This window comes from Chionomys nivalis, chromosome 13 (genome assembly GCF_950005125.1).
Source record: "Chionomys nivalis chromosome 13, mChiNiv1.1, whole genome shotgun sequence".
NCBI lineage: Eukaryota > Metazoa > Chordata > Mammalia > Rodentia > Cricetidae > Chionomys > Chionomys nivalis.
In genome coordinates, this window is record NC_080098.1 from 19,250,764 (window position 1) to 19,376,995 (window position 126,232).

General features: G+C 42.4%; 6 protein-coding genes and 1 non-coding gene across 13 annotated transcripts in view; 2 read left to right on the forward strand and 5 right to left on the reverse strand.

Moving 5' to 3' along the window:
* Meig1 (meiosis/spermiogenesis associated 1) overlaps window positions 1–9,931 on the reverse strand; it is a 16,424-nt gene extending 6,493 nt beyond the window's left edge. The window contains exon 1 of one of the 2 annotated variants that reach the window (XM_057788080.1): window positions 9,847–9,931. The gene's annotated coding sequence lies outside the window, so the exon portion shown is untranslated. The other variant, XM_057788081.1, reaches the window with a different exon arrangement.
* A 4,583-nt stretch (window positions 9,932–14,514) lies between these two features.
* Dclre1c (DNA cross-link repair 1C) lies at window positions 14,515–49,691 on the forward strand. Of its 3 annotated transcripts, XM_057786931.1 has the most exons (15): window positions 14,515–14,644; window positions 16,152–16,203; window positions 19,400–19,484; window positions 22,857–22,916; window positions 24,947–25,002; window positions 25,621–25,722; window positions 26,202–26,274; window positions 26,591–26,731; window positions 29,992–30,093; window positions 32,740–32,876; window positions 33,375–33,429; window positions 36,212–36,300; window positions 39,336–39,430; window positions 41,411–42,274; window positions 49,299–49,691. In XM_057786931.1, exons 1-15 carry the CDS (start codon window positions 14,536–14,538, stop codon window positions 49,334–49,336), a joined length of 2,058 nt encoding a protein of 685 aa, XP_057642914.1. In that variant the 5' UTR covers window positions 14,515–14,535; the 3' UTR covers window positions 49,337–49,691. The 3 variants fall into 3 exon arrangements, 2 of the variants coding, with proteins under 2 accessions (XP_057642914.1, XP_057642915.1); XR_009058176.1 differs by lacking the exons at window positions 41,411–42,274; window positions 49,299–49,691 and having other exon boundaries at window positions 33,380–33,429; window positions 39,336–39,378; XM_057786932.1 differs by lacking the exons at window positions 39,336–39,430; window positions 41,411–42,274; window positions 49,299–49,691 and having other exon boundaries at window positions 33,380–33,429; window positions 36,212–36,314.
* Window positions 46,401–46,519, reverse strand: LOC130886244 (5S ribosomal RNA). The gene has a single exon (XR_009058229.1). It is a non-coding gene; the product is annotated as a 5S ribosomal RNA (ribosomal RNA).
* Window positions 46,598–67,660, reverse strand: Suv39h2 (SUV39H2 histone lysine methyltransferase). Its single transcript, XM_057786933.1, has 6 exons — window positions 67,337–67,660; window positions 65,287–65,432; window positions 53,215–53,886; window positions 50,846–50,992; window positions 49,238–49,367; window positions 46,598–47,755 (listed from the first exon to the last, which is right to left on the reverse strand). The coding sequence occupies exons 1-6, from the start codon at window positions 67,587–67,589 to the stop codon at window positions 47,649–47,651; spliced, it is 1,455 nt and encodes a 484-aa protein (XP_057642916.1). The 5' UTR covers window positions 67,590–67,660; the 3' UTR covers window positions 46,598–47,648.
* An 8,607-nt stretch (window positions 67,661–76,267) lies between these two features.
* Window positions 76,268–100,435, reverse strand: Hspa14 (heat shock protein family A (Hsp70) member 14). 3 transcript variants are annotated; one of them, XM_057787556.1, is made up of 14 exons: window positions 100,280–100,435; window positions 98,757–98,837; window positions 98,593–98,675; window positions 89,554–89,602; window positions 89,307–89,412; window positions 87,817–87,907; window positions 85,985–86,089; window positions 84,844–85,005; window positions 84,181–84,336; window positions 81,891–81,993; window positions 78,771–78,983; window positions 78,209–78,382; window positions 77,075–77,145; window positions 76,268–76,445 (listed from the first exon to the last, which is right to left on the reverse strand). In XM_057787556.1, exons 1-14 carry the CDS (start codon window positions 100,334–100,336, stop codon window positions 76,367–76,369), a joined length of 1,530 nt encoding a protein of 509 aa, XP_057643539.1. In that variant the 5' UTR covers window positions 100,337–100,435; the 3' UTR covers window positions 76,268–76,366. The 3 variants fall into 3 exon arrangements, with proteins under 3 accessions (XP_057643539.1, XP_057643541.1, XP_057643540.1); XM_057787558.1 differs by lacking the exons at window positions 98,593–98,675; window positions 100,280–100,435 and having other exon boundaries at window positions 98,757–98,836; XM_057787557.1 differs by lacking the exons at window positions 98,593–98,675; window positions 98,757–98,837; window positions 100,280–100,435 and adding an exon at window positions 94,388–94,523.
* Msantd7 (Myb/SANT DNA binding domain containing 7) lies at window positions 94,766–98,787 on the reverse strand. 2 transcript variants are annotated; one of them, XM_057787560.1, is made up of 4 exons: window positions 98,757–98,787; window positions 98,593–98,675; window positions 95,801–95,968; window positions 94,766–95,289 (listed from the first exon to the last, which is right to left on the reverse strand). In XM_057787560.1, exon 4 carries the CDS (start codon window positions 95,207–95,209, stop codon window positions 94,766–94,768), a length of 444 nt encoding a protein of 147 aa, XP_057643543.1. In that variant the 5' UTR covers window positions 95,210–95,289; window positions 95,801–95,968; window positions 98,593–98,675; window positions 98,757–98,787. The 2 variants fall into 2 exon arrangements, with proteins under 2 accessions (XP_057643543.1, XP_057643542.1); XM_057787559.1 differs by lacking the exons at window positions 98,593–98,675; window positions 98,757–98,787 and having other exon boundaries at window positions 95,801–96,649.
* A 294-nt stretch (window positions 100,436–100,729) lies between the features above and the next one.
* Cdnf (cerebral dopamine neurotrophic factor) lies at window positions 100,730–112,380 on the forward strand. Its single transcript, XM_057787854.1, has 4 exons — window positions 100,730–100,892; window positions 107,939–108,066; window positions 109,750–109,891; window positions 111,688–112,380. Exons 1-4 carry the CDS (start codon window positions 100,769–100,771, stop codon window positions 111,864–111,866), a joined length of 573 nt encoding a protein of 190 aa, XP_057643837.1. The 5' UTR covers window positions 100,730–100,768; the 3' UTR covers window positions 111,867–112,380.
* The last annotated feature ends 13,852 nt before the right edge of the window (window positions 112,381–126,232 follow it).

The following is a 126,232-nucleotide window of genomic DNA, read 5'->3' on the forward strand; positions in this document are numbered from 1 at the left end:
AGTTTAGTAAAAAGCAAACAGAAAGTGAGTCTCGTGAAGCTCTGTGAAGTACTCTGTGCTCGGGATCGCAGCCAGACCACCTGCCCAAAGCAGGTGTCGCAGTTCCAACAACATCAACAGGAACTTCCTTGGGTGCTGAACAAGCCATTTACTTTCAACCCCTGGCTCTGAGCTAACGTATCTATGACTGTGAGGAAAACAGATTTGTTACTTAGCAGACCACTAGGTAAGAATTTTATAACAAAAATCGACAGGAGCTATTCTCTTGTTCTGTTCTAACCTGCCCCTCTTATGTCCTTACCAATGTAACTGACAAATGCATTATTTTTTCGCCTGACTTTTGCTCTATGGTAACAAACTTCATTTATTCTCTTCCGTGGTGGAAGACAGCAAGCAGAGTAACCTGAATCCATGTTCTCATGCCATGGCCACACTCACATTTATCTAGAATTAACTATCCCTTACTATCTTTGGAATGGGAGCTACGTTTTGAAGAGATAAACTAAAATTCACAAAGAACTTGACATTCCTTGCTTAAATACTTCAGTGACTATGGGAAATACAATGCCAATGCTACTTCTGATGGTGACACTCGGGACTTTAAAATGCAGTGCTTTACTTTGGCCGTTGGGGCAAGGGGACTAATCAAAATACGTTTGTCTTACTGAACATGAAGTGTCTCAGACACTGTGACCTGACATCTCTAGGTGGGAAAGAAGTCAAACAGGAGCGAAAAGGAGAACAGGGCTTTTGTAAAACTCCAGTCATGACTAAAGGGAAATCAGAAAAGCTGATAGACATTAAACTGAGAGAAACAAGAAACTAAAGTGCCCAGAAAACAAACAAAAATAAAAACGGCAAAACAAACAAACAAACAAAAAACACTGTGGAAAAACCCACATCTGATTGAACTTGATATAAAAAAAAGATACGTGACCTTTTTATTTTGTTTTGTTTCTATTGATCTATATATTTTTCTCTGCTTCCCTCCCTTCCTGTCTCCTCCCCTTCTATCCTCTGCCAAGGTCCCCATGCTCCCAATTTATTCAGGAGATCTTGTCTTTTTCTGCTTCCCATGTACAATAGATCCATGTATGTCTCTCTTAGGGTCCTCATTGTTGTCTAGATTCTCTGGGATTGTGAATTGTAGGCTGTATTTTCTTTGCTTTATGTCTAAAAGTCACTTACGAATGAGTACATATTATATTTGTCTTTCTGAGTCTGGGTTACCTCACTCAATATGATGTTCTCTAGATTCATCCATTTGCCCACAAATTTCAAGATGTCATTATTTTTTTCTGCTGTGTAATACTCCATTGTGTAAATGTACCACATTTTCCTTATCCATTCTTCAGTCGAGGGGCATTTAGGTTGTTTCCTAGATTCGGGCTATGACAAACAATGCTGCTATGAACATAGGTGAGCACATGTCCTTGTGGTATGATTGAGCATCCTTTGGATATATACCCAAAAGTGGTATTGCTGGGTCTTGAGGAAGGTTGTTTCCTAATTTTGAGAAATCGCCATACTGATATCCAAAGTGGCTGTAGCAGTTTGCACTCCCTCCAGCAATGCAGGAGTGTTCCCTCTCCCCCACAACCTCTCCAGCATAAGTTGTCATCAGTGTTTTTGATTGTGGTCATTTCACTTACAGGTGAAAGGTGAGATCTCAGAGTTGTTTTGATTTACATTTCTCTGATGGCTAAAGATGTTGTGCATTTTCTTAAATGTCTTTCAGCCATATTAGATTCCTCTGTTGCGAGTTCTCTGTTTAGGTCTGTACTCCATTTTCTTGAGTTCTTTGTATATTTTGGAGATCAGCCCTCTGTCCGATGTGGGTTGGTGAAGATCTTCTCCCATTTTGTAGGCTGCTGTTTTGTCTTGTTGAGTGTCCTTTGCTTTACAGAAGCTTCTCAGTTAGTTTCAGGAGGTCCCATTTATTAATTTTTTTTTCAGTGTCTGTGCTACTGAGGTTTTACAAAGTGGTGTCCTGTGCCAACGTGTTCAAGTATACTTTCCATTTTCTCTTCTATGAGGTTCAGTGTGGTTGGTTTTATGTTGAGGTCTTTGATCCATTTGGACTTGACTTTTGTGCATGGTGATAAATATGGATCTATTTTCATTCTTCTACATGTTGATATCAGTTATGCCAGCACCATTTGTTGAATATGCTTTTTTATCCATTGTATATTTTTTTGCTTCTTTGTGAAAAATCAGGTTTTCATAGGTTTGTGGACTGATATCCGGGTCTTCAGCTCATTTCCATTGGTCCTCCTGTCTGTTTTTATGCCAATACCAAGCTGTTTTCTGTACTGTAATTCTGTAGCAGAGCTTGAAGTCAGGGATTGTGATGCCTCCAGAAGTTCTTTTATTGTACAAGATTGTTTTGGCTATCCTGCGCTTTTTGCTTTTCCATATGAAGTTGAGTATTGTTCTTTTGAGGTCTGTGAAGAATTTTGTTGGGATTTTGATGGGCATTGCATTGAATCTGTAGATTGCTTTTGGTAAGACTGCCATTTTTACTATGTTAATTCTACTTACCCAAGAGCATGGGAGGTCTTTTCAATTTCTAGTGTCTTCTTCAATTTCTTTCTTCAAAGATTTAAAATTCTTGTCATTCAGGTCTTCCACTTGTTTGGTTAGTGTTACTCCAAGATATTTTGTACTGTTTGTGGCTATTGTGAAGGGTAATGTTTCTCTGATTTCATCATTCTCAAGTCTATTTATCATCTGTGTAAAGGAGGGCTACTGATTTTTTTCGAGTTAATCTTGTATCCTGCTACATTACTGAAGATGTTTATGAGTTGTAGAAGTTCCTTGATACAATTTTTGTGGTCAGTTATGTATGTAAACTATCATATCATCAACAAACAGCGAGAGTTTGAGTTCTTCTTTTCCAATTTGTATCCCCATGATCTCCTTTTGGTGTCTTATTGCTCTAGATAGAACCTGAAGTACTACATTGAACAGATATGGAGAGAGTAGAAAACCTTGTTTTGTTACTGATTTCAGTGGGATCACTGTGAGTTTCTCTCCATTTAGTTTGATGTTGGCTGTTGGCTTGCTGTATATTGCCTTTATTATGTTTAGGTATGTTCCTTTTATCCCTGCTCTCTCCAAGACCTTTATCATGAAGGGGTGTTGTATTTTGTTGAAGGCTTTTTCAGCATCTAATGAGATGATCATGTGGGGTTTTTTTCCCTCTGTGTTTATATGGTGGATTACGTTGACAGATTTTCGTATGTTGAACCATCCCTGAATCTCTGGATGAAGTCGACTTGATCATGGTGGATGATTTTTCTGATGTGATCTTGGACTCGGTTTGCCAATATTTTAGTGGGTAGTTTTTCATCAATGTATATGAGTGAGAGTGAGAAAATTCTTTTTCTTAGTAATGTTTTTGTGTGGTTTGGGTATCAGGGTAATTGTAGCTTCGTAAAAAGAGTTTGACAATGTTCCTTCTATTTCTATTGCATGGAACATTTGAGGAGTATTGGTATTAGTTCTTTGAAAATCTTGTATAATTCTTCATTGAAACTATCTAATTCTGGATTGTTTTGTTGTGAGACTTTGGTGACTGTTTCTATATCTTTAGCAGTATAGGTTTACTTAATTTGCTTAGCTTGTCTTGATTTAATTTTGGTAAGTGATATTTATCCAGAAAATTGTCCATTTCCTTTAAGTTTTCCAATTTTGTGGAGTACAGGTTTTTGAAATATAACCTAATGATACTCTGGATTTCCTCCATGTCTGCTGTTATGTCCCCCTTACACTTCTAATTTTTTTTTTAATTTGGATATTCCCGGGGGCTGGAGAGATGGCTCAGTGGTTAAGAGCATTGCCTGCTCTTCCAAAGGTCCTGAGTTCAATTCCCGGCAACCACAAGGTGGCTCACAACCATCTGTAAAGAGGTCTGGTGCCCTCTTCTGGCCTGCAGGCATACACACAGACAGAATATTGTATACATAATAAATAAATATTTTTAAAAAAAAAAAATTTGGATATTCCCTATCTGCCTTTTGGTTAGTTTGGATAAAGGTTTGTCTATTTTGTTGATTTTTCTCGGAGAACCAACTCCTTGTCTCATTGATTCTTTGTATTGTCTTCTTTGTTTCCTTTTTGTTGATTTCAGCTCTCACTTTGATTATTTCCTGCCATCTAGTCCTCCTGAGTGAGTTTGCTTCTTTTTGTTCTAAAGTTTTCAGGTGTTCTGTTAACTCACTAATGTGGGATTTTTCCAACTTCTTTAGATAAGCATTTAGTGCTATGAACTTTCCTCTTAACACTGCTTTCATTGTGTCCCATAAATTTGGGTATGTTGTATGGTCATCTTCAGTGAATTTTAGGAAGTCTTTCATCTCATTCTTTATTTCTTCCTTGACCCATTGATGACTCAGGTGAGCATTGCTTAATTTCCATGTGTTTGTGGGCTTTCTGGAATTAGTATTGCTGTTGGATTTTAGTGTTAAGTCATGGTGATCTGATAAGATACACGGGGTTATTCCAAATTTTTCTATCTGCTGAGGTTTGCTTTGTTACCTAGTATGTGGTAAATTTTTGAGAAGGATCCATGAGGTGCTGAGAAGAAGGTATATTCTTTTATGTTCGGATGCAATGTTCTATAGATGTCTGTTAAGTCCATTTGTGTCATAACATGTTAGTTCCTTTATTTCTCAGTTCATTTTTTGTCTGACTGACCTGTCCAGTGGTGAGAATGGAGTGTTAAAGTTTCCCACTATTAGTGTGTGGGTTTTAATGTGTGATTTAAACTTTAGAAGTGTTTCTTTTACATATGAGTGTGCCTTTGTATTTGGGGCACAGACGTTCGGTATTGAGATTTCCTCTTGATAGATTTTTCCTATGACTAATATGAAATGTACTTCTTTGTCTCTTTTGGTTGATTTTAGTTTGAAGTCTATTTTATTAGATATTAGGATAGCTACACCAGCTTGTTTCTTAGGTCCATTTTTTCCAACCCTTTACTCTGAGATGATTTCTATCTTTGAGGTTGAGGTGTGTTTCTTGTGTGTAGCAGAAAGATGGATTCTGTTTTCGTATCCAATCTGTTAGCCTGTGTCTTTTTATAAGTGAGTGAGCCCATTTATAGTAAGGGATATTAGTGGCCAGTAATTGCTCGTTCCTGTTTAGTTTTTGTTGGTGGTGATGTTATTGCGTGTGTGTTTCCCATTTTTGGGATTTGCTGCTGTGAGATCATCTATTGTCTGTGTTTTTGTGGATGTAGTCAACTTCCTTGGGTTGGAGTTTTCATTTTAGTACATTGTGTAGGGCTGGGTTTGTGTCTAGGTTTTGGTTAAATCTGGTTCTGCCATGGAATACCTTGTTTTGTCTGTCTATGGTGATTGAAAGTTTTGCTGGATATAGTAGTCTGTGCTGGCATCCTTGGTCTCTTAATGTCTGCATAACACTTGACCAGGACCTTCTTGCTTTCATTGTTTCTATTGAGAAGTCAGGTATAATTCTGATAGGACTGCAATTATATGATACTTGGCCTTTTTCCATTGCTGCTCTTAATATTCCTTCTTTAATCTATATGTTTAGTGTGTTGATTATTATGTGGTGAAGGGAGCTTTCTTTTTTATTGATCCAGTCTATCTGGTGTTCTGTAATCTTCTTGTATCTTCATATGCATATCTTTCTTTAGTTTGGGAAAGTTTTCTTCTATGATTTTGTTGAATATATTTTCTGTACTTTTGAGCTATACTTTTCTCCTTCTTCTATCCCTTATTATTCTTAGGCTTTGTCTTTTCTTGATGTCTCATATTTCCTGGATATTTTGTGTTAAGCTTTTATTAGATTTAATTTTTTCTTTGACCAACGAGTCTGTTTCTTCTATTGTAATTCAGCGTTTGAGATTCTCTCTTCCATCTCTTGTATTCTGCTGTTCATGCTTGCACTTGTGGTTCCTGATCGTTTTCTCATGATTTCTGTTTCTATAATTCCCTTGGTTTGTATTTTCTTTATTGTCTCTATTTCAGTTTTCTAGTCTTAAATAGTTTCTTTCATCGGTTTGATTGCTTTTTCTTGGTTTTCTTTAATGAATTTGTTGATTTCTTCCAATTGTTTGTTTGTCTTTTCCTCCATTTCTTTGAAGGATTTGTCATTTCCTCTTTAAGGGCCTCAAATATTCTTCTAAAGTTATTTTTAGGTCATTTTTTTCTCCTTCATCTTTATTGGGGTGTTCAAGTCTTGCTGTTGTAGAGCCACTAATTTTCACTGGTGTCATGTTGCTATTTGTGGTCTTGAGAATATTCCTACCTTGTCTATCAATCTTTCCCTCTAATTGATATAGTTGGGCTATGTCTCTGGTGACCAATCTTCCAAGTGCCGGGGTATCTAAGACTCAGATGGTTGCTCCTTGTGGTGCAGTGAGGGCCACAGTTCCAGTCACCCCAGAGTCAGGCCACAGGTCTAGTCACCCGAGAAGTCACTCGGTGTTCCCGGAGGTCTCTCAGTGCTCTTCGGGAGTAGGTCTGGAATCCTGGGGGTCATTCTGGCCTGCTCCCATGGAAGTTGCTTGCTTGAGGCTGTTCCTGCTGATGTGGCTGGCTCAAGCCTGCTCTGGCTGAGGTTGCTAGCTCATACCTGTTCCCACAGATATCCCTGGCTTGGGCCTTCTCCCACGGAGGCCCTTGGCTTGGGCCCAGCCCCAAAGAGGTCTCTGGCTCAGGCCTGCTCCCTCAGTGGTCGCTCCCTTGTACCTGCTCCTGTGGAGATGTGGCCTTGTACTCTTGGAGTATTCAATTTATCCAGTGAGGAGCCTTACCTTTCAGGTTAGTAATAGGGACAATGGATTTCAGATTTTCTTCCTTTCTTCTCAACTTCTAAAGAAAGTTCCACATCTCTTCTTAGGAAATGCTGTGGTATTTCTCTTCATGGATCCAAATTAGTCAATTCAGCAATTATTTCTGCCCAGTCACAAACTTGTTGCAAGGGTTCACGATAAGGCTTGAACTGAAGGCCTTTACTTCCGCTTCTAAAAGACTAGGAGGGATGGGAGGGCCCCAAATAAACTTGCAAACCAAGCCATACAGATCAACAGATCAAAAGGTGGAAGAAACTATGGCAGCCAAGTGTTCCTTGGTTGATTATGAAGTTTACCTGAAAGATATATAGCTAGATCCAGAAGTGGCTAATTTGGCCAAGGAGCAAACATAGATGGAACTGCAGTTTAGCATACAGGAAATGTCTTACCCAGGAATTAAGCCAAAACCAAGCTTCCATGAAACAGTTAAAACTACAGAAACTGTTGGAGGAATTACTGACCAGACTTAACATGCTAGGACACAAGTGCATCTTGTTGAAGTCCAGATGATAAAATATATCACAACCATTCCAGATAAAACCTGAGAAAGACACCAGGCTGCAGCCCTGGAGGGTTAGGGATGTGAGTAAGATGGCCATGGCATAGTCTATGATCCTTACTGTGGTCCACAGAGCAAGGTCTCCATTGGGTAGTCTGGGAAAGAAAAGCGTTCAGCATGACTGGTGTGTATCCCACCACACTCAACGCTTCAAGGAGAGGGTTTGGAGTCTCCATCAAGGTGTTTTTTTAAGCAGGTCTTTTTTTGAGTAAGTTCAGTGGAATCTTCTGGAGTTCCTTCAAAATATTTTATTGTCAAGTCACGAACAGATGAGTAAGAAAGTCACAGCTGACAAGCCTGTGCAGATGACCTCAGAATCCCTGTAGTCTGCGCCCCCAGCTCCTGCTAAAGCTGTACATAGTAGTATGAAGGGGGCCAACATGCAAAGAGCTGACCTAGGAACAGCCAGGGACCCACGAGCAAATCCAAATGTGGCGCTGCTGCTGGACCTTCTCTTGGGTAAGGATGCTCACCGCTACTTTTGGATTGATTGATGCCGGGGAACTTAAGCTCATAGTCTAACCGGGCGCGCAAAAGTAGGGAGAATGAGAAAACAGTGCCTACAGGGAAGTGCGAGAAATTTACCTGTGGTGATTATTATTATGCTAGAGATGAGATTTGTAAAATTCCAGGCAAGAGGTTTGTATATAAATTTGTTTGTAACCAGAAGACACTTATTTTATCTTTGACACTGGGTCTCATATTGTCCAAGGTGGGCTCAGACTCCTGAGGATGATCCTGAACTTCTTATCCTCCTGGCTTCATATCCCAAGAGATGGCATTTCAGGCATTTGTATCACACCTAGTTTTATGGAATGCTGTTATAAATGTGTGCTAATAAATTGGGGATATTACTTAGCTGTCTTCTCCCCTGATTAATGGTGATGTTCAGGCCTGATGTTTCTTTAAAAATGGCTGTTCTCCCAAATATTTTTGGTGAAGCATGTTGGTTTTTTTTAATCCATTTTATGCTATTGCCTTTCATAAAGAATGGATGAATCTTTGAAATAGCACAAAGTTGTTTTAAAATTCATAACTGCAAAGCAAGACTAACAGTGTCATCAGATGTAAAGGATATACAAATATCAATGCTTCAATATTAGACGTGTTGCCAGGAAAAAAGAATCCTCAATCTCTTGTGAAAGGAATGCTTTTTCGTTAATTTTTACTCTGTGAAGACACTACCACAATAACAACTATATATATTTCATTCTGTTTTTGTAAGGCTGTGTAAAACAGTCGTTTTCTAGTTTTGCTCACATAAGAATACCTATGCATAGCATTTTAAAATAGTGAACGAAAAAAATATTATTATAATACACACTTTCTATAATACATATGTGTATCACTACAAACAGGAAGTGGCAATGCTTGAGTGTCTACGTTTTAGAAACTGAGTTCCATTAAGCCCTATGAAGGGCTATGTGTGTACTGGGAGGGGAAAAAAATGCCACCAAAGTCAAGTCCCTGCGAAATTAAGGCTCTAATGTAAAAGCAGACACCTGTGATGTAGCCACTCACCGCAAGTTCTACAACAGGAAACCCACAACTTAAATGAGACGGTTTGCTATGCATCCCCTCTTATGACCTAGTTTCTTCCTCTCCTTAACCCTAAAGCTTATGTCACAAACCTGGGTCCCAGGACCTTTTTCCTTATCGCTCTTGGCCGCGTGCCACCTTAATTACATCTTTCTCTACTTTTCACGTTGAGCGTCTCTTTGGTGGGTGTTTTAGGGATCGATGGTGAGTCCTGCCTGCTGTCGCTGAAGCTATTGTCCCTTAACGCTAATAACACAACATGACAACATGCCTAATCTAACGACCCCAACTCTCCTCACATTAATTCATTATCTGTGCTCCAAGCAGGTGGCAGAATATAACTGAGGATCCCTTTAAACTCTATGTAAACCTTGGCCAAGATAATGAACCCGACTGTTAATCTGAACCCAGTTCTCACACTGTGTCCGAAACAGAACACCATTTCTGAACCCAGTCAAAGTGCCGCCCCCCACCCCAAGCACTCCCCAATGGTCGATCCACAGTCCAGGTGGGCAAATTAGCGATTGTGGAGCATAAAGCCACCCTTAAGAGTGTTCCCACAGTTAGCGTTCTGTCTGCCAGAAACCACTTTCTTTTTGCCATAAATCACGATTTCTGTAAGGTATAATTTGCCCAGAAGAAGCTGGGCTAGAGACAGTCCTCTGAACCCAGGCATTAAATGGAAGAGCCCTTACAAGAGCTGCCTTGGGAAGCAGAAGAGTTTAGCTGGGGAGCCTATCCGAAGATGTAGGAAGGGCCAAATAAAGACCCGCCCTAAAAGACAGAAAACCCAGGTACCAGGGCGGCCGGGCGGAAGGGGCGGGGCTTGCGCTCCCGTGGCGGGACGGAGCCAGGGGCACGGTGGTCAGGGCCCGGGTCCTCGCTGCCCATCCGCTCAGGCCCGGCTCCCGCTATCCGCGGTTACCCTGGTTCAGCCGGCCTCGCTGGAGGGTGCTGCGGTGCTCGCGTTCTCTACTCGGGATCTGTGGGCTGAGTCAGCCAGGGGCCAACTGTTGGCGGCCGCTACCGCGGGCTCGTCTCCTAGCAACGCAGTGACGCCACTCCGCCCGCTCACGTAGGCTACGCCCATCTCCTTCAGGCCCCGCCCCCTGCTCTTGGTGTTTGTGTGCACTTTAAGGGCTAGACTGGGCGAGGAGGTCTGTGTTGTGTACAGTGGAATGCACCAGCTGGGAACTGTCCACTGCTACGATGAGGCGGAGACTCAGAGGCGTTATATGAAAGCCTTTGAGAGAGTAGAGATCGCAGACAAAAGTAGAGATCCTGATAAAAGATAACTGTCAGTGTGTATAGATTCAAGTAATCCATCCGGCATGGTGTCTGGTAAAGACTAAATGAAAGTTAACTAACATCTATAGCTTTATTTTCCCAACAGCGTCTTCACTAACACTTAATATATCACCTATTTCGGTGAAAAGTGATTCAAGATCGGTATTTTTGAGTGGAGAGCCATGATGAATAGAGGGTGAAAGGGAAAAGGACGAAGAGTGAGAGCCAGTTCACTGAAAATTCCCAGAATGTAAGAATTTTGTGAGCCAGGTAAACACAAGCCTTGTTTTGTTTTGTTTTTTTTTTCAGGTTAAATTCTGCAAAAATTTTTTAAAGAGTCACTAAATAGTAAAAATAAAAAGGACCTATTTATAACTCCCAGATTAATTTCCTTAGCCAAGATAGATCTCTGAATTTTAGATTTATCTATACAATTTGTACTCTGCATCCAAAGCCAACCTCTTTCCCCAAACAAAGGAAATTCTGCTGTTTCCACGTCTTCCACTTTGAATAGCTGTTGCCTGGTGCTCTCTGTTTCTCTTAGTCCAACCATTAGCGAGACCTGTTGGCTTTGAGAGCTCCATGTAAGTCCAAAAAGCCTTTTCTTTGCAGTTTCTCTTGTGATTACAGTAATTCCCAGCATCTCTCCCCACCTCCACTCAACACAGTAATCAGCACAACCCACTTAAAACCTAAGTCAGATTATATCAGTCTTGGGCTTGGCTTGGAACCCTGCAATAGCTTTCTATTTTATTCTCAGTAAAAACAAAACAAAACAACAAGAAACCTCTCAGAGATTTACAAGGCCAGTAAAGACTTAGAAATTTGCATGCTACCCATGCAGATTTGCTGTCTTCCTCTGTAGTCCTGGACCACCGCTGGCCTAACAGCTCCTAGCGTGCAGTAGATGCGAACAGAGGATGCTTAGGATGAATACATGCATTTCACCACTGCACTGCTGCTGATTCCGCTCTGACGCAATGAAGGAAGCAGGATGACAAGGGAGTCTTGCGGGAGGTTCTTCAGAACACAGTGGCCTTGAGTGTAAATCTGGACTCTACTCACTGAGAAAGTGACCTTGTACAGTTTCCATAACAACTTCCACAACCTTAAATAACAAAAATGAACCTCTCTGCTAGGGTTGCTGTGAAAGTGAAATGCAGAACACTGACACCATCTGGAACAGCAAGGGATAATGATAAACTACTGGAATATGCAGTCTACAAGCAAAGGTTCTTTGACAATTTTACTTGCCAACACTGTGCCTTAGTGTTTAGCTCAGGGTCTGCCGTATGATAGAGAGTGGGTAACTGTTGAAGAAATGAATAAATTTTGACCATCAGATTTCCTGGAATATGACAGTAGCTTCCTTGGTTCCTTTCCTGAGAGATGCGTATTATTTCATATAGATTTCATGCATGTAAACAGTATTTTTAAGTCTCTCTCTCTCTGTGTATGTGTGTGTGTGTATCTGAATGTGGATACTTCTGGAGGCCTGGGGCATTGGATCCCCTGGAATTAGAATGACAGGTGATTTTTGGGACACCCAATGATCTCCCTGTGGGAGCAGTATGAAGTCTCAACGTCTCAGCTGGCCCTCCAGCCGTGGACAGCGTATTTTGATTGTATCCACATCCAGCCCTTCCTCCTACACTCCACAGACATCCCAGCAATTCACTTCCACTTCTCCCTGCCTTGTTTTTGTAAGAAAAGGAAAAAAAAAACTCTGAGCCCACGATGGCCGAAAATAAACTCGAAAGCAAATACATGATCAGTTCCAGGTGATTGTACCAAGGTACATCTGTGTCAAATTGCATAGTTTCCCGAAGTCTCTGTTCTAGAGTTTGTTGTTGTTTTGAGACAGGGTCTCACTGTGTAGTTCTGACTTACCTGAATCTTGCTGTGGAGACCAGGCTCGCTCCAAATACACAAAGATCCACCTGCCTCTGCTTTGTGCCACTATACCCAGCAGTCTCAATTTTAAACATAAAACACACACTCTCTGCATTACACACGCTATCATGCCACACAACACCATACCAAAGAATTGCTTTCAATCATAGATCTCTTTATGATTTATTATAAGCAAATGTTGGGTTTGATTGCCTGTGTCATATGTGTTTGGTGTTGTGTAAAAACTTGTAAAAGGAAAGATTCTTGATTGGAAAAGTTAAGCTGTAAGAATCTAAGTGTACATGTTGCTTACATTGATAACTTACATTGATAATTTGATTCCCACCACTATTTCCTACTGTATACATGATAAAGAGGAAAGAAGTGAACAAATAAACAAGAATAAGAACCATATTTTGCCTTTCCTCTTGGGGAGCTTCAACTTAGGAACAATTCTGTGGATAACCAGACTCAATGCAGAATCTATTGTTCTATATGGGCAACCCAGCCATAGCAATAGTCCCCGTTATTCTAAGACAAACCATCTTATACAAAACCAAGGCTTTGTCAGTTCTACTTTGGTAAAATGTGTAAATTAGTGACTATGTCTAGACTACTTCCCTCCACTGCCTGCCTTCCCTCTTCCCCCAATTCCTCTTTATGGAAATTTGCATGGGAACAGAACTGTTATGGCTGCAAGAGCAAGCAAATGTTATCTGATCGTGGCATTCTGGCCCGTCTCCTCATAACTTATTCCTGGCATTATTTCGGGATCACTTCTCTCTCTGGGAAATACTGTTTGGCATATTCTTCACTTCCGTGGTTTTTCGAGTGTGCTGAACTCTGAAGGCGTATCTTAGTCAGCTGTAACCGCTGTGGACCCATAGCTCTCATCTCACAAGGAAGAAGAGATCATTTTTTTGGAGTTCTTTTTAAGTGACCATGGGCCAGGAACACAGACTTAGGTCACCCTAAATTCCATTTTCCAATGTGGAAACAACTTTGTGAAGTATTATATAACAAAGAAAGTCATAAATCAAGGCATGTTTAAAATGTATTTCTGGGTCAGGTGGTAGTGGTGCATATATCTTTGATCCCAGCACTTGGGAGGCATAGGCAGGCATAGGCAATCAGATCTCTGTGAGTTCAAGCACAGCCAGGATGTTTCACAGAGAAACCCTGTCTCTTAAAACAAAACAACAACAAAAAATTCTGGACACATCAGAGAGGCAGATACAGAGAAGGTGGGGAAGCTCTTGTGTAGGCCCAAGGTGCTATCTGACAACATTCATAGCTTTTGGATTGGTAGAAACTAGTGGTCCGCTAGATTAATAGATCCAACCGGTTCTCATCTGTTAGTCACAAGAGGTTAATTCCAACACAGAGGTGGACAAGGAATGGCCATTTCCAAGGGTTAGAAGTAGCCCCAGATAAGGTAATTAGCTCTCTGCCCTTTTGGGAATTTTCCTTTCCACCTCCATAAGGCTTGTGGAAGTGTTCTGCATAGCAGGATTTGGAGGTTCCGGTTGTTTGTGATCAACAGCGTCTAAGGAGAACTTGCTAGGAAGGAGACAATAAAGACCACTGGGAAAAGTCTTTAGTGGATCTTATTAGTGTTACCATGAACTTTCCCAAACATTATCCTCTCCCCCTGTTTCTTTATATACATCCTCTGGCTTCCTAAAAATACAGCTCCAATGATTACTGGAGGCTAGCAGATCAACAGGATATTTACTTTTATTTTTCTTTTCCTCTAAGAATGTATGTCTGAATTGTAGCCTTCAAGACATAGTTAGCTTATGCACACTGTGAACAAGCACCAACAGACTCTATTATCGAAGAGGCAGTATGATTAGAAAAATGGAAGCTCCCTGGCCACTATTTCCAGCTGTGCTTTATTTCCTGCATCGATTACTCCACAGATGCGGGCAGCTCTGCACCAGTGCACCAAACACTTTTGGTTTCCTTTGTTACTTTCTGGCAGGAACGCGACCCTCCAGTGACCAGCTGTGAGATAGCGACACGGCTCCGCTCCGTGAGCCTTGGATTTATTTCCTCTTGTCAACAGAAGATCAAGTTCTTTTTCCTTTTTCCCTCTTCTCCCAGTTTGTATTTTACAGGATAACCAGGAGGGCTGGATGAGAAAACGACCTCTGACTCTTCGTTAGTTAATAGAGTCTGTTGGTGCTTGTTCACGGTTGTACTTAAGCTAGTGCATAGCTGTTGCAGTCATTTAAACCGAGAGTCCTGGGACGCGGGGACAGGACTGGATGTTTTTAGCTCTGCCCCCAGCCGCAAGGCTCCTTTGATTGGACGTGGCTGGGCTCGACCGGCCTATGGGAGGCGGCGCACAGGTTCCCGGAAGTGGCGGCACCCAGGGTCAGTGTGCATCTCGGCTTCCGCGGCGGGCTTAGGGGCTAGCCTTCCTGGCGCCATGAGCTCCTTCCAGGGACAGATGGTGGAATATCCAACCATCTCTATTGACCGCTTTGACCGGGAGAACCTGAAAGCCCGCGCCTACTTCCTTTCGCACTGTCACAAGGGTGAGTGAGCCCCTCTTGCTATCTACTGCGACCGCACTAAGGCTGGAGATGGTACGAAGGGTCGGGGCCTGGTGAAGGAGAGAGCAGGCCGCGGACCCAGCGAGGCACTGGAAAGCACCCCTGGTCCCAGTCTGCTCTTAGCCTCGCCTTTGCTTTATTGAGTTCAGTACGACCTCTGTAACCCCAACTCCGGTTGCAATCTGACAGGACCCTCTGGTAAGGCTAAGCTGTTAGAAGTGCTGGTTGCTATCCTAAGAGAGGTCTGGTAAGGTTTAGTTAGCTCTTGCCCATACCTCCCTAACTCTCGTTTGTCACGCGCAAAGAAAACATGTTTCAAAACTTCTACATTAGGCAAGAGCCTGCGATCTGTGACTGTCTGTCTGCCTGCCTATCTCTCTCTGTCTCTGTCTGTCTGTCTCTCTGTCTCTCTCTCTCTCTCTCTCTCACACACACACACACACAATATCTAATACACACACTAATCTCTATTTCTCTCTGTGTGTGTTTCTCTGTCTCTCTCTGTCTCTCTCTCTGTCTCTCTCTCTCTCTCTCTCTCTCTCTCTCTCTCTCTCTCTCTCTCTCTCTCTCTCTCTCTCTCTCTCTCTGACACACACACACACAATCCATAAGCTTGGCCAGGTCGTTTTGTTTGTTTGTTTTGAGACAGGGTTTCTCGGTGTAGCTGGATCCTTTCCTGGAACTCACTCTGCTCACTCTGTAGACCAGGCTGGCCTCAAACTCACAGAGATCCGCCTACCTCTGTCTCCTGAGCGCTGGGATTAAAGGGTGTGCCACCACCACCCGGCTCATTCATTTTCTTCTTCTTCTTCTTCTTCTTCTTCTTCTTCTTCTTCTTCTTCTTCTTCTTCTTCTTCTTCTTCTTCTCCTTCTCCTTCTCCTTCTCCTTCTCCTTCTTCCTCCTCTTCCTCCTCTTCCTCCTCTTCCTCCTCCTCTTCTTCTTCTAAAGCAGCATCTTTTTAATTTAATTATCATGTATATAATGTTCTGTTTGCATGTATGCCTGCCCACCAGAAGAGGGCACCAGATCTCATAGATGGTTGTGAGCCACCATGTAGTTGCTGGGAATTGAACTCAGGACCTCTGGAAGAGCAGCCAGTGCTCTTAACCTCTGAGCCATCTCTCCAGCCCCTCATTTTTCTACTTATATCACTTTTTTAGGTTATCTGGCAGAGTTCTCATATCCTTGGTGTCGTCAAATCAGTTCACATAGCAATTGCCTGCCTCTGTCTCCTCAGCCATGTGGGGCTTCTTTTCATCCGCTCAGGTTGGACAACTTTGAGTGGTTCCTGCTTTGTACTCCGAAACATTCTTCATCTACAGAAGGACCAAAGACCTGTGGGATCAGTTTGCTCATAACAGTGAGCCTTATGTAATGTCTCTCAATAGGAAGCTCACAAAGACAACCCAGCTGTCGTGGGCCAAGGAATCCTCTTTTAAAAAAGTGAAGGAAAACTTGTTTTATGATTTCTGATTCTTTTTCTTGTAGATCACATGAAAGGATTGAGGGCTCCTTCCATGAAAAGAAGGCTGGAATGCAGGTAATTGATTTTTGTTACTTATTGGCATATAAGTAGCCATCTTAACTAAGAGATAGCACCTAGACAGAACAGTACTTCCACCTTAAGGGGTAGCCTGATAAGCCTGTATAAACACTATCTAGCTTCCCTACCGATGAGAAATCGAACACTACTACCAATATCCCAGGAACCCTGTATAATCACTGCTGCTCCTTCTCCCAGAACTAATTCCTATTTTGACCTTTCGTCATGATGGTCCAACTTTGGTTATTCTTGAATTTTATATAACTAGAAGACTTGACGTGGTGGTGTAACCCCCACACTGAGGAAACAAGAGGGTTGTGAGTTCAAGGCCAGCCTGGGTTACATAGTAAGAATTTGTCAAAAAAAAAAAAAACAAAAATAAGTAAATAGGATCATATACTCTATAGATTAAGAAATCTTCTTAAACATTTTTCAAAACCTTATTATTTTTGTTTCATGTAAATGCTTGTTTTTGCCTGCGTATATAGTATATATACATACCACTTATGTGCAGTGCCCACAGAAGCCAGAAGGTGCCAGGGTAACAGACATTTGTAATGGCTATGTGAGTGCTAGGAATTGAACCTGGGTCTTCTGGAAGAGCGACTATCCCAACTGCTGAGCCAACTCTCCAGCTCCAACTTTGTCTTAACATTGTATTTCTGTGGCCCATCTGTGTTGCTGGCTGCAGCAATGGCTCATTTGCTTTCATTTTTGTAAGGGTGTATGTTTATGTATATGAGTGGTTGTTCGAGAATCCTAGACTAACAAGATGCCCTGGCTGCTGTGATGGGCCAGGCATGGTGGAGATTGAGACTGCAGTGGCCCAGGTGGAGCTGTTGTCCTCATCAGAACCTCTTGATAACCTTTAAATAGGTACTATTGTTATTTCTGATTTACAGATGAGGATACTAAGAAGCCAAACAGGTTAAATGAGTTGCTCAGTGTCATAGGTCCAGTGAGTGGCAGGACCAGGTTTTTTATCCAGGTCTGCCTGATGTCAGAGCCTACGTATCAGCCGTGTAGCATCACCTTGTAACTGAGTGTTTTAAGATAACACCAGTCTCTCGGTTCCTCTGCATCAGGAATTGTGAGAGTGTACAGTGGGGATTGCTCCTTTCTGCCTGCCTGCCATCAGGTGGGACTGAAATCTGAAGACTCGAGTGTCTGAAACTTGGCAGGAAGCATGTAACAGCAACAAAGCCTAGGATAGCTGGCTTTCTGAGCTTGGCTGTCTCTGAGAAGCTTCTTTAACTCGAGACAGCTAGTTTTGTTTGTAGAGAATCCAGGGTTGAAAACTGTACATCCCGGGAGAACTATGGTGAAGTAGGCTTTTAGTCCAGGCACTCGGGAGGCAGAAGCACAGACAAATCTTTGTGAGTTTGAGGCCAGTCTGGTCTACATAGTAAGTTCCAGGTTAGCCAGGATGACATAGTGAGACCCTGTCAAAATAAACAAAACAAAGTCCCAAGGGAGAGTCAGGAGGCAGGCATATTGTCTGGAGAGCAAGCTTGAAGAGTCTTTTTGCCAGGTGTGGTGACGTGCCTCTGTAATTCCAGCCCTGGAGAGGCAGAGGCAGACAGATTCATGTGAGTTTGAGGGCAGCCTGATCTGCATAGTGAGTTTCAGGACAGTCAGTGCTGTTACACAGAGAAACCCTATCTCAACGTAGATCTTGGTATTAAAACAAAATCTACTCTAAGCAAAGTAGATCTTCCCCCTTTGAAGTGGTTTTTCTCAGGTGCCTTGCCACAGCGACAAGCTGGCTAACAAAGTACCGGTATACCACCACCCATTTCAGACCTGTCATTGAGCAGGAGGAGGGGGCATGCAGGGTCCTCCCCTCCCTAAGAAGTCCATCGCTTCTCTTATGTTAAAACCATGTGCTGGTTTTTATATTTAAACATTTAAAAAAAATACAGTGTTTGTATTTCCAATACAAATGCTTTAGTACTAAAACAAAAACAAAAGCAGTTCTGCAATTACCTCCATCATATTCTGTAGTCAAGGCGGCTACAGAGATCTGCCCAGTTCAAAATGAGGGCTCGTAAGCCCTTCCTGGTAGCGTGGAAATGTGTGGGTGTGGATAGGTGTGTTCGAGACACAGTCTCACCATGTAGCCCTGGCTTATGTACCTCAAATAATGCAAACAGATGGAGTATACAGTGTGTGGAACTATAATTCAGCTTGGAGTGTATTCCTAATCTCCAAGCTATACCATGACATTTTTAGAGTTTAATAGAAATTAGTATCTGTTCACTAGAAATGTAAATACAAGGACCGGAGGAGCTGCTCAGGGGTAGAGCACGTGACCGGCTACACAAGGCTCTGGCTTTGCTCTTCAGCATACACAGAAAAGTAGATTTATATGAAGCAAAAAGCAGAATTCTCTGTTCCCAGCACCCTCTTTCTGTTTCCTAGAAGTAACATTTGATGGTAATCCTTCCTAGTTGTACCTGACCACATATAAGCTTTATTTTTTTTTTCCTCTTTTCATGATGGGGGCTCATTTGCTAGGCTACACATTAAGCCCCCAGCACATGGTTTCAACAGAAGAGAAGCGATGCGCTTCTTAGGGAGGGGAGGACCCTGCATGGTGACGGGACTGAAATGGGTGATGGTATACCGGTACTTTGTTAGCCGGCTTGGCGCTGTGGCGCTGTGGCAAGGCACCTGAGAGAAGATCTACTTTGCTTCCTGGTTTCCGTCTGTGATTGGTTGGCTCCAGAGCTCTTAGGCACCCAGCGAGGAAGAAACGTGGCAAAAGACATGGCACATGAAAGCTGGTCCCTCCTGCCGTGAAGCAGAAAGGAAGAGACAGGGAGGACCAGGGATAAGGTCTACCCGCCAAGGATGTTTCCCCAGGGACATCCTCCCCCCGTTAGCCCCGCCTCCAGTAATGCTGTCATATCAGTTCATGACTCCATCACAGCGTTAATCTGTCAGAGGCCTTCCGTACCTCCAAAGCCCCGCCTCTTTCTGAACACCGTACTGGACACCAAGCCTTAGCATGTGGGTTTTAGAGGGGCTTTTATAGCCAAGTCATGGCAGCCACTGCCGTCACACTTTCCCTGATTGTGATTTACTGGAGAAAGATCATAGCCCGTGAAATGCATTGCTGACTCACCAAAGGGACTTGTGAATTCTGCTGAAACAGCTTTTCTCCAATTTTTTTTTTTTTTTTTGCTTTCAGTTTGAAGGTTTTCCTGTACTGTTCTCCAGTTACCAAGGAGCTGCTGTTAACTAGCACAAAGTACAAATTCTGGGAAAAACGAATTGTAAGTCACTTGTAATTTTAAAATTGTAATTTTTGCATAGCACTACTTTGTTGTAGACATGGGGAGTATTTTTAGAGGCATCCTTTTGAAAAACTCTTTGGAATTATTCAAAACTCCTTTCTTCACACATTATAGACTCACCATTAGAGCAGTGGTATTTGCTGTGTAATTCCGCAGTTTAGGAGTCAGCAATTGGCTGTTTCTTGTTCCACGAGAATGTGCTTTAGGTCTTACACTTGACCTACATGACAAAAAAAGAATGAGATATAGAATGCATACTTTGAGGGGGGGGAGGGATCTCGCTATGTAACTTTGACTGGTCTGGAATTTGCTATATAGACCAAGCTGACCTCAAACTCAAAGATCCACCTGCTTCTGCCACCTGAGTGCTAGGATTAAATGTGTGTGCCACCATACCTGGCCCAGAATGGATAACTTTTATTCTGTCAAAATGAAATGGATCTCTCCTCCAGAAGGTAGTCAAAAGAAAATTGCTGCACACATAAAATGTAAACATGGCAGACAAAGTCCTGCTATGAACCTTATTATCTAAAGGAGGAGCAGATTTCTCAGTGGAGGTGAGAAAAATTAAGAAAGCTCAAAGACAGGCCAATACTAACCTAGATCTAGATAAAGCAAAAGGATAGATTTTAAAAAGAAAAAAGAAAGAAAGGGAAGGAACAGCATAAACCAAACAGAAACCCAAAATGCCAGTATAGCGGTTTTCCATCATATGGAGTAGAACTAAAGGCCAAAGAAGCCAGCCAAACAAAAGGCCAGAGAACTGAAAGATCCACGGAGGATCATTCACTGTGATGAGAAGCTGCAGCTCAAGAGGACATGAACATATATGCCGTCAACAAAATACCTCTCGCTCAAAGTGATGCCTGCTGGAATCTGTCATGTCCACACACAGTCATGTCCACTGTAGAGCGTAGGTCTAGGGTTAGGATTGCTGCGGAGGGCAGGCTTTAAGTAGCTGTCAGAAGTCTGCATGAAGGGTAGTGTCTTGTCTGGCAGGTGACAGCTTTCAAGCCCCGGCTCCTCTGTCTTCTCTGCCCCACACCTGGCATGCCTCTGCCAAAAATGGCCAGATCAAAGCAAGCCCCGGCCAACCTCTTTACCACAGCGGCCAGGTGCGCAGCTCAGAGGTGGTGCGTGCCTAGTGTGTTTGGTCCCCAGTGCTACAAAACAACAGAACATGAGACAAGAGCCTGTGAGGTGGCTCAGAGGGAAAGGACTTGCCGGAAAAGCTAATGACCCAAGTTTGACCCCGGGACCTCTATGGCAGAAGGAGAGATCGAACTCCAAGTGAGCTTCTGACCTCTGCGTGTATGCTCACTTCCCCTCCACTCCACAATAATCAACTAAATGTGAACAATTATCTTTAAAAAAGGAAACAAGACAAGAACAACTGTGTACAGACTGAGCCTCCAACAGTCTGTGATAATAAGGAATCCAATGATTCACAAAGAATGGGATGATGAATAGTTAAGGGGACTGAATTATGATAACTCAATTTGATCACGACACATACGAACCAGATTATTGTTCTGTACCTAATAAGTCTGTGTGGACATTATGTTTCAATAAAAACAGCTACCAACATCTGCTGCCTCTAAAGCCACATCAGCCCCTTTCACCCTGCTTGGGTGCTGCACCCAGAAGATCCCGTGCTAGGAGTAGCGGTTTGTCATGCGTGTCTATCCCCCTGCCAGCTGAAGGATGTCAGTGTCCCCTGCAGATGTATCGCGGCAGCTGAGTGTCCACTGCAGATGTGTCACAGCAGCTGGACTGCTCTCCCTTCACCTCTAGACCAGGCTGTACCTCTGCCCTTAGTCTGAGGCAGTCAGGAAGTGGGGAAGAGACAACATAAGCTGGAATTCACAAAGGCATCTAGGGTCTGGGAGGGCAGCCAAGCCATGTCAGCATCTCCTTCCAGCCTCGATAGTGCTGACCGCCTGCTTTGGTACTGCATGAGTTATGGTCACATTGGCCCTTGACTGGGGAGTATATAAACCCTGTGAGCCCAGCCCTGGGGCATTGGAGAGAGGAGGATCGCTGCTGCTCACTGGCCAACTGAAGGTCTAGTGAGAGACCCTGTCTGGAAGAAGGAAAAGGTCATGGAGGAGGACACCTGACGCCAGCCTCTGCTTCCATACGCACATGCATGTTCACAGGAACACATACGCACCAATGTGGTGTCGCTGTTCTGAGAACCAGGATGATCAAAGAAAGAGGATCACTCCAGGATGTAATGGGGCTCTGAGGCAGCAGGGAGGCTCAGCCTCGATGAACTGAACCTCAAACAGCCACAGAGAAGCATATTTATATCACACCCCTGCAGCTTTATAGTCCTTATCATGTGCACAGTAATATAAGACGTTCCGGGTTTGCCAGGACCGTCTTGTGACTAGAGTCCTGCAGGGGTTGTGGAGCTACTTCAGAAATACCGTAAGTCTCTGAAAACCACGCTCCTTCAGAAATACCGTAAGTCTCTGAAAACCACGCTCCTTCAGAAATACCGTAAGTCTCTGAAAACCACGCTCCTTCAGAAACACCGTAAGTCTCTGAAAACCACGCTCCTTCGGAAACACCGTAAGTCTCAGAAAACCATGCTCCTTCAGAAACACCGTAAGTCTCAGAAAACCATGCTCCTTCAGAAATACCGTAAGTCTCTGAAAACCATGCTCCTTCAGAAACACCGTAAGTCTCTGAAAACCATGCTCCTTCAGAAATACCGTAAGTCTCTGAAAACCATGCTCCTTCGGAAACACCTTAAGTCTCAGAAAACCATGCTCCTTCAGAAACACCTTAAGTCTCAGAAAACCATCACTGATTGAATACAATGGATGACCTCAGGGCTCAGGTTCACCTATAAGCAATCCCAAGACTGGTGTTCATGCCACATACAATGGCTGTACGGGTTTGTCCACTACAGGAAAATCTATCTAGAGCTGGTGCTGCAGCTCAGCGGTGGAGTGCTTAATGTACCCCCATGCATGCCCTCCACATACATGCACATGCAGATAGGAAAAGTGAAGAAAATGGAAGTTCTCCAAAATCTCTTCAAAACAGTCTCCAGCCCAGTGGTTTCATGATGTAGCATGAGCTGATGCTTTTCATCTATAAATGGGATATTTTAACATTTGTTCCTGGTTACTGTGGGGGAGGGGCGGTATACTGAGCATATGTGCTCTGTGTGTGTGCTGAGCCTGGAGCCTAAGGCCTGTACACGCTAAGCAAGTGCTGTAACACTGAGCTATTGAAGACATTTTTGTTTTGTTATGCCATTTTCTTAAACTACTGATTTTACTGAAATCACAAATGGTTACGTGGAGTCTATAACGTCCTCACTTAATCTCTTTCCAGATAGCAATTGAAATTGAAACTCCTACCCAGATAGCTTTAGTTGACGAGGCATCAGGTGAGGTAACTATACATATTTTGTATTTTTTATTTGTGCTAAAATGATTCTTTAACTTTCTCTTTAATTTGGAATGCTCATTTATTCATAAACAATAATTTATGAATGAAGTAAATTTTTAGAAAAACAACCACAACATTTGTGAGTGTTTCGATCCCTATTTGCTGGGGTTCTCTCCCCATGGCCTGGCATTCTCTGACTGAAGATTGGGGTTCTCTCGCTGTGGGCTGGGGTTCTCTGACTGAAGATTGGGGTTCTCTCATTGTGGATTCTTAGCTATTATTTCTCACACAAGGAGAAGTAAAAGTTCCCCCTTAAGGGCACTAATCTGTTTTCTGGGGGGTTAACTTCAAGAATTAATCACCTGTCAAAAGCTTCTTAGTTAAATTCCCAGGGGTCATTGTTTGAACCCCCAGCTTCAGGGAATGGAGACATTCAGTCATAGATTGTTAGAATTATTTCAAACATTAGAAGGACTAAACATGGTGTATTTATTCTCTCTCTCTCCATGTTTATGACAAGAATGTTATTTGTTAATAGTACACATAGTACACAATGTTATTATTTATTGTTTCTTATATCTGGGATATAAAATAGTGGTTTGTTAATATTTTTGAAGCAAACTCAAGTACAATGGCTATCTTCTTTTTTAATAATTTTTTAATTACAAACAAAGTCTCTGCCCAAGTGATAAAATTTACTTTTTAGTCTTAAATTTAGAGCTAGTACTTTATGGTTGTATTGTTTAATAGTAAATAAGACTGTAGGCCTGCCTTAAAACAAAGCAAAACTCAGTCTAAATGACACCAAGGGCTAGGGGGATTTGCCTGTTTTCTGGCAGCCAAGTTAGCTTTGCTCTGTAGTCTGTTATAACAGCATCATATGTGGCTCCACAGTGTGGAACTCAGAAGGTGACCAGAAGAGAGGTGACCATTTAAATGCTAGAACACAGGGTGTATTCTTCTTCAATTTCATCCTGGTAGGGCCAGGGACAAGAAGGGAAGGAGAGGGAGAGAATGAGGGAGAGAGAGCAAGCCTGAATTTTTGCAAGTGTGACCTGGGAGGGATGTTATCATTGGCTTTGTCACCTGCAGATGCTTCCTCCAAGCCCAGCACTGAGCACCGGGCAGGCTCTTGTTGGGGTCTTGCTGTGCCACTTGTCTGTGCGATGCCATTTACATGCCTTGTCCTGTGACCTGGCTTTTGTGCAGTGTGTCCCCAGCCCCAACCTGGAGACCCCCACTGTGAGAAGTGGCTGAGGAATTATTACTGAGCAGTGAACCATTGCAGACAGAGCTCTGCTCCTCTTGAAAGCTGAGCAGTCAGTGGTGCCCAGCAGGCTCTGTCTTAAAGGACAATGCCATGTACAATGTGATGAGCTGGGACCGGGCTGCACCCACTCCTTTTTTCTGTTAATAATAGCATTATTACAATATTCATCAACACACAATTCACCCCCTTGAAGACCTGGTAGCTCTAATGCATTCACAGAACTATCCGTACACCACCGTAGTCAATTTTAGAATATTTTTACCACTCAGAAAAACCTGTGCCTGTTACAGCCACTTCCATCCCTTCCTGTCACAGCTCCTGGTGGCTGTTGTTTTCCTTTCTATCTTTTTGGACGTGCCTATTTGTGGAATTATTATACATCATAGGACTTCTTTCTCTGAGCATTTTTCAATAGGCATCCCTGTATGTGGGTGGCATGCATATATAGAATCTTATCTTTATGGCCAAATAGTATCCCATGGTGTGGACAAGCCTCATGCTGTTTATCCATTCATCCATTGCTAGGCATTATGAAGTGTTTCCACTCTGGGGCTGGTGTGAGTGATTATGCCATGAATGTCCATGCACAGATTTTCTCTTGTGACCATTCTCTTGTGTGTGTGCCTAGAAAAGGAACCGAGTCCTGTCATAGCTCTGTTTAGTTTGAAGAGTTGAGAGACTGAAAGAGGTGATGCTATGGACTATGAGTTAGGCTGCTCCTCATGATGACTTTTGTACTATTGTTTTCTTTCTTTTTTTTTAGAAGGAAGAGGTTGTTGTGACTCTCTTACCAGCTGGTCACTGCCCAGGATCAGTTATGTAAGGGGCCCCTCTGTTCCCATTTCTTCTTATATAAGTATATAAGTATGTATTATGTTTATAGAGATAACTTTTTAGCATCTAAAGGGTAGTATGTGTACAGAGATAGATTTCCTTTTTCTGGCAGTGTCTTTAATCTTTCCTTCAGAATTGAGGTTGGGAAGCCGAGATGAAGACCCCATGAAATGTGGCTTTCTCAGTGTACATGCCTTAAATTGGGATTTCTTCTGTGTCTCTGCGCTGTCATATCATAGTGATGTTTGTGGCTTTCTCAGTGTACATGCCTGAAATTGGGATTTCCTCTGTGTCTATGCGCTGTCATATCACGGGGATGTTTCTCTCTCTGGAATGCAATGATTTAAGTGTATATTAGGAAGTGCTAGAATATTCCAGGCCATGCCTAGTACAGATTCAGTAATGTTCCCATCCTGTTTGATCATACTTTATCATTTTTGTTTTTGCTCCCCATGGGGAAAAGTGGTAGTCACCAGGACTTAGCACTGCCAAAATTCTAACACTACCTTGTAAGGCATATGTTTGGCAGGAGGCCTTTGCTGTGATTTTAGCTTTCTTAAGACTTTGTGATTTGGAAGTTATTGAGATACATTTATTTTTCAGGTTTTTATTTCAGGGCAGTAATGGAACTGTCTTATATACAGGAGACTTCAGACTGGCAAAAGGAGAAGCTTCTAGAATGGAGCTTCTGCACTCTGGGGGCAGGTAGAGGACCTTCTATAATTCTTGGCTGTGCAGGTTGAATAAATTGTGTGTGTGTGTGTGTGTGTGTGTGTGTGTGTGTGTGTGTGTAGGTCAGAGGATAATTTGTGGGAGTGGGTCCCGTTTCACCACATGGGCCCTGGCAGGGGAACCCAGGCTGTCAGGCTTGGTGATCGGTGTCTTTACCCACAGAGTCATTTCTCTGCTTCAAAATCTGAACTCGCTCTGTAGACCAGGCTGGCCTTGAACTCACAGAGACCCACCTGCCTCTGCCTCCAGAGTGCTGGGACTACAAGTGTGTGCCAACACCAACTGGCTCATAAATATGTATTTTATTGGATGAATATTGTTCCAGTGAAATTGATGGACAACAGATTTGGAAGCAGAGTGGCACACACTTGAAAATAACTCGGGTTCTACATCATTTTATACACAGTTATGTCCCATGAAATAGCTAACAGTATTTTTTTTCTTCTTCTCAGAGTAAAAGACATCCAAAGTGTATATTTAGACACCACATTCTGTGACCCAAGGTTTTATCAAATTCCAAGTCGTGTATGTTTGCCTGGGGTGAAGGGACTGCTTGGGGTGACGGGACTGCTTGGGGTGATGGGGCTGCCTGGGGTGATGGGGCACCTGGGTGACGGGGCTGCCTGAGGTGATGGGTCTGCCTGAGGTGATGGGGTTGCCTGGGGTGACGGGGCTGCCTGGGGTGGTGAGCTAGGGGTGTAGCCACCTGTCTTGTTGGAATGGCTGGTGTAGGCTATTACAGCAGTTACCCCTTTGGGAAGCAATTGCCTCTGAATGTTGAAGAAGAGAAAGGTTAATGAGTTCCTTCAAAGTATCAATTTTTTTTCCTTTGGCCATCTAGGAGGAGTGCTTGAGAGGAATTTTGGAGCTGGTTCGGAGCTGGATCACTAGGAGTCCATACCACGCTGTGTGGCTGAACTGTAAAGCAGCTTATGGCTATGAGTATTTGTTCACTAACCTGAGTGAGGAGCTGGGAGTCCAGGTACCTCTTGCTTTTCCTAAACCCCTTCCTTACCTTGCCCCTCCCTATTCCCTTCCCTTACTCCTTTCCCTCCTCCTCCCCAAATAACTGAAGAAGGAGTGTGGGGGGGGTTGGAGCAGCTTGCCAAAACACAGCTGCCTCTTAGAAATCACCTCATCTTTATAGGTACATATCCTCTCAAAAGGGCAGTCACAGCTTAAAAATATGCCCCAGAGGCAAAGTATTTTTTCCCAAAGTGTGGGTTATAAAATAAATATAGCATTTGTGACCAGTATCAAAAGTAAATTTGAACCCAGTGATATCCAGTGATACCTGGCTGTATTGTTTGCAGTTTAGGTATTGACAGTGAACATTTACTTAGCTGGTTGGAAACACACATATACACATGAATATGGATTTCTCCTTGATTGTGTGCTGATCAGGTTGCTATGGAAATCATATTTCCTGCTTTGACTCATGGCCAACAACACATGAAGAACATTGACCTGGAGCTAGTAAATGGGTCAGTGCTGGGCATGGTTGGAGTTTTCCACTTGTCCATTTTGACCACTCTTTCCCAGATGTTTGATGCTGGCCGCTCAGACCCAGGGCAGAAGAGCCTGGGGTGTGTGTGGTGGCTGTTGAGCATGCACCTCCTCCTCCAGGGCACTCAAAAGTGTCTGGAACTTTTGTGCCTGAGAGAAGATGGATTTGAAATAATCACTGAACAAAACGAAACATTGGGACCAGGTGGACATTTGGAGTTGTGTACTATTAAATATAGATCCACCCGATGACAAATCTGTGCCCAGGCCCTAACAATGACCCACAATGTACTTTAGCACTGTTAAAATGATCTAGTTTTGCCGGGCATGTGACTTAGTGGCAGAGCACTCACCTGGCATGCACAAGGCCCTGGGTTCTATCCCCAGCACTGGGGGTAGGGGGAATCTAGTTTTTCTGTTTGAAATTAAAAAATTCTAACCTTCACTCTGTTGTGTGGAGCTGCAGGCCTGCTTTTCGTCCTGCCCAGCTCCTGCACGGCTAGCTTTACACCAGAAATAACAACACACAAACTGTATTCTTTTAAACACTGCTTGGCCCATTAGCTCTAGCCCTTACTGGCTAATTCTCATATCCCGATCAACCCATCTCTAATAATCTGTGTAGCACTAGTCTTACCGGGAAAGATTCAGCATGTCTGACCTGGCGGCTTGCTTCATCGCATCTGCCCCAGAAAGGAGACCTATCGAGTCTGCCCGGGAGAGGGGAGCATGGCATCTGAACTCTCTTCCTCCCAGCATTCTGTTCTGTTTACTCCACCCACCTGTGCTCTAACCTATGAGGGCCAAGCAGTTTCTTTATTATTTAACCAATGACCTTCCTCCATCATCAGTCTCTATACATAAATGTCTGTCTCTCCTTTCCTGTTCCCAGGTGTATTTCTGGAAGTTGTTCTAGCCAAATATTTTGATGTATAGACATGAATTATCCATTTTGAGAAAGATTTGGTTTTATCTGGGGTCACTCTGCCTATGTGTTTGATATTAAAATGGGCTTTTAAATTAAAATCACAGTAGTGATAATATTCACGTGCATGCGCACATGCACACACACACACTCATTTGCATTACCTGTCTTTTAAATTCTTCTTCATACTCTGTCTCTCTTATGTTTAGTGGTGACAGTTATTTGGGGTGTAATTTCAGGGGTATGTGAAGAGTGGAAGCCACAGCTCTGAACCCTGGGGGGGGCGAGTAGTGGGGAGCAGGGAGGCTTCAGGGAGAGGCTTTCGATGGTGGCCCCAGAGTTTCCTTTCATCCCTTTGGCAGAGATGGGGATAATCCTAGATCAGGAGTTTACAAAGAAAAAGTGGTGAAGTTCCCAACTCAGGTGCCTCAGAGACGATCTGCGGCTGCCTTCCTGGTCACAGCTCTTCTGATTCTTTCCCACAGTTCACTCTAGCCCTCCCCATCCTCCTCAGAGAGCCTGAACGGCACGTTCACTATTTTCTTTCTTCCTTATTTTCTTTCATCTTTCCTGGGAGAAAGGGGTGCATTGTCCAGGTCTGTCTGAAACTCACGCTGTAGCCAGACTGGCTTCAAATTCATGATCCTCCTGCCTCAGTCTTCTGAGTGCTGCGATAATAGAAGCATCACCATACCTGACTTCTGTTTTCTCTGTGTGTCTGTGCAGTGCATGGCTCTGATTCTGCATTTAAAGACAGTCTCTCATTGGCCTGAACCCAGTAGGTGGACTGGCTAGAGGTGTGCCCCAGGGATCCTCCTGTCCCATCTCCCAGTTGGGATCACAAGCTCAGGCCATCATAGCTAGATTTTTTGCATGGTTCTGGGGATCAAACTTAGTTCCTAATGCCTGCAAATCAATGTCTCCTGACTGCCCCCTCTCCCCAATCTCTTATCTTTCCTTCCGATGGTCATAAGTAAATCAACTCTAAGTCCAACAGGCCACTCGGGTAAGCAGTTGTGCCTAAGTTCTTTCTGCACCCGCAGCAGCCAGCACAGTAATTGACATTATTTCTGTGTTTGTTAGTCTCACACCAACATGAGACTGTTACAATTTTAATTTTGTTTCATGATCCTAACATCAGTTTAGGCACTAATATCAGCTTTGAAAGACCCAGAAGACAAGCTTGGAGTAAAAGTAACATCATTGGTTTTAATACTTTAAACTGTTACTAGCCTTAAATTTCTCCAGGTCAGCCACATTTGAGTATTTGTTTTTCTGGATCTTTCTCTCCTCTTTGCCGTGTGAAGTTCTACGTGGCAGGACAATCTGGGTCCTACTTTTTTTCCCCACACCAGCTGTCCTGTGTGGCCTGTCGTGTGCCATTAGAGTGGTAACATGCATGCCACACAGGACATGTTACAGTTGCTTCTCTCCCTCCTCTCAGTGGGTTCTGAAGATCGAACTCAGGGCCACAGCTTCTTTAGCCCACACTTGCCCCAACTGAGCCATCTCACCAGCCCAGTGGGAGCTTCTTGATTGTCTTTGTCGGCTTTGGCCTCTGCTGTAGTGCTAGAGTTTAGAATTGTTTGACACCCAGGAGATGCAATATGAACCAAATGATTCTTGAAGGACAGTATTAACACAATCAGCTGCAATCTATGGGATGTCCCTTTGCCTAGGGACACCACAGCCCAGAACGAGACTGCAAGAGAGAAGATTCATCCACTAACTGGACAGTGTCCCCTGGAATGTGTGTCCTCTCAGGACTGCATCTCAAACAGTGTGCTTCTTCTACCTGCTCTTATACACAGGTTCATGTGGACAAGATGGATATGTTTAGAAACATGCCTGATATCCTCCACCATCTCACCACGGACCGAAACACCCAAATCCATGCCTGCCGCCACCCAAAGGTACTGAGAAACATCTGTCCTGATCTTTGTGGGACCTGAGAGATTGAGATCAAGAAAGCAGCTCAGAAATTCCCTTTCGGAACACTTCATGCTCCTCAGCTGTTAGCTGGAGGTCGTGCAGTTATACATACCTATATTCCATGAGCACCTACCTCATAATGAGAAACACACACGTTACACATATCTATATTCCATGAGCACCTGCCTCATAATGAGAAACACACACGTTACACATACCTATATTCCATGAACACCTGCCTCATAATGAGGAACACACACAGATTCTTAAATTCGTACAGAAAATTGCTTCTTCTACATGAAAATGGAGATTTATTTGTAATGAAGTTATTAATCTGTGCTAGTTGTAATTTAAGCAAATATTAATTCTTTGAAAAATGCATGCAGTCAATTTCGGTCATATTTGTCCCCTCTACTCTTCCCAGATCCACCCACTTCTCCCTGTTCATCCACCTGCGTGTGCTTTGTTATTTTTGTCAGTTTTAATAACCCGTAGAGTTCAGTTTGTGCTGCCCATATTTTCCTGGATGTGGGGCCATCCACGGGACACAGCTGACCTGCCAGAAGCCACACCCTTAAAGAAAATGGACTCCCTGTCTTCCAGAAGGCATCAGCTGTCCATAGCTCCTCAGGAGTAGGGTCTGCTCGAGAACTTTCCCACTCTGTGTTAATGTGTGCAGCAGTTCTTTCATGGCTAGAAGACAGTTTGGCTCCTGTCCCCATAACCTCTGGCTCTTACTGTCTTTCTGTGCCCACTTCCATGATGGCCCCTGAGCTTCAGAGGTGGCGATGTGTTAGAGACGTCTCGTGGCTGGGCACCACCCCGCACTTACTCCCTGCATTTCAGCTGTGAGTTTGTGTCCACCACCGTCCACTGCACACAAAAACTTCTCTGATGAGGTCTAAGAGCCACACTGGTTGTGGATAGAGAGATACTAATGTGGAGGCCAGGGTGATACTATGTCGAGCTTATAATTTAAGTAAACATGTTCACAGTGTATTGCTACTTGTTTCTGAGACTTAAGACAGGTGTATGCTTGAAAACTATAATTTTTGGGCTGGAGAGATGGCTCAGAGGTTAAGAGCACTGATTGTTCTTCCAGAGGTTCTGAGTTCAAGTCCCAGCAACCACATGATGGCTCACAGCCATCTGGCCTGCAGGGACACATGCAGGTAGAATTCTGTATATATAATTAAATAAATCTTTTTTAAAAAAAAAAAAAGCTGTAGTTTTCTTCTACTCACTTAAATATCTAGGTATAACCTCCTTCCAACTCTGTAAGCCCAAGGAAGCGCCGCAGGTGTCTTTGCTGCTCACTGTCAGTTTTTCTTTGTAATTCTACTGTGAACCCTTGAGTTGCCAGTGCCAGCCTTCTATTTTGTTTGCCTTTGACGTTTGTTTTCCTTTGATAATACACCTTTTTCCCTGCACTTCCTTATATCTATAAAATATATATTTTTAAAAAATAAATCTTTATTTATCTATTTATTATATACACAGTGGTCTGTCTGCATGTATGCTTGGATGCCAGGCACCAGATCTCATTATAGATGGATGTGAGCCACCATGTGGTTGCAGGGAATTGAACTCAGGGTCCCTGGAAGAAAAGCCAGTGCTCTTAACCTTTGAGCCACCGCTCCAATCCTATACAATATATTTTTAATTACATTTGCTCTTCATATTCTCTGTTCCCCCTCCCCCAACTAATGTCTTTTTTTTTTTTTTTTTTTTTTTTTTTTTTTTTTTTTTGAAAGGGTTTCTCTGTATAACATGCCTAGCTGTCCTGGAATTAAGTTTTATAGATCAGGCTGATCTTGAACTCACAGAGATCCATCTGCTTCTGCCTCCGAGTGCTGGGATTAAAGGCGTGTGGTTCCCAGCTCACAACTGTCTGTAAATCCAACTCCAGGGATCTAATGCCCTCTTTTGGCTTCCTTGGGCATCCCCCCCATACACACATATATGTATACACATGCACACACACATACAGACAAATAAAAAGAATTTTTTTTCAGTAAGAAAGCTGCATGTTAGAAACTATTTCTGGCGATAGGTACCACACAGTCTAACTCATAACTATAACTGGCGATAGGTAGGCTACATAGTCTAACTCTCGTCATTTATTTAATCATACACAGCTACCCATCCAGTAGACTCTTGGATGGCGAAAAGAATGTAGATAATAAACCGGGAGGTCTCCCATTGTGCCCCGATTCGGGCTGTTGTAGCATGGACTAGGCTCAAACTTGCCATCTTCCTGCTTGTTTCCCTGGTCATCATATGCCACCTCCCCCAGCCCAAGGAGTAGCTTGCTTTTGATTTTCTTGAGAGTCCTCACTGCAGATAGGGCTAGGCTGCTGGAGTCCAGGCTGGGCTCAAACTCATGATCTTCCAGCCTTGTGGCACCTCACTAAGCCAGGGAGTTCTCTTGATACAAACCTACTTTCCAGCATTATTGGAGCACCCAGGCCAGGTTATTCTAAAATAACCCGCTTCCTTCCTTGCGTCTGCAGTTTCTTCATGTCCAAAAACTCACCTGCAATTGCTTTTGAATGCCAGTCTACAATAGCCTTGTTGAAAATATGTAGCTAGGATTTAAAACAAATGTGTTTTTGTTTTGTTTTCAGGCAGAGGAGTATTTTCAATGGAATAAGTTACCCTGTGGGATTACTTCCAAAAACAAAACTGCGCTCCATACCATCAGCATCAAACCATCCACCATGTGGTTTGGAGAGAGAACCAGAAAAACCAATGTGATAGTGAGGTAAGGGACCAATGGCCTGGTCTTTAGAAACCCAGAGGGGAAGTGTTGTATTTAATGAAGTTTAAACTCGGATCAGCATGAGCCCAGGGAGAGGATGTTACAATTGTAGGAACTATGTTTTTCACTTAAACATTATTTAAAACGAAAGGATGTTTCTTTCAAACTATGGCAGTACATTTGCTGATGTATCCAGGGACTTCCTCTGTGAGAGACAAGATGGCTGAACTCTGAAGGCATCTGAGTGCTGTGTATCACAGACAGGTATTGGAAAGAATAGAAGCAGCTCCACAATGGCCCCAATACCTTAGCAACACCTCCTTGATTTGGGCTATTTAGAATGTCTACAGAAGGTTTCCGTGTCTGGAGAAGTTGCCTCCTGTCCCAAGAAGCAGTGCCTCACATCCACGTGGCTTCACACCCAAACAGCCTAAGTGGGGTTCAACCCTACAGTACCACTTAGTTTTGCAAAGTGTCCTTTTGTGTTCTGCTTTTCCCTAGGACAGGAGAGAGCTCATACAGAGCGTGCTTTTCTTTCCACTCTTCCTACAGTGAGGTAAGAGGATCCATCAGCTCCTACTGCTGACTGCAGCCTTTGGGGTTGGTCACCACGGGGCAGGGTACATGTCTGTGGGGTGTACATATATGTGTGCGTGGGGGGGGAAGGAGTGAGTGTGGATGTGTATCTGGGTGGAGGCCAGAAGGCAGCTTCAGGTGTCGTCCTCAGGAAGGCCGTCATACTCTTCCGCCCCAGGTGTCTCATCGGCATGGAGTTCAGCAGTTAGGCTGGCTGTTGGCCAGGGTCCTCCTGTGCTTTCCCGGCACTGGGATTACCAGTGTGCGCCACTATCCCCAGCATTGTTACATGGTTCTGGGCATCAAACTCAGATCCTCATACGTGCAAGGTGGGCACTTTAGGGGCAAGTAATGGTTTTTGTGTGCATGCCTCCCTAAAGGTATAAAAAAGTTGTTTGTGCAAAGTTCCTAAAGAATAGGTGTCCTTTAGATTAGAGTAGCCACTTTCATAGTTACTGGAAATCCCTGGGGCTCTGTGTCCTCATTTGGTCCTTTGAGTTAGAGTTAGAGTTAGATGGCCATGCTTTGTGCCCTGGCCATCCATTTTGGAAAGAGGGGATCCAAGCCTTTGTATTGTCATTACCAATTCTGTCCTGCATAATGGCAGCAGATGTTTCCCCGAGTACCAGGTACTGGCCAGCGGGTACTGGCGCCAGCATTTCACAGGTGTTTTCTTTATACGGTAGATGAAGAATCTGAGCCTTAGACTTACTGAGGTCACAGCTCACCAATATCTAATAAGTGAGGTTTGCCTGGTAGAACTCTTAAGGAGAATTCTTCTATTTTATATTCTGAAGAGGCAAAAAAAAAAAAAAAATCAACATACTTGTGAATGTTTTAAACTGTAATTGTTTCAAATTGGTATGAAAGGACTTTGTATGTGCAGTCTTTTGAGTCATACACACACAAAGGGTCTTGGACCTGAACACTTCCTCCGAGCTGTACGTCTCAGAGTACACGCAGCCTGCACTGGCTAGCAGCTTTGCTCACGAAGCCTTCTGCTTCGGTCTTGTGTGTGCTCCCTGTTCACATCCACCTGTGTGTGAACAGCTTTCGGACACCTTAACATGCAGTGTTTCAGACTTTGTGGTAAGGTATAACTGGAGGTTTCTTGTCCCGCCTGGTCCCGCAGCCACTTTTACCATAATCACTCAGAGACTTAATATTGGATACATATTGTTTGGCTTGTTAGCTCAGGCTTATTATTAACTAGCTCTTAAAACTTAAAATAATCCATTTCTATTAGTTTACATTTTACCACAAAGCTTGTGGCTTGTCATTTCACAGCTTGCTTCCCTGGTGGCTGCTGGCGTCTCCCAGACTCTGCCTTCTTTCCCCCTCTATCTCTGCTTGGATTTCCTGCCTAGCTCTATTCTGCCCTGTCATAGGCCAAAGCAGCTTCTTTATTAACCAGTAGTAATAAAACATATTCACAGCATACAGAGGGGCATCCCACATCAGTAAGGGGTCCTCTCTCTGGCACTAGAGAAATGTGCACAGAAGCAGGTTGTCCTAAGTTGTCTGCTAGGAGAGACCTGCAGGCCCTGGGCCATCAGAGATCACTACTGGACTCAGTCTTACTGGACTTCTTGAGTACTGTTGCATTCAGGCTTGACTGCATTGCCCACTTTAGTAACTGCAAACTAAGATGTAATGGGCAGAAGAGTTTGGTGTCTTCAAAGGTGGTAGCCACTGCGTGGTATTTGATTCCATAAGAATAGGCATTAGAGCAAATCAAGTGATCTCCAAGATGCAGTTTCCCTGGTAATGACTATTTATACACGGAAAAAGGTACAAGACCTTCTTTTCTTGTATCTATTATGGTCAATATTCAGCTGTATTCTAACTCACATGGAAGAGGGTTTGCCAAATGTGTAGGCAACTGGCCTTGAACAAAAGAATGTCGAATTTTACAAAGGCACCATTTTTAGATTCCATTAATTAGGAACTCAAGCTCTTTCTGTGGAGCAGAAACCTGAACAAAGTTCAAATGTGCAAGTTCCCAGACCCCCACGTAGTGCAGCACAGGGAGCGTTTAGGGGACTGAGGCCAGGGCATTGCCAGTGTGTGTGTCTTTTGTTTGGCAGGTCCCTCGGTGGTCCCCACGTGCAAACAGCATTGAAGCAGGGTCACAAGGAAGCTCTGCTGCCCTTTCCTATTCCTCTCTTTTCTGACACCCTCAGTTTTCTTTTTTTAATTAATATTTTAGTTAGCATACAAAATAATGAATTTTATCATAACATTTTCATACAAATATATCTTCATACTTTGTTCATTTTTGTCCACCATTACCCTCCCTTGTCCCTCCTCTCCCTCTCACTGGTCTCCTTCCTCTCCTGAAACAGTCCCCCATCTGTTTCCATTATGTATTGTTAGACCTAGTTCCCACCAATGAGAGAAAACAGACTAGACTATCTCTTTCTCTCCTGATAGTCCCTGTCCCATACAGTTACTCTGCTGCTTTCCTATCACATATCTGTACATGTACCATGTATGTGTGTACCCACATGATACAAAATGCGCTATTTGCCTGAGTTGGCTTATTTTGCCTAACACAATGATCTCTAGTTTTTATCCATTTTTCTGCAAATGACATAGTTTGTTCCTTATGGCTGAACACAACTCCATTGTGTCTGTATGTCCCCTCTTCATTTATTTCCGTGGAGAGGCCTCTCAACTGGTTCTGTATACTAGGAACTGGGAATAGACTGGCACCTCAATTTCCCATCAGAGATAGCTGATGCATTTTATATTCCTTCTAGATTAAAGATTTTTTGAGCTACATCTGTCCAGTGAATGCATATCCAAACGTCATTCCAGTAGGCCTCACCGTGGATAAGGTCATGGACGTGTGAGTAGCTTCTGTTTGTGGGTCTTGTGTGCTATTGGTGGCTCTGGCTGGGAGGCATGGGAGTGCTATGCTTGAAAATCAGCCTGAGACTGATGAACACATACAGCACTGAGCTTCGAGAGACAGGTGGGAACAGGCTCCAGGCTCTGGAGAGATCTAGGCGGTGAGCCACCACTGCCCAGGATTTTCAAAGGAACAGGTACCTGGGAGGAGGGGGATATAAACTGAGGTGGAAGTCTTTGAAGTGTAGGGATTGAATGTGTCTAGGAGCTTGATATGCCAATAGGCACCACAGGTGTATGTTAACGGAAGAGCCAGGGTCCCTTGTGCCAGAGACAAGGAGAATGCTTCCTTTTAGCAAGTACAGGCTACTTTCTCAAGTCCTGGAGAGGATGCTGGTTTTTGTCCAAATGCCAGACTTTGGGAAAAGAGATTTCTTGGGACCAGACAGGTGGGAGGCTGTCAAGGACAAAAATCACCAGGGAAGCACAAGGAATAAGAGCTAAACTGAGTCAGAGCTCAGTCGCGCAAACGGGAACGAAAGATACATGTTCTGATGGCGGGAGGAGGGGAAGTGGAAGTTACTGGTGGCCAATGTTGTTTATGATCACAAGTTATATGCTTTATTAGAAGCCAACATGTAATTAAACATTTTCTTTTGTATTCATTTTCCAACTGTAACTTCTTCACTCCAAAGCAATGATTCTTTGATTAATTTCATTTTACATTCCATCCACAGTTCTCCCGCTCCACCCCTCATCCCAACGAGTATGGGCTCCCATGGGAAGTCAACAAAAAGTCTGGCACTTTAAGTTGGGGCATCCCACCAGGGAATGGGCTCCAATAGGCTAACTCATACACCAGGGATAGATCCCGATCCTACTGTCAGGGCCCCACAGATAGTCAAGCTTCACCACTGTCTCCCACATGTGGAGGGCCTAGTTCAGTCCCACGGAGACTCCACAGCTGTCGGCCTAGAGTTCCTGAATTTCCACAAACTTTGTTCAGCTGCCTCTATAGATGTCTCATCATGATCTTGACCTCCCTAGCTCAAATATTCCCTTCCCTCTCTTCAATTGGATTCCTGGTGTTTGGTTGTGGATCTCTGCATCTGGTTCCATCAGTTGCTGGATGAAGGCTCTATGATGATAGTTGGGGTATTCACCAATCTGGGGAAGGCCAGTTTGGGCTCTCTCTCCACTGTTGCCAGGAGTCTTAGCAGTGGTCATCCTTGTGGATTCTTGGGAATTTCTCTAACCCCATAGTGGTTCCCTCTATCAAGATCTCTCTTTCACTGCTCTCCCAGTCCATCCCTACCCACTTTGACCATCATTCCCTCATGTTCTCATTTCCCATCCCCTCCCCTTTACCCTTCTTGTCCCCAGTTTACCCAGGAGATCTCATCTAACTCCCTTCCCTGGGAGATCCATGTGTCCTTCTTAGGGTCTTCCTTGATACCTAGCTTCTGTGGACCTGTGGATTGTAGTCTGGTTTTCCTTTGCTTTACATATAATATCTACTTATGAGTGGCCAATTCTTTTGTATTGTTTTTATTGAGCTATACATTTTTCTCCACTCCCTCCCCTTCCTCCCCTCTCTCCCTCTACCCTCCCTGAGTGGCCAATTCTTAAGATGTGAAGTGGTAAGCTGGAGGGATGGCTCAGTAGTTAAGAGCTCTCCAGAGGCCCTGAGTGTGGTTCCCAGCACCCACATCCAAAGCTGCACAACTAGCTCTAATTCCAGCTCCAGCAGACCCAATGCCCTTTCTGGCCTCCATGGAACATATTCACCTCAAACGTGATGGACACATGAATACAGAAATAAAAACAAAATCTTTTTAAAGTGACCTAGTGCAGGGACTAGATTATCTTGGTAATCAGGTTATTTGTACTAGCTCACACCATTTTTAGTTGACTAAAAATGTTAGTTAGAAGCCAGAAAGCATGGTAAAGAAAGCAACATGCTGGCTAGTAAGGCAAGAATTAAGAATTTAATCCTGATCACTGAGATTTAAGATTGACTTATAGATTTAAATGGGAATACAGTTTTTAAAAAATTTATTTATTTATTATGTATATAATATTCTGTCTGTGTGTATGCTTGAAGGCCAGAAGAGGGCACCAGACCTCATTACAGATGGTTGTGAGCCACCATGTGGTTGCTGGGAATTGAACTTGGGACCCTTGGAAGAGCAGGCAATGCTCTTAACCACTGAGCCATCTCTCCAGCCCCAAAATGGGAATATACTTAGAATCATTTGGAGTGCTTGTTATCCTGTCTTGTACTCCTAGCTTGCAATTCTATTGGGCAATCTGTTGTAGGTAGGTGGGTGGAGAGTGACCTTCACTTGGTAAAAGTTACCCAAAGAGAATGCATGAAATGGCTACAGAGAGAAGTAGTAACAGCAGATTCTGGAGGTGCCACATGGGACTGAGCCAGGGAATATCACAGACATGAGAACATAGATGACAAATAGAAGTCTGGCTGTAGTCAGGTTGGGAGCTTCATGGCTGCCACCATCTGCTGTGTTGGCTCTGATCCTCAAGGCTTCTAACAAGCTGGCAGAAGGAAAGTAGGTAGTGTAGCCCTCAGTGAGGGTGGACCCCCTGCAGATCTTATTTCTGTGTCCTGGCTTTCAGCTTGTGGCTCTGGAATCAGATCAACTTTGTGGGATCCTTGCAAGAGGTAAATAAATGCCATTAAACAGAGAAGAAGCACCTCTCCAAACTCTGGATGCTAGGTTTCAATGGGTGACTTAATCTGTCTTGGGATAGAGTTCATTAAGAGCAAAGATTCAAGTTTGGCTTTAATCTGTTAAGACTGTTCCCTCTGTACATGATTGGCATCTACTAACGTTGTCTGTAAGTGCTTCCATTGGACACTTTATTAAGTTGTAGATCTTTATTAAACATTGCCTTTATCTCCCACAAATGCTCACTTGATCGCCCTATGACTTTGTTCTAATTGCTCTAAGTGATGTTTATGCTTCAGCCACTTTCCCAAAAGGAAAAGTCAAATATTCTGATTTATATCAGTTTAAAGCCTCTGTGCCGATCTTCCCGAAGTGCCGAACCAAAGTACAAACCACTTGGAAAACTGAAGAGAACCAGAACAATCTATGTAGACTCAGGTAAGAATGATTCTGGTCTTCCCAGAATGCACCTTGTGACAGGAGGGCTGTGTTGTCACCCCAGGAGGGCTGTGTTGTCACCCCAGGAGGGCTGTGTTGTCACCCCAGGAGGGCTGTGTTGTCACCCCAGGAGGGCTGTGTTGTCACCCCAGGAGGGCTGTGTTGTCACCCCAGGAGGGCTGTGTTGTCACCCCAGGAGGGCTGTGTTGTCACCCCAGGGCATTTTTGCGAGGATGCTGAAGAGACTTAGCTTCCTTTGGTTCTGATCAGACGGAGCAGGGGTGTTACACAAACAGTTCTTCTCCACTCATTCTACTTTCTTATACTGCTATTTCGTTTTGTAATTAAGAACATAGATAAGTTCTGACTAGAAATGAGAACTTTAGATTCTGAGCAAAGCCTTGTTGGCTTATAGCAGCCACACTTGGTGGTTACTTCAGATTTGCATCCTTTGGTAAAGTGCCAGAAGTGAAGTCTGACTGGAGAAAGATGCTGTGTATTGAACACTTCCATAGGGCAAGTCTTCATCTTCTACACACTACAGCTAGACATGTAAACAAACTTCCAAGTGATGTCAGTCTGACTTTGCCAAAGAGAACACTGGCATTTAGACAATTTAGAAAATCCCCCAAAGTCTAGCAGGAAGTGATAGGACTAGGATTTGAACTCAGGTCTGTTTTCCATTTTAGCTTCTATATTTCTACTCATTTAGAATCTAATTTTAAATTACTTTTGAGATTTTATGTATATATGAGTTTTGCTCCCAGGAATATCTGTGCACACATGTAGCTGGTGCCCTCCAAAGTCAGAAGGCATTGGCCTTGGAACTAAAGGATGATTTATTTTATAAGCAATATGCATATTTTAGTCCATGCATGTCATTGGTTTTATTGAGTGGGTTTTAAAACATGATCATCACTTTCCCTCCGTTTTCTTTCTTTTCCTTCCTCCAGCCCTTTCCACATCCCCCTTCAAGTTGATAATCTTTTATTATTATGTATACGCACATGTATATATGTATATGCACAAACAGAGAAATACATGCTGGGTTTTGTCGTTTGTATATATGGTATCAGGGCTGATAACATTGCATTGGATGACTCATAAGGGGGCTCATCCCTGGAGAAGCTAATTCTCCTCCCAGCAGTCATTAGTTGCCTGTAGTTACTTTGTCTAGGGGTGTAACCCTGGAAAATTGCACCCTTCCACATTAATGTGTCAATTAATTGATACATTAATAATTGATATTGTCATTATTCGACTTTCACAGGAGACTTCTTGGTATTTTGACTCATTTCCAGTCTGTCGCCTCTTCCACAATATTCCCTCAGTCATAGATGCGGGAGCTATGATGTACATTATCCATTGATTTCTGCATTGCGTCCAGTTGTGGTTTTCTGTGATGGCCTCCATTTTCTGTAAAGAGAGGCTTATTTGCTCAGGGATGGTAGCTACACTTATCAGGAATGGTGGCTCACAGACAAAGACAGCTCAAGGGCAGAAGGCGTAGAATTGGATTTGGGGGCTTATAGATCATTTTCTGTAAGTTTGCTGACCAGGCCTTAGTATCCCTTAGTTCTTAAAATGTTCCATGGATTGTCCACACACAGAAGAATTTTATCAGCATCCACATTAGTTGGCTCACAACTGCCTCTAACTCCAGCTTCAGGGATCTAACACTGTTGACGTTTGCAGGCACGTCATTCATGGGCACATACTCAAACATATACACATACATATAACTGAAAACAAAATCCTTTAAGAAAAAAAAGGTCACCCTGTGAGTCAAGTGGTCCCTCAAATGTGAGAAGTACTTACCTATATTCTCAACAGATGGCAGCCTTTTATTATCTCTTTGCAGACTGGCACCTGTGTTTATACCATTCCAAGATTTGAAACAGGTAAATGGTACAGCTCCAACTCCCACTGAAGTGAAAAGTCTCATTCCCTTGTTCCCTACATGCCTTTGTTTTTTTTCAGAGGAGGAAGATGATCTCTTTGATGACCCTCTACCAATACCGTTAAGGCACAAAGTTCCGTACCAGCTAACTCTTCATCCTGAGGTATTTCCAGTGAAGGCATTGCCACAAGACCAGCCTGAACTGAAACAAAACCCTGGGTGCTACAAAGCAGACAGTATGCAGAAGGTTTCTCTGGCCAACTTCATAGACTGTGAAGAATCTAACAGTGACACTGAAGAAGAGTTAGAAACCCCGCCTTCACTGCAGGGAGGTCTGGGCCCTGCGGCAGTCCCCCAGCAAATTGCTGATGCAGACACACCACAGTGGGAAGTGTTTTTCAAAAGAAAAGATGGTGTCACAGATGAATGTTTGGAAAATTTACCTTCCTCCATAGAGACGGGGGAATCTCAGTCACCAAGGCTTCTCACTGACTCTGATGGAGAATCCACTCACATCTCTTCCCAGAATTCGTCTCAGTCAACACACATAACAGATCAAGGAAGTCAGGGCTGGGACAGCCAGGGTGATACTGTTTTGTTATCTTCCCAAGAGAGAAGTGCTGGGGACAGCACATCTTTGAACAGAGATGCCTACACACCAAAAAGCAGAGAGAATATTTCCGCCTCTCAAATGGAACAGAATGCACATGGTCCACAGGATTCTTACTGTGATTCGAAAAGCAGAGATGAAGTAAATGGAGGTCTTTACATTGGAGAACCAGATACTGTGAGTGGCAAGAAATCCCCACCTGAGGAGAAAACATTACTAACCAGCACACATGCGGATTCACAGAGCTCCTCCGATTTTGAAATCCCCTCAACTCCAGAGGCTGAGCTTCCTAAACCAGAGCATTTACAGTATTTATATGGAAAACTGGCAACAGGTGAGAGTATAGTTGTTGAGAAAAGAAAATGCTCACTCTTAGATATTTAAGAATTAAAACCCTAATTCTAGCAAGGATGTCCAATCTTTTGATGCTGCAACACAATGTCATACACAAATTTCTGGGCAACACTCATAGCTGTGGATGTATATGGCCTGCAGGTTAGACACACCTGTTAGAGCAACCACTAAAAAACCTACACAAAGCGATACATTGGTATAATAATGGATCAAAATGGAATACTAAAGTATGCTCAAATGACAGGGTCAAAACCAGTGTTGCATGAGACTGTAGAACTAAATCTAAACACATTAATCCTCACAATAAATGCAAATGATGTAAAGAGATTCATAAAAACACAGACTCAGGGAAAAATATAAGTCAACTATGCTGTTTACAGAAAGCACAATTCAAGTGATGTAAAGTTAAAGATAAAAGGACAATGTAAGTATGTTCAAGAAGGCCAGAGAGACTATAATAAGAGCAGATACTGTCCTAGACAAAATGTCGAACTCAGCAAGACAATGGAATGGTAGAGCTCTTGCCTAGCATGTATGAAGTCCTAGGTTCAATCACCAGTACTGCCCTCCAGGAAAGAGACCAGATAATACACAAATACAAAAATTTTAACATGCTTCTCTTAGAGAAAATGGTATATATACGTTAAATCAGTATACAAATACAAAAACTGACCACCACCAGAGAACTAGATCTGATAAACTTTTACTTCACAGCAGAATACATCTCTTCAAGTATGTGCAGACCGTTCCACCAAGATACACTGTATCCTAAATCACAACAAGCAGTCTAGAAGAAAAGGCGGCCTACTAAAGTAAACTGAGAGCAGAGGCAGGGCTGGAGAGACGGCTCAGCAAAACACTTGCTACTTCCAACACCTACATGCTGGCTCAAAATTGTCTATAACTCCGTCCTGGAGGATCCAGGCACACATGTGGTGTGTGTACATATATGTGTACATACAGGCAGGCAAAGCACACATAAAATAAAAATCTTACAAATCACCAGTGAGCTAGGCAAGGCTGTGTTCTAACTGTTCTGGAGGCTGAGACAGGAGGGACTTAAGTTGGAGGTCAAGCCTGGGCAACTTATCAAGAATTGTTTTAGTAAATACAAAGGTCACCAATACAATATACAACTGAAACTACAACAATTACAATGTAAAGGAAAATACTTTGAATTGTGAAATTGCCTTAAAGTACAATGCTTTTGTATTGATGTATATGAATTTAATGAATCTTTATAAACACCTTCATAAGCACTTTACTATGCTGACATTTTACAAGTCAAGAAAAAAAGATACATATAGGCATACCACTTAAAATAAGTTTAAATGGAGTCTCACAATGTGCAGATTAAACTGAATGTCACAGCTCATCACTGCTACATGGCAATTAGATCAGGAACTACTAGACCCATCCTAGTGGGTATATGACTTAGAATATATGTATATATAACTATGCATTTGAATATATTCACTAATACTCAAAACTTTATTTTTGTTTTGTTTTTTAACTGAGCCATAAATCTCAGCCCAACATTTGGGCTGATCCAAAGTAAGCATTCAAAACATGCCCACATTGTTCTGAATGTATGTCTAATATTTTATAACTGTAATATTCATGTTTTAGGTCTTAAACCAGGTACAAACACTGGCTGAAGGAGTTAGAGAGCTAAGAACAATAGATTTAGATCAATCTACATGATCAGTTTTTACAGGTTATGTTTTGAATATAGAATAACAATAGGAAACATTTATATATGGTGTTTATTCTGTGATAAACCACTTTATAAAGCTTTAATCTGTGAAACCACACTTTGAGGTAGACATGAGGCTAAGGCACACAGATTAGTTCACAAAGCTAGTAAAGCAGTAAAGCCAAGACTCAGACACTAGCAACGGGGGCTTCCAGTGTCAAGGCTCTTGAGCACTCTATGATGAGACCTCATTACCAACAGCATCAAAACAGAAGTGTGGTGCTGACTTCATTTTCAAAGGTTATATATTATTGAAGGTTAAAGAGTTTTAAAGTGCCAAGATACATCAAGAAATCTAGTGGCTAGCCACATTGACTTTAGCAAAGAGTCAAATATGCAAAACACTTATCATAGTTAGCTTCAGCTGTCAACTTGAGAAACCTGGGGTCACCTTGGAAGAGGGAACCTCAATTAAGGAACTGTGTCCATCAAATCGGCCTGTGGTATGTGGAGGATTTTTTTTTTAAGATATTATTTATTATATATACAGTATTCTGTTTGCATATGTGTCTGCTGGCCAGAATAGGGTACCAGATCCCATTATAGATTGTTGTGAGCCACCATGTGGTTGCTGGGAATTGAACTCATGATCTTTGAAAGAGCAGTGCTCTTAACCTCTCAGCCATCTCTCCAGCCCCTGGAGGATTTTCTTTTTTTTTTCTTTTTATTTATTTTTTATTCTTTTTTAATTAAAATTTCCACCTGCTCCCCGTTTCCCATTTCCCTCCCCTCCTCCCAAATATTGCCCCCTCCCCCCACTCCCCTCCCCCTATCCCCACTCCTCTTCTCCTCCCCCCACACCATTCCCCCTCCCTCTCGATACTGAAGAGCAGTCCAAATTCTCTGCCCTGTGGGAAGACGAAGGTCTTCTATCTACGTCCAGGAAGGTGAGCGTCTAATCAGGCTAAGCTCCCACAAAGCCAGTTCATGTATTAGGATCGAAACCTAGTGCCATTGTCCTTGGCTTCTCATCTGCCTTCATTGTCTGCCATGCTCAGAGAGTCCAGAATCAACCCATGCTTATTCAGTCCCAGACCAGCTGGCCTTGGTGGGCTCCCAATAGATCAGTTCCACTGTCACAGTGGGTGGGTGCATCCCTCGTGGTCCTGATTTCCTTGCTCATGTTCTCCCTCCTTCTGCTCCTCATTTGGACCTTAAGAGCTCAGACCGTTGCTTGGAGGATTTTCTTAACGGCTGTGGGCAATCCCATCCCTAGGCTGATGTGCCTGGGCTGTGTAAGAAAGCCAGTGAGCAGAGTTCAGTCTCTGCTCCTGCTTAAGTTCCTGTCAGGACTATTTCCAAGTTCCTGTTGCTGAAGCCACTATACACTCAGGACATGTGATTTGAAGGAACCAAGCTGGAGCTGAACTGATGACCTTTATCCCAGCCACAAGTGTGTCTACATACACACATCTCTTTTTAGATCAACAGCTATCACAAGGTGAAGGTATAAAAGGAAGACAGTGGAGGAATGGTGGGGACAAGAAGGTAACGGAACAGTGACTAGAAGCACAGTACATTACATGTGTGGGACTTAGAATGAAACTTGTGTGCACTTGTTTTGTCTTTTTTTTAAAGGTAAAAATCTTACACTGGGCATGGTGGTGCATGCCTGTAATCTCAGCAGTACGAGGTAGAGGAAGGCCAGTAATAGTTCAAGATAATCTCCAGCCTCACAGAAAATTCAGGGCTAGCCTGAGCCACACGATACCCTACTTCGAGACCTACCCCCAACCCACAGAATCAGGACCCATTAAATTTCTATTAGTAAGGACAAAACAAAGCCACATGTTTATTAAAAATAATCCTTTCCCCTTTGTCCTCTCTTTTCTTTTAACCTGAATGTAAATAAGACCAAATACCTTGGCAATCAAAACACTGAATTTTTTTTTTTTAAAAATCTGGTCTTTAAACCTGAGAATACTTCAAAGTGAGTTTGGTATCCGGGGAGAAGAAAACCACACCTAGAATGCTTTTAAGATTCTCAAAGAAAAACAACAAAAAAAATGCAATTAAAATATATATATATATATATTTTTTTGACACATTCTGAAAATTCTGGGTAGCAAACATAGAATGAGATCTCAAATATGCAAACAGTGTATTCTATGTATTGTGAACAAGTAGCCTTGTGAAGGCAATATTCTGAATAACATTATAGCTTCTCCCAAAACAGGTTAAGAGAAGATAAAGGAAGTGCTGAATTCCTGGATTCAGTTCATTTTACTTGAGCTTATTACAGCCTAGTAAGGCCCGGACAGTGAGCGTAGGTAAATCTTAATCAGGACATGGAAAGGATTATTTGCTGCCATTTCTTTCTTTTTTCTTTTTTTTTTTTTTTTTTTTAAATAGCCTACAGCACCCGGTATTCCCAGGCGGTCTCCCATCCAAGTACTAACCAGGCCCGACCCTGCTTAGCTTCCGAGATCAGACGAGATCGGGCGCGTTCAGGGTGGTATGGCCGTAGACTCTTTTTTCTTTTTTGGTCTTCACACTGGACACCATGATTAGAATTCCCAGACCCAGAAAGATGAAAGTAAGTTTTTTCTTTATTGTGTTTTATACATGGGAAAATCCCATCTAATCCCCACAGATTAATAAAAATTCAATAAGACATAACCTTGGCCAAACTCAGTATTATCCATTTAAAAATTCTTGTATAAAACAATATCTGTTCAAATATAGGTTATTTTTCAAGGACATACAGAAAATGCAAAAATAATTAAATTGAGTGGAAAGGAAATATTAAAACTGCCTGTCAGTGACAGTAATGTGATGTGAATTACACTGCCATTAGGGACAAGTGCTCTCCGAGGCTGTTGCTCTTCTGTTCAGATGAGAATTCACGCTGTGGCTCATTCTGTACTCATTTACCCTGCCTGGCACTCCCAGCGGGTCCTCTTGGCCACACTGCTATGTCCTTGCAAAGAAGCATAATGGCCAGCCACTATGGACTTCTAGAGAAGGTGTTTTAGAAATTTTTCTTCAGCAGGATTAAAAATCTAAAAATTTCAGGTTCAGACATACAGTCTTTGTAATGGTCTCTATTGCTTTAGAATGAGATCAAGCTAAAAGAATATCCTTCACATTTCTTTTTATACCTGAAATATATCATTAAGATGTCAATGTTTTAATGTAAAAGTAGAAAATACAGTAAAAAAAATTCAGTGCCGCTTACTTGTCTCAAATACAAGATCAGTGAATATTAAGCAGGAACAATATAATAAAAAAATAAAATAAAATTTGTACATTTGCCTAAACTGAATTATCTATTTGAGTCAAGATAAAAGGTTTTATATCAACAGCCATTGCCTCATTGCTTTTCAGACACTAAAGGGGATACTTGCCTATTAAGAAGTACACAGTGATTTGCAAATAGTTCACTTTCCATGTTTAGTATGTAACCACCAAATATATTCTGCTTATGTGGCCAGCCCCTGCAGTCCTCTTCAAAAGCAACAGTAATGTACTTTGCAAATATCTTGAGACACAAGTTGTATATTAACATACATATAATCTTGATAATAGAAATAATAAAAGAAAATACTTTTTCAGTTCTTAGAACAAAACACAATCATGTGCTCCATTTCCTGAAGTTTCAATTGAGGTAACCTCTGCAAGTCTCAGCCCCACATTTACATTCAGTTCTGACCCTTTTTTTGGCAGGGCTGTGGTCCACAGAATCTGAAGACAATTCTCCAGAACCTGAAAACACAGAGAGGGAAACATATTTTAGAATAGGTGCTTGAAAATGGCTCAGCAGGTAGAGTAGTCCATGCTCTTTTAGAGGACCAGAGTTTAGTTCCTGGTACCCACGTCAGGCAGCTTACTTCTGCCTCAAACTCCAGCTCCAGGGGATCCCATGCCCCCTTCTAGGTACCCATATTCACATGAAAACACACAAATCTTTACTTTAAAAAAGATATTTTAGCTGGGCATGGTTGGGTACACTTTTAATCCCAGCATCAGGAGGCAGAGGCAGGTGGATCTGAGTTTGAGGCCAGCCTGGTCTACACAGTGAGTTCCAAACTAGCCAGGGCTGTATAGTGAGACCCAGTCCCAACCATAAAAGATACTTTAGAATAAACTTTCAATCTTCTGTTTTGTTTGGTTTTGGTTTTTTGAGACAGGGTTTGTGTAACCCTGGATTTCCTGAAGCTAGCAATGGTAATTACTTTCTCAAGGCATTGGTTAACTTTCAAGGAAATAGCTTTGTACTTCTGTGAAATCCTGAGACAATTTGTTCTGAGTTGTCTTGAAACAATGAGATAAGCTAATGTGAATTATCTGCCATGATAACATTCACTGAGAAAGTTCAGTGTAAAAGGTGAAAGATTTATACAATCTGAAGAGAAACCAGAGTGTAAGAGAAAGTCCAATGTACAATTATTCTTTTTTTTTTAAAGGTTAACCTGCAGCATCATTTTTTTTCTTTTTTTTAAATATTTATTTATTTATTATGTATACAATATTCTGTCTGTGTGTATGCCTACAGGCCAGAAGAAGGCACCAAACCCCATTACAGATGGTTGTGAGCCACCATGTGGTTGCTGGGAATTGAACTCAGGACCTTTGGAAGAGCAGGCAATGCTCTTAACCTCTAAGCCATCTCTCCAGCCCCATACAATTATTCTTTTTATACACCATGAAAAGCACAGGCAATGAGGCCAAGTAGGAATAGCACGTAAAGCACATTGTTCATAGAAGATATTCATAATCACAATATAGGCAATATAATTAAATACTTTAAAAAGCTATATTCAAGAAGGAAGTAATTCATATGTAATTGAAACAATACTTTCAATCTTGTTAATATTTATCTATTAGTAAAAATTCAAAACCTTTTTATTTTTACTAATATTAATAGTATTGAGAAAAGATGTTGTAAATCAGCTTCCAAAATGGAAGTGCAAAGAAAAATCAGTCTGCAGTGACTTAGGGGACAGAGTGAGAGCTAGTTTTAGTTGTCAGGTGAGCTTTGGACCGTAAGATAACAGACACACACCAATTACTTTCATTTGTAAAGATTTTTAAATTAGTACAGAGTAATGTGTTCCATCTTCTCCACATATATTTATTTAGTGTGTCCTCCCCCTGCCCGATTTCTTTTACCTTCGACGTTAGTTTGGCTTGCCTTCATTGTCATACTGAAACCAATACCAATGAAATTATTCTTGAAAACCATACCTTTCATTTGATAATCAAAAGTCAGCTCCTCTCCAGCTTTTATGGTTCTTGTGGAAAACAGTGCTATCCTGGGAAGCCGAGTATCAAGGTTATCGATGAAGACACTGAACACCTGAAGATTTGGGTCACACTAAAGAGAAGAAAAGCTGCTGAGATAAGTCTGGCACAAAGGTGCCGTCTGCGGTCCACAGCACAGGGTGAGCTAGCCTCCCGTATGCCCACTGAACTGCCAACCAAGCGCTTCCGATGGCATGCACATTCAAAATACACTTTTCATATATATGAAGCTCTCAATCATAGAAAAGGATAAATCAAGTATCCAATATGTCACTTTTGTCATAGCTTTTTTTTTTTCTGGAGAATTTTAATCCATCTATAACATGAACATTTTACTTGTAACTATTTCAATAATATGTGTGTATAGATACTTTAAATAACTATTTTAAAATAAAATCAGCACCATGGAACTCAAATTTTATATTACATAGTTTCATTGCTTAAACTTTTATTTGGACTTGTTCAGTATTTTGGGAACACTAGAGAATATGCAAGAAGAAAGATCTAGGGAGTCACACCAAGAAATTTAAATTGGTGTTTAATCTTCCCCAAGTAGGAAGTATATGTTGGTAATACAGCTGGCCTTCTGTACTCATAGGTTCCACATCTGTACTCAACCAACTGCAGAGTCAACTAACTATAGATTATAAAAGAATTTATAGAAAAGAAAAATCATACCATACTCTTGTATATATACAGGCTGAGTGATCTTGTCCTCAGTCTGTGAATACAACTATTTATATTCTAATAAGCATTAGAAGTAATCTACGGATGATTTAATGGATAAAAGAGGATTATGAGTTATTATATATGTCTCTATGAAAATATCTTATTGTACTTTAGCCTTGTGGCTTAAAGGAAACACTTGGGCAAATCCAATTGCTAGCATTACTAATCTTGTGCTTCTGGGCAATTCCTGAGTAAAATAAGGTCACTTGAACACAAATAATAATGTAATGGTTGACCTGATAACCCAGAGAGGTACTAAGTGACTGGGAGGTAGCATCTACAGTGTATATACCCTGAACAAAGGGATGGGTCAAGTCTCCAGCAGACGACTTCACCTACTTATAAGAGTAGCAAACAACTTAAAACTAAGAATAGGTTATCTCTAGAATTCCCACTGGGTATTTCTGGACTACAGTTAAGTAGGAAACTGAAAATATGGAGAATAAAATGTGGCTAAGGTAAAGGGTTACTGCACACAGTACAACTTAATAGTATTAACTTCTGTAAGATTAACTTTGTTGAGTCTTCAAAACTTTTACTTAACTCCCTTGCTTATTAATTGCCCTCTTCTGTTATGAAGTTATCTATCTACCCTATAAAGTTACTGGAAAGTTTAAACAAAGCGAGATATAAAGACTAGTAGAACATAGTAACTGGTAAACACCTCAATATGTATGTTATATTATAGCAATAATGTCCTGAATTAATAGAAGCCCTCATATTAAAATACTATGAATGGCTATATAAAAATAGTTATCTTCCAGTTAAGGAGAAATCATCCAAACAGCACTAAACTGAACTATTTGTCTTACTGCTCCTTACACTATGATTCACAAAATGGGACACATTTCCATATCGCGCTGCATCCACTGTGAATTCATCAGATTCATAGTCCAGATCAAAAAGATAGGTGATTCCTTGGTTGTCATATAACTGTCCACGCTTCTCAGCCTCTTCACTTGTGATCACCTAAGGTGGGGAGAAACAACAGAACTGTAGTTTTATGTTTTTCTTTTTGTGACAGGCTCTCTCAAACTTCTGAACTCCAAAGATCTTTCTACCTCCGTTTCTTGCATAGCTAGGACTACAGGTGACACAGTACTCTGTAAAACCACAGAATATTATATAGCTACTGTGGAGCCAACGAAGCATTATTAAGCTACTAACATTGATACAAATATTTAAAAAGAAATTCAAGTGTCATCAAAACAAACATTCATATGAACTAAAAGCTAGATAGAAAAAAACAGTATAGAAATGAGGGAAAGTGATGGCATAGAGGACTACTGAAAATGAAATCTGAGGTAAGCTGAGATATGGTTCTGTACTGCCTGCATTATAATCCTGTGTGCAAAGAGCTGCCCACCTCTGCTCGACAGGACAGAGGAACAAGGTTACCTTCACAAGAGTATGCACTCTCAAAAGGCTCTCCAGCGAGGCTCTCAACCTTTCTGGTGCTGCGACCCTTTAATACAGTTCCTCATGCTGAGGTCACCCCAACCATAAAATTACTTTCATTGCTACTTCATAATTGTAATTTTGTTACAGCTAGGAACTATAATGTAAATATCTGCTTTGCGATCCCCAAAGTGTTCTGACTTTGGGAGAAACAGTGTCCTATGAGGAATAACACATGGAAACTTGTTATACAACAGGCTTTATGTTATACATGCAATGAGCCATTTGGAAAGCTTTGTTTTTCAGAACAGAAGCTTCAACTCAAAATCATGGCCTAGGGCTGGGGATGTAATTCAGCTTCGAGCATTAGGCACTGGCTAGGTTCCAAACATCCCTGTTACCATGGAATCTGTCACAGTTTGGTCAGTGTTCAGCTGAAGACACTAACAGTAGCCAAAGTGATATATATACTTAGCTAAAATTCTCTGTGCCTGCTTCTTCATTTGTAATAGTGGAGATAAGTCCTCTTTCAGAAACTTGAAGATTAGGGGGCTAATATACTAAGGTGCTTAGCTGTGGCCCATGATGAGTACTATGTTAATACTTATGCATATGATAGTTATCAAAGGAAATATGCTAGTATTTGGTAATTGCAGTTCAGGGTAGTGTTTATTTATTTATTTATTATTATAAATGCTTTTTTTTTTTTTTAAGTTTTTGGAGACAGGGTTTCTCTGTAGCTTTTGAGCCTATCCTGGAACTAGCTCTTGTAGACCAAGCTGGCCTCAAACTCACAGAAATCCACCTGTCTCTGCCTCCCAAGTGCTGGCATTAAAGGCATGAACCACCACCGCCCGGCAATAAATGCTGTTTTTTTTTTGTTTGTTTTTTTTTTTTAAGGAGAGTAAGCATCTTTCTGCCACACCTCTTTTTTTTTTAATATTTATTTATTATGTATACAATATTCTGTCTGTGTGTAATACATGCAGGCCAGAAGAGGGCACTAGACCCCATTACAGATGGTTGTGAGCCACCATGTGGTTGCTGGGAATTGAACTCAGGACCTTTGGAAAAGCAGGCAATGCTCTTAACCTCTGAGCCATCTCTCCAGCCCCAATAAATGCTTTTATACATATTTGACAATACTAAAAATATTTTCTGCTCAGTAATGTCCTTCATACTGATACAAAACTGAAAAGAAATTTAATTATACTGGACCAGATAATGAAATAAATGTAACTTCAAAGTTTCAATGTCAGCATTTATGTAGGTAGGCCTGACTTTCTTCTTAAGACTTCTATGTAAATACAGTTAAATTTAAAAAAATATGGGCACCAGGTGGTGGTGGTGCACATCTTTAATCCCAGCACTCTGCACTCTGGAGGCAGAGGCAGGCGGATCTCTGAGTTCAAGGCAGCCTGGTCTACAGAGTGAGTTCCAGACAAACAGGGCTACACAGAGAAACCCTGTCTTGAAAAACTAAATATATATATATATATGTATATATACATATATATATACACACACATATATATATAAAATTTTTAAAAATATGCTTCAGTCAGTGGTTATGAATGAATGCCAACTATTAACTTATTTTATTATCTATTTGCTCATATAAAAAGTTTTACATTTTTAACTATACCAGTGAACCTTTCTCCTAAACCTGAAAATGAATTTCTACATATCTGCAAATGATCACATCAAAACGTATCACGTATTTACATTAATAAGGTAGAAAGGTAACTTTTTGAAAGTATAAAGCTCATATCCATAGGAGAAATTTAATGTACCTCTCCAACATATTCCATGACAAAACTCATTCTTTTAATCTTCACAAGGGTTTTTACACCCCAGCCGCAACCATTGCTAGTTCTAAAGATGCACAGTGAATACTGTGTGCCTTTTTGTACAATCCTATTGGGACAGTCAGGTCCACATTGACACCTTGAGTTACATTCGTAGATGGGAGTGCCAGGTTTGATTTTAATTTGTTGGTTCTTATTATAAGCCAAAACAACCCCGGCCTCAACAGGACAACACTTTCCCAAGAAGCAGTCTGTACATGAACATCCGAAGGTAGCTTCATTGTTTATGGTGATTCCTGGAGCTGGCCTGTATTCGTTAATGTAGTAAAAGTCTAAGGGTGGGCCCTCCAAGTCAACAGTATTTTCAACAAATATCATCCCTTTGTGGTTCTTTCTTCTGTTGAGGTAATCTTGCCATCTCTGGAGAGCTATTCTTTGCTTGGCTTTCTTTACAATGTACTCAGCGACAGCAGGTGGCAAGGATGTCCTACTGTTTTTTGGAGTGATTGCCTTCCCTTTCTTTACCCGAGATAAGAAACTATTCTTGTCACTGGAGAACTGCTGCAGCAGTTGTGGACACCTGAGGTTGCTCAAGGGCTCCCAAGTATTCGTAGACTCTGGCCATCCTTTCCATTTTACAAGGTAATATTCTACATCCTTAAAATAGAAAAGAAAATACAATTCAGATTATGACAGTCTCTATAGTGGCATTTCTCTTAATAATTCAAAATACATGAAGAGCCAAGTAAAGTGTAAGTCAGAAAACAGAACTTTTGTATGCTATCTGAAACACACTATTTAATGGAATGTAACATCTGACAAGAGACCAAAGCATCCTCTCTAGAGAAAGATAAAGGCACTGAAACCTATGACTTTTATTAAACAGTATTAGGTCAAACAAAAAATTATTTACCTTGATCATGGAAACAGGTGGTCCCAAAGCAAACATTAGGCTAGTGGCTCATATGGCCAGCATAGTACCATGTATTCTCGAAGGGCTATAATAATGTTCACTGGACATGTGGGAATTTATATCCTCAATGTCATGGCCACACATCCCTTAGATGTTCTAAAGATAAGCTGGATAATCACTGTTAGCCACATGTAGCTACTGAGAACCTGAAATGTGGCTATTCTCAAATGATGTTCTTTGTGCATAAATACTGCACTGAATTTCAAGAAAGGGAGGTGCAAAATATCTTTACCTTTAAAAATGCCAGTAACATTGAAACATTTTACAGATACTGAATTAAATATATTATTGAAACCAATTACTACTTTGTATGTGGTTACCAAGAAATTAAAGTAACACTGCAGTTCACATCATTGTTTCTACCAGATATTAACATTTTAATAAATGCAGACCTCATTTAGAGAAACCTGTGTAGCTTAAGTAGGAGGCATGAAGGACAGCAAAGATCCACTTCTTACCACCTAGAATGTTATTGGCCACCATGGTTTCTGAAGTCTCTTTTACACACAGTGACTGTTTCTTTCCTTAGGGTCAGCTGACACTGCTAAGGGCCTAATTTAAAGGCAGTTCATGTACAGTAATAGTAAATTCTAAAGTGATGTCTTTCAGTAATTTCTTCGTCTTAGAACAGCTAGCACATAACCACAGACCCTAAGGTAAAGTAAGCTCAGAAATGCTCCTAAAATATCAAAGTGGGTGGGAGGCTGGAGAGATGGCTCACTGGTTAAGAGCACTGGCTCTTCTTCCAGAGGACCTGGGTTCAATTTTCAGTTGTCACATGGCAATTCACAATTGCCTATAACTCCAGTTATTTGACATCCTCACACAGACATAGATATAGGCAAAACACCAACACACATAAAATTAAAAAAAATAACTATGGTGATTAAACATTTGTTATTTTTAACTTTTTTACATGACATCTGATATGGGATTTCTCTCTGTATGCTGTGAATATGTTTTATTACACTAGTTAATAAAGAAGCTGCTTTGGCCAATGGCAGGGCAGAATATGGCCAGGTGGAAAATCAGAACAGAGATACAGAGAGTAGGCGGAGTCAAGGAGATGCTATGTAGCTGCAAAAGGAGGACACTGAAACCTTATGGTAAACCATAGCCTAATGGTGATACACAGATTAATATAAGTGGGTTAATTTAAGATATAAGAGCTAGGTAGAAATACTCCTAAGATGCTGGGCAAGCAGGGTTGTAATAAATATAGTTTATGTATGATTATTCAGGTCTTGGCAGTCAGGAAACAAAGGAAACATTTTGAAAATAGCGCCCAATGTGGGACCTGAATTGTAGTTGTATCAAAGAGTTCCACAATAGCCTGGAATGGAGTATAACAAAGGCTTATTTGGGAATAAGCTAACAGTAAGGGTAGCAATCCATAGTCCTCTGTGTGTGCTGGGAACTGGAACTGAATGCAGCAGAAAAAGGGCTGCACATAGACCATGCCCAAAGTGGGCCAGTATCTTAAATGTTATTGGTTAAAGGAGTTCCCACAACAGACATCTATTTGTGTATATGTATATATTTGTATGGGTACATATACATGTACCATAATACATGTGTGTAGAATGATGACAACATGCAAGATTAGGTTCTCTACTTCCACCAGGTGGGTCCCAAGGATTAAATTCAGCTTGTCCAGCTTGATGGCAAGTGCCTTTACGCTCTAAGCCATCTTGTTGTCCAGTGTTTTCTTAATTTGTGGATATTAAAAAAAATTACTTATTTATTGCAATAAATTTGCCTATGAAAATTTCAGTTAACTTTTACTATTAAGTAGGAATGGATGTAATAGTTGTTTTACTACCTACTAATCATCCCCCTGCCCAAAACACACACGGTACTAGAGCTCAAACTCTGGACTGACACATGCCAGACAAGCATTACACTATGTATAATCCCATCCCTAGCCCATGACTTCAGCAAAAATGACTCAGGGTCTTTGGTATACTGCTAAAGTACAAACTCAGTTCAAGAACAGCTGCACTCCCACAAGTGAGCTTATCTTATCCTCATTATCAGTCCCTTAATTTTTATGTCCTATTCATCTATCATAATTCATATGAATTAAAAGAACTGTTTCATTTTGAAAACTGTTCAAAATATGTTTGGGCTTTTTCTATTAAAATGTATTTAATTATGATCTGACGATATATAGTACACAAACTATATGATCATAATACATGTATGCATGTACGTATGTTAGTACTTATGTATGGTCATTACAGAAAGGAGAAATAGAAAGCCTGGATATACACCAAAGTGTGTCTAATTGGACCGGAGGCCTAAAGATTTTTTCCTTCAGTCAACTAATGATAATTTAGTACTGTTGATACCAGATCTACCTACACAAAACTAGTTATGAGATCCAACTAGCATTGTCTGGACTCATCTATTCCCTATAACTCTTAAGTTTTGACTTTTGATACCAGAAGAAAGCAACACAACACTTTTTCTGCAGAAAATAATAAAAGACAAGTACTGGCTCTAGACTGCATGATTAAATTACCACTCGAATGAAAACATCATTGACGTTCACTTCCCAAATAACTGTAATGGTTAATCTTGGATAAGTCACTTGTATTTAAAATGACTGAAGTTTTTATATACATATATCAACCACATTGGTAACTAATCAATTCCTGTACAGGAAATATACTTTAAAAACAAGATTGATTTTGGCAAAACAGTATGAAGATATTAATATTTTATTTCTGGTTTGTAGTCTTTTATAAGCATATTTCATTTTTAAAATCTAAAAAAGACTTCATTTTTGAAAAATAAGATTACTTTATAAAAACCACTGACTTATAAGGCAAATTTAATTAATTCAATAACCTATAATTCAAAATTAAAGCCAAAAACCTAAAGGTTTTAGGGTTCAAGGCATGACTTTCTCTAATCTTTTCTACTTTCTTTATTGGCATGGCTTCTTGGCCCCCTTTTTTTTTTTCTTGGTTTTTCGAGACAGGGTTTCTCTGTGGTTTTGGAGCCTGTCCTGGAACTAGCTCTTGTAGACCAGGCTGGTCTCGAACTCACAGAGATCCGCCTGCCTCTGCCTCCCAAGTGCTGAGACTAAAGGCGTGCACCACCACCGCCCGGCTCTTGGCCCCTTTTTATATTAGATGGGTGTTTATCCTTTTGAGAATCTGAGAAAAGCGATGAATCTATATGTCATATAGGCAACTTTTTGGGCCACTGGAACTTGAGCTCTAATGCTTTCTTTGAGGTTGATCTCCAGGACTCACATGGTACAAGGAGAGAACCAACTCAAAGTTATTCTCTGACCCCTACATACATGCCAGGGTACATTCCCCACTCACAGCATGCTAAATAAATACATGTAAAAAACAATAATACAACCTTCTTAAGATTGGTTCCTGATAGCTCTCACTGTAACATCCCACTACAATTCCATTCATTCGCTGCTCTCTAACCACACTGAACTCACCTGAAAGCCAGTTTTCTGCTGCTTGCTCACGAAGTTCTCCATGATTAGAATGCTATAAGACAATTGCCTAGAGAATTTATTTTAATCTCATCTTCTGTGTAGAGAAACCTTTTCACTTAAAAGAAAATGAGCATGTGTGTAAGCCTATGTTCATGTATATGCACCATGTGTATAGAGTGCCCTTAGAGGCCAGAAGAAGGCAGCAGATCCCCTGAAACTGGTAATACAGACAGTTTTGAGTCATCATTCGAGTGCAGCAAACCCAATTCACATGCTCTGCAAGAGCAGCTAGTGCTCTAAACCACTGAGCCATCTCTCCAAACCCCCATTCATCTTTTAAAATAGCTCAAAGAACAACTCTTTCGTGACATCCTTCCTGCCTCTCTTGCCCAAGAACTGAGCACTAACTTGCCTATGCTTCCATTTCTAAGTTAAACTATGAGCAATTCATGAGAAGGGATGGAATTTTTTTTTCATAGCCTCAAAACATGCACAATACTTCTATCAAAATTTGAATACTTCTGTATGTGCAACAAAAACGATTTCTAGAATTAATGCAATATAAAAATAAAAACAATATTATGAACTTTCAAAAAAATGAGAACCAGTCATGGTTTTTTGTTTTGTTCATTTGTTTGGCTTTTTTTTTTTTTTTTTTTTTTTTGAGACAGGGTTTCTCTGTGTAACAGGCCCTGTTCTGGAACTAGCTCTTGTACACCAGGCTGGCCTTGAACTCACAGAGATCTACCCACCTTTGCCTCCCAAGTGCTGAGATTAAAAGAGTGTACCGCCGCCACCACCACCCAGCATGTTTATCAATTTTAACTGACTATAGCTAACACATGATAATGAATATCTAAGCTTTTACGTATACATGAAAATATAGGAAAATAACATTTTCTTTCCTTCTTTCTTTTTGGCTTTTCGAGACAGGATTTCTCTGTGTAGCCTTGGCTCTGTAGAAAAGGCTGACTTTGAACTCATAGAGATCTACCTGCCTCTGCTTCTGCCTCCCGAGTGCTGAGATTAAAGGTATGTGCCCAGCAGAAAAACATTTTCTACATTTCTATTCCTTATTTCTGCCATTTTTTGTGATAACCATCATAGTCCATATCATACCACAACACCAATGTTATTATATAAATAGTTGAGAACCAGCATTATCAACAGAAGGTCTATACAAGGGTTTCATGCCAGCAACTAACAGAAAAGGAACTCCAGTGTTGGCTCAGCAGGTAACAGCATTGGCTGCTCATCTAGAGTACTCAGGTTCAGTTCCCAGAACCCACACAGCATCTCACAACTGTCTATAACTCCAACTTCAGGGGATACAACATCCTCTTCTGACCTCTGGAGGCACTGCACACACATGGCACACTTACATACATGGGGGCAGAACACTTAACATAAATCAGATGATGGATGGATGAACGGATGGATGGGTGGTTGGTTGAAATGAATCTGACACCTGGGTTAAAAATCCTAAACTTTAAAAGAAAAATTCTATGTAACCATAGGAAAGTCCTTTCTGAAAGCTCTACTTTAATAGTCCTTAAAATTTGGATTATATGGTTGGAGAGTTGGCTCAGTGGTTAAGAGCACTTATTGCTATTGCAAAGGACCTAGATTCAATTTCCAACACCCATATATGGTGGCTCACCACTTCCTTGGGCACCAGGCACGTGTGGTACAGATATATACGCAGGCAAAACACTCACATACACAAAATAATTTTAAAAAAAAACTGAGGTTGCTAGGCAGTGCTGGTGCATGCCTTTAATTTCAGCTCTCAGGAGGCAGAGATCTCTGTGAGTTCAAGGTCAGCCTGGTACACAGTGAGTTCCAGGACGGCCAGAGCTATTACAGAGAAACCCTGTCGTGGGGAGGAAAAATAGTAGTTGCAGTTTAATGATTTCTGCTGTTCTAATTTCTAAAAAATTACTTCAGATGTGCTGTCTTTCAAAAATATTAATCTACTGTTAGATACAGACTATTCTGTTTGAGCCAGGTAGTAAATACACTAGTACTTCTAGATATTCAGAGATACTGATATACCTTAAGAAGTTTTCCAAGGGACAAAGCCTATCATTGTGAGTGGGGCTATTGTTATGATTTTTTAAAAATACTGCAAGATCCCCAGTGGCAGTAGGCAGCAGAAATGCTGTAGGTCCCAAATGGTGGTAGCAGGCCATGTGGCGGCAGGTAGCGGGCACTGGGAGCAGCCAGTACCAGGCAGAAATGGCTGCCAGCCCCAGAGGGTGGCTGGTCCCAGGTAGGGAGACACATGGCGGGCGGGCAGGAGACAGAAACATGGATAGACATGACATGTAGAACGAGGTTAAATATTTATTCAGGGAGCTATGGAGGGGAAGACAAAAGGGGAGAAGAGAGGTGGGGTGGGGAGAGAGAGAGAAAAAAAAGGAAGAGAGAGACAGAGAAGGGAGGAAAGCAGAGAAGTAGGGAGAGAGGCAGAAGCGAAGCTGTCTCTCCCAGAGGAAGACGTAAAAAGAGAGTGAGCTCAGGGCCGGGCGGTGGTGGCGCACGCCTTTAATCCCAGCACTTGGGAGGCAGATCTCTGTGAGTTCGAGGCCAGCCTGGACTACAAGAGCTAGTTCCAGGACAGGAACCAAAAGCTACGGAGAAACCCTGTCTCGAAAAATAAAAAAATAAAAAAAAGAGAGAGTGAGCTCAGGCCGGAAGCTGAAGATCAGTCTGCCTCAGCGGATGGGGGAGGGAGTAGGCATGGCTTGTACAAACAATCATAACAACTACAATCTACATTGAGTTCATCTATACCACTGAGAGTGGCATCAGATAGCATTTTCCCATTTCTCAAGCTGGTTACTTCATATTGCTCTAGGTTCAAGGTCTTCTATCCCACTTCGTTTTTAGTAGCATATGGCCCTTGTTCCTAACAGCCAGTATCCTACAGATATTAAACTGTAAGTCAATGTAGCTATAATAGAAGCGATGTACTTTATCAATTATTCTTTAATGTCCAACTCTTTGGTTTCTGACTCACTACTAGTTCTCAGTAACATTTAAACACCTCCCATTTTTCAAAAGCAACATAAAACCAAGCTTTCTTGGACATATAAATGTTTGCATAGCTAAGGAATCTCAGGTCATAGAGTATATTTTAGCATATAGCTCTTTAGAAATTAAAGTTTTAAAGCATACAACTATGACTCAATTTTTAACACAACTTTAAAACTATAAATGCCATTATACCATTTTTTTCTCTCCGAGTAGGATGCTTTGAGAGTCCATACTACTTGACTCTGTGTTTTTAGCCGTCCTACTTATTCTTCACATTGTTCTTTTGGCTCTTGTGTTCATGGCAATACCGAAACCACTTGCAGGGCATGAGCAGCCCTTCGGCTGCTAACTTCAGACTTCTCTTTTGTCAACTGCTCAGTGCTCGTTTACTATGTCTTCTTTCGGCTCCATCAGTCACACCTCCAGACTTCCTACCATCGTTCCTGCCAGCGAACGGCACAAGCCTTACTCTTCAGGATTCCTCATCCAGTCCCTGTGCTCTTTTTCATCTGTTTTGCTTTGACTGTTCTACCCACTGAAGACTTGACAGTAGAGTAATGTTCTCGTCATGCCATTTCTGTACTTTAAAAGACTCCATGGTTCTATGCTTCCCTCAAGATGAACCCTAAAGTCCTTTTGCCAGTAAAGAGTTGCACTCCTTCTAGCTCATCTTAACTATGCCAATGTTCTATCCAGATTTTCTATTCCTTGAAGGAGTTGGGCTGTCTTCTGTATCAGGATCCCACCCCCTTATCTTTTCATTTCAAAACATGTTTCCCATAATAACTGCCCAGTCTCTGCACAATAGGTCCTTCTATTATGCCAACACTCACCTTCACTGTAATTAAGTACTTTGTACAGGAACTTAGTACTCTGCTCTGAGTACTGTCATCTCACTAACTATGAGTTAGCATATTCCCAATAAAAATGCTAAAGAAGGTTACCTAGAGAGCAGCTTCTAAGTGAGAAGAGGACCAAGAAGTAATCTACATTAGAGGAAAAAGACAAGAAGCAAAGAGAGTGTGAAGAACATTGAAAAATAGATTGGGGGTTGGTAACAAGAATAACAATGAGGAGCTACAGAGATGGCTCATATATCAAGACCACTTGCTGCCCTTGCAGAAGATCTGGGTTCAGTTCCCAGAACCCAGAGCAAGTAGTTCACAACTACATGTAACTCCACTTCCAAGAGATCTGGCATCCTCTGCCTCCCAGAGGCACCTGCATGATCACGCACATACATACACTTGGACACACGTACATAGCATAAAAATAGCCCTAACCGTAAACACTGATGTCATTGAATTGTTAAAGGTCAGTATCTATTGTAAAAAAAAACAATATTAATCCATTCAATATTAATTATGCACTATAATTAATTGTTGGTGTTGTTGTCACTACCCCTATTTCATAAAGAAACTGGAGGACAGAGATGCTAAGTTGCTAAAGATTACATCTAGGCAGTCTTCCATAGACAAGAGAGTCTCAAAGAAGAAAACCAACCACAGTAAATGTATCAAACTAGTCCAGAAAACTTTAAGGTCTTCAAACTTGACAATAGGTGGTCAGTGATAGGGACACACAAATTGGAATAAAATGGGCCAAAAAGTTAAAAGAAAATTAACAGGATAAAATAAATACAAATCATATATCTGACAAGGGATTTGTATGTATAATATATAACTAAATAACTTAATAGAATACAACTTTAAAAACTGAGTAAGGGATGGGAGACCTGCAGAGACAGCTCAGTAAGAGCACTTGGTATGCAAAGTATAAGGACTTCAGTTCAAATCCCCAGTACGTCCCCCACCTCCCCAAAAACAAAACCTGACCATTGCTGCATGAACCTGCAGTTCTAGTGTTGGAAGTACAGAGAGGCAGATTCTGGGAGTTCAATGACCACTCACCTTAGCCTAAATAAAATGTATCTGGCTCAATAAGAGATTCTGTCTTAAAAAAAATAAGGCTAAGATGGACAGACTTTTTCTGGCTTCCACATGTGCCCACAGAAGCATTCACACCCATGTGCAGGCACTACACACCAATGCACATGCATGCACACGCACACACATACACACAAATAAGTAAACAAATAAAGTGTTTTTAGAATGAGCAAAGGATCTGAATAGTTCACCACAACAGTTACAAATGTCCAGTAAGAGCATGATAAAAAGATATTGAACATCATTAATCTCTAGAGAAATATAAATATTAACCCACAATGAGATGCACTTCTCACAAGGATAGCTACACAGAAACTAAAACTTTTATACTCTGCTGATATGTAAGCAAAATGGTGCTGAGTTCTGGAAAAGCTTGGCAGTTCCCAAAAGAGTTAAACAAGAATATCTTATGACCTAGCAATTTCACTGCAAGAGAAAAGAAAACGATGTCAATACAAAAACTAGCATATGAACATCCGTAACAGTATTAATTGAAACAACTGGGATGAGATGGATCACAGGTAAGAGCACTTGCTCCACAAGGAGGTGGACATGAGTTCAAGTCCCAGCAGTCATAAAACATGCGCCGAAACCACATGCATCTGAAACCCCAGTGCTACTGGGGTCAGAAACAGGCTCATCACTGCGGCTTGCTGCCTACCAGCCTAGCCCAAAGTTTAGCTAGTGACCCAGTCTAAAGCAATCCGGCAGTGACAGAGCAGGACATCTGAGGTCCTTCTCTGGTGCACAGACCTTGAGGAGGGAGGAAGAAGGAGGGGGCACACAACTCAACAGAAAAAGAAAATAGATTTGGCAGTTGCTTAGGGCTGGTAGTTGAAATTTAAACAATAATAAAAAATAAAAATGAAAAAATTTAATGAAAAAGGTTCTAAACCTGACTCTGAGAGTATACTAAGATTTGAACCGAACACTTTAAAAAAGCAAATTTTATCGCAATAAAAGCTTTTTTAATGAAATAAGAAAGAATATACCAGAAAATACCTGTTTGAGTAGAGAGGGGAAGCCAAAGGTTAGAGAAGATGTGAATATTACTGACAGAAATGAGTGAAAAGAAGAGCTTAATATTTAAAAGACACAAAGCTGGGAAATGTATTTTATACAGCACTGAAGAGGCCAGAGCATGATGACTGTGAGTTCAAGGCCAGCCTGGGACTAAATAGAAAACCCGTCTAAATTAATTAAAAAGAAACCACAAGTTCAGGTAAAGTCCTTGGGGAGTCACCAGGAAAACACGGTGACACCTTTGAAAGACCAAAGATAGAGATGACTCATGGTGAACGAAGATCGAATGCTAAAGGCTTAAATTCATAGAGGCAGAAGGCGAGGAGTCTTCAGTTGAATAGGAGAAAGCAAGGGGAGAGGAAAAGGTCCAAAACAGTACTAAATATTGGGAAAACCGCTGATACAAGAAAACAAAGAAGCATGTAAAAATCTTGTCAAGTAGAACTAAACAATGAGAATTGCAGTGGTTTGGTTTGTTTGGTATTTCTTCCCAGGGTGGGGGGATTGCTGGAGCTTTGTGAATGCCAGGCACATGTTCTGCACTGAGCTTTAGTTCCCTTTAACAACCTTTTCAGAAATGGACTGTAAGGAGTCTAAGTTGCACAGGATGGGCCTGAACTTGCTGTGAGCCTTCTGTTTCAGCCTCGCTAGTAGCTAAGATTACAGGTCTATGCCACCAGGCATGGCTTAAAAGTATGTTCTAATGGAGCTACTGCATATGATCAGATGATATGCCCAGCTAGGCTGATCAGGCTAGGGCTTCTAAACCAAGATGGCACATGGTTAGGCTCTTTCAGTGGTAGGGTGCTAAGGGTGCTGGTAGAGATGGAAGCTTGACTAAGATCCCTACATGGGGAAGGCAATGCTACTCAGGAAGACAGGCATTCAAAGGAAGAAATGGACTTACTGAGGGGCTCAGCAGAGATGGAAAAATCACATTAAATACATTCTTGATTGTTTATCTGCAAGAACTGAGATTAATGGCCAGTAGAAAGCTACAAGCAAATGAATTACCAAAAATATAATTACAGGGTTTAGATCAAAGAGCTTCTTGGAATAACACATTTTAAGATGAATAAAGGGAAGCACAAAGCAACTATATTAGTTGCTGAAGTTGAAGATATGAAATAAAGGCTTGAAATGACCATGAAAGCCAGCCCATTCTATCACGCCGTAACTTGTAACCCAGTTTGACAAGATGGCAGGAAATGTAAACGGGGATGCTTCTGGAGGACATTCAGCAAATTCTACAGCTGGCTTGAAACCTCAAGTTCCTTCCAGGTGATTATGAGAAATGTGATCCAGCAACAGCATGAATTACAGGAAAAGTCAATCTGACATAAAACATTTGCTCTGGTAATCCATAAGGAGATAATCAAGAGTTGGATGTAAAATGATATAAATACCCTAAATACTCTAATGTAAGAGCACTTATACTTCAAAATCCCTTCAGAGTTACTTGACAAAAATTGATGACAATGCACAAAAATCTATGACTTGCAAACTTAAACAGTACGAAGAGCTTATTTTTCAGGCTATTTTTATGTCAGAAAAACATGAAATAGTTGAGTATGAACAGGTCTCTGCCAAGGGGCTAGATATTGCCTTACCTTTACTACCTTGTAGTCACACAAGTACTCCACCTCATAATTGTTTAGATTCCTTTTGGTGATTCCAATCGATTTACATGTGAGCTTTTCTTTTCTACATAATTCCTGAAGAGTATCAAGTGAAACTAGGCAAGGCACACACCAGGCTACAATAAGAAAATAGAATTCTTTACTAATAAAATAGCTACTAGGAGGAAACAAAAACATCAAAACCTCTCAACTGACAATTTAATAGTCTAAAAACACACACAACAAGAAGCCAATTATGTGTATTCAAGAAAAAGTTACATGACAAGGAGCTATTTTTGGTGAATTGGACTTCCATCCTACTGTTTTACTGACAAGGGCTAATTCTTGTTTGACCACTTAAAATATTTCATGTCTAGGCTTTCTTAGGACTACATATAAAGGCAAAAGTAAAAAGCAGTAATTTTTTTACTGTTCTATTATATTCTACACAGAATATAATTGTTCTCTTAATAATAAACAGCCCTCTATGGCATATTTTTAGAAACATATCTAATATATATTCTAAAACTATTACAATTTAAAAGTAACCTTTTCTTCTTTCAATCTCTCTTAATAGCAAAGTAAGCTTTAAAATCTGAAATATAGTTCTGCAATTAAATCCATACCCTACCTTTTCCATTCTGGAATACTGCAAGAGGAATCTGAGCTTCATTTATTTTGCCCATGGTAAAATGTATCATCAATATGCATAAACCAAAAAATCTACTTGAAAAGAAGAGCACTGTAAATAATGCTCATTTCCTGCCCTGTTTTCAAGCCAGCATACAAAACAGAATACTCAGTGTAAATAATCCATAAAAGTCCTTAAAAGTCAGACATACTAACAATAACTTTACAGAGGCCAGCAACGAACTGGGCTCCATCCGGAAATTAACGTTAGCAAGGGCCCAAACTTTCTGGGTACAGAGCCATTAAACGTGGTGAAAACAGAGGTGACCAAAATGTATCACCAAGGCATCAATCAAGCTGTCCGCAGTTCTGTACTGAGGTGAAGGTTATGGAAGGGGGAACACAGCTGCTCTAACTTCCCCACATCCCTTACACATCCCCCTCCCCGCCACATAAGAATTTAATTGCAGAAAACTGTTAAGCGTCATTTCCCGGCTCCAGTCACTGCAAAAGACTATTTCTCGCACAAGCAAAAGGCAAAGTCTTTTCCCCAAATTTGCAAGAATAATTGATTGCTTAGGTGTGGTGGTTTGGGGGTAAGACAGCTATAAAAAGTCTTATAAGTCGCTTCCATCTAAAAATCCTAAGGGTGTTTTGTGTAAGGCTAATCTCCTCATGCTAATCATCTGCAAAGGAGCATCCTCTTGGTTACGTTCCCAAGGTGTTTGTTGTTTTAAAATTTTTTATCCCTAGCTGAGAATCCAAAAACACAACCCTAGAATGAATGGAAGGTGGTTTTGAATACGAAAACGTCATAACGAGGACCATTATGTGTAATATCACAAGGCACCTCTCAATAGAAATGTTACACTTTGAGCATTTCGGAGTATTTTTTTTTTTTAACCTGCAATCATTTGGTTTACAATATTCCACAGCCTATAACGATGGAGGAAACAAAGTTTCATTGTCCGGATTATTTTATGACATCCCGCTTATAAAATCCTTCCACCACCCCACCCCCGCCACGCTTCAAGGAAGTAGAGTTGCGGGGGGATAATAAAGTGTCACCATCTGAGTGAGGTGGTGGAAAGAAAGCTGGAGAACCACCTTTTCATTCCAGGCTGCTTTACAAACCCAGGACTTTCAAAGGGCGCGCGACTCGGGCGCACGCACGCGCACTGTGTGTCCCCGGTTTCAGCATCCACACAAATAACCCGCAAGTTCCAGCCGGGCCCCCCAAAGTTTCCAGGAGCTCAGGGCTGTGTCTGCACACACCCACTTTCTCACGGAGACACTTCACCGCGATGCCAGGCCGGCCGGCCGGCCCGCACCGCACCGCACCTCAGCCCCGCTCCCACCGCTCGGAGGTGGCGGCCGCCGCCGCGGCAGCGCGCATCCTTTTCCTGCTCACCCTTGAAAGAGGCGGCGCGTGCACAGACGCCACCCAGGACCCGGGCCCGCGGGACTCGGACCCACGCTCGCACGGAGCCGCCGCGTCCCGGGTCCGTAGCCGGCCGCGAGGGTACCGCGCTCGGGGTGTCCGCGCGGCGGCGTCCCGCCCACATCGCCGTCCGGCTGGGCTTGGGCCTCGGGAGCGGACCTGGCGGCCGGTGACACTGAGCTCCAGCCTCACCTCTCGGGGCCTCGGCTCCGGCCGCCGCCATCTTGCGGAGCTTTCATTCAAACTGGCGCGGTCAGCCTGAGCAGCTCAGCTGGCCGGACGCCCCGCCCCGGCCCGCGAGGGACTCCGGAGCTGGGAGGCTGGAAGGAGCGATGCGTCCTGACGTCAGTGGAGGCCGACCCCAGCCGTCGGAGACACTGCGCATGCGCGGCCAGCGGGGGCGGGGTCTGTTGGCGGGATCTAGATGGGGTCCCGCCCCTCGCTGGTTCCACACCGGCTTTGGTGCCAACGGCTGCTAACCAGGATACCTTCCCTGGTCGGTGCTTTGAGTCTCTTCACGGAGGCATGGCATGCGCTTTATAAAATGCAAAATGTGCTGTGTGGCTTAGTGTGCACCGATAGCTTCTTTCCTACCCCTGTTCCTCAGCACTTCAACCCAAGCAAGCCCTATTTTTTTCTTTCTCTCCGATTCACTACATCTCAGGATCTCAAAATTGAATGCACATGGGCTCACTCGGAGAGACGTGGTCTGTTTGGACCACTCAAAGAGATTCTGGTGAGTTGATATGGCCGTGTAGCAAGCAATTGAACTCAAAGGCAGGGTCTGACAATTGTCAAAATCCAGCCAACCCTGCCAATAGCTCACTTAATGAAAGCAAACTTCCAAGGTACGCTTACAACAAGGACTTATTTTATTTGACATTCTTGCCGGCATTAAACTGGGTTCAGTTTTTAGCCATGTACACTGAGGGAGAATTGGGTGACTGTCATTTTCACATCACTGTAAATCTGGAAGCTTGTAAGGAGAGCCATTGAGCCCAAAAGTCTTTCTGTAATTCCATTAGCAAGTCACGTCAGTGCTAATAGCAGACGCACACTGCCTGTCTCCTCTCCATTTCCACCACCGTGGCCTTTCTCCACATCTTCATTTCTCAGCCAAAGAAGCCTAACTGCTTTGACCTCTTCTTTTGTTCTCCTTCCAGCCACTTCCCATGGAACTGAAGTGAAACATGCCCTCCTGCTTTAAATACTTCCCCACACAGCACACCTTCCCGTGCCTGAGACCTCCTGAAAAGTCTCTTTTCCTCGCTTACTTTGGACCATTCTCCTTTTTACCCACTATGTTCTATGGTTTTTCAAATTTTTATGTACATAGTCAACCACAATACATATACAATTCAAATACAATAAACATACAATTCAAATGTCAAAGGCATATTCAAAAATATTTTCATGTGTATCTCCTATGTATGTGCCTTCATTAGTCTCTCCTATGTGCCAGGCATTTGCTAGACAAGAAAGGAAAACAACGTCTTGTCCTCTTGGAGCCTCTTTCCTGGTGGGAAGAACGAACAATAAGCTGGCAACCCTATTGTCGTTTGGGGGACAGGGTCTCCCATAGCTGAGTCTGGGCTCAAACTTGCTTTGTGTGGGAGAATCACCTTGACTTCCTGATCCTCTTGCTTCCTCCTTAGTGTGCTGGGACCACAGATGTGAGCCAACACTCACTGCTCTAATAAACCCTCTAATCTGCTCTAATAGGTCACTTTCGAGTTTAAAGGACCCACTCTTCCCCCTTGCATTTGGCTATCTTCTTATTAGTTAGGTTTGGACTCAAATGAGAGGCTTCTTAGGCACTCTGTCTCTATCTTTTCTTTAAAAGCATTTATTAAAATTTGTGTCTGTAGAATTTAAAGAATAGTTTTGGTCTTGCTAAGTTTCAATGAAAATTTAGGAAAGGAGGCTGAGGGCAGGACAATAGCTGGGTAGAATAGTTCTTGTCTGATGTATCCAAGGCTCTGGGTTTGATCACAACACTGAGACTGTTTGTTTGTTTGTTTGTTGTTTCTTGAGACAGGGTTCTGGCTGTCCTGGAACGCATTCTGTAGACCAGGCTGGCCTCAAACCCACAGAGATCTGCCTGCCTCTGCCTTCTGAGTGCTGGGATTAAAAGCAGGCACCACCACCACCTGGCCTGAGGAAAAAAAATCTTTTTTATAAATTACTATTTTATAAATGAAGTGTTTCCTTTGTTTATCTATCAGGAATCCCATCTGTTCTGAGGCAGAGAATAGATCTAGAGTAGGCCCAGCCATTTCAACATTCATCAGTGTCTGTTATCTATTCGAGAACGTCAACTCTCAGAGTGTGAAAGAGTGGACCTGAGGCCCTTCAGGAAACCCATGAGCACAAAACTGCAGTCTTAAACTGTGAAACAAGGCTGTATCCCTAGTGAGATGGTAACCAGCTCTGCAAGTGTTCTGTGATGCATGCACAGTAACCAGCCACAAAATATAGTTCTCAGACATGTCTGTCTCACAAAATGGCACTGAGCATCATCATGAAGATACCAGGAAGGCCTTGTCATTTGCCTTCTTTGTTTTTTTCTCATCGGTGTACTGGAGTTTCCCAGAATTCATAGAACTTATATCATATACTAACAGAAGAAAGCATATATCAAAATATAGCTGTCTCCTGGTTAAGCCAGATGTTAAGAAACATTTAGAATACCACACTCACTGCTAAAGCTTTTGTTTCAAAAGTTATTTTTCATAAACATGAATAACATGTTCAGTTACTTTTTACATTTTAAAATTACTTTAAAAATCTATTGAGTAACTTAAAAAATCTTTCTCAACTGTATACATAGTTATATATATTATAAACAAAAGCTCTTTGGGTTATCAACTTTATGTACACTTTCCTGAAGAACAGGATCTCACTATATTTCCCAGGCTATCTCCAAACTCCTAGGTTCAAGTGATGCTATCCTCTTCCCTCATTTTCTCACATGATTTTTTTTTTTTTTGGTTTTTCGAGACAGGGTTTCTCTGTGGTTTTGGAGCCTGTCCTGGAACTAGCTCTTGTAGACCAGGCTGGCCTCGAACTCCCAGAGATCCGCCTGCCTCTGCCTCCCGAGTGCTGGGATTAAAGGCGTGCGCCACCACCGCCCGGCTCCTCATTTTCTTAAATACCTGGGACTGCAGGAGAATGCCATACTGCTTGGTGACAAGATTTTTTAAGTGGGGAAAGGGTCCTGACATTAAACTGAAGATCTTCATAAACACTGACTAGCGACGGCTTTGAAAGAAGAAAATCAAAACTTGCTAAGGGATAGACACCACATTCTTTGAGGTAGAAGGATCGATCCATCTCTGAAAACACAATCTCCAGGGAACTGCAGAGTTTATCTTTTCCCTCTTGAATGTTTTCTGAGAAGTGGTGTCTATCCCTTAGCAACTTTTGGCCAAATCAGCTTCCTTATTGACCATTGGTAATAAAACATATTCACAGCATACAGAGGAGCATCCCACATCAGACTTCCTTTGGTGATGAACAGTGCTGTGGAAGTGAAGCCAAGCCCTTTCCTCCCAAGCTCTTTGGTCATGGTGTTTGGTCACAACAGTAGAAACCCTGACTAAGGCAGGATAAATGTTATCCTGGTTACACTCTGTCATTTTAGATAACCTGACATTTTTTCAAATGACCTGTTTTGTGAGCATACTTTCTTTCTAACATCTAGAAATTTTCATACATATCAAATCTATCAAAATGTATTGAAATATGGATTGAATGTTTGGATACCCTCATCTCTTAAGTCATATGCTGAAATCCCACTTAGGAGGCAGAGCCTTTGGGATGTAACTGTATCACAAAAGTAGAGGCCTTAATGGAGTTAGCACCCCTATAAAAAGGACCCTTGATTCTAATCCTAGGAGTTGTATTTCTCCTATTTCTGTATTTGGTTGTATTCTTTTGACAGTGTTATATGCACTGGCAAAATTATAATTTGACAGGCTAGAGACATGGCTTTAGCAAGTAAAGTTCTTGCTATGCAATTATGAGGATCTGAGATCAGATCTTCAGCACCCACTTTTTTAAAAAAGAGTCGTTTGGTGGCTCATACCTGTGTGGTGGATTGGGTAAGAAGGGCTCCTTTAGGCCCATATATTTGCGTGCTTAGTCATCGAGAAGTGACATTATTTGAAAGGATTAGAAGGATTAGGAGGTGTGATTTTCTTGGAGGAAGTATCACTAGGGGTGGGTTTTAATGTTTCAAAAAGCCTATCTCTCTCTCTCTCTCTCTCTCTCTCTCTCTCTCTCTCTCTCTTTCCCTCCCTTCCTCCCTCCCTCTCTCCCTCTCAACCTTTGCCTATGGACTATGGATCAGGATATAGAACTCCCAGTTACTTCTCCAGCACCATGTTTGCCTGCAGAGTTACGATGATCCCCTCAACAATGATAATGGACTAACTTCTGAAATTGTAAGCAAGCCCCCAATTAAATACTTCCTTTTATAAGAGTTGCCTTAGTCAGGGTGTCGCTTCACAGCAATAAAACATTGTCTAAGACACACCCAGAATCTCAGCACTGAGAGTCAGTAACAGGAGGACCCTGGGAGCTCACTGGCCAGCCAGTCTAGTCATTTAGTGAGCTCCAGATTCATTGACAGCCTTCACTTCAAAAAATAACATAAAGAGTAATGCAGGAAGATACCCAATGTCAACTCAGCCTCTGGTGTCTCACCGAGGGGGTGCACACTCACACAAATCGAATTATAGTTTGACTTAAAAATAAATAAATATGGGCCGGGCGGTGGTGGTGCACGCCTTTAATCCCAGCACTCGGGAGGCAGAGGCAGGTGGATCTCTGGGAGTTCGAGGCCAGCCTGGTCTACAAGAGCTAGTTCCAGGACGGGCACCAAAGCTACAGAGAAACCCTGTCTCGAAAAACCAAATAAATAAATAAATATGGAAGAAAGGAAATTTCAAATAAGTCCTCATGATACTTTATTCTAGGAATAATAATTGACTTCAAGCATTGAGAGTCTTTTATTGTTTTTATTAATATTTTATATGTGGGTGTGGATGTGCCATGCTGCAGAAGAAAACTGGAAAGGTTTGGTTCTTTCCTCCACCATGGGTTCCAGGGATCTAAATCAGATGGTCGATCTTGGCAGCAATCACTCTTCCTCACTACCCTTCTCATAGGCCTCCAAACTTGTTATGTGGAGTGCCAGACAGTGAATATTCTTACTTTGTGGGTCTCACACCCTGTTACATAGCCACAGACAATACATGACTATGCCTAGGTTCTAATAAAGCTTTACTTATCAAAGTAGGTGTAGGATATATCTGACCTATAGGCTCAAGTTTATCGGCCTCTAATTTATTTTAAAACACTAAAAGCAATAGACATAAAATCCAAATCATTTCCAAACCACAAATGAAATATTTTATATTAGTAATTGAACCAATTCAGCTGCTATTTCCCTAGTCCTGAGATCAAATGTCATATATACATATGCATATACAAATACATACACACACATATATATATAAATAGCATGTAGCTTTGCACAAGAAACAACAAAGTACTGAAGAATGTATGTTTGAAGCTGTTTCCTTACATAAAGATATGCTTTCTATTCAGTTTACCACTAATTTGATAGAAAATTATCATGAAAACATTTACCTTTGCCTCCTGAGTGTTTAGTGTGCCATCTACACAACAAACATTTTTAACAATAAACCACATCCATAGAGTTTGAATAAGTTGTAGACAATATAACTTAGAAAATTACCACGGAGTTATGGTATTTGTTAGCGTGTTTGAAACAGGGCTTCTCATTATGTTGTCCAGGCAAGTCTCTGGCTCATGGACTAACTTAATCCTGCCCGTTTAATATACCAACAACTGCAGCTACAGATGTGTGCTTCTGTGTCCTATGGGAAAGGTTGGGAACCAAGGAGACAAATCAATGTAAACTGTTCTTTGGGGGCGGGGGAAAACTCTAGATATACTGCCCATGGCCATGAGGTCAGTAGCCTTTTCTCTATGCTCCTTTCTCTGGTCTCACCATCAGCCCAGAATCAACATGTAAGTAATTCCTCCCGTAGGCACAGAAACATTTTGGTTGTAACAATGTGTAGCCAATACAGGACCTTGTGGTGTATCCTTAGAGGGAGTATCTTACTCTGGCCCCTTGCAGTATTCGCTTTGTTTTCTGCCTGCCATGATGTGAGCTGCCCTTCAGGGTTCCCAACCATGATGAACTGAAATCTAGAATCATGGGCTAAATAGGCCCTCCCTCATTTTTCATTTATTTATTGGTTGTTTTCAAGACAGGGTTCCTTTGTGTAGCCGCTCTGGCTGTCCTGGAACCGGAGCCTCCCTCACTTTAAGGTGTTACATTAGGTATTCTGTTACACCAATAAGTAAGCTAACAAAATTGGTACTAAGGTCACTGCTGTATCTTTGCCAAATGATGTTATCAGAAGCCTTTGGAACTGGTGTATAGAAGGAATTTGGAAACACCAGAAAAGCAGGCTAGAGTAGCCCTAGAATGCTGCAAGCAGTTAAATGGGCAATTCCTATGGGAGTTTGGAAGATCAGAACAGATGAGCGTGGACGGTAAAGTCAGGCTCAGAAGATTGCAGATGGTAGTGAAACTTGTTGGGAAGTGGGTAGACTCCACCTTCTGACACAACTTGTCCACGTTCTTACCCATGCCCTAAGATTTTGTATGAGACTGAATTAAAAAATAATTTGCTAATTTGGTAGAACAAATTTTTTTTTAATTTTTTTTGGTTTTTCGCGACAGGGTTTCTCTGTGGTTTTGGAGCCTGTCCTGGAACTAGCTCTTGTAGACCAGGCTGGTCTCGAACTCACAGAGATCCACCAGCCTCAATGTAGTCAAATATTCTGTTTGTATAATTAGGTCTCATCACTTTTAGTTAGATTTCTAGCAAGAATGAGAAGCAAAGTACAGAGTAGAAATGCTTAGAAATCGGATTTGGTTAAAACAGGAGTTGCATCAAAGAAAGTGGATTTGTTTAAAAGATTAGATTATTAGAAAGAAGCCAAGTACTTTATATCAGTAGGGAAAATGACTCGAGGCCATCTCAGGAATCACTGAGATCCCACTTATTGCAGCCTCATTGGGTAAAAATGTGTAAATTCGCAGAAACCCTAAAGCCATCTGAGGCACTCTGCTCACAGAGGGCTTCCTACTAAGCTGTTTGCCCACAATCCATTTCTCTATTGTCAGTGGGCAAGGAGTCCAGGATAGGGTAGGTACTACTTGAGCTGGTTGCAGACCTTAGGGTCATCCATATGAAAGTGGTTTTGTAGGTATGCAGGGTCCAGGAGAGTCCCAGAGGCTTAAATTCAGACTTCAAAGGAAGAGTTGAGATGCCAGGCAATGTGTGGCAACATAGAGAGGGAATGCATGAAATTGAAGATAAATCCATAGAATGGAGACCTCAAGATGCTGGAGACGATAGGGGTGTAGAACATCTGCCAAGGAAAGCTGCAGGCAATGGGCAGAGCCAGATCCAGAGATGTAGGTTGCAGCCGACAAGGCCATAGACAGGACCCAGTCTGTTGGAGCTGGCAGTGTGACAGTGTGTTCTTGATGCCAGACATGAGCTACAAGATTTAGTATTTGCCTTAGGAGGTTTTGATCTTGTTTTGGTCTGAATGCATGCTTTTCTTTAGGGATGAAAATATTTATTCAGTACCATCATATGCTAGAATTATGTAGTTTGCTTTTCAAACGTTGGAAGGGTGAACAGCTAAGAGTTTGTCTTGAGTATATAGCTTTTTTGTTGTTGTTGTTGTTTTTTTGTTTTGTTTTGAGGCAGGGTTTCCTCTGTGCAATAGTCCTGGCTATGCTGGAACGTGCTTTGTAGACCAGACTGGCCTTGAACTCACTGAGATCCTCCAGCCTCTGCCTCCCAAGTGCTAGGATTAAAGGCTTGTGCCACCACTACCTGGTTGAGTATCAGTAATTTTTAATTTAGACTTTTGAAGAATATTAAACAATGGGGACTTCTGGAGACTGACTCAATACATTTTTCATTGTGCGATAGAATAAACCTTTGAGATCAGGGGTAGAATGTTACAGATTAAATATAAAATATTCCTCAAAGGTTCGTGTATTAGGAGTTAGGTGCTAGGTGGGAAGGGACTGGACCTTGGCGGTTCTGTTCTACTCAATGGATTGGATTCATGATTTGGTGGATGGAAAGGAAGGTGGGGTGAGGCACAGGTGAAGTATACAGTACACAGTGTAGTGTAGTGTAGTGTACTTCCTCCCTGTACTCCCTTGTCTGCTTCCAGTCTACAATGATGTGTGCTGCAGTGCCACGTCCTCCCCATCATAATGGATGGAAATCTCTGAAACCATGAACAAGATAAACCTGTTCCCTTTGTAAGCTTTTTTTTTTTAAATATTTATTTATTATTTATACAATATTCTGTCTGTCCGTGTGTCTGCAGGCCACAAGAGGGCACCAGACCTCATTACAAATGGTTGTGAGCCACCATGTGGTTGCCGGGAATTGAACTCAGGACTTTTGGAAGAGCAGGCAATGCTCTTAACCACTGAGCCATCTCTCCGGCCTCCTTTGTAAGCTTTTATCTTGGGTATTCTGTCACAATAATAAGGAAGCTAATACACTACATTCTGCAACTGTTCTCAATTATTATGAAAGGCATTTAAATGCTTGCTCTTATCAAGAAATCAACAGAAGTCTTTTAAAATTAGAACATTTAATACGTCTAAAATTTCCAGTAAATTTTCTTCAGTCTTAACAACTTACGTCTTAAATACCTTAACAAGTCCCTATTTTCCATTAATAATGGCTAATCTTATATAAAAAAAGACTCCAATACTTACTAATGAATTGTATTTTAATAGAAACATAGCTTATACTATTCATTGAAAAAGCATTTTATTATAAACATCACTTATACACAAAACCAAATAATGTTGATACAATAGTTCTAAAAAAATTCTTGGTTTATCTAAAACAGTTACGATGCAACTTCAACAGTGATGGCTTCACATTTTCCAGTCTCTTGGTCTGTGCATGTCACCTGTAAAGATCCATCCCTAAAGAAACAAGAAATAAATTACATTCCATAAGCTCAATTTATACAAACACAAAGTCACTGAGAAGACTGAAATTTTCAAAAGAAGTTTATTAAGGTAAAGATTAAACACAGTTTGGTATCCTTAAATTCAGCATGTGTTATTTCTAGGAGGCTCTGAGATTTCCTGCTATATCTCTGAGACCAGCTATATACTCTGGAAATCCAAGACGATAAAAGCTTAAAACTTTATACAAGCTCAAGTCAGGTTATGGCAAGGTCATCCCAGTGAGTTCAATATCCTTTCTAAGTATGATTTACAGAATATATTGTTCCTAAAGTCAAATGGGAAAGATTTACTTGAAATAAACAGTGGTAAGATGGCCTGGTCGTAAAGAAAAGGTAACAGCTGAATTTAATTAGTAAATTTCCTAGACTAGCTTTTCCATAGCAATAAGGTCCATAGAAGACCCACAACACTAGTTGGCGTACACGTCGTTCTAAAATAAAAGCTCTCATAGTGGAAATGTCATAGGGAAATTGCTGTAGTGTTGTAACAAATGATTTGCCTACCATGGTTAAGTTAATCAAACTTTAATGTAACCAAGTTTCAGAAAGTCTTCATAATACTGTAAGGATTTAATGATGTACCTTTTCATAGTAAGAACAGCTAATATATCACGTAATCCGTTTTCTTTTTTATCTAAATCCTGAAGCACAACCTGTTTGTGCAAAAACAAAGCAAAAAACAAAGATGATTCAGTACTTTTACTGCAAAGGATCAAAATTTAGTGTTTAATCATAACAAACCTTTTAAAATGGGGCAGTTTTCAACTATCCCACCATTTAAAGAACATTCAGAGATTAGGGCATTAAGCCTTGTTAAGTACAGATATATTCTTCAGAGGAAGGAGATACAAGACAATTAATGTATTTGTCCCTCTTTTATGTCATATCCCATTAACATGACTGCTGCTAAGAAGTACTGTCCTCAAAAACAAGGAGCACTTCGGGGTGGGGAGAAATTAAGCCACAATCAACAGTAACATAGATTTTGCTCCAAAATACTTTCTGTGTATACTTAGAATGCTACCCATTTAACAGAAATATACAGAATTTGGGGATTATATCCGTCAGAAGAGGTGTTATGAAGTCTATAAAATTTTAGTTTCTGAAAGACTGGTATTCCAAAAAAGCAAACTAGGAGTTTGGCATTGCCTTCACATACATTGCCAAGATCAAGTTGAATAACCTCACAAGCCAAGTCACCATCCTGTGACTCATCTGGAAAAGGAGGCGAGAACAGATGGAAGCACAGAAACATCCTCTTCCCAACTTGGTGCCACATAACTCCTGCAATTTGCTTTTCTTAAAAAAGATCATTTTATCTTATTTATTTTGCAAGTGCATGTGCGTACTTGAGACTTGATATAAGTGTGGCGATCAGAGGATCACCTGAGTCGGGGGTTCTATCTATTTGAACATTACCTCACACAGCACCTGGCATTTAGCAAACAGAAAGTCTGATCTTCTCTTTCCAGCTATGTAATTACTAAGATTGACCAAGAGCACAGAGAAGTGGCATAATCACAAAATGATCTCATTCTTTTTAACACTTTCAAATGAAGGGTCACTTATTTCTTTTCATTTAAAAAAAATGAGTAAGAAGAATATTAGCAGACTACATACACTTTGTATTAATGGCGATATCACTGAACTGACTTTAAAAGAAAAGCTAAACATTTGCCTGGGACAAAGTTAGAGTGTCCAATTTTGTGTATTTACCTGTGCAAACTTAGTCTCCTCTTTAGCAGAGTGCTTCCCCTCAGACTCATAGAGTTCAAGGCAAACGGAAGATATACTGCCAGGGGCTTGTAGGGTGTGCTGTCTTCGGGCTGGCAGAGGAGTCCCGGATGGAAACAGTACTGTGAATCTGTTAGCACCGGATTCATCAACGCCCTAGAAGCAGGAAAGCAAGGTGAACACTCTGTTTTTTATCTTTACAACGGAAAACAGCCCGTTATTCCTGCTGTAAAGAAAATATATAGTCCTTGCTGACAATCTGGAAAGTAGACAGAAAATACAGGTACAAGACCCAATTCCACCTCCCTTTGTTTAATTACATATGGACACATAGGTCTCTCTACATATGCTAGAAGCTGGTCTTTAAAAACTGTACTTTACTTACTACAGGGCTTATTACACATTACAATGAAATGTAATAAAATGAAAACTTACAGCAATCAATCTGTAGTAACTTTATGGAGATGAACAGAAAACTACGCACACCTTAACTAAGATAGCCTTGGCTGAACACTGTATCATAAGAGAGTCATCCCCTAGTTACCTTAACCAAAATATCCTTGGCTGAACACTCTATCATGACAGAGTCATCCACTAAAGTGCTCTCTTTCCCAACAAGAATCCCAGCTTCAATGGCTGCACCAACAGGGATGACCTCATCTGGAGGGATGGAGTTGAGAAGCTCCACAGCTGGGAAGAGATCTTTAATCAGCTGCTGCAGCCTTGGAATTCTTGAAGAGCCGCCACACAGCACAACCTATAACATGAAGAATACGATGAGCCACTGTAACACATGAGACCGTGTTTGACATATGTTATCTAACACACAAACGTACTTAACATATCCTTTCCTCTCAACTAATTTAAATTTAGAATCACAGTATATAAAATATGAACAGAAATATACTGAGCTTATGGTTAATATGAAATCAACTAAACAGAAAGTAGTTAAAATTCTGTCCTATCGGGGGCTGGAGAGATGGCTCAGCGGTTAAGAGTATTGCCTTCTCTTCCAAAGGTCCCGAGTTCAGTTCCCAGCAACTGGTTACATGGTGGCCTGCAGGCAGACACAATACTGTATACATAATAAATAAATAAATCTTAAAAAAAAAATTCTGTCCTATCCCAATACTTTATAAGAAATGTTTATGTACAGGTATATATTGCTAATCTCTCCATTACAGAACTTTATTACAAATTTTTTTTTTGCCTCTACCATGAAAAAATAGCAAGGGCCTTCAGAAAAAAGATATTTTGTATTTGTACAAAAACTATATTTTAAGCACTCAGTATGCTATCTGACTAAATCTCATCTCTGGAGAGCTTAATATAAAACTACTTTGTAAATCCCTAAGGATTCTCCTTGATTTATCCAATTAGCATCTGAGACATTGGTCATGCAGAATGCTGACTAAACGCACAGTTGGGGAAAGTTACTCATCCACAACTTTTTATTTAATAATCTTTTTTTTGGGGGGGTGGGGGATATATTCAAAACAAGGTTTCTCTGTGTAACACTCCTGACTCTCCTGGCTCACTTTGTAGACCAGGCTGGCCTTGAACTCAAGAGATCACCTACCTCTGCCTCCCAAGTACTGGGATTAAAGGTGTGAGCCATGATTGCCTGGCTATTGAATAATCTTTTAATGGATGCTCTCGAACATGTGGTGTGAGACAAGAGGTGCCAGGCTAACCTTCAGGTGAGTGTATGAGAAATACCAGGGTTTTAAAAAGTGGGTTTACTTTTAAGAAGGAAATGCTTTCCTAAAATTTTATGACCCTTGTAAATACCCACAGAACAAAAATGTAGAATGTTTTAAAAATTCTCATATTCAACAAAAAGCTTGTAGTAAACTATAAGTTAGTACCACCCTCCTCCTCCCAAAACACCTGCAAAATTTTGGCTTTTTCATTTTAGGATGAAAAGTACATAGTGTTACTACTAATATGACAGTAAAGAGTAGGTTTTAGACTAAATAAATTATTTAAGTACCGAATCTGAGAAATGATATTTCTTCTGCCAACTTAAATTTGAATAGAAAATAGTTTCCATTTATATTGTAATTTGTAATACACCTTCTGTACAGTAACATAGTTAATTGTCTCTTTCAGTGGATGAAGGGAAGGCTGGACTTGACGGGGGGGAGGGGGCAGCTAAGAGGTAGAGATGGTTTCATATAGCCTGGGCTCACTTTGAGCTCTCTATATGCACTCAAGAATGACCTTGAACTCCTCATTCTCCTGCTTCCACCCTCCCAAGTACTAGAATTAGTGTCGCACTACCTTACACATGGTGCTAATTATCTGTTCTTACTACTAATTTTCGTTGTTTTGTAAAATACCTGAAAATGTAGCTAGTGCCTATCTGTTAGTACTTCTGTGGATTAAATGTTTAAGTGCCTATAAAGCCTTTCCCTGTGGGAGAACAGGCCATTGTACTGTTAGGCTTGTCTAGAAGCCTGACAGAGCACAGTTACACCATATTTAAACAGAAGCATTAGAGATAGCAGATGTTCTCAGATGTTCCTCCTAATTTACACTCTATGGAGTGGGAACTGCACATGGCTGCTCCTTTAACCCTCGTCCTGCGTGAAGCCAGGGCAACAGCCACGAAAGCAGAGCTCCAGCCACTGCCTGCTACTCACATGCAACCTGGGCAAGACACAGACGTCTGCTCTGGAAAAGCACTGAGTGGAGCAAGACAACAGACGAAAGATAGAGGGTTTTCAGTTCTTAAAAGCTTGTATACCCAGAGCAAGAGTCTAAGGCTTCAGATATCTTACCTCAATTCAAGCAATTCAGAGTTGAACTGTAGTGGCAATTAAATGACAGCCCCATGACAAACGAAGAAGGGAACTGACACTAACTGACCATTAGCAGCTGCTTCGGACCGTTCCCCGGGGGGGCAGCCCAGTTTCTGTTCCCAAGAACCCTCAGAATTAGCTATACTACTTATTCTACGGTAAAATACTGCCACTCTCTCTTGCACTGTCTGTAAGGTGCAGATAATGGCATTGCAATCATGCAGCTCTTTCCACTAAACTGAAACAGGGCTCCAGAGGGAAGCCGTAAACTCAGGAAACTTCCTAAGGTCAGGAGGATCCAGACCACAAGGCCCACCCCTAGGTTATAGAGCAACAGCTGCTGGGAAAGCAGGCAGTAGGGTGGGGCTGCCTGCAAGGAGAGGGCCCTTTAGGGAGGCAGAGCTGTCATCCATGCTGGTGGGGGCTTTCCCATGATGCAGCTGTCCAGGAGTTGCTTATGTTCTGCAAGTCGTCCCCCAATTCGAGAACGATACTGGGTTAAATCTGGCTTCTACTCCAACCAACCCCAAGATCTTCAGGAAATCACTTCATTTCCGAACTTGAGTGTCTCAACAAATTGGGGCAGATGACAGTGCCTGCTTCACAGGACACAACACTTCGATATCTGTCTGTCTCAGATATATAGATAAGCATATATTGTTATATAGATAAGCATATATTGACATATACTGTAAGGGTGTTATTCTTTTTTTGGTGAGGAAACAGAATATACACACACCTATGTGAGTTTAGCAGATCATAATTAACAAAAGCTCTGAAACAAATCTTTCTACACCATTATTCCCTATGTTTTAAATCTGAAATTGCCCCTAACACAGATTAGGAAAGGAGAGCATTACCTTGTTGATATCATCTGCTGTGAATCCACTCTGACGTAGGAGTTCCCGGACGGCTTCGATACATTTGTTGAAAAGTGGAGAACAAAGCAGCTCAAACCTTGCTCTGTGTGCACAGATGTGAACACGGGAACAGAGAGAGGGCAGAGCAAAGGCTTAGCACAGTGTGACTTCTCAGCAGGGAACGCCAACTTCCTAAGAATGGGTTTGCAGGTCACTGTGTGTGTGTGTGTCCATCTGCCCATGAGTTATTCACCTACACATCGGACGGTATTTAATATCCAATTCAAAGGGAAAGCTGTCTTGCTCACAGCTGACCCATAAGCATCCAAAAAAAAAAAAAAATAGCTAAGAAGATGCACAAACACATGGTATGCCCAACAATAAATCTGCCAACCTCCATTTGGACCATTTTGCTATGTTTCCTATGTTCAAGCTTTAACAATTAGTCTTAGTTACTTCCCTTTACAGCCCGAGACCACAGTATAAGAATATCCGGTCTGTACTAAGAAGGCTGTACACTACGTGCAACACCAAAACGGACCCCTCCAGGAACGCATACTACCCCATTTCATACTGTTCTTTAAGTTACCACACTTTATCAATGAATGACAACAAGAACTCAGAAATCTCAAATGCACGGCAAGTTCTACAAGTTGCCAAGAGTGGTGGCTCACTTCTTTGATTCCCCTGTACTTAATTTCTCTTAGATTTATTTATATGTGTGTGCATGTGCGTATGTAAACATGAAGGAGAACTTAGAGAGTAGATTCTCTTCTTCCATCATGTGGGTTTCAGGGATCAAACTCAGGTCAACAAGCACCTTTATCTGCTGAACCATCTTGCTGACCCACATTCAATTTCTCAAATGCAGATAATTTTAAATTTTGTTACCTATAAAAAACTAAATATTCTTTATGGTTGAAATCTTTTAGATAAATCCTTAACGAAAAACAACAAATTTCATTTCCTTTTTCCATGGATATGAATAAGCAAGCACACACTGAGTATCTGAGCGAACGGCCTACAGCATTCTGAAAATAGAAACCATGTGAAGCCCCTCCACCTCTCGAGAGACTTCAGTGCACTCGGACACATTTTCTGTCCTTTGGGCTGTGCTAAAGAGCCAGCCACTAACCACAAAGGCTCCCAAGCCAGTGTTTTTAATATTTCCCTCTGTCCAACATGACTTTAATTTAAACATCATGGGTAGGATTTTCAGAAAAGCCAACAGAAAGGAAGAGCCTCAATTATGAGACAATTATGAGATGGAGAAGCTGCCCAAAACCAATCAAGGGAATCCTAAAAACACAGCTTGGGAAGCTAGGTAATTCTAACTGTGCTTCAAAGTAGTCTGTTGTCAGATTGCTGTTGTGGTAATTGCGACACACTAACTAGAGTTATCGCTAGTAAGGGTGCAATATGAGAGGCGGGGCAGCACCCACTCACCTGGGTGAAGATGCAATGTCTTAGATCATATAAAAGACACGCTATATTAAAAGCTGTTTTATGCACATTAAATCTTGTTTGTGAAATATCATAGAAATGATTAAAGTATAAATAATGGTTAGGGATGTGGCTCAGTTGGCAGAGGGCTTGCTTAGTATGTACGAGGTCCAGGGTTCTACTACTGCACAAACTGGTATTGTAGCTCGTGTCTGCAGTCCCAGGACTGGGGAAGTAGAAGCAGGAGGACCAAGAGATCTAGGTCATCCTAAGGTACTGAGGTTGAGGCTAGCCTGTGCTATATAAGACCCTGTCTCAAAAAACAAAGGGTTGGGGAGATGGCTTGGTGAGTAAGGATCTCTGTGAGTTCGAGACCAGCCTGGTCTACAAGAGCTAGTTCCAGGAAAGGCTCCAAAACCACAGAGAAACCCTGTCTCGAAAAACCAAAAAAAAAAAAAAAAAAAAAAAAAGAACACTTACTCTACAAGGGTAAAAACCTAGGTTCAAATCCCTAGCACCCATGTAAAAAACTAGGCACAGCAACATGTGCCTGTAATCCCAGCATCAGGGAAAGCGAGGAGATAGCATGGGTACCTTTCTCGAGAGCTCACTGGCCAGCTAGCCTAGCCAAAACAGCAGGCACAAGACCGATGTCAATCTTCAACAAAGAGCAATAATTACAGAGCAAGAATTTTGTAATCCAACTGTAATACCTATTTAGAGTGATAAAAATAAGCCTCAAATTTATCTCTACAGATAATCAAAGAAAGAAAAGCTGCACATTGGAAAATTATATGCACAACACACTCCCAGAATGTCTGAACTTTCTTTTGGGTATCAGTTTTACCTGGACACATTGCAATCAAAATCTTGACCTTCATACAATGAATCTACGAAACAATTGGCACTTCCCAAGGTCGACAAAGAATGTTTGGCCACTTCAGCACTGTTGATCAACTTCATCATGGCTCGGGCATTTCCTCTCACGTCATGTTTGAACACCCTAGAAATGTAACAGTGGAAGTTTAAAGGTCCTGGGCCATTTATAATTTAATAATACCATTACAGCAATAATGAATTAATCAAATACTAGTAATGTGGTTTCTAATGCTGCTAAACTTTTCTAAGCATATTGTCTGAGTCCTTTATTTCAGGAAAAATAGCCAATTTTTATATTATTTTGAATGTCTGTATTAAGTAACCATCAGAGTCTATGGCAGGTACAACAATCATACTAGAGACTACGTGCCTCACCTTTAAATCAGCACATAATCACTGTGTATGGTGTCTAGACACTGACAGTTCAAGGTACTGGGACTGAAGAGATGGCTCAGCCATTAACAGTGTATTATACCTGAGTTCAGATTCTCTACAAGAGGCTGAGTCACCTCTCCAGTCACATAAATAAATCTAAAAAAAAAAATAAGTAAAACAAAAAAGAAAAGTTTAAATTGGGGAAAACCAAACCAAACCCTTGAAGAGAAGCCTCAATCAGGAACTGGGTACTCACCTCTGAAACTCTGAAGCCAGATACTGCGCCAACGTTTCTGTGAAATGCGCACCCCCTACGTTATCATTGCTGTTCGTTGAAAGAACGCGATACATCCCACTGTTAACTTCCATGACGCTGAGGGATAAGGATGTTCCTCCGAGCTTAAATACCAGAACATGGCTTCAAGGAAAGGAGAAAAAGGGTGACACACCCAAGACTCAGACACTTCAAAGCCAGACCGCACCTCTGGGCCTGACAGCAGCTGTCGCGCGCCCTCGCCCGTCTCTAGTCAGTGCTGAAGTCAGCCTTGAACACATTCTTGTGAAACCAAATCACTGCCCCTTTCCATCAGCCACGCTGAAGAAACCCTTTTTATGAGGACTAGACTTCAAACGCTAACTATGAATCTGAACAGAATCAAGTACAGAAATCCTGTTAATTTTACACAAGTTACCACAACAGCTTATGGGTCTAAAGCACAAGGACACTAGGGGCCAACTCCCTTAATTTGTAACATTTTTATATTAATCTAGCTTATCTCAAAATAATTTCCTAGTGATTTATACACTTTAGTTTCTCTAACCATGAGAAATTTGGACAGGGTCAAATAATTTGGAAAAGTCAACACTGTATCTAAATTAATTTCTCTAAGCGTGTGTGGCCATCAACTCTGCTAAGGTAATGCCGACTGTTTTTTTTTTTTAAATATATTTCTTTATTACATATACAGTGTTCTGTTTGCATGTATACTTGCAGGCCAGAAGAGGGCACCAGATCTCATTACAGATGGTTGTGAGCCACCATGTGGTTGCTGGGAATTGAACTCAGGACCTCTGGAACAGCAGCCAGTGTTCTTAACCTCTGAGCCATCTCTCCAGCCCCCCCGACTGTTTCTAAGCATGTTTAAAAACTGGAGTGTGGTAAGATCGGTAGCACTCGAGTGTCAGCTGCAAACTGGGTCAGTCTGTAATTACCCGATTTCTACAACAAAATGACAGGAGGACTCTCAGCTTCCGCCTTCCTGCTTTCCCTACCTCCTTCTCAGCTGTTCCGGACTAGTGAGATGAGAGCTTCACGTGCCTTTCCTATGCCAAGGTCGGCACCATGCTGATAGGCATAACTGCTGTAATCGCATTGAAAACTACAGATGTGGTTTTACCTCTTCCCAGTGGGGCAGTCTTGTCCAATCCCATAAGCAAGAAGAGCAGCAGATGGCTCATGTATTAGTCGCAACACATTAAATCCAGCGGCTCCAGCTGCTTCTCTGTAAACAATTTGCTCTCAATGAATCTTAGATCACAACATGCTCAGTCCTACACTTGTAGGGGTGCTGTGCTGAAAGGTTCGTGCACTAGCAAATGATACTCAAAGGCAGTGCAAGAAAGAGAACACGTGGAAAGGAAATGACTGGAATCCACTGTTTAAAAGTACACTGTTCAGAGCCTCTTTTCTTGACAAAATAGTTTGTGTTTACACTGAATAAGAAAAAATAAACTGTCAGAGCTAGGGGGTGGCTCAGCTGGTAAACAGGCCTGCTACACAGGCATGAGGGTCTGGGCTTGAATCCCCAGCACCCACATAAAACACAAGTGTGATGGTGTGTGTGCGTGTGTGTGTGTGTGTGTGTGCGCGGGCACGGCAGGGGACAGGACAGGATCAAGGAGCTTGATAACCAGGCCGCCCAGCCATATGGTTGAGGGCCAGGTTCAATGAGAGACCCTGTCTCAAGAGACGGGGTGGAAAGTGACTGAAGAAGACACCCGATGGGGAACTCTGGCCTCCAAAGGTACCAGCAAACACACATGCACACTACACACGTGTGGATACACACAAAAGAGAAAGAAATGGGAAAAGACAGCTCTCAAATACATCTACATTTAAAAGAAAAGAAGTTCACTTCTTTTGGGGGAGCCTTTGGGCTCTGAAAGTCTAGAACGAGTACCTTGCCTCCATATAGCTCAGAATATCCCCTTTGAAGCAACAACCACAGTCATAATTAGAGTTAATTCTGAGGCCAGAGCCACATCTCACTCATCTCTATGTACTCTACTGGAATATACTGTACCTTAGGAGGTAAAAGAAATCATTAATTTTTGACTGAATGAAGAAAGCAAATAAATCTCCATGATTGCAAATTTTAGGAAGTGATAAAAATGTCTAAAACATTGTGAAATTCCCCAATTTCTTCACTTTGGACCCACAATTAATTCTCTGCCTGCTACAACACAGGTAAGGGAAGTCACACTCATGACACCTGTGAGGGTCAAACCTTTTTTTGTTTAGATGTTAAGAACTAAGATAAACAATAATTAACTCCGTTCCAAGAAATCCCCTTTCCCAAAGTCTGGTATTTGACAAATCAGCATCCCTACCTAAAAGGAAACATTCTCTGTATCTCCAGAAGGGACTCTGTCTCTCCATTAACACACACCTGTGGTGCCCATTAGCTTATCAAGGTCTATGCGAGCTTCTAAACTCCTTCAGCCCCCACTCAACATGTACCTGTTACACACTTCAAAGTCTTTGACCCCAGCTTACAGATTCCCCACCTCCCAGGGACCCAGTTCCATTAAAACCCTGGAACCCCGCCCCTTCCTCACAACCCCAGCCTCCCTGAGACAGCCTTGGTGGTTTGGAATAAACATATCTCTTTTACCCTTGGAACAGCTATTTTGGTTTCTTTACTGTGCCCATTTTATTCAATAATCACCCTTTTTATTTTATTTTTTTTACAGCATTCTTATGTATTTCCCACATAAGCTTCAAATACATGAAACAGGCAAAGTGCAGTTCCCAATAAAACAGCTGAGAGGGCACACAGCATTTAATACTAAATTCTCTTGGTGCTTCATAAAAAGAAGTATAATGACATTACTATGAAATACAAATGCCACTGTACTGCCTAGGCTAGTTCCAAATGTAACTTCACACTTCATTACTGAGTGCAATTTGTATTTCTTCTAACTAACCAAGTTAAGGCAGTACACTTACCCCAGAGCAGATTTTTGCTTTTCTCCAAAATCAAATGGGACGGTAATAACTACATCATTTGCATCTGAACCCAAGACAGAATGTGCTGTTTCTGTACATTTACAAGGAGACACAAATACATTATGATGAGACGCGTCAGGTGATGAAACAAACGCTCTGTAGTTTCCTAACTGAGGCCAAAGATCTTCTCACTAAACAAAACTCCCAATTTTGCCCACCCTGTCCACTCCCCTCCTATGGCTCTTAAGTCATGAATGCTTCTTGTGGTTTTCATGATGGCGTGTGGACACAGAACCAGGTACTTCCCAAAGAGCCTGGCTCTTCAGTCTTGGACTGAAATCTAAATTAGATTGGGTCCAGGAACTAGTTCCAAAGACATTAATGTGAAGATTAATGTTATCAAGCTCAAGACATTAAAAGACTGCCTTGCCTCTCACAAGATTTTCTGTTTTTTCAAGACAGGGTTTCTCTGTGTAGTCCTGGCTGTCCTGCAACTCTGTAGACCAGGCTGGTCTCGAACTCAGGTCCACCTGTCTCTGCCTCCTGATGCTGGGATGAAAGGTGTGAGTCACCACAGCCAGGCTCTCACCAGATCTTAACAACCACAAAGCTGAGCCTGGTAAGGAATATACACTAGAATTCCCCAAACTGTTCTACAAAGTGCACTGACTCTCCCGGCCTTTGTCTGGAGCGGTGATAAACCAGAGGGCAATCAATCTGTCCACATCACCATGGGGAGGGCATTACCAACCTTGAAGTTCTCAAACTGTTTAAACAGCTAGAATCTGCAGTGCGCCAAAGCAGTGCTCAACACGTCTGTGATTTTGGAAAGTTTGGAGTTCAGAATTTTGGATTAGGGATTCTTAACTGGCAGATTCTAGGGAGATATCCCCAAATTTGAAAATCTCTAAAATTTTAAATACTTCTGGTCCCAAGCATTTCAGATATGAGCTACTCAGCCTGTCCTTACAGGGAAGGTTAAGGTCAGAGCCAATTGGTAGTCAAGCAAAATCTAGTTTAGATCTAACTGCAAAATTGTGGACTCACTCACTGTTTGTGCCTTCAAATCTTTTTGTTTGCTTGCGTGTGTGAGCGCATACACGCATGCATGTGCATGTTAAGATGTCTTTAACTTGCCAAGAACTCTTCAAGTAGGCCAGGATGGCCAGCCAGCAAGCTCCAGGCGCACATCTGTCTCCAGCTTCTCACACTGCAAACCACTCTTTTAAAGTTAACAGTTAGGGGCTGCAGAGGTGGCTCAGTGGTTAAGAACATGTATTGTTCTGGCAGAGATCCTAAGTTCAATTCCCAGCACCCACATCAAGCAGCTTACAAGTGCTTCTAATTCCAGCTCCAGAGGATACCTCTACCCTCATGCACATATACTAAAATATACACTTGTACATGTAAATAAATATCATATATATTTACACACACACAAACATATACATGAAGTTGCAAAGTAATTTAACACAGTTTTTGTGCAGTACCTTTCATTTTACTGAATATCAGTCTGGCAACATCTTCCGGATTAACAAATTTTGTTTCCTCCCCAGTATCTATTTCGTATCGCAATTTCCCATTTTTCTCAGTGACCTAAAAAAAAATTACAATTTTGCCAAATGTAGAAAAATTTAAATAAGAACTTTAAATGAATTTCAGTTTAACACTGTATGTCATGAACTTTGGCAATTAATTGCTTTGAGTAAAGAGGAGAGAGTAAAAGAATCTACTCACTGAACATTTACTTTCCGAGATGTATTTCTGAGCTTGTGGATCGGCAGGGCTGTTCATAAAGAGATACAGAGATACCTTAGCATTAAAAAATTAATATTGTAGATACATAAGGCTTAAAGAAGTCTGTACTCTTCACATCACTGAATAGATACAAAATATATCAACAATTAAACTAATCAATAATAAGAGAGGCTTAAATTTAATGGAGGATTTTATAATGGCTATAATTGTTCTTTGCATTTGAAAGTAATTAACTATTGTTCTGACCTTGCCATACATTTTTGAATGAACTGAACAATGATCTTACACTCTACACTTTAACACCTATGACCTTACAGACCGAACCAGAGATACAAGGGAGGTTAAGACTGTGAACCAGAGATACAAGGGAGGTTAAGACTGTGAACCCAGGGTAAAGACTTCACCCTACCATTGTTGCTGGGTTTCTTTTTTTTAAAAAAATATTTATTATGTATACTGTGTTCTGTTTGCATGTATGCCTTCAGGCCAGAAGGGAACACCAGATCTCATTACAGATGGTTGTGAGCCACCATGTGGTTGCTGGGAATTGAACTCAGGACCTCTGGAAGAGCAGCCAGTGCTCTTAATCGCTGAGCCATCTCTCCAGCCCTGTTGCTGGGTTTCTATACATAAAAATTAACACCAAAAACCAAAATTTTGAGCAAAAGTATGGATGTTGCATATGGAAAGTTGTACCAAAAGGCACTATGTTAATACCCATATAAAATACCAAATGACTGCATCTATGAAATGTAAAAATGAGTATGTCGCTAAGATGTTAATGTCTGCAGCTGAACTATTTTCACTCCTAATACCGAGGGGGGCAGGCTAGATGTGCATTAGAGACATGCTCAGAGAGGGGTGGTGGCTTACAGGACAGGGCCAGGGCCTGACCCCAGCTACACTTCAGCAGCCTTCCCTAACACTGTGAGTGAGCAGTCTGTGAAATCTGTTTATCAAAGACAGACATGAACTCTGATCCTTCACTTAGTTTCATGTAGAAATTCAGACAAACTAGTCTGCCCCTTCCTAGCAGTCTTCCAGAGTCGTGGGCATTCTCAAGTATTCAGAGCTTAACAGGAGCTGGAAATTAGTAGTGGCCACATGAGAACCTTATCCTCGGCCGTCTGAGGGGACAGAAGGGTTTACAATGGGCTAAACTGGTCTAGAATCCTGGAATCACATGCAAGTTCACCTTCCCTTTCTCCGATCACCTAAAAATTGAGAATTAATTAGTGAGGCCAGATGTAAGCTTGCCCCATGTGTCACAGCCACATTAATGATATAACTGGCCAGCCACGAGATCTACAGTGTAGAATTTAGGTTTCCTTCCTTCCTTCCTTCCTTCCTTCCTTCCTTCCTTCCTTCCTTCCTTCCTTCCTTCCTTCCTTCCTTCCTTCCTTCCTTCCTTCCTTCCTTCCTTCCTTCCTTCCTTCCTTCCTTCCTTCCTTCCTTCCTTCCTTCCTTCCTTCCTTCCTTCCTTCCTTCCTTCCTTCCTTCCTTCCTTCCTTCCTTCCTTCCTTCCTTCCTTCCTTCCTTCCTTCCTTCCTTCCTTCCTTCCTTCCTTCCTTCCTTCCTTCCTTCCTTCCTTCCTTCCTTCCTTCCTTCCTTCCTTGAAACTGACTGACCCTCCTGTTTTTCTGAACCATGTGACCCTCATTCCAGATATTTTAAGGAAAGTAGAAGAGAACACAAAGTTTCCCCAGAGTGAGATTTTGTACCAGTGTTCTAAATTCTGCATAATTCTTACATATCCAGAACAGAATTCAAGCTGGCCAGGAACATCTACTATACGGAGTTTAAGTTATTAGCTAAAAGCATAGGATCATTTTCAAGGAAGGGTGTTTACGAAATTGACAGAACTCCTAGAAATTTATTTCCTGACTGTCATGCAGAGAGGGTCTGAGGACAGCGGGCAATACATACAAAAATGACACTGGAGACGTCACGGTAGACACAGAGAAAGCAGGATGGAGGTGACAAAGAATCCGCTGTCATCAGAAAGCAGTGGACAGACCCACAGTTCCACACAAGTCAAAACTTTATTTGTCCACACCAGGATCAAGGCATGTAACAGAGAAACAGGCGGTGGGCGGCTGGCATAGAGGGCACCTCATTCACATTGTGGATTCAGTAGGTTGGTTCTACCATGGCATCACAGCTTCTCACTAGCAACGCCATGTCCACCTTCTCAAGTCTCTCTGACAGTTATCAGGGCCCCGGGGTTTGCTAACACCAGCCCTCACATGCTATGGCCTCCTTCGCACTCCCGCTACACTCCATGCCCACATCTACACAGACATTCACCTGTGCGCTGGGTCCTCACAACACCCCTGTGAGGTAGGTAGAACGGACGATTGTTAGTTCCCACATCAGATGAAGACCCTGAGTTACACAACGGTGAAAGGCTTGTTGGAGGAGGTAATGGGAAGGTGAAGGTCAGGCCTTCCTTGCGTGTGGCCTCTACCATCGCACTGTCTCCTTTAGTATTTTGCAAGTTTTCTTGCTAACTCCTCAGGACCTAGTATTTGATTCCCTTATTTTGGTTACTCTACCCATTAGGGTTTTCAAATTACCTCAAATTTAACTCCACTTCTACTCCTTAGCATTTCTCCCATATCGAACAGATGCCCATCGACATGTCACCATTAGATCTCCACGGCACAGGTCTAAGTCTCCTCAAAGTGCCTCTCTGCCTCCACTCCCCAGAATACTTACCAGTATTAGCTTTATTTGGTTACAAAAGATATGCATTTTTCCACGTCATTGCCTAACACACGAAACAACATACAATTATATCCACTTCAATGAAAGAAAGACATCTATCTACGGATGTTCAGTGTGATGCTCAGAAATCTCACCAGAATATCAATAGACATCAATACTATCGAGGTGTCCTTAAATACAACTGTAAACAGTATTTCAAGCATACATTAATAGCTACTGAGCTCCCGCAGCGGACTGAAAATATTATAAAGAGCTCACCTCCACTTTTACCATTCTAGAACTGAAAGGTATTATAAAAATTATCTAGTAGAAATTCCTCAACCTAGAGATCAAAAAAAAAATGGTGGCACAACTAGGGTAAGTGGTTCAGCCAATGAAAACAATTGTGACAGGACCGGAGTCCAGGAATCCTAGGCAGACCCCAGTGTATTGCACACGCACACACACACTGCTTGTGTGAGTTCTAGGCAGACCCCAGTGTATTGCACACGCACACACACACTGCTCGTGTGAGTTCTAGGCAGACCCCAGTGTACTGCACACACACACACTGCTCATGTGAGTTCTAGGCAGACCCCAGTGTATTGCACACACACACACTGCTCATGTGAGTTCTAGGCAGACCCCAGTGTATTGTACACACACACACACACACACACACACACACACACACACACTGCTCATGTGAGTTCTGGGCAGACCCCAGTGTATTGCACACGCACACTGCTCATGTGAATTCAAGGCAGACCCCAGTGTATTGCACACACACTGCTCATGTGAGTTCTAAGCAGACCCTAGTGCGTTCCACACTCACTGCTCACGTAGAGTTCTAGGCAGATCCCAGTGCGTTCCACACACACTGCTCATGTAGTTCTAGGCAGACCGCAGTGTTGTACACACACACACACACACACTGCTCATGTGAGTTCTAGGCAGACCCCAATGCGTTCCACACACGCACACTGCTCATGTGAGTTCTAGGCAGACCGCAGTGTATTGCACACGCACACTGCTCGTGTGAGTTCTAGGCAGACCACAGTGCGTTCCGCACACACACTGCTCACGTAGCCTCATCTTCCAGCAGTGCACTCTTACACCTGTTCATGGCTCCAGGGATCTCACCACTGTTTTGTCCTTTTCTTTACTAATTTACATGTCCAGCTTCCCTGTAAGCACCTGACCGCAATGCACCCCACTCACCCCCCAAAAAACTCTTAAGACATTTTCTCCCAAGCTTCCTAATTGCAGGAGGGCTTTTAAACCCCTAAGAGTCTTACCTGTGTTTTCTACAGCACTACAAGACCTACTAAGAACCAGTTCAGTGACAGCCAATAGCATGGCAGTGTAGTTTATCAACACTATCTCCCCACAGGGATGTGTGTCTGGGTGAGGGCTTGAGCTTAGAGAGCTGTCTCTGGGATCAGTCTCTATCACCTCCCAGTATTCTCAAAACTAAAGGGCAAACAGCTGCTCTCTGACACCACACCCATTAGTCCTATGATCTCCTGTTTACATCACTTAGGGGAAAAAGTTACTCTGGATCTAGACGTGCCCTCAGTAACATGTTAGGGCCCAAACCAAACATCAGCTAACAGAAACAAATGCAACCAGCCACAAGCAGGTTTTTCCATGTTCAAATGGCAACCACAATGTAAACATATAACGTATGAGTCTAAACAGGCTTAAATAATACGAAAGGCAAAGAATTTACTTACACTCTCCACCTTATAAAACAGTCACTGTTTTACCCTCTCGAAGTCTACCGACACTAACCGCTTACCTCCACAGTGCACAGTACCGGGTCCTCATCTCTACAAAGACCAGGAAGGAGTGAAATGACGGCGGGGAAGACGGCGGGGAAGCTGGTCTGGGAGAAGTGCTAGCAAGTAGGTATGTCAGAGACACAGCAGTGAAAATGTAAGCGACAAAGACACAAACGCAGCTGTGCCCAGACTAGTGACCATAGAGAGGGTTAAGAACTTATGATCTCAATCTAAGAGGCAGACAAATTAAACTGATAAAGATTCAAGCAATGAGGTCACGGGACATCACTACATCTCTGTATGTTGTAAACAACTGTGCTTACCCCAGCTTCGCCTCAGTCAAGGGCAAGTGCATTCATAACTGACATGTATATAGTGCTTTGAAACGCTTTGACATCTATAAGCCACTTGGCCCTCACAACAACCCTGTGAGGTAGGCAGGCAGGAATGACTGATCCCCTCAACAGACGAGGAGACTGCTGGCGAGGGAAAGAAGATTGCCTCACGGGGTGAGCAGCCAGGACAAGCTAGCTATAGATTTGTTCCTTCCGGTTTCTACTAGGCCACGCTTCCATTCCTCAAAGGCCTTTCCGTCAGGGAGAATCTCAGGAAAAGACACAGAAAAGGAGCCAGGATTCTGGAAGGTAGCTGATAGAAATGGAGTTGTACCAGTCTGGGAAATACATCCATCCGACCAGTTCCTAGCTTTTGGTATTTGAAATCAAACTCTGAAGCAACTTTTCAAGCCCCAGCTGGAAAGCACCAGTTGCTTCTTCCACAGCCGTCGCCAAGCGTCTAGCGGCGATCACGGCCTCCCTGCGCAGCTCATTAGCGGTGTCTTGCTGGGCACTGGCCTCCTCCCCAATAGCGATCAGCCTGTCCAGCTTCTCTTCCTCTCTCTTGGAGAGTTCTCGTGCCAGCCTCCTGTTTTCTGCCAACTCAGCTGCAATGGTCCTGGCCACTGAGCGCCTTCTTCGCCTCGCCCACCGTGGAGGGAGCTCACTGGTCAGAGGTCTGTCCCCGCTGGAGATAAAAGCAACTCTGGAAGAGGCACCTGAGGGCTGTGGTGTGGAGGCTGCCCCAACAGGGTTTCGGCTGGTGCTGGTACAGGGACTGGATTCCCTCGACACACCCAGTCTGGTCATGGGGTTGCTCTGACAGGGAGCAACTGCACCTCTGAAAAGGTGGTGGGAGCTGCTGTAGCTGGGGGTCCCTTGAGAGCACCCTGAAAAACAAAGCCACAGTGTTGCAGAGAGGACATTCCTGCTAAGGGATGCTTGCAGCCAGCAACAGAGCTGCGGCAGTTACAAAGTAGGGTAGTTCTTGGGAAGGTCTCTTTCCACGAGGGAATAAAAGGAAATGATTCCGGAATAAAACTGGCCCCGTAAGTTACCCAAGACCCTTTCCATGTGGCTATACAACCCATTCTTCCCCCTATGTATTCCTAAGTACCCATCACAAATAATGCCAAAGCTGGATATAGCATTCAGTGTTGGACACTTGCCAGGCATGCACAAATCATGACCAAACTAGCATGCTTTGAAAGAGCATGTCTTCACGTGCAAAGAGTTTGACTATGTATGTAAGCTCAGAGTTAAAAACTTGGAGTACTTGAAAAAGGGGGTCCAATGAGACAGAAATCAAGAGTTATGCTCAAGACGGTGCTACCCAAACTTTTAATACTACTTGGGACCAAGCGACTCTGAGCCGCAGTCCGGTTCATGCTTGGGAGTTACCTGCACCCAAGGAGTCATCCCAGGAGTCCTCAAGGTCACTGGCTTCTGGTATCCGGTCACAGATTCTCAGCTGACAATCCTCATCTGATTCCTTAACTGTTTGCAAAATACGCTGATGACCAGCTTCCTGTGTCCTTTTCGCTTTCTGCAAGCTGGTTCCCTCTTCCCCTGCAGTGACAGAGGCCACTAAATCCTGATCACAGTGCTTGGCCCAAGCAGCAGCCTCCATTAAGTTGTCTGGGTCCGTCACTCTCTGATTTCGAAGAAGCTGGTCCAACGTATCATAAAATGGACAGTGAGGTGGATCCCCCATACTTGTGGCATGGGCAACATAGGCCTTTAAATATAATGCCTTCAGAACTTTAAACTTGGAGCGGCACTGGCGTTCAGTGCGGCGGAAGCCTTCCTGCTGCATCCGCTTAGACACGGCCTGATAGACATCTGCATTATGATGCATAGTCTGGAGGCGCTGGATGTACTCTGCCTCGCCTAGTATGGAGAGAAGAGTTCGTGTCTCCTGTCTGGACCAACGGATGCCCGCACTGCTATTGGTGGTGGCCATAGTAGACTGGGAAGGAAGGCTACTGCAGCAAGCTCCTGGGCAGCAGGGTACAATTTTGAAGGTATGGGGAAGTTCTGTGTGCTCTCAGCATTTTTCCAGGAGCCAGCCGGTTCTTTCCTCTCAGGGCTAATGGCTGAGAAGTCAGGTCTAAGGACCACACTTCTGGCTGGAAGGCCACAGGGGAATGAGAGTTACAGGGAAGGTGTAAGGATCATTCTGGCAGCAAGCTAAGTAGTGCTTCCTGTGTGTAGGTCAGAGGCATATGGCCAAGACTCTGGGAGTTCATCTACTCACAGAAAGTACCCGACCATGGGCTTAATAGCTTGGGAACAAAAGAACTGGCTCTTCTAGCAAGGGCTAAATGCACCCAAGGCTGAGACCTGATATAACCACGTTTTACAACAACGACCATGGTCTGGTTAAGTGGCTAGGCAAGGAGAAAAATAACCTGAGCATGAAAAAGTACTAGCAGGGCTGTGGTCTAGTAGTGTATCTGAATGGTACTCGACTTTTACTAACTTTGGTTTATTTATTGTGGTTGTGTCTATGCGTTACCCATCTGACGCTCCATGGCATTCTTGCTAAGTGGATTTAGCTCTCAAAGCCAGACAAGTGAGCCTGAGCTGGTCTGCTAATACAAAGTACATAATGTGATAAATGACAGTCATGGCAGCCTAAAGGAAACAAATCAAAACATCACCGGCTTCCAGGGGATAGATCTGGAAATGTTCTCTGTCTTGACTGCATCAACATTAGTGTCCTGGTGATACTCAACTATATAGTCTTGCTGGACGGTGCCACCGGGGGAGGGGTAAATCTAATAATATACTGGTTGCTTTTATTTTCTTTTGCGTGAAACTAGGATTACCTCCAAAGGGCAAGGGCTACTAAAATCTGCTAGCTCCTCAATGACTCTGCCTTCGAGATCTATCACAAGTCCCCATTTATAATTAAAAAACATTTGTTACCAACTTATTCTTCATGTGCTTAACAATACATTTTAATAACACCACTAAAGCTAAAGACTATGGGCGCATACACATCACACACACACACACACACAAATCAGAATTTGTTCCTAAATACTGTGATATCGAGTTCAGTGTACTAAACAGGCAAGAGCTAGTAAAATAAGTATGTTATGTAAATGAAGTATTACATCTAACTAACAATTTCTAAGTTTTAAAATCATTACAAGGAAATGTCTAATCCTTACATTCTCATTAAATGAAGTAGACCAGGGTGGAGCTGGACTACGAGGAGTCCTGACCTGCAGGCTTTCCTAATCCCCCTCTTTAATCTGGAGAAGTCACAAATTCCAAGTACCTTGACTTCCTCATCTGCCAACAGCAAAGCGCAGTACCCGTCCGACCAACTTTTATGGGGATGCTGAGAGGATTCAATAGAATCATAGATGTGAAAGCACTTAAAATACCACCCAGTACTACCAGGCCAGAGAAAACGACAAGGCCCTAATTATTATGGTAATCTATAATTTGAGGAGACGGAAGTCTGGGGAAGGAAGCTTCTACAATCTTCTAATTAAAGTCACAACAGATGATTGACCTGCTTCTTAAGACATTAATTAAGCTGTTTCTCCAATGATTACATTTGTGAGTCAATTGGAAAAGCAGTTCCCAGAAAGAGTCAGAAGGGCCTCCTAGGAGGAAAATCGATAGCAGCTACATAAATTAAGATCAATTTTAAGAGATTTCACAAAACTCAATCACCATGCAGAGAAAACTTCACATTCCCACAAAATTATTCAAGTTCACTCAGTTAAAAAATATGTAAAAATGCAAACTGCCCAAAGTACCGCTTGTGACTGACACAAATGGTCAGGAGTAAAGGAACGCCAGCATTCATTAATACCATCAGACCTGTCAACAAGAATCCAATTTCTGAGCAAACGCACCGGGGAACCCCCCCCCCCAAACAACTATCATCAAATAAACTGGCGTATCTCTAGGTTTGCAATTTTTTTTATTGTTGTTGTTGTTTTTTGGTTTTTCGAGACAGGGTTTCTCCGTGGCTTTGGAGCCTGTCCTGGAACTAGCTCTTGTAGACCAGGCTGGTCTCGAACTCACACAGATTCACCTGCCTCTGCCTCCCAAGTGCTGGGATTAAAGGCGTGTGCCACCACCACCCAGCTAGGTTTGCATTTTGCCTAGACCCTACAAGCGTATTATGTTTTCGGTTAGCACATCTTAAAAAGAACTTTCCATCATACCTTCTGCCAAGGAGCTGCTTCACTTTCACTACTGTGCTCGAGATATTTCTTACTCTACTTTGTTTTGCTGCCAGACCAACAACCTGAAAGAGAGCAGCACATTAACTACAATGCACGTGAGCCATCATTATTTTCAAGTACAAAGTCGGGGGTAAGAGAGAGACCTGTTCATTTTCCGAGTAGCCAACGATGGCTGGTGTGACTCTATCCCCCGCATCGTTCGCAACCACATCAGCCCGGCCATCCTAAAAAGACACAGACAAGGGTTACTTCTTTTGCGCTGGACTACACAAGCTCATTGAACATACCTGCAGGGCGTAGAATTTTAGAAGAGCCTTTAGTCAGTGATGGCCATTTAGGCCTTGAAGTAACTGTTTGTAAACAATCAGTGATGGTTACCTGAGATCCATGTGATTGCTCTTCCTTTGGGATTTCAGAGCCTTTGCACAACCTCAAGTCACAAGACCTTCCTGGCAAACCAGGAATTCTGGCAATGGCTGAGAATTGCTTAGGTTCCTCAGACAACTCTGAGATCAGTAAGGGTTTCTGGCATTTGGAAATTGACTTGCTAAAAGGCCTTTGGTGTAACAATCAATATAAGATCTTCTGCAAGGCTACTCTGGGGTTCAGTCCTCAGAGACTGGTCCAGCCTGCAGCTTGCAAAGCCTTATTACATCCTGCAGTGTCTCTCTCTGTATCATCCTGCTTTGGCATTTATGCCATTGTTACTTTGCCGTCTATTTGCAAAGAAAAAACGGTTTATCAATCTTTTAACTGCCACTATTAGTTACACAGCTTATACTCCATGCATTCCCCCTCCCCCGTTAGGTCTGTACAATAAAACGAATCAAACATTCTATACACAATAACTAGCAAACATTGCTACTAAGACTCTCCCACAAATACACCTTTCCTCCCTACTTTCCTACAAATGCTGGAGCTAATTCCTCCCTACTTTCCTACAAATGCAGTAGCTAGTCCCTTGGGACTTTCCTTATAAATCACATAAGGCTTAAACCCGGAGTGGGTAAATTCCTTGTCGTTGCTCCTTCTGCCTCGATATTGAGGAGAAAAATGTCACAGCTCCTTGTCAAGTTCTCAGTTCCAGAATCACCAAGTGTGTACAGCTGTGTCAATTTTTAATCAGCTACCCCTCTCTAGGCTGCAGTTCCACAGCGCTTCTGGTTGTCCAGAAATTCCAAAGACCCTCCCTACTCCGGGAATCCCGAGCCCGTGATGCCACCGTGACCTGGGTCAGCTGTCACGGTCACTAAGATCTCTCTGGCATCCAGGGGATTCTGACATTCAGGATTGTTCCAGGTATCTCTACAAGAATGATGACCCCCTTCTGACGTCTTCTGAACCCTCTGGTCATCCTATGACCACGGCCTCCTAAGTGAACCCTGCAGGTTTGAGGTTCCCCGCAGGTTTGAGGTTCCAGAGACTCCTCTGGGTATCCCATGGCCTTCTTGTTCCTGGAAAGCCTCAAAGAAGACATCAGCCCCGACGTCCCAGGAGGGAATCCCGGAGTGCCCGATATCCCTTCCGCATCCACCCTCCACGCAGCGGGCTTGGCTGTGGAGGACGAGCGGAGAACCCGCAATATCATCACTCGCTCGTACGTAAGGTTCCTGGGTCGGGAACAGGGTAGCCATCACAAACCCCAGAGCCAGTTTTGCAATCTTACCTTGTAGACAGCCACACAGGCCGATGTGCAGCCCAAGTGCACGCCGATCGCCGCCATGAGGCGGCGGAGACCACAGCAGCTCAACGAGGGACCCTTCCTTCAGCAGGCACCACTAGCCTCCTCGGAGCAAGCCCAGCAGGCACTGCGGAGACTTCACGTGCCCGCCCGCCTACTGCGTCCGGCCTGCTGCGCCGGCCTCCCGAGCCGCAGCCAATCAGCATAAGGATCCCGCCTTCCTTCACAGCGGTTAGCCAATGATTTTAGCGCATCACTCCGCGCTCCCTTGGAGCCCTCCGTGTATGCCGTATGCGCACGCGCAAACCGGAAAGGGCCGGAAGAGGCTCATTAGCTTCTTTGCCCGAGCCCCGTTCACGAGAGCCAATGAGAACTCTTGGCGTAATTGCGTCACTTGTTTCCTGCCTCCTCCCCTCTTCCTGAGGTTGCCACAGTAGTGCGGAGGCACAGGCAGAGCCCGGCCTTAGGCTCAGCATGTGGTGCCCAGGGTGCACCAGCCCGGCTGCCCTAGTGACCTTTTGCGCCGGGCTTTGGATCTCGAACCCGGTGCTGGTGCAGGGCCTGGAGGCCGGTGTGCGGCCGGGGCCTGATTGTGAAGGTGAGCGGTGTGTGACCTGCTTGCATGGCGGCGACACCACGCTCAGCCCAGCAGCTTCTCCCCGGCCAGGCTGTAAATAACATCTCACCCGAGAAATGCAGCTCAGTCAATAATTTACCTCCCCACCCCCGCCTTTCGCAGCCTGAGCAAAAGCTTGGCTCGGTGACACTTGAGAACACGTGCTGCTTTTGCTGTCATTAAGTTGGCGCAGGAAAAGGAGTGATTTAGGATTCCTATTGGGTTTTGTGCAAATGATCTTGCTGCTAACTCAATTCTGTGGCTCCTAACTGGGGAGACTTGTCTCTCTGTGCCTAAGACATGTTTTGGGGTTCAAACTAATTTGTCCCTTTCAAAAGGAAAATAAAACATGACAATATTGTCAGGGTTGTTGAAATCAAAGACACAGTTAACTCTAGTGAGAACTTTCTAGACAGAAGTTGCTTTACAAAGGAGCACAATAATTCCTTGAGAAGAGAAAGATAAAATAGACAATCTTTTCCTTCTGTGGACTTGGCGATCACAACACCTTTATCTATTCCACCAACCCCCTGACTTTGAGGGTGTTGTACTGCTTAGGTTTTACAAAAACAGCATCCTTTTTAAAGAACTGTTAACAATAGCCAAGATGAAAGTTTTGATAGTCCCTTCCTTTGGGATCACATTCTTCTTTTATTAAAATAATTCAAATGTGTATCTTCTGATCTTGAGAGTGGATGCACTAAACAGGAAATGTAGACTCACAAGCTTCACACTGAATGAGTGGTTGAGTGTGTAGTCTTACTATAAATACTCTTAACTGAAGTCGAGTTTTCTATCAGCAGGTCAACCGAATTGACTGGCTTGTTCTATATGTTCTATATTTCTTTTTTTCTTTTTTTCTATCAAACAATTGCTTGTCTGACAACTCTACCTTCCGCTGGGTTCTCTGCCTTTCTACAGACTTCCACTGTTTTCCTTTTTTAAAATATATTTTTATTGATGTTTACTGAGCTCTACATTTTTCTCTACTCCCCTCCATGCCTTTCCCCTCCCCACTTCAACCCTCCCCCAAGGTCCCCATGCTCCCAATTTACTCAGGAGATCTTGTCTTTTTCTACTTTCTACTTCCCATGTAGATTAGATCTATGGAAGTCTCTCTTAGTGTCCACATTGTTGTCTAAATTCTCTGGGATTGTGGTTTGTAGGCTGGCTTTCTTTGCTTTGTTTAAAAACCACCTATGAGGGGGCTGGAGAGATGGCTCAGCGGTTAAGAGCATTGCCTCCTCTTCCAAAGGTCCTGAGTTCAATTCCCAGCAACCACATGGTGGCTCACAACCATCTGTAAAGAGGTCTCGCGCCCTCTTCTGGCCTTCAGGCATACACAGACAGAATATTGTATACATAATAAATAAATATTTAAAAAAAAAAAACCACCTATGAGTGAGTACATATGATAATCGTCTTTCTGTGTCTGGGTTACCTAACTCAAAATAATGTTTTCTAGCTCCATCCATTTTCCTGCAAAATTCAAGCTGTCTACTGCCTCGGAGGTCCCAGGCTCACTGGAACCTGCAGAGGACCTGCTTACTTCCTCAGAGGCCCCAGACTCTAGCTAGGACCCGCAGGGGGTTCCAGGTTCCAGCCTATTCCCTTTGATGTCCCAGGCCAATGCCCTAACCCACAGAAGACCTGGATCAGGCCTCCTCTTTCTGAGGTCCCAGACTCGCGCCTGGCCCCACCGAGATCTCTGGTTCCTGCCTAATCCCTCCGAGGACCCAGGTTCACTCATGCCCAGGCTGACAGAGGTCCTGGCTCAGGCCTAGTTCCTGGATGGTCCTAGACTCTCGCCCAGACCCCCCGGGGTGTTGGCTTAGGTTTACTCCCTTGAAGGTCCTGGATTCACGCCGGAGACCCTCAGCAGTCTCTGGCTCTGGCTCACTCGCTCAGCGGTTACTCCCCTGTACCTGTTCGGTGGAGATCGTTGACTCTGAATCTGGTTGCTGGCTCAATCCTGATCCTCCCATTTCCCGGGACTGGGTTTCCTCCTGGCTTCTGCTCCTGGTGGAGCTCGTTCTCTCTGTATCCTAGGTAGCTGGTTCAGTCCCACTCCGATGGAGATCGAAATTGCAGACTCTGAGTCAGGCCGTTGGCTCAATCCTGGTCTGCCAGTGTCCCAGGACTGGGTTGTCTCCCAGGACTGGGTTTGCTCCTGGCTTCTGCTCCCGGTGGAGCTTGTTTCCTGGGTCCTCTCTGTCTAGGTGTCTCGTTCAGTTCTACCCCTGTTGAATTTGTTCCCACTGCTTTTCTTTCTACTGTCCTGGTGTCCTTCCACCCTGCCCTTTGTCCCATTTCTGATCCTCTAGGAGGGCTATCACATTGCTCCTTGGTTTAAGAAAGTCTTTCCTCCAGGTAGCGGCTCCTGCTTTCCTTCCCCCACACATCTGGTATGTTTCTCAGAGGATTCAAAATTTTCATTCTCTGCCATGCAACTGTGTACGTTTTCTAGGTGTCTCTAGATGATGTCACTCATCCCTTGGTTTTCAGGATCCGTTATGCCACACAATAGTCAGATTATTGAACAAACGGATATAAATGTTTCATACATGTTTTGGTGAGCCAAATGTCTGTCTTCCCCTCATTGGATAAATGATGCTGGTCAGAATGACAGCTAAGAGAAATCCTATGAGGATAGGCTGGGGTAAAGATAGGAGACTTTGCAAGACTGGATCTCTCTTGTAGGAAGACAAGATGAGAAGTTGCGTAGAGACTTTGATGAATTCCTGCTCACTGACAGCAAGATCACAGCAGCAGCTGTCCTCTTCTTCGCAGACTTAACATGCTTGATAATTAAGTTGATATGTCGGGAGATATTTTTCACTCTGTCAGTGACTCAAAATGTTGTTAATCATTTAGATGTGTTTTTATCATTTGCCTCTAGGGAGACAACTGGTCCTTTGTCTTGTTCTGCCTTCCTGGATGTTCCAAAGAGTACTTTTCTGATTGTCTTATATTCTCAACTTCAAAATGTTGGTGTTTCATGAAGATGATACCCAGGCCTATACTTTCTCCATCTCCCTTTTCCCTGTGGTCTCATCTTCTGAATATTGCTTAAATATGATGGATTACACATTTATGTGCCATCCTAGATCTTATCCCAGTTCCTAGATTTATAATGATGTTCTGCACATCAACATTTTAGGCAACAATGGGTCATGTATGCTAAAGTGGTTCTATGAAATTATGAAAATTTTCTATCACTCAATGATGTTGAATCACCTGTTTTTAGTCATTTGTTTGTGTTGATTCTGGGCTTAGGCTAATGCATGTTTTTGTTTCTTAGTTTTTAGTAGACAAGTTTAAAAAGTAAGAAATAAATTAAGAACTTAAAGAATAAAGATTTAAAGAAAGAAGATATAGTGCAATGTTTGAATTTCAAGCTAAGTGTTGTAACAAAAGAATCACATAGTTTCTTTTAAATTAAAGAATGTATATGGTGGAAAACATATAATAAGCTCTGGTTCATCTATCATGAAAGAAAGAAAACTATTTTTTTCCAAAAATTTCATGTAGCCTAAGTGTTCAGTGACTGTCGTGTCTACTTCGGTATGAACTAATACATGTTCAGTGCCTTCAGTGTCGACCTCAGTGTGAACTAATACTCTTGACCTTCACAGTGAGTCTCCCCTTTCTGGCTCCCCCAGCACAGCTTCTAGCTCTACAGGCTCCATTCATAGTAAGAGTCACGTGTAGGCATACCATTTTATTTTAAAGCTGTCTTTTCTGAAGATTTGTTTTTCTTTATGTGTCTCTGATCTATATGATACATGTGTGCATAAGCTGCCAGAGGCCAGCAGAGGGCGTGTGATCTCCTGAAACTAGAGTTTCAGGATGATGTGAGCCACCTGACACGGGTGCTGGGAACGCACTTGGGTCCTCTGGAGGAGCAGCAAGCATTCTCTTAACCACTGAGCCGTTGTTCCAGCTCTGATAATTAATATTTCATTTTCACTGTACCTTTCTTATGTTTATGTACCTAAAATGGAGTGAAACTTGCTTGCAGCACTCAGTATGGTAGCATGTTCTACACACAGGCTTGATCCTCTTGTGGCTGCTGGCTGCATAGGGTCCAGGATAGCTATGAATATAGTTCAACATAAAATTGTTGAACTGTATAAAATTCAACAAAACATTGTAAGATTTTATGTGTGTATTTTTTTTTCTTGTAATTCAACTGCATGGTTCTTAAGCATAAACTTTGTAGATGACAATGTAGTGTTGTAATGCTAAAAGACTGGCCATACCTGCCAATCATGGGGCCTGGGTACAATGAGCTGTACACTGTGACCTAGATGTGTAGCAGTCTATAGCATCTAAGTTTCTGTAAGTACTCTCTTTGATGTTCCCACAATAAAGTCACCTACTCACACATCTCAATCATTAAGAGATTCATCTATGTACCAAAAGGCTTCCCTGCTGTATCTACTTGAATTATGCGTTAGTCAGAATTCTTCAGAGCAACAGAATCAATACAAAATGTGTCTATGCGTGTGTGTATGCGTGTATGTACGTGTGTGTTCATGTAAGTCTTTAACTTACAATGAAGTTACATCCCCATCATATATTGAAGATATAAGCCAAGCTGCATTCAGTACACCTAATCTGCCAAGCATCGCAGTTTGGCAGTATGGTACAATGTAGAATGTGGGGTTTAGCCTGATGATCGTGAAGTTGACTGGGTGCTGTGAGTGACTTCCCAATCACATTCTCATTCAGGATGGGGAAGGAAGATATCATAGGTTATGGCCAGTTGAGATCAGAGACAGAAGCAGTCTACTTGAAAAGATTTCAGGTTTGGTTATTATAAATTACTAAATTGATTTATATGTTTATTTTATAATATAAATATAGAACAGGACGCTTTTGGAAAAGAGCCGATTAAACTTCTATAAATAAAATTGATGAGACCAATGACCAGCAGATTAGATACCAGTGAGAAAAAGAACTAGTGTATAACAAGATCTAAGAGATGGACTGTGGATATTGCTCAGTTGATAGAGCGCTTGTCTAGCATGCATGAAACTCTGGGTTTGATGGCATAATATGGTAGTGTTCATCAATAATCCTAGCTCTTGGGGCATGGAGCAAGAGGATCAAAAGTTCAGTGAAATAGGGAGTTTGTGGCCAATGTGGGATACATGAGACATTTAGCAGTAGGGGGAAAAAGCTGGCCAAGAATGTATCACAGAGCAATGAAAGGATAAGATGGGAAAGAGATAGTAAAGATAAAGAAAACTCCGACAAACATTCATTGGATTTCCAGAAGATCAGCAGAGAGGACATGGGCGTTAGTGACATCACTCCTTGCTGTGACAAACGTCCTGAAAAAAAAAAAAATGCAAAGAAGAAAAGATTTCTTTTTCCTCCCGCAGTCGGGGAAAGCATGGGTCAGGGGGCCACTGAGGATCAAGTATCCTCTCTACCACTTGCCCACCTAACTTGCAAGTTAGGTGATGTCTTTTTGGCTCAGTCTCTCTACCTGTAAAGAGGGTAGTTGGAGTATCTGTGCCATAGCTTTGTTGTGAAACTTGAAGAGTTAAAATACTCGCAATGTGTGCGTCAGAGCCAGCAGCTGCCAGCCCTGACAAACGTTAACATGGTGGTTACTCGTGGCTGCACCTACTCTGAGTCCCATCTCTCACAACTCAGGACAACTGGGACTGAATAAGGTTCTTCGAGTTAGGGCTTAACTACTGTAGTGATATTTCAATTGTATTTAAATAAATAAAGTTTGCCTGGAGATCAGAGAGTGAAACAGCCACACTGGTCAGTCATACAGACCAGGCAGTGGTGGTATACACCTTTAATCCCAGTAGCCACACTAGTTAGCCGTAGAAGCTAGGTTGTCGTGGTGCCTGCCTTTAATCCCAGCCCTAGAGAGGAGTATAATATGGGAGGAGACAGGTCTCGGGCTCAGTCTCATTCTGAGATTCCTGGAGGCAGGATCGCCATTTCAGTCTGAGTTAGAGGTAAAAGCCAGTGGCTGGCTGCTTTGCTTTTCCGATCTTCAAGTTGAACCCCAATATCTGTCTCTGAATTTTTTGTTTTGTTTTGGTTTGGTTTGTTTTTTCAAGACAGGGTTTCTCTGTAGCTTTGGAGCTTGTCCTGGAACTAGCTCTTGTAGACCAGGCTGGCCTGGAACTCCTGCCTCTGCCTCCCAAGGGCTAGGATTAAAGGCGTGTGCCACCACTGCCCGGCTTGTCTGGGTTTTTATTATTCGTGCTACAAACTCTTGCTCTACTGAAAGTATGGTTTTCAAACATCAGTTTAGGATTACACCAATCCCAGATTCATGGTGGTGGGACATAAATACGTGTGTATGCTAAGTAGCTTCATTTGAGGTATTATTGTTATTCAGATTTTTCTCTAATGCCTGAAGCAAAGTTATCCCCAAGACCACAGCCTATACCAAAGTTATCTTTTAGTGTTTGTGGTGGAGTCTGTCTGTCTACTGCATTCATGGCTTTAGTGTTTGTGGTGGAGTCTGTCTACTGCATTCATGGCTTTAGTGTTTGTGGTGGAGTCTGTCTACTGCATTCATGGCTTTAGTGTTTGTGGTGCAGTCTGTCTATTGCATTCATGGCTTTAGTGTTTGTGGTGGAGTCTGTCTACTGCATTCATGGCTTTAGTAACAGATCCCCAAATAAGGTTTAGGGTTTGAATCCATGGTCATAATACACTGAACCATACCTATATATTTTACAGTTTATCTTATTTTGTGCTTATTAGTATTTGCCTAAGTGTAGGCATTTGTACCAGATGTGTGCCTGGCGCACATGGAGGCCAAAAGAGGGCATCAGATCCTTAGAACTGAAGTTACACATGGTTTTACAGTAGGTGCCAGGTCCTGAACCTGGGTCCTCTGTAAGAGCCGCAAGCACTCTCAATTGCTCAGCCACCTCTCCAGTCCTGAATCATAACTGTATTTTTCTCACTTGGTGGGTGGGTCACAGTCATGGATGTGGTAGAGGTAGAATTGTGTAACAGACCTAAGTCTCTCTTCCTTTTAGTATGTAAAGAATTCTTAAACCGATTCTACAACTCCTTGCTAACCAGAGGAATAGACTTTTCTGTGGACACCATAGAGAAAGAGTTGATCACCTTTTGCTTGGATGCCAAAGGAAAAGAAAACCGCCTGGTATGGTAAATTTCATTTTTCCGGTGTGCTTCAAAAACAAACAAACAAATAAGTAAATAAATAAAAGCCAAACTACCAATAGTCTCCTTTTCGCTTGGAGTTGGTGTCTTCCTACTTCAGTGCCAACTTCAAACATACTCGTAGATGGCAAGCAGAAGACAAGCTTCTGGGAAACACGGTCCTGTGTGTTAGGTCTCAAGCCCTGGGACAAATGGCTGAGGTTCCTATTTAACAAATCAAAGTGGACCTGGCCATCAGGTATTCCCAGCATCCCTCAGTCCCTACCCATTACAGGGTCCTCCTGGCTGGCATAACCACCCCCTAGCCTAAACTTTCCCAACCCAGGGGCTGGGCTGCTCTTCCCCCAGAGGCTCTTCCCTATATATTCCTGCCATTTTGCTTTCCCATTCTCTTTGGGGCCTCCTAGCTGTTCTCTCTTTCTCTCTCCCCTCTCTCTTGCCCTCCCCCCTCTCCTCACATGACTCAGGGTCATGTCCACTCTGAACTCTCCTAGATGTCTCTGTCTCTGACTATGCTCTCTCTTTTACCTCAGTAAACCTTCTTTCTCCTCCACCACACCTGGAACCGTTGTGCCCTTTCCTTTTGTTTCTTTTCTTTCACATTCACTACGGATTCTTTTTTCTTTTTCTTTTTCTTTTTTTTTTTTTTTTTTTTTTTTTTGTTTTGGATTTTTCGAGACAGAGTTTCTCCGTAGCTTTTGGTTCCTGTCCTGGAACTAGCTCTTGTAGACCAGGCTGGCCTCGAACTCACAGAGATCCGCCTGCCTCTGCCTCCCGAGTGCTGGGATTAAAGGCATGCGCCACCACCGCCCGGCTCACTATGGATTCTTGTTGAGAGCATCTAGTTTTCCTTTCTAAGTAAATCACAGGCAAGCAATTTTACATTTTCTTAACCAAATTGTAAAATAGTTTCTGATGAGAATTTACTATTATATGGCTTTTACATTTGTTACCAAGACACATAGTCAAACCCATAAATCATCTCAGTATTATTCACATGTAATGATTGAGGCTTGTATATTTTCTTTTTTAGATTGTGTTTTCTGAATTTAATGTATGACTTGTTTCAATATTTCTATAAAAATAAAGACAATTTTAGATCATTTTTTTCCCATCTTGGTATTAAACCTACAACCTTGTTCATGCTAAGCATATGTTTTACCATTGAGGTATACCTCAGGTACCAGACCAGTTCTTTTTTGCCTAAAGTAGCCATGTTAATGTGTACCACTGACTGACACATTGCCAAACTCTTGTCACTTATTTGTGTCACCGGCCTTTACATATGTATAAACACAAGTAAAGATTTTTTTTTGTGGACCAGGCTGGCCTCGAACTCACAGAGATCTGCTTGCCTCTGCCTCCTGAGTGCTGAAATAAAAGGTGTGAACCACCACCGCCCCACCTCGTTCTTCCTTCTTTATACTGCTTTTCTTTTATTCATCGCTGGGAACACTAAGTCTTTCAAGTCACATTTCATTTATTTATTTTGTATGCATATGTGTGGCATGCATACAGAGGTCAGAGGATAACTTGAAGGGGGCAGTTCTCTCTTTCTACCAGGAGGGTTTCAGGGATCAAACTAAGGTTGTCAGTCTTGGTGGCAGGCACCTTTACCGTTCAAATCTCATCAGCCCTGGATGGCCTCTCATTCTCTTTTCAGTGCTATTATCTAGGAGCCACCAAAGACGCAGCCACCAAGATCCTCAGTGAAGTCACACGTCCCATGAGTGTGCACATGCCCGTAGTGAAGATCTGTGAGAGGCTGAAGAAGATGGACAGCCAGATTTGTGAGCTGAAGTACGGTACGAGAGACACAACATTCTGTGTGTCATCAAGCTTTGAAACACTGGGACATGCTACGTCAAAGCCAGCATTAGAGGGAAGGGATTCTGCACTCACGGACAGGTTGATGAGCTGGTGAATGGTGTTTTTTTGTGTCAGCTGAGCTCCTATTAAAAAAAGGGAAATAAATGAACTAATTATAACCTTATAGCAAATAATGGATACTAAAGGATAATTGGCATTAAGTTGGAACTGCCAGCCCAAAGTTCAAGTTCCTAGTTTACTAAGGTGATGTCAGTCATGTGTGTATGGAATATTTCTTAAAATGAATAGCAGAGCCCTGCACGGTGGACCAGGAAAACATGAGTCTTTTGTTCAGTGGCGGTAGGGCCTTGAAGTTGCAATGGGACGACATTTTCATCCTAGGCGTGTTCATCCTTCCGTCAGCTTTCACTTTTAGGAACTGGGCTACTCCCATCCAATCAGGTTTTGCGTGATGACATAGCTCACCAGAGGTGCCTAAAATACACAGCCTGGGAAGGAAGGTGCTGTCCTATTTAAAACTCTATCCTTGGCCTTATAAATTTTACATGGTTAAATCTATTCTTATACTGAAGGATTGTATCTGGGCCAGCCTGTTGCGTAGAGGGAGTCAATGTGATTAAAGCTTTAAAATTTTTTCCCTCAGCTATCCTTAACACCTGAAATCCCACTGAGAGATACGCTTTCTTTTTGCATAAGCTGTTGTTTTCTGTCACACACACACACACACACACACACACACACACACACACACACACACTGTATTACTGTAAGTGACCTAACTAATTAGCATCCAGATCCCATTTAGTCTTCTTTCCCACCACAGCTGTGAATTGTACACATGTCCCATAGCTACACAGCAAACATGAAACAGGTTTAAGGTTGAAAGATACCAAAGACAACCTCGTTCTTAGTTTGCCAAGCATAGGCCCTGACTTCCAGGGCAGGTATTATGGGTAAGCATCCCTTATAATTGACTTTAAAGGAGTAGGGTAGAGGCAGGAAGCCGAGTCCATACAAAACATGTTCATAGAAGGGACAACCTCAGGAGTTCAAGTTCTTAACATAAAATGGCATAGCATTTGCACGGAATTCTGCCACATCATACAATGCAAATGTTATGTAAGTAGTTTTCCTTTTCATAGTTTGTGTGTGTATGTTTGCAATCCTGTGCATTCTATCTATCTATCTATCTATCTATCGATTGATCGAGAGAGAGAGAGAGAGAGAGAGAGAGAGAGAGAGAGAGAGAGAGAGATGCGTGTGTGATATAACATACATGTGAAGGTCAATCTGTGAAGGAACAATCTGTGGAGTCAGGTTCCCTCTTTCCACTGTGTGGATCCCTGGGGATTGAATTTAGGTCTTTGGGCTTGATAGCAAGTGCCTTCACCCATTAAGCCATCTAGCCAGTCAGCAAATAGTTGTTATTTGCTGTAATTTATAATTATAGTTTATAATTTATAATTATATATTTGTAATTATAAACTGTAATGTTTAGGGGATTATGATGAGAAAAATCTCTGTATATGCTCAACATAAATTCAGGATTTCCCTTCCTGAATATCATTGGTCTATGATTGGTAGTAGTCAAGGATGTCGAACCCTAGAAAATTGACTGGTGATTTGCATGTTCATTAGGTCTATCTTGATTCCCACAGAAAGGGAAATTACCTCCCATTGAAGGAGAATGAAGTCAGCACCATATACCCTTCTAAGAGCTTCACGAGATTTTTGTTTTGTTGTTCAATCGTGCGTCCTTTCTTACATCTAGAGAAGAAACTGGACTTGGCATCGGTGGACCTATGGAAGATGAGAGTTGCAGAACTGAAGCAGATCCTGCACAGCTGGGGGGAGGAGTGCAAGGCCTGCGCAGAAAAAAATGACTACGTGACCCTCATCAAAGAGCTGGCCCCCAAATATGTAGAGCCCCACCCCCAAACAGAGCTCTGACCTCAGCTATCAGTGTACATGGACAGTAGTTAGAGTTAGTCTAAGACATGGATGTGTTGGTTAAGGCTAACCAGGGACCACCCTGGTGGCTGCCCGTCTTGCTGTTTTTCTGCTTGGGCTTGTGATTAACCTGTGCTTCCTGCTGGCACCCACGTTTGCAGAGTACAGAGACCTCTGCGGGCATTCCTCAGCCTCCTTTGGAAGGTGCAGTGACTCCCTTTGCATCACTGTGACAATAATGCCTGTCAGAAAGGAGTCAGGGGAGGGGAAGATTTACCTTGGCTCATGGTATCGGTCCATCATGTCAGAGGAGCAGCTCAGAGCATGGGGACAAGAACTCATCAGAGGCTGTTGTTGTTATGGTGGACCGAGAAGCAGAAAGTCATGTTCAAATCATGATAAGGCTGTCATCTTCCAGGGTCTAGCCCTACTGATCTCCTTCTGCCAGCTAGACTTTACCTCACAGCATCCCCCATCACCTCTAACTGGGGGACACACATTAAAAAGGAACTGATTGGGGCGGGGGGGGGGGTTGTACTGGCTGGTTTTGTGTGTCAACTTGACACAGGCTGGAGTCATCTGAGAGGAAGGAGGCTCAGCTGAAGAAAATCCTCCATGAGATCCAGCTGTAAGACATTTTCTCAATTAGTGATCAATGGGGGAGGGCCCATCCCTGGGCAGGTGGTTCTGTTTCTATAAGAAAGCAGGCTGAGCAAGCCAGGGGAAGCAAGCCAGGTAAGCAGCACCCCCTATGGCCTCTTCATCAGCCCCTGACTCCAGGATCCTGCCTGTTTGAGTCTATGTTCAGGCTAATTATAACCACCCTCGAATTGCCAAGGGTTCAAGACTCAAGAAAGAGTCTTATTTCATTGTCTCACATCAGACAGGACTAGAGCTCACTCAGCACGCGCAGGCAGCAGAGATGCCTATGGTTTCTAGTGCTTGTCTATCAACTTCAAGCAGCAAACAAGAGTTTCAGCTCCATTTTCCAGCCATAGAAGAATAACCCCATGGTAGAAGTGGTTGCCTTTGTGTCATAGGTCAGGGTGTGGATACCCAAGAAAGCATCCCCTTGAAACTTTCTGGGGTGATGGGAATGTCCCTTATCAGAGTGGGTGGTAAGAGAGATGATCCTCATATTGATACAGAAGTATAATTAAGACGTGAGTGTTTTATTGTACATCAATTCTATCTAATAAACAGTTGCAAAAGTTATTTGATAATTACTCAACTTGGTTGATTAAGAACAACCATTTATTTAAATAACCGAATGAAGTTACTGGCAATCTGTTTGTGGAGCAGAGAAGAACTCCTTCAGACAATAAATATACATTGACAAAATAATGTCCACTTTTAAGTGATGCAAATGAATGCATTTTCAGCTGAGCAATGGGGTGTGAATGAACGTGTTAGAGAATTGCTTGCTGGTTCCCAAGGAGATATGTAGATTGCCTAACTGGAAAAGGAGAATAAATAAAAGTCTTATTATAATGAATGGCCCGAAGTGGTTTTTTTTGTTGTTTTTTTTTTTTTGAGGGGTGTAATGAACTTTATTGATGGCATTCAAGAGAGAGAGTAGGGTTCCCTAAGCCCCTCCTGCTATCTGGGGGTCCGGTGGCGTCCTCGCAGTCATGAAAGGTGGCCACGCGATAGCCCACAGTGCCCAGGGCGTAGCAGCCAGCGGACACCAGCAGGTAGGCAGGCAGTGGCCACAGGACTTCCTGGCAAGGGAAAGGTAGCTCCAGGCCCAGAGCTCCCATGGTCAGGGCAGCCCAGGCAGAGCCCAGGAGCGCCAGTCCCCAAAGCCACTGGGTTAACTTCGTCATGGTCGCTCTGGGCGTTAAGGTCCACATCAGCGTCCGGAAGTCCTCTTCACCACCTTCTTGACGTTGTCATACTTGGCAGCTTTCTCCAGGTGGCACGTCAGATCGACGATGGACACACTTGGGGTAGGAACGCGGAAGGCCATGCCCGTGAGCTTCCCGTTCAGCTCTGGGATGACTATGCCAACAGCCATCTTGCCACAGCTTCCCTGAGGGGCCATCAACAGTCTTCTGGGTAGCTGTGATGGCATGGACTATGGTCATGAGTCCTTCCACAATGCCAAAGTTGTCATGGATGACCTTGGCCAAGGGGGCTAAGCAGTTAGTTGGTGGTGCAGGAAGCACTGCTGACAATCTTGAGGGAATTGTCATACTTGTCATGGTTCACACCCATCACAAACATGGGGGCATCAGCAGAAGGGACAGAGATGATGACCCTTTTGGCCCCATCCTTCAAGTGGGCCTCAGCCTCCTTCTCCATGGTGGTGAAGATACCAGTAGACTCCACAACATACTTGGCACCAGCATCACTCCATTTGATGTTGGCGGGATCTCTCTCCTGGAAGATGGTGATGGCCATTCCGTTGATGACAAGCTTCCCATTCTCAGCCTTAACTGTGCCTTTGAACTTGCCATGGGTGGAGTCATACTGGAACATGTAGACCATGTAGTTGAGGTCTATGAAAGGGTCATTGATGGCAACAACGTCCACTTTGCCAGAGTGAAGGCAGCCCTGGTAACCAGGCGTCCAATACGACCAAATCCGTTCACTCCGACCTTCACCGTCGTCTCTGGAACGAGGCTGGCACTGTACAAAAAGAAGTGGCTGTCTCCAGAACAGGGAGGAGCAGAGAGCCCCAAGGTGGTTCTTGTTTCTGGAGTTTAGCAGTTTTTTCACCATGTGGGAATAACCTCCTTCATGTTGAATTGTATTTAAGAAATACCAAAGTTGAGCTGGAGAAATGGTCCAGGGGTTAAGAGCATTAGCTGCTCTTCCAGATGACCCAGGTTCAAGTCCCAGAACCCACAAGGCAGGTCATAATCATCTGTGACACCAGTGCCAGAGGCTCCAACACCTTCTGACATCCACAGGCACCAGGAACACAAGTACTTGCAGGCAAATGCATATACAGATAAAATAAAAAATATATATAAAAATTAAATATATCTATATATTAGTCAGTGTTCTGTTGTGAAGAGACACTATGACCACAGCAACTCTTACAAAATAAAGCATTTAATTGGGAGTTTACCTAACCGTTTGAGAGGTTTAGTTAATTATCATCAGGGTGGGGAGCATGCAGACATGTAAACATGCTGGAGAAATAGCTGAGAATTCTACAGCCAGATCTACAGTCAGAGGAACATGAGACTCTGGACCTGGCATGGGAATTTGAAACCTCAAAGCCTACCCCCAGTGACACATGTCCTCTAAGAGTCCACACTTCCTAATCCTTCTCAAATAGTGCTACTTCCTGGTGACTAAACAGTCAAATGTGTGAGCCTGGGGAGCATTCTTACCCAACCCAATGCAGTTGGTTTCTATTTTGCACTCAAACTACGAAACTTGTCATTTGGAAATGACCTTAGCTCTTTGATTTCAAAATTAGGTCATATTTCTGTGTCATTTTTTTTTTCTTTTTTAGGAATCTGGGTAAGAGGAACACTATTTAGTAAGTCATTCAAATCACTGACATTGTTTTCTCCTTTTTCCTAGCGCTGGCCACAGTCTGTTTTAACAGGAATCCTTCTCAGACTTCTGAAGCTGCTTCTACAGAGCAGTAGGGTGTTGAGAACCAGCCTCGACAAAAATACTTCTTACCAGGGTAGGGGTGTGGAAATTGAAGAAATACAAGAATATGAAGATGCATAAAAAATAATAAGACAGGAAACATAGAAAGTATTGGGAGAGCATTCCAGTGACTGAAATCCTTTATTTTTCCACAGCTTTAAACCCAATGTAAAGGGGGAGAAGGTAACAAAAGACAACACAAAGGATAACTCACACAGTCAATAGCTTTATCACCCTGGGACATCAAATCTTTAGCATCCTGTTGTCTAGGTAGCTAAGGTACTCTAGACCAAGTATCTGAAGACTGCCCCTCCCCGGGTGACCTCGTAATTACAAAAGAAGGAGCAGAAGTACATTTGCATACCCTGACCACCTGTCAGGATGGCTTGGACTTACTATCTTAATTTCAAAAGAACCAAGCAATCACCTCCTGAGTTGGGGCTGGCAACTATGCTTGTCAATCTCCAAACTCTCTGACCAGCAGACAAGGTAGAAATGGGCCTGCATTTTTCAGCCTCCACAGTAGGGAAGCTTACTAAACTACATGTTTATATCCCTTGAGTCTGGGGCAGGACCTCAGAATCTACACGTGTGTGTGTGTGTGTTGCAGATGTACACATGCATGCCAGTGCTCATGCATACAGCGGCTGGAAGAGGGTGTCACATGTCTCACTCTCAACCTTACCCCCTTGAGGCAGAATTTCTCACTGAACTTCAAGCTCATACTTTATAGCTAGGCTGGCTGGGCAGCAAGCCCTAGGGTGTGCTTGCCTCTACTTTCCCATGCAGGAACTGTAGGCATGCTAGCCATACTTGGCTGTTGTGTGATTCCTGGAGATTTGAACTCAGGCCCTTAAGACCTTCACGGACTGAGCTCTCCACTAATCCCCAATCAGCTAGGTTTCAACTAGAATTTAAATATAACAGTGTCATTAGACATGAAGAAAGTTTATTCTTTTGTGTAAAAGAAGTCCAGTAGAAGGAAATTCCGAGGAAATTTGGTGGCCAGAGAGTCAGTTCAAAACTTTTTGCATTGTATCCCGTGATGGGTTCATTGCTAACCCTGGGTCTAAGTTGCAGCCAGACTTCCTAGCTACAGAGTGTAAGGACCTGCCTCTAACCTGAGCCCAGCTCACCTCCCATCCATGTACTGCTTCTACACCATTGACCAGAATTGAATCGAGCCACTCAGCTGCAAAGGGGCTCGGCTGTAATATCTTTTTGTTGGGATCCTGCTATCCGAATCAAATCAGAGTTTTACTAGGAAAGGGAGAGACAGCTTGTGGGCAGAAACCGCCTCTGAAGAGCAGTATAAAATCCTTTTCATGCCTCTCCGGCTGACGCTCCTGGTTGTTTACTCTAGATAGTCCTTGCCCTGGCTTTTTGAATCATTCAGACATGTAAGGGGTAAGAGTTTCCATTCTTTTGTTGGTTTTGTTTGAGAAGAAGTATTCTTTTCTCCTTTATTTTTGCTTTAACTTGCTGCTTCTCTCATCCTATCTGTTTCCCAAGAAAAATCTATAAGCATAAAAGATGTAGAAGTCACACAATCTGAAAAAAAGTGATAAAACTCTAAACTAAAAAAATGGGTGGAGGTCAGGGATTTGGCTCAGTGGGGGAAGCACTTCCTGTACAAGTGTGAGGTCCTACGTTTGGATCCCCAGAAGCCACATAAATTCAGACTTGGTGGGGTGCATATCTGTAATCCCAGCTCTTCTATGATATGAGTGCTGAAGACAGGAGGATTCTGGGAAGCTCCTGGCATAGATAACCTGGAGTACAGAGTGATGAACAGCAAAGGGAACTCACCTCAAAATCAAGATGAGAAGCAAGGACAGACATTCAGGTGACTTTTCAAGATGCCCTTCAGAAAGAAAGGATGGTTGGTGGCTGTTATCTCAAAATATATTTGGAAAAAATTTCCACTTAAGAAAAATCTTCTTGGGCATATGGTCATTCTGAATGTAAAAACTATATTTTTTCTTACTACTTATCATTTTTTCTTTTTGTTATCGTTTGGGCATCTTGAATTTGTAGTATCAACAAGTACTAAAGTTAGGAAATTAGTTGCATTAAGTTATTATCTAATATATGTATGTGTGTGTATATATATTTGAATATAAATTGAATATAAAGGTAAATAGGAAGGGAAATGTGTAGATATGCTGGTATGTATTTTGTATTTTGTTTGTCAACTTGACATAAGCTAGGGCCATCTGAGAAAAGGGAACCTCAACTGAGAAAATGCCTACATACATTGTAGACAAGACTATGGAGCATTTTCTTGGCTAATATGAGAGCATCCAGTCCAGTGTAGCTGGACTGAGCAGGTGGTCCTGGAGTGTATAAGAAAGCAGGCTGAGAAACCAGAGGGAATAAGGCAGTTAGTGGCACTCCTCCAAGTCTCTGTTTTGGTTCCTACCTTGAGTTCCTGCCTTGACTTCCCTCAACGAGAATGTAATCTGCAAGTCAAAATAAACCATTTCTAGCTGGGCAGTGGTGGCATATGCCTTTAATCCCAGCACTCGGGAGGCAGAGGCAGGAGGATCTCTGTGAGTTCGAGGCCAGCCTGGTCTACAAGAGCTAGTTCCAGGACAGGCCCCAAAGCTAAGAGAAACCCTGTCTCAAAAAACAAACAAACAAAAAAACAAAAACAAAAAAATAAACCCTTTCCTCCCCACATTTTTCCTGGTCAGCACTTTTTTTCCACAGCAATAGAAACCCAATTAAGACAGTAATGTTGTTAAAAGGTGTTTGCTGTTCTTTCCAGTGATAAAAATATGGGGACTTGTGATTGGGTAGGCCTGGGCAGGCCTGAATTTGTCACTCTCTCTAGTGGATTGTGGGATTGATAAAATAGCAGCCTAAATATGGTAGCTGGGTCAGAGGAGATGGCTGCCTGGCTAAAGTGTTCACAGTGCAAGGAGTGGAGTTCAGATCTCCAGAACTGAGACCTGAAATGTGGGGTGTGAGTGTGGGCATCCATAGAAGGCAGATACAGGGATCTCTGGAGCAAACCGGGCAGCCAGACTAGACTCTAGCTCAATTCATAAGGCAGAAGAAAGATGAAATGGCTCTTGATGTCAACTTAGATCTACATATGCATGCTCACACACATGCACATGTGCACACACGTGTGCACACCACACAAATATGAAGTGGAAACAAACATAGTAGTTGAACAATGGCAGACCATTAGTTGTTAGTTAAGGTATCTACTTAAGGTACATGCCCTAAATGTGGATTTTTAAAAGTCGTCTGCTATATATTAGAGACGCCTGGAGATAATTTAATAATCCCCAAGGCCAGGCTGCACCCTAGAGAAGTTCCTTTCATTCTTTGGATGAATAGAGAAAGAATCTTTTTTTCTTTTTCTTTTTAAAGATTTATTTATTTATTACGTGTGTATACAGTGTTCTGCCTGCATGTGCCCCTGCAGGCCAGAAGATGGTAGCAGATCTCATTATAGGTGAATGTGAGCTACCATGCGGTTGCTGGGAGATGAACTCAGGAAGGACCTCTAGGAAGAGCAGTCAGTGCTCTCAAGGGCTGAGCCATCTCTCCAACCCCAAGAGAAAGAATCTTAAGTGTCAAGATTTGGTAAAGCCTCCCAGATGCTTCCAACGTGAAGCTAAGCTTGGGGAATTGTTGCCCTAGGTGCTCTGCCTAGAACTGTGGCAGCTGCTTCCTAGGGAGGAGGAGACCTGGTGTGTGAAACTCATACGGGTGACCCGGCTCTCCCAAAGTTGATGGTTGACCTTGAAGGCTGACAAACACGGGATACGGTGTGGTGCATGTTCTATGGGGCAAACACCCACTCATTCAGATGCTTGGTTTAGTTGTCTACATTGTATCAGTTTCTCGTCTCATAGCTATGACAAGATACCTGGCAAAAAGCAACTGAAGGGAAGATTTGTTTGGGCTGTAGTTTAAGGGTGTGGTCCATCATGATGGGGAGACATGGTAGAAGGAATGTAAAGGGACTGATCACATTGCATCCGCTGTCTGGAAGCGGAGAGAGAGGGAAGCTGATGCTCAGCTCACCTGCCCTTCTTCGATCTGAGACTCCAGCCCATAGGAAGGTTCTACTCAGTTCAAGGTGGGTCTTCTCTGTTCTGTAAGTCTCTCTAGAAACTCCCTCATAGACACACCTAGAGGTTAAGGTGACGATGAAAGGTTAACAATTGCTCTGGATAACAGATTAACCCCCACTGTGACCCAAGATGAAAAAACACACAGTCCCACAGTATGTTACCAAAATCTCTGCAGAAACATGTTCTAGGAACTCAATTGTTTTTTAAGTTTAGAAAGGATATGTTTCTCAATAAGAATTGATAATATTTTTCCATTTCTAGAGAAGGAACTCAGAGGCTAGGTAAACACTGTAGCCCTGGTACATATACTAATATTGATGATTTCCTCACCCTTAGGGGCTTGAAGCAGCACCCTGTGACACCTTCCTTAAATCTTGGCCAGATGGTGTCACTAGAAGAATTCAGATCATCTCAGGCTTACTGTCACATGAGATCCAAAGAACCTTACAATTATCAGAACTTTTTGGACTAGGGGACTTGGATAAAAGATCGTAGGTGACAGTGATTTCATCTGGCCTGTGTGGGTCTCAATCGTTAAGTATCATCATGGGTGCTCTTCTCTAAAACCTCCACTTCCCATTTCCCCAAGGCTTCTAGAAGTTGAAAAGCACTTGGGATCACAGACAATCAGGGATCGGGGCAGCTGGCCTGCTCTTTTGTCTACTGATTTTCATGGCACTTTGAGAAGTGTAAGCATCAGATGGCTGTAGAGGAAGCATACTTCACGGGGTCACTTTCTTTCCCTCAACGTCTCTATCAGCTATGGGGTGCGTGCATGCGTGAGTGCGTGCGTGTGCCTGCGTACCTGCATGTGTGTATGTGTGTGTGTAGCTCATGAGAGCCAAAAAGCATGAGGGAGCAACCGCTCCCCCTCCTTGCAGCCCCCACCCTTAGAACAGCACTCTCGTTACAAGCAGGTGTCCCTGGTCCGACAGATATTCTTTCAGGCTGCGCTGTGTACAACCAGCCGCAGGAGATGGGCTCCTGCTCTTTTTCCTTTTGAATTTTTAAAAGCCCATTTTGGAAAGAACAGATCAAATGTTGGCTTCTTAGCCATGCGGCAGCTATAAATACATCGCAAAGGATCGCGGGCTGTGCAATTTCTACTAGGGAAGAAGCTTTCTCCGCTGCTGGATAGTATCTCAGAATTGTGTGTACATCTGGGGAACTCAAGGGTTCCCCTCACTTCTTAAAGTCTTCCCCTATTCAGTTGTGTGTGTGTGTACATGTATGACGTATGTGCATGTGTGTGTTTGGATATGTGATCTCAGGTGTCCTGTTCTAACACTCTTCACTCTCACTGAACCCGGAGCTCGGCTGGCAGCCAGCAAGCCCAAGGCACCCTCCAGTTTCCTCCTCCACAGTGCTGTAGTTTCAGTCACACACAGTTATGTTTGGCTTTTATGTGGTTGTTCAGGATTTGAATTCAGGTCCTCATGCTTGCTCAGCAAATGCTCCTATCCAGGAAGCCATCTCCCCAGCTTGGAGCCGTCTCCCCAGCCCTGGAGCCCACTCCCCAGCCCTGGAGCCCACTCCCCAGCCCTGGAGCCCACTCCCCAGCCTGGAGCCATCTCCCCAGTCCTGAAGCCAACTCTTAGCCCTAGAACCATCTCCCCAGTCCTGGAGCCCTCTCCCCAGTCCTGGAGCCCTCTCCCCAGTCCTGGAGCCCTCTCCCCAGTCCTGGAGCCCTCTCCCCAGTCCTGGAGCCCTCTCCCCAGCCCTGGAGCCCTCTCCCAAGCCTGGAGCCATCTCCCCAACCATGGAAAACATCTCCTCAGTTCTTCCAGTCTTCTTTGATCTTGAGTTAATAGGAGGTTCTTTGCTTCTTTCACAAAGAAATCCAGGTTATATCTGCCTCCCCAGAAAGTTGACCTTGGGCAGGAAGCACTCCACGCCTATCTCAGACTCAGACAGCTGTTTTTCTGATTGTTAGTGATCCCTAGACTTTGCATTATGTGGGGGAAATCTTACAATGACGACAGCCTTCTGAATATAAAGATGTAAATGAAAGCACAAAGTTGAAAAGAAAGGTGGATTAAAATTTAAGTTCTAGATTTGCCTGTGTGTGGTTGCACCAGCTGAAGAGAAAAGTTCACCAACTTTTCTGGTCTGTGTTGCATCTTAAGAATGCATCTAGTAATTATGCATAATATGGGGCTATTATGAAGATGAAATGAAAGATCTACGTAAATTACAAAAGTGATATCTCAGTAGATACCATCTGATGTCTTCTCTCCCTCCCACCTTTTCTCCCTTCTTTTCTTCCTTGTGGTTTTACCATGCAGTTCAGGCTGGGCTCTGACTCCTGACCCTCCCATCCCAGCCTCCCAGATGCCGAGATTACAAGTGTGCACCACCATACCTGAGTCTGCAAGTAATTTTTTAAAGAAGATTTTACTTATCCTTAGAGAATTCTGTTGGGAAGCATGGTGAGTTCTGGCCCATTTATTTTATAGATGAGGAAGATGGGTAGAGAGACATTCAGAGATTTGCAAACAGATGCCCAACCATGAATTCAGTTCATCTGATGTCTGTACTGGACCTAATTTTTAGACTGAGAAATTCAAGGTTGATAGTTTGGTGACTTTGAAATTAACTTTTAAAGTGATCCTTGAGAAGCAAGTATGCTCATAGCTCATGCCTTGGGATTTTTAATCATACTGCAATAGTCAAATAGTCAGATAAGTATGACCTAATGAGGCTGAAATTCAAAAAATAAACAGAACAATGTGTTCTGGATGGCAGCTATGAACTGTGATGGAATCTCTCTCTCTCTCTTTTTAAAGGGGTGACTCAATGTTTCTGGAACATTCTTTAGTTTTACTCGACACAGCTCTGTGATATTATTGCGTCAGGTTAGCTGCAAGATAATTTAGGTCAACTGTTGGTTCAACAACAGTTGAGATGACAGTCATATGTATTTATGGACCTCTTTATTGTAGCCACACACACCAGTTCTCTGGTAACACCTGAGAACTGGGCTCATTGGCACACGTCTCCTTTAACACTCTGGGGAGCAAGGGATAATTTCAGATTTTACTGTGACTATCATGAATGGCTTAAGTGGAACCAGGGCTGTGGCTGTGACATTTATAAAGGTCTACCAATGATCTTGACTCTTTGATGATGGCGTCACTTTCTTGGAAATGGAATGTACGGGAATGACCCTAGGGCACCTCTTCACGTAGAAGACTCATAAAAACACACACGCTTATTTTCTGTTTGCATCTGTAAATTGTATCTTGTATTTCTGGTGATTCTCAGATGAGGTCAGTTTTGCAAGAGAGGCGACCAGGCTTTCTTTGGGTGCTTGCTTCCACATTGCTGTGGTTCAGGTCTATTTGGGCTGTGAGCAGGGTGATAGAGCCCCTTCCAACACTGTCTTAGTCTCTCTTTGTTTGGAATGTTTAGATTTTTCGATGGATGACCTCTGCAGTCCCAGAAGAATTGGTAAATAATCTGGAACATTGCTATTCCCAATAAGTCAACCTTGCTGTATCACATACTTGAATATCCTGTCCTGTGGAGATGCCAAAGGACAACCGATCTTTAGCAACAAACACAGCAATCTTGTTTCTTCAGATTCTAGTTTTGCTGATTATGAATATGGTTGAATAATTTTGCACGTGTTTGCCTTCTGTAAGAGATGCACAAACTGACCCTGATTTATAAAGGGTCATAGGTGCCAATGCCTGTTCCAAACAAAAGCTTCCCAGTCTGAGTAAAAATCTTGACAGGGCTGAAGAGATAGCTAATGAGTTAAGAAAATATACTGATTGCTCTTAAGCACCTAAAGTCAGTTTCCTTTAGCAACACCAGACAGTTCACAACACCCTAGAATTCCAGCTCCTCGGGATCCTGTGCCTCTGGACTACCTAGGCACTTGAACTTATATGCAAATATCCACTCAGCCCCTTAATTCAAAAGCAAAAGCAGAACTTTTAAAAAGTAAAATCCTGAACTTGAGTAAATTTCTAGGGAAAAAAAGGTGAAATTTGAAATACGTGGAAATTGCCAGTTTCAGGGGGTAGGAAGAGGATGCATGGGACTGTGGACTCTCCTGAAAGGTCTTTATGATCTAGTCCATTGGCACAGGCTTCCCTTAGGTTTTCCATTACTTTTGAATACACCAGTAAGTCATGTGGAGAACTTTCCTTCTCTGACATGTGGTAGTTTCCATCCTGATTTTGAGTCCATCTTTATAATGTAACAACACAGATTGTAAAAGATAACAAGTGTTCTAGAGAGTATTGGATAGCAGGGAGGGGCATGGGGACCTGAGTTTGGGTCCCTAACACCCATGTCAGGGCCAGGCACAGGGGCACATAGTAACTTCAACTCTGGGGATCTGGTGGAATTGGGAAGTAGAGACTGGAGGATTCCCGGGGGTTCATCGCCCAATCAAATTTATGATCTTCAGGTTCACACACATACACACACACACACACACACACAGAATAGTAAATAGTAACTTAAGTACCTTGTTATAGGCAGTTGGTTTAAGCATGATAGAATGTCCATTGATAACAATTCTATACAGCAATTACATTGATGTACATTTATCTATACCATTGTGGAAAAAGATCTTTATAATATATTTATAATTAAAAAGAAAGGCACATTGACTGACTGTGGTGGTAAATGTCTTAAGCCCCACACTGGCTGAGTAGAAGCAGAAGGTGCATCTCTGTGAGTCTGAGGACAGCCTGGTTTATACAGTGAGTTCCATGCCAGCCAGGGCTACATCGTGAGACTCATCTTTAAAACAAAATGAACAAGAACAAAAACAAAGAGAAAAGTCAGAAAGAAAAAAAAAGTAGGGCTGGAGAGATGGCTCAGTGGTTAAGAGCATTGCCTGCTCTTCCAAAGGTCCTGAGTTCAATTCCCAGCAACCACATGGTGGCTTACAACCATCTGTAATGAGTTCTGGTGCCCTCTTCTGGCCTGCAGAAAAAAAAAAAGTAAGACACACAGAGAAGTTTGGCTAAATTTTCATTTTTATTTAAGTTTTTTTGTGTGTATCTGTGTGTGTCTGTATATGTATGTCATGTATATGAAGGTGCCCATAGAGGCCAGAAGAGGGTCTTGGAAACCGTGGGCTTGGAGTTATCAGTGTTTGTGAGGCATCTAACATGGGTGATGGGAACCAAACTTGAGTTCCCTGCAAGAGCAGCAAGTGCTCTTAACCACTGAGTGGTCCCTCCAGGCTCGAATCCATTTTTGTTTTTAAAGGAAAGCAACAAAGCACTTATATTTCTCTATAACTTTAGAAAAGTGTCTCAATAATGCTCTTTTGGAGCTGGAGAGATGGTTTAGTGATTAAGAGCACTGACTGCTCTTGCTGGGTGACGATGGTATATGCTTTTAACCCCAGCACTCAGAGGGGACAGAGGCAGGCAGATTGCTGGGAGTTCGAAGCCAGCCTGGTCTACAAGAGCTAGTTCCAGGGCAGGCTACAAAGCTATATAGAGAAACCTTGCCTTGGACCCCCCCACACAAAATAAAGAGCATTGGTTGCCCTGGGTTCGGTTCTCAGTACCCACATGAAGGCTCTCTACCATTTTAACTCCAGCAGCAGGTAATCAGACACCCTCCTGGCCTCTGTAGGCTCTGCAGAATAAAAAGAAATGACAGGTGGTGCACACCTTTAATCCCAGCACTTGGGAGGCTGTGAGTTCAAGATCAGCCTGGTCTACATAGAGAGTTCCAGAACAGCTCAGGCTATTACACAGAGAAACCCTGTTCTCAAAACAAAAAACAAACAAAAATGCTCTTTTCTGTTTGTTGTTTTTCATAATATACATTGTTTACTCACCCCAACGCACTCCATTGTCATCCTTTATCCACATTTATGCACATGAGAGGCCTAAAGGATCTAACCCAACTGATGCTAAAATCGAAGCTCCCAGACTAGATCGTGAGCCAAAATAAAACTTTGCTTCATGTAAGTTAATTATTCCAGCTGTCTTGTTATAGGAGTGAAAAGCTGACTAATGGCATTGCTTTTTGCAGCATCAAGGTCCAGTTTAGGACCACACACTGCACTTGGTTAGAAAATCTCTTCAGTCATTTTGATTTGGAACAGGAATTTAGTCTTTGTTGTCTTCCATGGTTTTGATGCTCTTGAAGTTCAGGCTAGTTAGCTGGAAGAATATGCCTCAATTCAAGGTTGTCTGATATTTTGTCCTGAGTTCATGTGTGTTCCATGTATGTTATAGGAATGTCCCAGAAAGGATGGTGTGTTCGTCTCAGTGCTTAGTATCAAAGGCACATGATGTTTATTTAACCCATTTCTGGTCATATAAACTTTTCTCATGTGGTTAAGATGGTGGCTGTCCAGTTTCTCCATAAGGAAGCTTATTAAATACTCTGACAGCATTTTAATAAGCATTTAATAAGCACTGATAAATGTTGATAACTGCCCACTAGGATGTTATTAGTGTTTCGTGGGAAGAGTGGGAGGAAGTGTAGACACTGTATCAGTGAACCATCACCCATTCATTTTGCATTTGCTTAAGCCAATTATTAATATTATTGGTGAATAATTATATTATGCAGCCCATTCCCTCTAAAATTATCACAGAGCAGTCTACTCTAAGGTGTAGTCTTTATTTATTTAAGTCAGTGTTGATTGATGGGTTCTTATTTTGTTGAATG

Coding starts and splice junctions, on each gene's coding strand:
- Cdnf (XM_057787854.1), top strand. CDS start 100,769: ATGTGGTGCCCAGGGTGCACCAGCCCGGCTGCCCTAGTGACCTTTTGC. Junction 100,893..107,938: donor GCCGGGGCCTGATTGTGAAG/GTGAGCGGTGTG, acceptor TCTTCCTTTTAG/TATGTAAAGAATTCTTAAAC. Junction 108,067..109,749: donor AAGGAAAAGAAAACCGCCTG/GTATGGTAAATT, acceptor TTCTCTTTTCAG/TGCTATTATCTAGGAGCCAC.
- Dclre1c (XM_057786931.1), top strand. CDS start 14,536: ATGAGCTCCTTCCAGGGACAGATGGTGGAATATCCAACCATCTCTATT. Junction 25,723..26,201: donor CTTCTGCACTCTGGGGGCAG/GTAGAGGACCTT, acceptor TCTTCTTCTCAG/AGTAAAAGACATCCAAAGTG. Junction 26,732..29,991: donor GTGAGGAGCTGGGAGTCCAG/GTACCTCTTGCT, acceptor TCTTATACACAG/GTTCATGTGGACAAGATGGA.
- Hspa14 (XM_057787556.1), bottom strand. CDS start 100,336: ATGGCGGCGATCGGCGTGCACTTGGGCTGCACATCGGCCTGTGTGGCT. Junction 84,337..84,843: donor CTGGCTTCAGAGTTTCAGAG/GTGAGTACCCAG, acceptor TTACATTTCTAG/GGTGTTCAAACATGACGTGA. Junction 78,984..81,890: donor CAGCAGATGATATCAACAAG/GTAATGCTCTCC, acceptor TTCATGTTATAG/GTTGTGCTGTGTGGCGGCTC.
- Suv39h2 (XM_057786933.1), bottom strand. CDS start 67,589: ATGGCGGCGGCCGGAGCCGAGGCCCCGAGAGGTGAGGCTGGAGCTCAG. Junction 50,993..53,214: donor TCATGGAATATGTTGGAGAG/GTACATTAAATT, acceptor TCCCCACCTTAG/GTGATCACAAGTGAAGAGGC. Junction 47,756..49,237: donor TTTTGATTATCAAATGAAAG/GTATGGTTTTCA, acceptor CTGTGTTTTCAG/GTTCTGGAGAATTGTCTTCA.
- Msantd7 (XM_057787559.1), bottom strand. CDS start 96,362: ATGGCCACCACCAATAGCAGTGCGGGCATCCGTTGGTCCAGACAGGAG. Junction 95,290..95,800: donor GGATGACTCCTTGGGTGCAG/GTAACTCCCAAG, acceptor TTTGTTTTTCAG/GGTGCTCTCAAGGGACCCCC.